We start from the raw sequence: 144,179 nt of genomic DNA on the forward strand, positions 1-144,179 counted from the left end.
TGGAGAGTTTTCCATCACAATTCTGACAGGTGCCTTGTAGATTGTGACAGGCTTTGGGGAGTCAGGAGGCGAGTTACTCAGAATTTTCAGCCTTTGGCTGTAGCCACAGAATTTATATGGCTCGTCCAGTTCTGTTTCTGGTCAAGGGTAACCTTTAGGGTGATGTTAGTGGAGGTTTCAATGATGGTAATGCTAGTGAACATCAAGGGGAGATGGTAGAAGGGGAGAGGGGGGATCTTGTTGGAGATGGTCATTGTCTGGCACTTGTGTGGTGCAAGTGTTACTTTGTCAGCCCAATCTGAATGTTGCCCAGCTCTTGCTGTATTTGGACCTGGACTGCTTCAGTATTTGAGGAGTCTGTGAATGCAGCTGAATATTGTGCAATCATTAGCGAACATCCCCCACGTCTGACCTTATGATGGAGGGAAGGTCATAGGAAAAATTTTGAAGTAGAAATGGTCGAGAGCTTCAAGATTTTAGGAGTTCAGATCACCAACAATCTGTCCTGGTCCCCCCATGCCGACACTATAGTTAAGAAAACCCACCAAAGTCTCTACTTTCTCAGAACACTAAGGAAATTTGGCATGTCAGCTACGACTTTCACCAACTTTTACACCACAGAAAGCATTCTTTCTGGTTGTATCACAGCTTGGTGTGGCTCCTGCTCTGCCCAAGACTGCAAGAAACTACAAAAGGTTGTGAACGTAGACCAATCCATCACGCAAACCAGCCTCCCATCCATTGACTCCCTCTACACTTCTCACTGCCTCGGACAAGCAGTAAGCATAATTAAGGACCCCATGCACCCGGGACATTCTCTCTTCCACCTTCATCGGGAAAAAGATACAAATCGACTCAAGAACAGTTTCTTCCCTGCTGCCATCAGACTTTTGAATGGACTTATCTTGCATTAAGTTGATCTTTCTCTACACCCTAGCTATGACTGTAAGACTACATTCTGCACTCTCTCGTTTCCTTCTCTACGAACGGTGTGCTTTGTCTGTATAGTGTGCAAGAAACAATACTTTTTACTGTATACTAACACATGCGACAATAATAAATCAAATCAAAGTCATTGATGAAACAGCTGAAGGTGTTGGGTCTCGGACTCCAGTTTTGCTAGGGCTCCTTGATGCCCTACTCAGTCAGATGTGGCCTTGATGTCAAGGGCAGTCCCTCTCACCTCACTTCTGGAGCTCAGCTCTTTTGTCCATGTTTGAATCAAGACTGTAAAGAGGTAAGGAGTTGAGTGGCCCTGGCATAACACAAACTGAGCGTCAGGGTGCAAGTTAGTGTAAGCGCCTCTTGATAGCATCATTGATGACTCTTTCCATCACTTTACTGACGATAGAAAGAAGACTAATCTGGCAGTAATTGGCCACGTTGGATTTACATCCAAAAGAACAGTTGTCCTGTTTCTTATGTACAGGTCATACTTGGACAATTATCCACATTGCTGGGTGGATGCCAATGTTGTAGTTGCTTTTAACGGCTTTGCTATGGGCAAGTTCTGGAGCACAAGTCTTCAGGACTATTGCTGGAATACTGTCAGGGCCCATAGCCTTTGCCATATCCAGTGCCTCTAAATTACTAGTCCAGTGACATTATCACTACACCACCATCCCCTTATCTAAGGAGAGAGAAACAGAGTTAAAGTTCCCCATTGATGGCATTTCATCTGAACCAGGAAAAAATAGAAATGTAATAGGTTTACAACATGGGAAAGGTGGGGCATCTGTAAAGTGGGTGACGATATTAAATAACAAAAGAGTTGGTGGTGCGGGGCAAAGAGGGTGGTTATAGGATAAATAAAGGAACAAAAGATGTGTCCAGAGAAGGTGTGAATGGCACACCGACAAACAGCTGCCATTTGAAAGAATATATAAGGAAAATTGGGACAAAGACTGAACCTGCAAAGGAAATGGAAACAAAATGGGGGCAGAGATCATGGGCGGGATTTTCCAGCCATACTTGACCCAAGACTGGAAAATCCCACTCGAGGTCAACGGACCTTTGCATGGTTCTATCCAACTCGCTACGATTCCCATGGCAGGTGGGATGGGAAAATTCTGTCCAGAGTTCTGAAATTGTTGAACCCAATGTTGAGTTTGGAAGGCTGTAAAAAAACGAATCAAATGAGGTGCTATTTCTCAAACTTACATTGAGCTTCCTTGGAACACTGCCTTCGCTTCTAATGACAGGGAAGGTGGTGGAATCATAGAATCTCTACAGTGCAGGAGGAGGTCATTCAGCTCATCGAGCCTGCACCAACAACAATCCCACCCAGGCCCTGTCCCCATAACCCCATGTATTTATCCTGCTAGTCCCCCCCCCCCGAGACTAAGGGACAATTAAGCATGGCCAATCAACCTAACTTGCACAACTTTGGACTGTGGGAGGAAATCGGAGCACCCGGAGGAAACCCACGCAGACACGGGGAGAACATGCAAACTCCATACAGTGACCCAAGCCAGGAATCAAACCCGCGTCCATGGCGCTGTGAGGCAGCAATGCTAACCACTGTGCCACCATGCCAGCCCTGTGTGGAGCATGGCCCTCCCACCCAGACTCCAATTAAGGACTCCATTCTGCTGCTGGCATTTGACCAGTGAAGCGGGTGAACCTTGGCAAACTCCCAGCTGATTTGAAGGGTCCTCCTGTTTGGGCATGCGTTGGCCCATAGAAGGACACCCTGCAGTAACAGTGCCATCTTCCCTCATCAAACTGCCCCTCGCTGGAACCACCTTACTGGCCAGGCCTCATTTATTGGTTGTGAGGGTGATGTCCATCCATTGCATCCTCTTCTTTCAAGTGCAGTCCCAGGAGTGGCCACTATTCCTGATCCTGTGATTGCCTGGCAACTCTTGCGGGTGGGCCCCAGTTGACAAGATGCAGCCCTGGGTCCTGCAGATCACTGAAGCAGGGTCACTCCTCCATCCCCTCCACCACCACTTCTAGGTCTATTGGTGAACCTCCTGCTGAACTGATGAAATCCAGCTCTATGTTTCTCTCCCAACCTGCTGAGTTTTTCCAACATTTCCTACATTAGATTTCCAGCATCTGCTGTATTTTGCTTTTAAACTTGGTTTCTATAGAATCCTTGAACCTCAGCATACACTACACCAATTTCAGGCAACATTGGAAATCAACAAACACTTCTATAGTTGAAGTAAATCAATAGTTACTATTAGCAACTAACATGGAAGCTTTTGTTATTTAGCAGCTTCCTATTGATGACCCCATGTTTAGCCATGTGGGTTAAAGGGGCTGTTAACTGTCTCATTGAGCTTCAAAATTATAGCATTTGTGTCAAACCAATATCATCTGCTGACTGACCCCACAAGCTGCCTATTCTGCATACTTCTGGTGGATGTTCCGGGGGCAGCACAGTGGCACAGTGGTTAGCTCTGCTGCCTCACAGCGCCAAGGACTGGGTTCGATTCCTGTCTTGGGTCACTGTCTGTGTGGAGTTTGCACATTCTCCCCACATCTGCATGGGTTTCCTCCAGGTTCCTCCCACAGTCCAAAGATGTGTGGGTTAGGTGGATTGACCACTCTAAATTGCCCCTTAGTGTCAGGAGGTGAGCTAGGATAAAGGCATGGGGTGATGGGGATAGGGACTAGGTGGGATTCTGGTTGGTGCAGACTTGATGGCCGAATGGCCTCCTTCTGCATTGTAGCATTCTATGATTCTATGTTCCCTACATGCTGACTAATGCCCTGACCAAAATGGTGCCTGGCCAGCTATGCACTATACACAGCATTTTGGGAGGAAATGGTACCCATAACATTGAAAAATCAAGTGCTACACAAATTTTATACCAAATGTCCCCTTCTACATACACGTTGTTGACAACTGGTTCACCTCTTAACCACTTCTCACAACTTATTCACTGTCTCTGATGTGTCACTCTGCTTGTCTGACATCCAGGTTTGAGTGGCCAGAAATTTTCTCCAGCTTAATGTTGGGATAATTTTGGTCTCCAGCAAAATTCTGTTTCCAAGCTATCTTTCCCTTCAAATTGAACTAGGCAATTCTCAACCTCGCATTCCATTTCACCCAGAGATGAGCATCCAATAGCTTATCTGCTCCATTAACTTTTTAATGCTGCCTGACCCTACTCATCTGCACCTTTGTTATTTGTAGACTGAATATTTCAAATACTGTCCTGACCTCCTACTATAAACTTGAGCTAATCCAAAACTTTGTTTGAACATAGAACATAGAAAAGCTACAGCACAAACAGGCCCTTCGGCCCACAAGTTGCGCCGAACATGTCCCTACCTACTAGGCTTACCTATAACCCTCTATCTTACTAACCTCCATGAACGTATCCAAAAGTCTCTTAAAAGACCCTATCGAATCCGCCTCCACCACCACTACCGGCAGCCGATTCCACGCACCCACCACCCTCAGTGAAAAACTTATCCCTAACATCTCCTCTGTACCTACTCCCCAGCACCCTAAACCTGTGACCTCTTGTGGCAACCATTTCAGCCCTGAGTAAAAGCCTCTGAGAATCCACTATCAATACCTCTCAACATCTTATACACCTCTATCAGGTCACCTCTCATCCTTCGCTTCTTCAAGGAGAAAAGAGCTAGCTCTCTCAACCTATCCTCATAAGGCATACCACCTAATCCAGGCAACATCCTTGTAAATCTCCTCTGCACCCTTTCTTTGGCTTCCACATCCTTTCTGTAATGAGGCGACCAGAACTGGGCACAGTACTCCAGGTGGGGTCTGACCAGGGTCCTATACAGCTGCAGCATTATCTCCCGATTTCTAAACTCAATTCCTCTATTGATGAAGGGCAGTATTCCATACGCCTTCTTAACCACAGCCTCTACCTGCGATGCTGCTTTGAGCGCCCTATGAACCCGGACCCCAAGATCCTTCTGATCTTCCACACTGCCAAGCGTCTTACCCTTATTATATTCTTTCATCCTATTCGACCTGCCAAAATGAACCACCACACACTTATCTGGGTTGAAGTCCATCTGCCACTTCTCCGCCCAGTCTTGCATCTTATCTATGTCTCGTTGCAACTGCTGACATCCCTTTACACTATCCACAACACCTCCAACCTTTGTGTCATCAGCAAACTTGCCAACCCATCCTTCCATTTCCTCATCCAAGTCAGTTGCAAAAATCACAAAGAGCAAGAGTCCCAGAACAGATCCCTGGGGCACTCCACTGGTGACCGACCTCCATGCTGAAAAAGACCCATCTACAACCACTCTTTGCCTTCTGTGGGCAAGCCAGTTCTGAATCCACAAGGCAATGTCCCCTTGTATCCCATGCCCCTTCACTTTCTCAATAAGACTTGCATGGGGCACCTTATCAAACGCCTTACTGAAATCCATATAAACTACATCTACCGCTCTTCCCTCATCTATGTGTCTAGTTACATCTTCAAAAAATTCAATTAGGCTCGTAAGGCATGATCTGCCTTGGACAAAGCCGTGCTGGCTATTTCTGATCATACTATTCCTCTCCAGATGTTCATAAATCCTGCCTCTCCGGATCTTCTCCATCAACTTACCAACCACTGAGGTTAGACTCACTGGTCTATAATTTCCTGGGCTATCTCATCTCCCTTTCTTGAATAACGGAACCACATCCGCAATCCTCCAATCCTCTGGAACCTCTCCCGTCTCCATTGATGACGCAAAGATCATCGCCAGAGGCTCAGAAATCTCTTCCCTCGCCTCCCACAGTAACCTGGGGTACAGCCCATCTGGTCCCGGCGATTTATCTAACTTGATGTTTTCAAAACCTCCAACACATCCTCTTTCCTAATGTCCACATGCTCAATCTTCTCAGTCCACTGCAAGTCTGCACTGCAACTACCAAGATCCTTTTCCACTGTGAATACTGAAGTAAAGTATTCATTGAGTACCTCTGCTATTTCTACCGGTTCTATACAGACTTTCCTACCGTCACATTTGATAGGTCCTACTCCTTCACATCTTCTTATCTTGCTCTTAACATACCTGTACAATGCCTAGGGGTTTTCCTTTACTCTGTCTGCCAAGGCCTTCTCATGACCCCTTCTTGCTCTTCTAATTTCCCTCTTAAGTTCCTTCCTACGAGTCGTATACTCTTCTAGATTTCTAACATTACCTAGCTCCCTGAACCTTTTGTAGGCTTTTCTTTTCTTCTTGACTAAATTCGTTACAGCTTTCATGCACCATGGTTCCTGTAACCTACCATAACTCCCCTGTCTCATTGGAACGTTGCTGCGCAGAGCTCCAAACAAATTTTCCTTGAAAATTTGCCACATTTCTTCTGTACATTTCCCTGAGAAAATCTCCTTCCAATTTATGCCTCTAATTTCCTGCCTAATAGCCTCATTTACGCCAAATCGTGCACACCAATCACCCATGTTCAATGACCTGCATTGGTTCCTGGTCCAACAATGCCTTGATTGCCCTTGTTTGCAAATCACTCCATTGCCTATTCCCTCTCTGTTTCTGTAATATCCTTCAGCCCTCCAAGATCTCTGCACTCCTCCCAATCTGAAAAGCTGCGAAAAGTTATGTAATGACCCCAAGACATGAAAGAGATTATAAACTGTTTAAAATCAAACCTTGCCATTTTATTTATTTAAAATAATGGATCTTGCTGAAGTAAAAGATGGCTACTGCAGGTCATATGACTCACAAGTTGGCTACAGTTTCTGGAAATTTTCAACAGCAGTTACATGCCAAAAGTTCAACCCACATCCTTGTTGAATCTCATTGTAATCAACAAAGCCAAGGACCTGTCTCTTAGCCTCATTCTATAACAGAGAGCCACCAAAACTTGTTATACATGCAGAGATGCTAAAAGCCACCATCTATCTCCTAAGGTGAACAATGGATTTTCAACAGAGGCATAGAAACTGTTGTTAGCCTGTAACTGACACATTTATGGGAAACAAGCTTACAGTCTTTGAAGAGTTTTATTATATTTCTAAACTCGCAACTCAGTCTGCTGTTTAAACTCTAGTCAGGAAAAAACAAAGCAAGTCTGCAAGCTGACCAACAGCCTACATCAAGTTTAAGCTTCCTTGGAGCCTGTTTCTCTGGAAGATTCTTGCAATCTCCTGCCAAGTAGATCAAGTCTCTGTACACCAACCTTATCTCGCAGCATCACCATCAACTTTAAAGGAATTCTTCAAATCCTGCTTCAGCTAGCTGAATCCTCCTGAACCCTCACTGGACTCTGGCGATTGTGTGAACTGTGGTGCTCTTTCTTTTGTACTCATTCTTACAAAATTTCCTCTTTGCTATTTTCTTATTGTGTGCTTGTATGAAGTTGTGACTATTCCCTGGGTTTGAATGCATGAATAAACACTTTGGATTGACCCCTGAAGAGAATTTGCTCTGAATCACTTTAAAAATTGATTTCACAAACAGAGGCTTTGGGGAAACAAGCCACAGTATTTCAAACATTAAAACACCTCTGCTTACAAACAGTCAACAAGAAAATAAAGATAGCATATTTCTCCATTATAGTTAGAAATGTAATAGGTTTTAAAAAGGAAAAGGGAGGCGGATGGAAAAAGAACATAAAGGGAAAGGTCTGTGATTGGGTGCACGACAATATAAAAATATTAAATGACCAAAGAGTTGATGGTGCAGGGTAGAGTGGTCATGGGAGAAGTAAAGAAAAACAAGGAGGCCAGGATTTTATGACCTTGCTCAGGCGAGGCTCGTAAAATCCCGCCTGATTCCGAGGCAGGCGTGCCGGTAAAATTCCAGCCGATGTGTCCAATTCTGGACTCTTGCGCACACCCGATTTTAATTGCTCCATCATTCCAACCATGTCATTAGTTATCCAGGCTCTGTGCTCTGAAATTTCTCCCCCAAGTACTTCTCCTTTTTCTCCTCTTTTATGACACTCCATAAAACCTACATAACTGACCAAGCTTTTGATTCACTGCCTTAATATCTCCTTATGTGCACCTGGAAAATTTTGTTTAATAATGGTCCTGTGAAGTGCCTGGGGATTATTTTAATGAACATTAATGATCGTTGCTGACAGAAGAACACAGCTCTTTCATTTAAGGGTACTATGTAAATATAAGCAGCTGCTGATAACCTTTCCTCTTTGTGTCTGGAATTCTCCGGTGTCATACACCCCGTCACCGAGGATGAGGAATTTGGGGCTCAGCCAAATCTCCATTCACAGCAGCCGGGGCAGAGAATCCCAGTCGGAGAATTCCGACCAAAATCCATTGATCCAGGACTGCATTCAAGGTAAGAAACAGGAGTTATTCAGTTGACGTTGGTAGGTAGGCGACGACAACGCGATTTTCAATATCAAACATTTAGTTCCAAGTATTTATGCAGCTGCCAGGAGTCCAGGATGAAATCGATACAGTTAGGTTGCATGTAATGAAGTCAACCCTTTGGATCATTTACTGGAAGGAATTCAACAGTGCTCGCGCTTCTTACCACACTTGTATTTATATAGCGCCTTCAATGTAACAAAACACCCCAAAGTGATAGAAAGCGGTTTTACAAAACAAAATTTAATACTGAGCCATATAAGGAGATGTCAGGGCAGATGACCAAAGGCTTGGTCAAAGAAGTACATTTTAAACAGCATCTTAAAGAAGAAAAGCAAATTAAAGATAGGTGGAGAGGTCTAAGGAAGGAATTCTAGAGCTCAGGGCCATGGCAGCTGAAGACATGGTCACCAATGGTGGAGCGATTATATTTGAGAATGCTTAAAAGGCCAGATTTAGAGGAACACAGATATCTCAGAGTTGTGAACTGATTGAGATTATAGAAATACAGACGGCTGAGGCCATGGAGGGATTTGAAAACAAGTCAGTGAATTTTAAAATCAAGGTGTTGCTTGACCATGAGCCAATGCAAGTCAGCAAGCACAAGTGTGACGGGGAAACAGGATTTGGTGCGAGTAAGCACTTGGGCAGCGCAGTTTTGGATGACCTCAAGTTTATAGAGGGTAGATAATGGGAATGCAGCCAGGAGTGGATTAGAATAGTCAAGTCTAGTGATAATGAAAATTGAAAAAAAGCTCGCTTTAAATCTGTATGTGCTTCTGAAAAACTTTTTAAAACCTTTTTGTTGTGTGATGAGGAGCAGAATTTCACACTGATCACTTATCGTTAGGATAGTATATTTTGTAACCTTCAACTGTGATTCTTTATTCCTGATAAGAATTTAAAAGTAAGCAATGACATTGAATTCTCTGCAGTGCAAGTGCCTTGTTGACTTCCAGTACCAGAAGGCAACAAATTAGAACTAATAATAGACTGCTCTCTGGGATGTAAATTGTAATAGATCAACATATAAAATTGGATAAGGATTATTGCCATCTGGTGGTTCCAATCTGTAATCAGGGAGTGAGCATGACTTTGACTTGAAAGTGTGAGGGGAGAATGTGGATGTGGTGGGGAAGCTTTTGTAAACATAAAATGCCTTGTTTTTTGAAGTTACTGGTTTGAGTGATTTAGCCCATACAATTACTACCAAGATATTTTAGTGACAACAGAGATAAGAAAAAAAATGCTGGAAATACTCAAATTTAGCAGCTGGACAAGAGCAATATTTCACTGAGCATTTCCAGCATTTCTGTTTATACTTCAGATATTTTAGCTGCAGTACCTTGCTCTTGCTTGTGAAAAAAAAGGATAATTTTTTGATATTGCAGATTATTCAGCTGTAGATAATGTTGTATGTTGGGGAAACAGACGAGTATGATGCAGATAAAGGATCTTGTTAGGTGAAGAGTACTTGGTTGCAAATGAAAAGGACAATATCTTCTTATGGTCATCAACCTTCATATTTATTAAAAACAGACTTAAAAGACCTTCAAAATTATTTGAACAATTGATTCAGGGATGTCAGTGATTAGCATTACAGGCTAAAACCCTTAATATTTATTAAAAACCCTTCATATTTATTAAAAACAGATTTAAAAGACCCTCAAAATTATTTGAACAATTGATTCAGGGATGTCAGTGATTAGCATGATGTGGAGAGGCCGGCGTTGGACTGGGGTAAACACAGTAAGAAGTTTAACAACACCAGGTTAAAGTCCAACAGGTTTATTTGGTAGCAAAAGTCACACAAGCTTTCAGAGCTGCAAGCCCACAACCACTCAAACCAGCTTGCAGCTCCGAAAGCTTGTGTGGCTTTTGCTACCAAATAAACCTATTGGACTTTAACCTGGTGTTGTTAAACTTCTTACAGTGATTAGCATTACAGGCTAAAACCCTTAAAATCACAGATAGCTCACATACGCACCAAAATGTAGGAAAAACAAATTTCCCTTGATGTTAATTGCTTTAACAAGCAATTTTTAAAGATGTGCTTTTTCAAGATTCTTTGGACTGTAGGTAGAGGATGAATCTGTTCAAAAGAAGCTTCTGTCAGACTACCAATCAGCTTACCCTAGCTGTCAAAATAACAAGTAATATTCATGAATTGTCAGGTTAATCAGTCACTAAAGAAATGGATATAGAGTTATCCTATAATGTAACTGCCATTAAGATAGATGTGAAAAAAAAAGTGAATTGAATGGAATAAAGCTGTTGTTATGGATGGTGGGGAAGTATTTGCTTATTTACTACAAATTTAAGGACATAGAGGGCAAGTTTACTCATAGAACTAATATCTAGAAATAATAAAACTCCCAGTGGCAATGTGGCCTATTGGTGTTTCTACATTTTTAACTGTACATGTGTGCCCATGTTGCTGTCTAATTTGTTGGTATTTGTTGAGCAGCATGGTGGCACAGTGGTTAGCACTGCTGCCTCATAGCACCAGGGACCCGGGTCCAATTCCCGGCTTGGGTCACTCTCTGTGTGGAGTCTTTACGTTCACCCCATGTTTGCATGGGTTTCCTTCCACAGTCCAAAAGATGTTCTGGTTAGGTGCATTGGTCATTTTAAATTCTCCCTCAGAGTACCTGAACAGGTGCTGGAATGTGGCGACTAGGGGGTTTTCACAGTAACTTTATTGCAGTGTTAATGTAAGCCTATTTATGATACTAATAAATAAACTTAAATGAGACCTCAGGTTGAAATTTGGTCTCTGTATCAAGCTGTGAACTTTGTTCTTGAAAATGTACCAAAACCAATTTCTACCCCAAGAAGCTTTAGATAATTCTGTTGTGTAGTACTGTATTTGCAATCTATTGGCAACAATAAAGGCTGTTCTCTGCAATAGTTTAGGCTCGATTTTGCTCTGAATGGTGAATAAAGTGGTTTGCTAGACTTGTACATTGACTTTCTATTGGTGTTTGCCCTGGAAGTTCTTGTCAGCCAAATGCCCAAAAGGCAAGGCAGTTGGCACCCATGTTAACAGAGCAAACAGTTGTGCCTATGGTTATCCAGTCAGATTAAACAGTAGTTAGTTAATGAGCAGTGCAGAATCTGATCCAGAAGTGTTTTTGGAATAGTGAATTTCTTTTCAGATCAGTTACAGAAAGAAAAATGAAAAAGAGGAAACAAGATAGAAAAAAAAAATCAAAAAAATTAAAATTACAGTATGAAGGAATAAGACTCTGTTCTTGTCTAAATTATTTTTCAGTGCCAGAGAGACTATTTGGTAGCAAGTTGCCATACTGTCAAAGGGGAATTTGACTAGAATAGAAAAATGATATTTTGTTCTGGTGAATTCAGTGCACATTTATGACAGGAGTACAGCAACATCAAGCATTTGAATGGCAAGTCAGATAGTGGGATGACATTTTCAGGTAACTTGTGCAGCAGCAGGTTGTTTTGGGCAGCAACTTCCAGATTTCCATGTTTAATGTATGTGCAGAGTTGGGTCACAGATCAACCATGATTTCACTGAATGATGTAACGGGCTTGAAGGACTAAATGGCTTACTCCCGTTTCTACGTTTTTAAAAGTGCAAAAGTTTCTGTCCGATTTGCTGGTAATTAATGGTTTGCAACAACATCCAACCCATATTATGTCTATTGTAACAAAATTAATTAAATCCCACAAAAATATATACAGCCAAACATATGGAAACTCAATCATATTATTTTACAGAGAGTTCTTAATCTTCAAGAGCCCATCATTTTCAGTAACATTGTCTGGTTTTAAAAATGTACATCAAAAGAACAATATCTAGAGCAGCATGACTGAAAAACACAGAGTAGCAGCACATTACAAGGCTTCTGTATCAGGCCGAGTAAATCACAGGATATAACATGCATTCCCGTTTTACTATTCAGCTCACATAATTTTGTTCCACAGATCCCACCTTAAACTAACATAGCCCAGTTTGATCATATTGATTATAATCTTGCATTACTTCAGTCAAGTTGCATTGCAAGATAGGGTGATGATACAACTTTGCACTATGCTAATTATATTAAAGTGTGGCATTTAACAAGAAAAGGTGTCAAGTTATTTGATACAGTCCTTTAAGAATTTCACTGGCCTGGATGTTGCTCTCCGCAATGAATGCATGTATTAATTGCATTTGTTCGTAGACTTTTTAATGGGATTTTGCACAGGAATTTACTGCAAATTAGAGAACCATAAAGTGCAGCTTGTTCAATGAAGAATCTGGGATCTCAGTGAAGAGAGCAAGTAACAGTATAATCTGTTAATCGGAGTGAAGAATTGTTAATTAGCAGCAGAGAGACTGGACCATGAAGTGTCAATTAGAATATCGAATTCAATGCCAAAGCAGGTACAGAAATTGAAAAAATGAGGGGGAAGGAAGATTGTATTAAAAAAAAGAGATAAAATGATATATAAAATATTCTTATTATCGCATTGAAAACAAGTATTACTTTGTTAAAAATACTTAGCTTGTTGAGGTAAGTACTTTGGCTATAAAATCAATATTTTGCAACAAAGGGCAAAATATTGCAACTAATTTGAAAACAACTGCAACAACAAAGAAAAAGCACAAATTCACTTTGTATTTATTTTTCAAAAAATCTCCTGAAATCATTAATATCTGAAGGAATGAGCCTCCAGGCTTGTAAAAGTTAATTTTCAGCATTAGAGGGGTTGTTCAGAAAAACTAATAGTTAAATGGATTGTTACACTAGAATGACGAGGCCCTAACTTTTATGATGCATTTTGTTCCTATCTCAGAGGCAAGTCAATGTATTTATCATCTAGTGGAAAATCTAGCCATCTTTAAGTATTTGACATTTCAATATAAGAAAGGTATTAAGGCCTTTCTTGATTTTGGATAATCTTCAAACTTTTCCAGATACCATCTGCAAAGGCAAGATAAAATATATTTTAAAAGCATGAACAGTAATGTTGCAGAATATTAACTCAGTTTCATTTTTGGAATTCAATATTCTTGAATAAACCATAATCATCTTCCCTTGTGCTAAGTATGACTCCAAACACCGGACAGTTTTCTCCCCAATTCCCAATTAGCTCAGTGTTGCCAGGGCTCCTTGATGTCACACTCAAAGGTTGCCTTGATGTCAAGGACAGTCACCCTTACCTCCCCGCTTGGGTTCAGCTCTTTGGTCCATGTTTGGACCAAGGTTATAACGAGCTTTGAAGCAGGGTGGCCCTGGTAGAACTCAAATTGAGCATCAGTGAGCTGGTCATCACTGTGTAGGTGCTGCTTGATGGTACTGCCTTCCATAACTTTGCTGATGTTTGAAAGTAGATTGACGGGGCAATAACTGCCCTGGTTAGATTTGTCTTGTTCTTTGTGAACAAGACATACTTGGGCATTTTATACAATGCTGGGTAGATGCTAATTTTGTAGCTGATAGCTTGGCTAGAGGCACGGCTAGTTTAGGAGCACAAGTCTTCAGTCCTATTGCTAGGATGTTGTCAGGTCCATACACCCTTTGCAGTATCCAGTTTCTTCAGCCACTTCTAAATAATCGGAGATGCTGGGGACCTCAGGAGGAGACCGGGATAGATCATCCACTCAGCAATTCTAGCTGATGATTGAAATACCTTTTGCCCTGATGTGCTTCGCTCCCTGATCATTAAGGATTGGATATTTGTGGAGCTTCCTCCTCCTGTTGGTTGTTTAATTGACCACCATTGTTCATGACCGGATGTGGCAGGATTGCAGAGCTTTGATTTAATTTGTTGATTGTGAGATCATTTAGGTCTGTCTATCGCATGCTGCTTCCTCTGATTGGCATGCAAGTAGTCCTGTGTTATAGCTTCACCAGGTTGACACCTCATTTTTAGCTATGCCTGGCACTTCTCTTGACATGCCCTTCTGCTCTCTTTTGGTCAATGCAAAGTTGTTGAGGATTTGTAGTTTCGAAGACAGTAATTTTACACTCCAAGAGGCACGGATGTGTGTACGTATACAATATGATGAAAAAAAAGAGTGACAGCAGGGAACGGAACAATGAGAATATGAGTTGATGAAAAAGGAGGTAGAAGCTGACTCATTAACTGCACTAGCAATAAGGTAATACTAAATGAATCAAAGTATTCAGGAACAGAGCTGCCATGAAAGGTAAGAGAATATAAATGGTTACACTGCGATGCTGAAAGTCACACTGGCACATGGATTAAACCAGAACTTTAGAAATCGCCAATTAAGAGTTAACATCGTCTTTCATAACTTCAGAAAATACATAAGGACAATGAGGCAGATTTTGGGAGAGGATTAAATATTCTTCAGATATTGATCCAACTGTTCCTTAAAGATAATCTCTGTCTCACCAATCCCTTGTTCCAAAACGCTGTGTAAATAAATTTTCTTCTAACCATTCTCCTCAATCTCCGAGAGATAATTTTACATTTCCATATGTGACTCCCTAGCCACAAGGAAATAGTATTTTCCTATCAAAATTCTTCATAATTTTAAGTTTAAATTTCTTCTTAGGTTCCTCAATTCCAGCTGAATATTCTAATATCTCATAATAGTTTCTCATCCCTAACCTTATTCCGGTGAGGTGTATTTATGCTGTATTCTCGCTATGGCTTTAATATCCTTTCTATGAGGTACGCAGTATTCCAACTTTAGTTTAACGTTCTGTACAAATGTATTTACACTTTGTTACTCTTGTACTCTTTTCTAGATCTCTCTATTCGTCCATCCCCTTCAAATCTTTTGATTAAATATATAATGTCCAATATATATTCTTTACCTTAATTTCTCTTCTTAGTGGTGCATGAGGCAGACAATACACATGTTCTGTTTCCATGGTGTTTTTCCTGGAACAGCATGTTGCCAAAGATTAAAGCATGAGGGGTGCTACTCCACATCAAGCATGGCTGGCCGGGAAATGCTACCGCTCTTACTACCTTCCATAGGTGTACTGGAAGGATTTTTAGGTCGATAACAAACCTGATTCGCCATGTTGTGAAAGAACCTTCCATGGCCATCATGCTGTGGAGTGTGACTCGAACATGAAGCTTTTATCTCAGAAGCAGAGACGCCATCTATTGCACTGTAAGACCTCCCCAGTGTACATTACCTTACAGTTATCCACGTTAAACTGCATGTTCCAGTTGTTTGCCCATTCTGCTAACTTGTCTGAACACTGTTTTCAGGCAGCTACAAGGGATGTCCAAAAATGACGAAGACCAATATGGTGGCAGCCATGCTTTTCGCATTTAGAAATTGGTATATATTGTGTCCTTTGCAGTCTAGAGGTGACAAGCATGTATATAAAGGTTTTAACAACAATGTGTTGAAGTAGGGGCAGTGGCAGATAATATTGCAGAGGTGCAAATAAGTGGTCTCGGTGATAGGTCTGATGCAGTTCTTTCCAGCTGTTGGATCGCTCCACCATGCTGGAGCAAGTTCTCCCACAACACAAAGCAGCAACACAGAAGTGGGATATTTCCTTTTGGCATTGTTATTCATTTCTGACTTAAAGTAACATGAATAAAACAATAGAATTGAACTTAACCTTACCGATGGTGTTGAGCAGCCCGAGAAGTAAGAACGAAAAATCCAAATACAGCGAATGCTGCGCTTGGCAGTGACCAGGAAGCGATGGCAAACCCAATCCATTCTACGATTTCCCCAAAGAAGTTAGCACCAGACACATATTCAAACATTCCTCCTTTAAAAATCACAGAAATTAATGATTAGAAAAATATATAGTTGAGTTTAATTTATAATATTGAAGGTCTAATAGAATAGGGGTTTAAAATCACTCACCGTGGGGGATCTTGTATCCCGTTTCACCAGGTTTTCGTAGTTTTCTGAGGATATGGTCAGAATGCAGATTTACTGACAATCCAAAAAACCAGAGCACAAAGCCTAAAAACAAGATATTGCATTTAATAATTGGTTCAAATTCCTCACATGCTCATAGTTCCCATTTTGTTTCAGAAAGAAATAAGGAAAAGTTAGCAAGGAAAAACAACGATTGCAGATGGCGTCAAGGAAAGTGAAATAGGATGTACAAGTAATTCTTTAATGGAGTCAAATTCAAACATTGTCATTCCATTGGGTTTGGAACAAGGGCAGAATTTTAAAAATTGCGTTGGAGGTGGGACTGGAGGCAGGAGAGCAGGACAACTGGTAATCGAACATGGCACACCAGTTTGTGGCATATTCCTGCCTCAGGCCTATTTTGGTATAGGCAGGTTCTGGGGATTGTCTGTGTTAGTGGGGTGACTGAGGTGACCAGTATTGTCAAGAAAACTTAGACAATACACGACTCACGAAGTTAGTGTTTCTGAATCAAAGACGTAACTTTATTTAAACCAGCAGCTGCTCGGAGATCATCAAAGTGTTAAGTGGCTCTGCCATACAGCAACAGAACCTCACTGATGAATTGAACAATACAATCAAAAAACAGGTCAATTGTAGATTTTCCTTCATCATTCCCGTCTTACAATAATTTTAAATCAATCATCTTCAAAATACACAAATCAACAATAATACCTGTCAAATACTTTGGCCAATTGCATTCTACTCCTCAACATAATGATATTTTATTAGTCTGTGAAATCTGGAAGCTAACTCCTGTCTTGGCCGTCTTCCACACTCTGATTGCCTAGAAACCTAAGACGCTTAGCCTAAAGCTCAAATTACGTTCTCACAGGTTCCCTTAAAGTTCATTGTCTAAACAGACAGACTTGTGACACCACATCTAGGCACCAGTCCATCTCATTTGAACAGTGAATTAGCCCTATTCATCAAATATGATTAAGTGTTCTAACTGTTCTTTCATCCGAAACTTCAGCTGATTAAACGTGCATATTTCCAAGGTTCAAATATTCTCTTGAAATATGACTTCGCCCTAATGACTTTTACCATGCTGCCTTTCGACCAAAATGAATAATATTCCTTAATGTGGAGATGCTGGTGTTAGACTGGGGTCGGCACAGTAAGAAGTCTCACAACACCAGGTTAGAGTCCGACAAGTTTATTTGGAATCACGAGCTTTCGGAGTGCTGCTCCTTCATCAGGTGAGTGATGAAGACACTCACCTGAAGAAGGAGCAGCACTCCGAAAGCTCATGATTCCAAATAAACCTGTTAGTCTTCAACCTGGTGTTGTGAGACTTCTTAATATTCCTTAAAATCAAGTATAACACATTTTTAAAATATCAACAATTATATTTTACAATCATAATCACTTATTTGAATCAATTACTGCATCTCATATGTGTAAGTTGCTTCTTGTTAGCTTATTTTTAAACATTTAACTGAATGCTGCTAACTCTGTCAGTGTCTTTTATGTCTACTGGTTGAAAATCTCACTAAGCATATTACCCCACTTCAGTCTGCTACAAGCAGTATATTAATGCAATTGAAGGGCATATTAATGCCAATGTTTCAGAATCACTTGAAATATCTGGTCAGTGGCAGGGCAGATCCCCTTGGTCATTGAAGCCAGCCTGGTGCATGGAGACTGCCTCCCAGTGGCACTCAAGCTTTGTTTTAAGTTTCTCCCACCCACGCAGTTGACATATGGAGATAGTCACAGTTGCGGCCACAGGCTGCCCTGTATGTGATTTCCCCTCATAATGGTGGCCATGCAGCTGTGTCCACCTTGTATTTTTCTTGTTTTGAAAAATTGTAGAATGAGTTCAACAGATGCCTCCATCTTGAGGCACGCTCTCTCTCTTACCTACATCGACAGTGTGCATCCCTGATGGTGAAACAAATATTTCCTCAGTACTGGAGGACCTCCTATTGGCCCTCCAGCATTCGGAAGCCATTTGCCCTCTGCCACTGATTGGCGGTTTTCTTCAAAATTCGAACTTATGAATTAGGAGTAGGCTACTCGCCCCTTCGAGCCTGCCCTGCCATTCAATAAGATCACGATTAATCTGACTGTAACTTCCTGCCTACCCCCCGGTAACCTGTCACCCCCTTTTAATAATGAGAATCTATGCCTTTTTTTAATGCAATTCCTCATGTTTCAATCTATCAATACATCACTATCACATGAAACAAGTTAATACTTGTCTCTCATGGTCAACTTCACTGCATCCATCAGATGACCTTACTCTCACTCATGTCTGTTCTTTCCCTCATTTTAGAAGAGGGCACAGAATATGAGGGAGAGAATGGGAGATAGGCCTTCACAGATTTTGAACACAGAAGGGCAGGAGAGGAAGAGCTGGAAATCAGTAGAGTTTTGGTGTCCCTGGCAGTTGGAAACAGCGAGATTTCTCAGCTATTTGGTGACACAATTGAATATTAGCTACCGATAACCAATCAAACTCAGTCATGCTGACTTGATGACAACATTGACTGAAACATTATCATATTCATAATGATAAATTTCTTATCCTGGCACTAATTCATATATTTTATCTCCCACAGGGTACTCCTGAGTTTTGGGAGGTTACTGATGATTCCCTCTGAAGATGTACCATTTCAGGACTTAAGCAGGTTATGCAACAGCTCAGGTGCAACAGCACTTCAATGGGACCAGTTAGAATGAGAGCTGGCTTTTAACCAGGTAACTTGTACTTCACCAGTGAGCAAGTGATGATGGTGGAAGGGACAGTAGTGGAGAGACGGTGTTAGACGGCAATGCTTTCCAAGCTCCATCCAGCTGGACACAGATGCCGTACCTCAGGGTTCACTGATATAAAGGTGAAACATTGAACTGTGACAGACAATGTGCAAACAGGCTTTGTAAGCACAGTGACTTTGACAGCAGAGTGGATGGAAGGATTTGCCACAAGCATGAGAGAGTTGGCGTTGCAGGACGTTTGCATCCTGCATTCTTGTGTGGATAGAAAAGCAGCTCTGTGGATGAAACACAGCAATCAAAAGTGCACATGAACATTTTGAACACAGCGGTGCAGACTCTGGATATCAACATGTCTGCTACCTTAAATAGGAGGATAAATACTTTAACCATGGTCTTTTAATGCTGCAATGAACTATACACCACAATCTTCACCATCACAGTGGTAGCAGTAAAATGCCACTGAGCCATGACAGGGATGATGGTAAAACGGCTCATAGAAGCGTGGACTCCAGTCAAAGTGTGTTTACTTCTCATTACTTGCCCTCTCTCAGCCAGTAACCAGTCCGGAATCTTGTTTCCCAAAGGTCAGGTCTGCCACTGCACAGGTGCCGATGGAGCAGTCTGTGGCAGGGCCTTCACAGACACAAAAACCCACAGGATGTCAGCCAAATGCACCTTAGCAGCCAGAGCAGGGATACGAGCAACCTGTCTCTACCTCTGCTAAAACGACAGAGATTGTACCAGGTTGGAGCAATACAAAAAGAGTAAAGCTTTGTCATTGTACAAAGGTATGTATGTCAGTAGAAAGAAAATGTTGTGTTTTTAGTTTATTTTGTTGTTAGGTCAGATACATGTTATTACTTGGCACCATTTTCCCTTCTCATCCATTCTTGGTTGCTGGGATCAGTAGTCACCTTTTAATTTGTTTGATGACCACGCATTCACAAATTGCTGGCGATCAAATGAGGTAATGTTCAAAACATGATTGGTTGCATGTAACTCTCCATGTCTGTGGCAAGGGGGGGACAAACAGAGGTTTTAACATGTGCTGGTACCCCATCCACCACTTGAATCATTCGCTCCGTCCTGCATCACAGCACAGTGGCAGCAGTGTGTACCATCTATGTTATATATTTGCGTACATGTTGTGTTGTGCTGTCACTTTAAGAGTCTGTTGACATGTTTAGTTTGTGATGTCATCGGCTGGTTCGTGGACTTTTAGTCAGTCAAGCTCAAACCTTTGTATAGTGAACAACTTCTCAATAAACCTGCTTGTTGACTGCCACCAACCCATGTGCTGTGACTCCACTTTCTTTCATCCTCACAAATGCAACATATGCAGCAATCTACAAATCCACTGCAGTAATTTGCCAAGCCACCTTCAACAGCAGCTTCAAAACCCAATGACGTTTACCATCTAGAAACACAAAGGCAGTAGGTACCTGGGAACACCACTACCTATAAATTCTCCCCCAAGCTGCACACACACCCTGGCTTGGAACTATAATCGCTGTTCCTTCATTATCACAACAAAAATCTGGAAATCTTCAGTAGCTACACCAGATGCATTATAGCGGTTTAAGAAGGTGGGTCACAACTTCTTTCTCAAGTACAATTAGGGATGGGCAAAAAATGCTGGCCTTGCCAGTGACACTCACACGCCATGAAAGAATAAAGTTAAAGAACCCGTCACTGAAGCAATGTGGTCGGAAAAACGCACTGGAACTAGTACTGGGACATAAAAGAATCTGTACCTGAACCAGTTTGGGACGAGAGTTCAAGTGGAAAAGATGAATAGGACCATCACAAACTAAAAGATCTACAATAATTAAACCATTTAAAAATAGCAACAAATACGTGAGTGAGCAGAACAGATTAGCGTATGGACCAAATCAGTGTTCTTTATCCAAAGGCAAGGAGTATAAGGAGCAAACTGAATGAATTGCAGGTACAATAGAGGGTATGGTATAATGCCCATTACTGAGACATGGCTGCAAGACAAGTCAGGACTGGGAACTAAATGTCTACAGGAAAGATGGGGAAAATGGTCAGAGAGAAGTAGTCTTACTGACTGTAGTAGCTGTGAGTATTAAGTATTCATTGGAGTATTTCAATGAGTTTGATTCAGCCCCTCAGTTGCCACTGTACTCAACTTGCTTTCAGTTGCGAATTTCAAGAAGCCTGTAAGATCCATTATGTGTAGTTAAATTTAAAAGTTAATTGGCAACTTGCCTCTCTCAAGGAGGATGTGCGCAAGCAACTTAATACACTCAGATTGAACCCGAAAGTTGGCTAATTGTAGCACAATTGTTTAAGAGCCAGCTTCAGGATTTAGAGCACAGGATAACATGTTTGTTCCTGTATAAACCTGTGCATCAAAATCAAAACCATGCAGACGCTATGACAACGGATGAATGAAAACCTCTCGACAATCACCAAGCAAGAGTGTTCTCTTCCTGTTGGGGAAGACTTCAGCGGTCACGGGCATTTGGCCTCTGATCTTCGGGTAAGCGTTCTCCAAGGCGGCCTTCACGACACACGACAGCGCAGAGTCGCTGAGCAGAGACTGATAGCCAAGTTCCGCACACATGAGGACAGCCTCAACCGGGATCTTGGGTTCATGTCACACTATCTGTAACTCCCACGACTTGCCTGGACTTGCAAAATCTCACTAACTGTCCTGTCTGGAGACAATACACATCTCTTTAACCTGTGCTTAATGCTCTCTCCACTCACATTGTCTGTACCTTTAAGACTTGATTAGCTGTAAAGACTCGCGTTCCAATCATTATTCTGTAAATTGAGTTTGTGTCTTCATGTGCCCTGTTTGTGAACAGATCTCCCACTCACCTGACGAAGGAGCAGCGCTCCGAAAGCTAGTGGCGTTTGCTACCTAATAAACCTGTTGGACTTTAACCTGGTGTTGTGAGACTTCTTACTGTGTTTACCCCAGCCCAACGCCGGCATCTCCACATCACAACTACACAAGAAAGCCAGATGTGATCTAAGCAGACCCATCAAAGGTACCAAAAGACAGTACTGGACCAAGCTCGAGTCCCAGGCTAACCGCACGGACCCCTGCCGACTATGGCAAGGTCTGCAAGACATAACAAGCTACAAGATGAAGGCATGTAAAATCGCCGGCACCAATGCACCCCTCCCTGATGAGCTCTGTGCATTCTATGCCCGTTTTGAGCAAGAAGTCAGCGAGAGCACGCCCTCCACCCCGAAAGCCTCAGACGAACCTATATCTGGGGTCACCATTGCAGATGTCAGAGCAGCCTTCTCGAAGGTCAACCCACGGAAAGCGACTGGCCCAGTTAGGGTGCCCGGACGAGCTCTCCGATCCTGCATGGACCAGTTCACGAGGGGAATTTGCAGATATCTTCAACTTCTCTTTACAACAATCTGAGGTCCCTATCTGCTTTAAGGAGATGACCAACATCCCAGTACCAAAGGAAAGCTAAGCAGCATGCCTTAATGACTATCGTCTGGTGGCTCTGACATCCAACATATTGAAGTGCTTTGAAAACTTAGTCATGGCACAAATTATTCCAGCCTCCCAGATTGCCTGGATCCACTACAGTTCGCCTACCACCACAACAGGTCCACAGCAGACGCCATCTCCCTGGCTCTACACTCAACCCTGGAACACCTAGATAACAAAGACACCCATGTCAGACTCCTATTTATTGACTACAGCTCAGCCTTCAACACCATTATTCCTACAAAACCCATCTCCAAACTCCGCGACCTGGGGCTCGGCTCCTCCCTCTGCGACTGGATCCTGAACTTCCTAACCCACAGACTGCAATCAGCAAGGATAGGCAACAACACCTCCTCCACAATCATCCTCAACATCGGTGCCCCACAAGGCTGTGTCCTCAGCCCCCTGCTATACTACTTATACAACTTTGACTGACTGTGTGGCCAACTTCCCCTCCAATTCGATTTTCAAGTTTGCTGATGACACCACCGTAGTGGCGAGGATCTCAAACAATGATGAGACGGAGTTCAGGAATGACAGAGAATCTGGTGAACTGGTGCGATGACAATAATCTCTCCCTCAATGTCAACAAAATGAAGGAGATAGTCATTGACTTCAGGAAGTGTAAAAGAGACCATGCCCCTGTCTACATCAATGGGAGCTTTACAAGCATGGAAACAGGCCCTTAAGCCCAACTTGTCTATGCCGCCCTTTTTAAAAAAGAAATCCCTAAGCTAGATTTTGATTTGATTTATTGTCACATGCATTAGTATACAGTGAAAAGTATTGTTTCTTGCGCGCTACTTTTCACTGTATACTAATGCATGTGACAATAAATCAAATCAAAATCTAGCTTAGGGATTTTTTTTTTTAAAAAGGGCGGCATAGACAAGTTGGGCTTAAGGGCCTGTTTCCATGCTTGTAAACCTCTCTGACTCTATGAAATCAAATCCTCATCACCCAGAGAGGCAGGCGTGGGGTCGACTTCCATTTGAGACTCGGCACTGGCAGTGGTCGTCACCATGGCTTGTAATGAGGCCTGTCCTATCATGGGCTCCCTACTTCTGAGATTGTCTAGGTGTTTCTTGACAATTTTGCCTTGTAATTATAAGAAATGGGCTCTGTTTTCTCATAATCCCAGGGACCCAAATGAGGCCATTGCCGAAATTCATCACGTGGCCTCATTACAAGCCATGGTGACGACCACTGCCAGTGCCGAGTCTCAAATGGAAGTCGACCCCACGCCTGCCTCTCTGGGTGATGAGAAAATGTCCGAGGTGCGTGGGGTCCTTAATTATGCTGGCTGCTTTTCCGAGGCAGCAGGAAGTGTAGACACAATCAATGGATGGGAGACTGGTTTGTGTGATGGATTGGACTACATTCCCGACCTTTTGTAGTCTTGGGCAGAGCAGGAGCATACCAAGCTGTGATACAACCAGAAATAATGCTTTCTGGTGCATCTGTAAAAGTTGGAGAGTGTCGTAGCTGACGTGCCAAATTTCCTTAGTCTTCTGAGAAAGTAGAGACGTTGATGGGCCTTCTTAACTATAGTGTCGGTATGGGGGTACCAGGACAGGTTGTTGGTGATCTGGACACAGATTCCGATGTGGAAGAGGAAGAGACCAGCACTCCTACCGAAGTGTGACCTCAAGAAGAACCAGTCAGTGGTTTTATGGCACTCCCTTCGAAAGTGAAGGTCACTGATCCACTTCACACCCCCTGATCCAGTCCTGCTTCCCATTTTGTTGCGTTCATAATACGACCAAAGATTGAATATCAGCCAATAAGTCCTTCCAACATACAGTAGTGGCAGGCAGTAAAAGCAGGAGAGATTCCTGACTTTCCATGTGATGGAAAGTAAATTGGATCATCTTTCATTAATATTCATGTAAAAATGTATGTTTTACATGTGCGTAGTCCACAGCAACCCAGATTACTTGGTTGGCTGGATCTCCCGTGTGGATCAGATTCCTGCCAACAGCACGGGGTTCAAATCCTGTTCAAGCTGGGCTGGACTGGGGACCTCTCCCCTTGCCCAAACCGTGGTGGAGATTGCGGTTTTGTGGATCATCCGTGCCTTTGGGCAGAGAACTGAAGAATAAGAAGAATGGACATGCTGCTAAAATAGGGACAGAATGGCAAACCGTTGCAGTGAGGTGGAGATGCTGGCGTTGGACTGGGGTGGGCACAGTAAGAAGTCTCACAACACTAGGTTAAAGTCGAACAGGTTTATTTGGAATCACGAGCTTTTGGAGCACTGCCCCTTTATCAGGTGAGTGACGAAGGAGCAGCTGATGAAGGAGCAGCACTTTGAAAGCTCATGATTCCAAATAAACCTGTTGGACTTTAACCTGGTGTTATGAGACTTCAAACTATTGCAGATTAGCTGTGCAGCTGTTATGTAGGCATTATCCCCCATCAGACAGTTTTATCAGTTAGTGCATGCAATTGCTAGGGTTGCATTACATCTTTAGCTTGTCAGTACCCTGTTGTTCTAATAAATCTGGTTGGAGCAAATTTTCTCCTGCATTGTTTGTAGGAGAAAGTGTACAGTTCATTAAATCTTTAGGGTTGGGAGATTCTAGGACAATCCAACCTGATACAGGCTGAATTGGATGAAGAAAAGAATATTCTCTGACTTATGCCTGTCCATCTCTGGTAACAAACAGGTTTAGCATCCTATGGTACCATTATCACCCCCTCCCCCAAAGTAAACATTTACATCAAATTAAGATTACCTGTCAGGAAGCGTGGATCGGTTATCCAGTCTGAGGGGTACACAGCATACTTGCTTAGGAATCTTGCCTGCAGATATCCATTATATAGGCAAAATATGAAAGCAATTGCAAAAGAAATGAAAGGTGTGGCTTTTCCTCCTCTAATTAAAAAAGGGAATATCAGTGACCTGTAACAAACAGAGAATTGTTTACTATTATTTTTTTCAAAAACAATATGTTCAAATCTGTAAGTAACAATAAACCTGGGTAAGTCGTTCACCACAACATTTCTAAACTCTCACAATCTACTATTTTTCATATTGCTCTTAATTTTCAATCAATAATTTTCTTCTCTCGTGTTTTCTCTTAACCTTCCTAATTTTTTCATTTTCTTATGCAGCAGTAGACTACCTGAGTCTTGGAAAATACTAAAGTGCATCACTGAAGTACAGATTTTAATTTAATTTGACTGAACTATAAGCCATTTATAGATGTTCAGAAGCACCTGTTCCTTACCCACACTTCCTCCAAATGGGTTAAAAAAAAACACGTGCAAATGCTTTGGCACATGATCAAATGGGCTGTTAGTAGTTATGTCCCTGTAAAAAGGGGCACAGTGCAGCAATGTCTACTTTTAACATGTGTTATGCTGGTAGCAATATTTCTGATGTGGAGATGCCGGTGTTGGACTGGGGTAAATCCATTAGCAACAACGGATGAATGAACACCGCTCGACAATCACCAGGCAAGACTGTTCTCTTCCTGTTGGGGAACACTTCAGCGGTCACGGGCATTCGGCCTCTGATATTCGGGTAAGCGTTCTCCAAGGCGGCCTTCACGACACACGACGGCGCAGAGCCGCTGAGCAGAAACTGATAGCCAAGTTCCGCACACATGAGGACGGCCTCAAGCGGGATATTGGGTTCATGTCACACTATTTGTAATCCCCGCAGCTTGCCTGGACCTGCAGAGTCTCACTGGCTGTCCTGTCTGGAGACAATACACACCTCTTTAGCCTGTCTTGATGCTCTCTCCACTCACATTGTTTGTATCTTAAAGACTTGATTAGCTGTAAGTATTCGCATTCCAACCATTATTCATGTAAATTGAGTTTGTGTCTTTATACCCCCTGTTTGTGAACAGGGGAGAACGTGCAAACTCCATACAGATAGTCACCCAAGGCTGGAATTGAACCCGGGTGCCTGACATTGTGAGGCAGCAGTGCTAACCATTGTGCCACCCACTATCCAGAGTCGATCCACATGAATGGCACAATCCTAAACCACAATATGCAAATATGTTGAAGCAATTAGCGGATTACACCTTTTAAGGAGGTGAAAATGACAGAAGTAGTTGTCATTTGAATCAGGCTGCATGATTGTGTTTCACAAATTTCAGATTTCATGGTGACAAATAATCATTGACTAGATGCATTATGAATATAATTATTTAAAAGACTCAAGGGACTCAGGTCTTTGAAGCTTTATCTGCTAGTATTCACACTGTCACCTCAAAATAATACACCAGTTATTCTCCTCAAAAGAAGAATTTAAAATGATTTAGATTTTCCTGCACTGATGAGAAATTCTAAGATTTCTTCTAAGATTTTCCTGCACTGATGAGATGCACCATAAATGTCACTGCTGAGCAAACTTATCTTGTTGTTGATAATTTACTCCAATAAAATTCACTTCCCAGCAGCTAAAAACTGCGGCACGGTAGCACAGTGGTTAGCACTGCTGCTTCACAGCTCCAGGGTCCCGGGTTCGATTCCCGGCTCGGGTCACTGTCTGTGTGGAGTTTGCACATTCTTCTCGTGTCTGCGTGGGTTTCCTCCGGGTGCTCCGGTTTCCTCCCACAGTCCAAAGATGTGCGGGTTAGGTTGATTGGCCAGGTTAAAAATTGTCCCTTAGAGTCCTGGGATGCGTAGGTTAGAGGGATTAGCGGGTAAATATGTGGGGTGGGATTGTGGTCGGTGCAGACTCGATGGGCCGAATGGCCTCCTTCTGCACTGTAGGGTTTCTATGATAAAAAGAAAATCGCAGCAGGCATGACTCTAACAATTGGAAGGAAATATCATCGGGAACCTCAATCAACAGGTTAAGTGGTCTCAATATTGCAATGACAGCCTTTTCAAAAGTAAGAGATACAGTGTAAATCATCATTTAAAAAGGCATGGATTTATCGAGAACACATTCAGGAAAAGTTGTGCCTGGATAACTTGACTGAATTTTTCAAGGAGGCAACAAGAGGGTTGATGATGGTAGCATGTTTGACATGGTTTATGTGGATTTTAGAACATAAGAACATAAGAAATAGGAGCAGGAGTAGGCCATCTAGCCCCTCGAGCCTGCCCCGCCATTCAATAAGATCATGGCTGATCTGACGTGGATCAGTACCACTTACCCGCCTGATCCCCATAACCCTTAATTCCCTTACCGATCAGGAATCCATCCATCCGTGCTTTAAACATATTCAGCGAGGTAGCCTCCACCACCTCAGTGGGCAGAGAATTCCAGAGATTCACCACCCTCTGGGAGAAGAAGTTCCTCCTCAACTCTGTCTTAAACTGACCCCCCTTTATTTTGAGGCTGTGTCCTCTAGTTTTAACTTCCTTACTAAGTGGAAAGAATCTCTCCGCCTCCACCCTATCCAGCCCCCGCATTATCTTATAAGTCTCCATAAGATCCCCCCTCATCCTTCTAAACTCCAACGAGTACAAACCCAATCTCCTCAGCCTCTCCTCATAATCCAAACCCCTCATCTCCGGTATCAACCTGGTGAACCTTCTCTGCACTCCCTCCAATGCCAATATATCCTTCCTCATATAAGGGGACCAATACTGCACACAGTATTCCAGCTGCGGCCTCACCAATGCCCTGTACAGGTGCATCAAGACATCCCTGCTTTTATATTCTATCCCCCTCGCGATATAGGCCAACATCCCATTTGCCTTCTTGATCACCTGTTGTACCTGCAGACTGGGCTTTTGCGTCTCATGCACAAGGACCCCCAGGTCCCTTTGCACGGTAGCATGTTTTAATTTGTTTCCATTGAGATAGTAATCCCATTTGTTATTATTTCCTCCAAAGTGTATAACCTCGCATTTATCAACGTTATACTCCATTTGCCATATCCTCGCCCACTCACTCAGCCTGTCCAAATCTCTCTGCAGATCTTCTCCGTCCTCCACACGATTCACTTTTCCACTTATCTTTGTGTCGTCTGCAAACTTCGTTACCCTACACTCCGTCCCCTCCTCCAGATCATCTATATAAATGGTAAATAGTTGCGGCCCGAGTACCGATCCCTGCGGCATGCCACTAGTTACCTTCCTCCATTTTAGCAAGGCTTCTGACAAAGTCCCACACGGCGAGCTGCTCAGAAAATTAGTGTTTAAGGGATCCAAGGCAAAGCTGCAAACTGAATCCAAAATTGGCACAGTGGCATACATGAATGATTTAGATTTAAATTTAGGGGGAAGATTAAGAAGTTTGCGGATTATATGAAAATTATCCAAGTTGTCGACAATGAGGATGAAAGCCTGCAGGGAGATATCAATGGACAGTGGGCAGAAAGGTTGCAAATAGAATTCAATCCAGGGAAATGTGGGTAATGCATGTGGGCATAACAAACAAGGCAGGGAATTACATAATACGTGATAGAACTCTGAGAAGTGTAGAGGAGCAAAAGGACCTAGGAGTGTATGTCTACAGAACCCTAAAGATAGCAGCAGAGGTAGATAAAGTGTTTAAGAAGGCTTAGAGGGATCCATTACTGATCGTGGCACAGCGGTTATGCAAAAACTATACAGAACAAAGCTAGAATACTATTTTCAGTTCTAGTTATAACATTATAGGAGGATTTGATCACACCAGAGAGGATACAGTGGAGATTTATAACAATGTTGCCAGGAATTGACAGTTCAAACTATGAAAAAAGATTGGATAAGTTGGGAAGAAGAAGAGACTTGAGGGAGAAACTTTGGGGAGTATAAAATTATGAGGAAGCTGAGAGGGTGGTCTATTTCCATTAGCCGAGAAGTCAATAACCAAGGGGAATATATCTAAAATAATTGCTCGAAGAGTTAGAGGGGAATTAGGAGTTTTTCCACACTCAGAAGGTGGTTGGAGTTAGAAACGCTTGGGACATTTACGTGCTGTAATTTTCAGTGCAATGGATCAAGGGGTAGGATTAGATTGAAAAACAGGCACGATGGGCTGAGAAATCTCTCTCAGCGCCATAAATTCTTCTATGTTTTTAAATGATTACAGATTCAGTGATGATTTCAAATGAGGAAATTTGTGAAAAATAACAGGCACCATTTCAGGCTGAAATCTATACTTTCAGCATTAGTTTCTCTTCAGGGGAAATGCTGAATACTGTTAAGTAACAACAATGTTTCCTGCAATGGCATAAAACTATGACAGTAAGCTCGCAACTGTTTTCAGCAAATGTAACAATGAAGCAAAGCAACATTGCCAGGAAATATGAAGTTGTGTAATTAGTAATATAAGACATTTCATTTCCTCTTTCTCGTGGTCCAGAAATTGCTGGAGTGGTGCATCTCATGGCGAGTGTTGTGAACTGGATTTCTTCTCCCCTTGAAATTGTAGTTTTGTTAGAAATGTGAATTGATAATGGCATAGTGAGGACAATGGTGTACACTGGATCCATTGTTCTATCTCCTTAACTACTGAAATCAAAGTGTCGAGAAAGAAACATAAGGAATCGCAGAGAAGGAAACAGTGATGATATGTGCCTGCATACATTACAATGTAAAAGGTGCTCAGCAGAGCAAGGGTTAGCATGAGACCAGAGAGCGATACCACCCGCAGTGTGATGTATGTAGTCATATGGTCAGAGAACAGTCCAGAACAGAACTCTATAAGCAGGTAGCCAGAATGGTGGTAGAAACACCAGGCAAAACTATACTTGGAACTAAATAATTAAAGCCTACCAATAAAGGTGTCTATGTTTAGACACACAAGCCTCAAGATTTCATCAATGAGCCAACACCACAGCAACGTAAAGAACCCATATTACATAAATAATATGACAGAAACATTGTGAATTAGTGTCAAATTAGATTCAGAAAGACAATGAAAGAGGGGAAAGGAAATATTAGATTAAAAGAGACAGGAACAGGACGGAAAGGAAAAATATTTAAAAAATTTAAAAAGCAAATTTTCAAAATTAATCTAACAACAATTTGTTACTTACTGGAGTGAGACTCCAGTTTCAATTGTTCCCTTTTGGATCTCCGGGTTTGAGTAACATTGAAGGAGCTGAAGTCATGTAATTATCACAGTCCTTACGATGTTAAATAGTAGACTAAATATCGGAGGCAGGAATTGTTTGTGCGAAGCTGGTACAATGCAATGCTTTGCTGCTAAAGTCATAGAGGCAGCAATCAGCAAGCTTCTGAATGCAGAACACTGTGACATAGCTGCCAAAACATGGAAGACACTCAGGTTATGGCAAAACAATTCTGAGAGTTGCCAAAACACTTAGGGATTCGTAGCGGATGAGACTCGAACCATGCAAAGGTCCGTTGACCTCGGAATGATTTTCCAGTTTTGGGGCGAGTGTGGCTGGAAAATCCCACCCACTTACTCTCCAAAATCAGGGTCTCCAAAACCAAGCTAACTTTTCAGCCACAGGCAGGCACATGATATGAAGCACCAGACATAACCATTGATGGCACAAACTCAAGGTTGAAAACTTCTCATACTTTGGTAGCGTGCTGTCTAGGGATGCCACTCTAGGTGAAGATATGAGTGCATGCATCCAGAAAGCAAGGTCTGCCTATACCCACTCCATGATCATGTCTGGAAGCAGCATGGAACAAAGCTGAAGATTAAAATCAAACCCTACCAGACCACTGTTCTTACCCTGTTGCATGGCGCAGAATCCTGGGTGTGTGATAGGAGCCACATCAAAGCTCTGGAATATTTCCACCAAAGACATTCGAGGTCCATCATGAGAATTCAAAGGCCAGACAAAATCACAAACAATGAGTCCTTCATCATGCTGGGCTCAACAGCATGAAGATCACCATCCAGAAAATTCAACTTCGACGAGTAAGCCATATCTTCCACATGGATGACTGCCAAATCCACAAGGTGGAGAGCTGTCTTCGTGAAAATGACATCAAGATGCTCAGTACAAATGATACAAGGCACCCTAAAAAGAGCCTTCTGCATTGCAGACTACCTCTCCAGGAAAAACACCCCAGTCGATTAGCCTATGTGAAGGAAGCACTGAAAGTTGGTTCAGCATGCTTCAAGGACCATCTGTGTCAAATTCACAATATCAACTATTCCCAGAGAAATACCAAAGGGTGGCTCAGCTGAAGAAATCCCTCCAACACCAACAGTGACAACATGAACTACAGGTTTAGTGGATATCCATGCAAAGCTTGCATTGGATTCTTTAATCATGAGAAGACTCACAGAGGACAATGAAGTCACTTACAGCTTGGCTATACTAATCTAATGAGCAGTCTACCACCAACCAGCACCAGTGAAATCATGCACCAATTCATGGTGAATTGTGACTCACTGGTTATTTTGAACTTGCTATGAATTGCTGTTTTTTTTGGAAAACAGTAATAGCATGCATATTAAATCCACCATTATTTTTCCACCAATATACCAGTTGAGGGATGACACACCATCACTGTTATTAATGGTTCAGATTTTGTGCTTGTATGACCGTGAATCTGTCAGGGCTCGTCATCATTACAACTCTGAAATTGAGAGAAACTTCTGGCACCTATGAGATGGAAATCCAGAAGTTGTTGTCAGTGATTTCCCACTGTTCCACAGGTTGCACTATTGAACTCCTTGTGAATAGAAACCTGAAATCATCTGAATCGATGTGAACATCCATTCCTTATGCTATTATTCTCACCTTAAAAATCCTTGAAAAAAAAAACACCTTGTTGACTGAGGTCTAATGAGTCTTTTAGCAGCAAATTAAGTTCATAATTACAACTGAACAACCTCATTGGCTCTGAAAAACTAATTTCATGTTTGTGGAATGCCATGATAACATAGAATCATAGAGTGGTTACAGCACAGAAGGAGGCCATTTGGCCAGACATGTCTGTGCCAACTCTATGGAAGAGCAAGTCACCCAATGCCACTCCCCAGTCTTTATTCTCTTTGCTCTGCAAATTCTTGCTTTTCAGATAATGATCCAATTCTCTTTTGAAAGTCATGATTGAACTTATTACATAAGAAAAATCCTAATTTTGCAATTTTTTTTGCCAGTCACGGTCAATCTGTGTTCTCTGGTTCTCGATCCAGCCACCAATGGGAACAGTTCTCCCCATCTACCTTGTTCAATGCCCTCTTCATTTTGATTACCTCCATCAAACCTCCTCTTATCCTGGCTTCTCCAATGTATCTATGCAATAGAAGTATGATTTTTTTATATATAAAAGTTACTTTAAGTTTCTACCTTAATCCCAGGCATATTTTCCAAGCTATATTTCGCTGTCTGCAAAATTATCAAAATGTAATGAATTATCAGTTCTGGTCTACTTTGGACTTCCTTGTTTGCTGCCTGTGACAATTCCTCTGTGTGATTGGCTCCTTACAACTTGATGACATCTTTGTTACTGGACGCCAGAGATCCCCTTGAGCGGATACCAAAATCAAAGTATTGTCAGGAAAAGTGAAATCCATGCCACAGATACCATTGCATCTATGTAGGCAGCTTTCTTCCAAATTATCTGACCACAGAATCCACAATTTTATTTCCTACCCGTTTTCATTAAAGTAGTTGTTATGAAACATGTAGCTCTTACCTGTGGATGTAGTGGCAGATGAACATGCCCAGAAGGAGCTGGTTGGGAAGCTGCAAAGGTTTAGTGTCAGTGCTGAAAAACATCAGATAGAGCGGCAATGCCAGAGACGGGATCTCCTGGAGAAACCAAGCAGCCTTCACATTTACTGGAAACCCGAACTTACTGCAAGCGTATCTTCCATAGGGCAAATGAACGAACTGCAAGATCACGAAAGTACAAACTCCCATGAGGACCATGAGCCAGGACAACGATTGCAGTAGCAATTCGCTTTCATTATCCACTCCCAAAACAAATCGAAACATAGACATCGAGGACATAATGGAGAATTAATGCCAATTGCAAAGTCTTCCTTTATTTACACGGAAGACAGGCTAACCACTATCAACCCAGAAATTTCAATATGAAATACGCAAAAGACCAACTAAGGTCTAATTTCCTCAGCAAAACAGAGGAACCCGAATCTCGCTTTTGAAAGGGTGGAAGGAGAGTTTGTCATTGACTTTATCACCAGCCATTCAAAAACAGCTTTGTTTTGCGACACTCTGACAGCCTACCGTAAGATTCAGAAGCAGCGAATGACAGGGCAGTCAGAAGCAAAGGAGCCAATAATAGCAGACCAGCCTTCCCATTCCTGCACTGATACACATGGTGATCGCACTGCAGCGAGCAGACTGAGTGCAATTTGCATTACGCAAGTGGTATACTGCGGACAGTTAAAAATAAATGCTGTGTAATGAGCTCAGCACAACAATGATGAAATAACAAAATGGCAATACGTCTAACAACAACTTGTATTTATATAGCGCCTTTAACTAATAAAACACTCCAAAGCGTTTCACGGAAGTGTTGCAGAGTAAAATTGATTACAGTGTAACATAGGAGGAACATTAGGGCAGATGGTCAAAAACTTAGTCAAAAAGATAGGATGTAAGGAGTGTCTTAAAGGCTTAAAACAAGATAGCTATGAGGGGTGAGATTTTATGGCCTTGCTCGTCCTGAATCCAAAAATCCCACCCAAGGTCAATGGGCTTTTCCATGGTCTGCCCCTTGCCTCTTCCAATTTCCATGCAGGTGGGATGGTAAAATTCTGGCTGAGAAGGTTATGGAGGAAATTCCGGATGTTAGGATCTTGCCAATTGAAGGCACGACCATCAATGGTGGAGTGATTAATATCAGGATATCAAAATTACAGGAACCATGGGGGGTTGTGGAGATTAATTACATTACAGAGCTAGGGAGGAGTGAGGCTATGTAAACAAGGATAACAGTTTTGAAATCAATGCGTTGTTTAACTGGGAGACAGTGTGCGGCTACAAAAGGTCAGAAGTGAGAAATCCTGCAGTGAGTAACTCGCCTCTTGACTCCCCAAAGCTTGTCCATCATCTACAAGACACAAGTCAGGAGTGTGATGGAATACTCCCCACTTGCCTGTGCAGCTCCAACAACATTCAAGAAGCTTGACACCATCCAGGACAAAGCAGCCTGCTGATAGGCACCCTTGCCACCACTGATGCACAGTGGCAGTGGTGTGCACCATCTACAAGATGTACTGCAGGAACTTACCAAGGCTACTTAGACAGTACCCGGGAAACCCACGATAACTACCATCTAGAAAGACAGCAGCAGATGCATGGGAACACCACCACCTGGAAGCTCACCTCCCAGCATTCATTTGAATTTGAACTATACCACCATTCTTTCGCTGTCACTGGGTCAAAATCCTAGAACTCCCTTACCAAGAGCACTGTGGCTGTACTTACACCACATGGCATGCAGTGGTTGGAGGGCAATTAGGGATGGGCAATAAATATTGGATTAGCCTCCCAGGCCTGGCCTGAAGCTCACGAAAAGCTCTGTGTAAATACACTGCCATCATTTTTGCCTATGGTGAACTGGTATAGGGTGGTTGTCATAATCTTTTCACCCTGGCCACTCAAGAAATGTCCATAAAATGCAATTCCAAAATATTTCCTTCTAATTTTGAAAAAAATAAGGTTATGTTAATTTGCCAACAGCCGGCAAATGCAAGAGGATCAAACTTCCAGGACTATTTCCCTCCAGAGTTGTCAGCCCTACAAAAGCCAGATTCTAATCTCCCAGAAATGAAATGTCATCATTTTGAAAGAAGCCACGTTTTACTCGATCCCAGCCCTTACTGCAGAGATTTTAATATATATTAAAAATGAAAAGTAAATTTTCTTTCCATCACATCGAGTGCAAAATGACTCATGGTAATTTGTCAGTGATCGCCAACATACACATAAGAATAAAATGATATACATAAGAATAAAATGATATATTTTGTAGGTTTGGACACATGAGGAGGGCGTGTGTAACGGAAGGTGGCCACGCTATTTGCCGGCAGCTCAGTGCAGCGCATGTTGAGTTAAAATTGACGGATGCGCTGTGAAGTAGCGGCGGTGACTGTATCTTTTATTTTGTTACATGTGGTTGCGGCGCGTGCTCTACACAGGCGGCTGTGAGTGAGTGAGAGCCGGAGGGACTGAGTGAGCCGGGTCCCTGTCAGCGACCCCCCAGCCGGAGGGACTGAGTGAGAGCCGGAGGGACTGAGTGAGCCGGGTCCCTGTCAGCGACCCCCAAGCCGGAGGGACTGAGTGAGCCGGGTCTCTGTCAGCGACCCCCAAGCCGGAGGGACTGAGTGAGCCGGGTCTCTGTCAGCGTCCCCCCCCCCCCCCCCTCCAGCCGGAGCCGCCCTCAGCTTTCGGTCCGCCGCTCTTGCACTCCAGCCCGGTGCTTCAGGCCTGCTCCACCCGCTGGCTACAATCACTTTTTCTCGCTTCTTCTCCGTTCTCCGCACCATGGGGAGAAGAAAGAACAGACCCAGAAACCGAGACAGGAATGAAAACTCCGGCAACAAGCCTGTAGGTATTGGGCAGGGCTCGAGGGCCGGTCCCTTTAATTATATAATCCCCTTTTAAAAATAAGTGTCTGGAATCCTGCTTTTTGTTCGAGCACATCCATTTCAAAACCATTCTGCGCAGTTTCCGATGGACCCAACATTTTTGTTTGAACTTTAAAACTCATTCCCAGGCTGTGGGCTGGGCTCCATTGGTCTTAAGTCTGCTGGAGCCACTTCCTTGACCCAGCTGCACTCCATGTGGTTGTTAGCACCGCATTTGCTAGAAAGTTCCAGGTTTTTTTTTGACTGTGCGACAGTAATACATTTCCAAGTCGAGGTGGTGTGTGGCTTGGAGGGACACTTGCAAGGAGTAATGTTAGCATGTGAGACCGAAAGAGAAAATGCTGGAAAATCTCAGCAAGTCTAGCAGCATCTGTAAGGAGAGAAAAGAGCTGACGTTTCGAGTCCAGATGACCCTTTGTCTGGACTCGAAACGTCAGCTCTTTTCTCTCACAGATGCTGCTAGACCTGCTGAGATTTTCCAGCATTTTCTCTTTTGGTTTCAGATTCCAGCATCCGTAGTAATTTGCTTTTATCCAGTGTTCCCATGTGCTGGCTTGGCTCTACATCCGTTTGGGAGATGCTGTCCATGAAGCTTTGCTAAGCCACATTGCATCTTGTGAATGGTATGCATTGTTGTAACTGCATGGGGTGCCAATAAAGGGGGCTGCTTTGGCTTGCATGGAGTTGAGCTTCCTGGAGCTGCATTCATCCAGACAAGTGGAGAGTATTCCATTACGATCCTAACTTGTGCCTTATGAAGAGGTTTTGGGTGATTGAGTCAGGAACTTGGTCACTTGTTGTAAAACACCCTGCTCTGACTGGCACAGTCTGGGACAGTCTGGGTGGCACAGTGGTTAACACTGCTGTCTCACAGCAAGAGGGTCCCAGGTCCAATTCCAGCCGTGGGTCACTGTCTGTGTGGAGTTTGCACTTTCTTCCCGTGTCTGTGTGGGTTTCCTCCGGGTGTTCCGGTTTCCTCCCACAGTCCAAAGATTGCGGGTTAGGTTAGGGAGATAAGTAGGGTAAATGAGGGCTATGAGAATAGGGCTTGGTTGGGATTGTGGTCAGTACAGACTTAATGGGCCAAATGGCTTCCTTCTGTATTGTAGGAATTCTATGATTCACTTTTGTAGTCATTGTTTTTATATAGCTAGTCCAGTTAAGTTTCTGGTCAATGGTAACCCTCCAGGGTGTTGAGACTAGGAGAATCAGTGCTGGTCATGCCATTGAATGTTAAGAGGAAGTAGTTATGCTTTTTATTCTTTTGTGGGACCTGGGCATTGCTGACAGGACCAGCATTTATTGCCTATCTCTAATTGCTCTTGAGAAGGTGGCGGTGAGCTGTGGCCTTGAACTGCTGCAGTACATGTGGTGTAGGTACACCCACACTGCTATTAGTCTGACTGTTATTCAGGTGTTGGACATGGGCTGCTTTATTATCCGAAGAGTTGTGAAGGGAACTAAACACTGAATATCCCCACATCTGACCTTATGGATGAAGCAGCTAAAGATGGCTGGGCTGAGGACACTGCCCTGAGGAACTCATGCAGTGATAGTCTGGAGCATAGATGATTGACCCTAAACAATGACCAACATCTTTGAGCTAAGTATGACTCCAGTCTGTAAATGTTCCCAAATTCCTGCAGTTTTGCCTCAGTGCCTTGATGTCGAGTGATTATTTGTGCCACATCTCTGAAATTCAGCCCTTTTTCATATTTGGACCAAAGATGTAATCTGATACCAAGTAGTTGTTGGTTTGTCATGTATTTAAGTCACCCTTGGTGGTGGACATTGGAAACCCCTGCCTCTTCCCCTGGAAAGTACATTCTGAGCCTTTGCTCATCTCAGCACTTCTCCGTGAAGAAGTCATTTGGAAGGAGTACTGAGTCATTAGCAGTGGGAGGGTGATGGTTGTATCAGCAGAATGTTTCCTTGTCCATGGTTGACCTGATGGCATGAGATCCACAGTCAATGTTGAGGACTCTTATGGTGATACCTGACGACTGTATTCACTGTGTGCTACCTCTGATAAATCTTTCCTGCCGGTGGGGCAGGATGTAACCAGGGATGGTGATGGAGGAATTTGGGATATTGTTGAAAGGTGAATATGGCTGCTGGGCCATTGTTTAAATAGTCTGTGGATCCCGATTTGAATTTTGACATAATGCTACTGAGGGAGGACTTTGCAGAGTTGACTGGATTGGGTTTGCCTTCGTTGTGTCTGAATCCAGTGCCAAATTGATGTCGGGTGGTCTGCCAGTTTTATTATTTCGTTTTTTTGTAGCAGTTTTGATGCAATGGAGTGGCTTTCTAGACCATTTTGGCGGGCAGTCAACTGCATTGTTGGATATAGGCCCAGACTGCACAAGGATGCAGATTTCATTCACTGAAGAGTATCAGTGAACTAGATGGGTTTTTAAAACAATCTGGTAACTGCATGGTCACTATTACTGAAATTTATTCCAGATTTACTTCATGAATTAACTGAATTTAAATTCTTCAGCTGCTGTGATGCAATTTGAACTTGCGTCTGGACTACTATTAGTTCAGACCTGTGAAATACTAGTCCAGTAACATGAACCTCTGTGGCTAACTACTTAACTTCCAACTGATCTTGTTTTTTTTACCCCCAGAGGTGTCTTTTAGATTAAATCCATATTATTGATGCTGATTGATCTTGGTGTTGCGCTTTAAGGAGTTATCCTGTAATAAAGCAACAATCCTTTCTGATTTTCTAGGACAAAGCGGCAAGAAGTACACAACAGAATTGAAATGCCTAGAATAAAAACAGAAAATATCCGATTTCCAGCATGTGCTTATTTAACTTTTGTATTGCTGGAGTGCCTGGGTTTTATGGACCAGATTGCCAAGACTTGGAGGCTTGGTTGGACTGCCGTTTTGTAAATCACTCCTGTTCATGTGTAAAGGGATGACACGAAGAGAAAACCCTTCACAAGATTTTTTTTTCACTTTTATAGTGTAGGGTACCATGCAGTACAATGGTTAGCACTGCTGCCTCACAGCGCCAGGGATCCAGGTTCGTTTCTAGCCTTGTGTCACTGTGTGGAGTTTGCATGTTCTCCCCATGTCTGTGTGGGTTTCCTCCGCATGCTCCAGTTTCCTCCCACAGTCCAAAGATGTGCAGGTTAGATGGATTGGCCATACTAAATTGCCCCTTAGTGTCCCAAGATTAGGTTAGGGGTTTAGGTGGATAAATGTGTGGGGCTATGGGGATAGGGCAGGGGGTGGGCCTGGGTGGAATGCTCTGTCGGAGATTTGGTGCAGACTCTGGGCCAAATGGCCTCATTCTGCACTGTAGGGATTCTCTGTAGATGAATTGGGTTAGACCATGCTGCAATAAAAATTGAAGCACTTGTTTTAACAGTTGAAACAGTATTTTCTACTCTAACAAAGGGTCATCCAGACTCAAACGTAAGCTCTATGCTCGCTCCAGAGATGTCAGACCTGCTGAGTTTCTCCAGCATTTTCTGTTTTTGTTTCAGATTCCAGCATCCACAGTAATTTACTTTTATGTATATTTTCTGCTTCATTTACAGGGTTGGGGAGCTGGTTATCAGGAGATTATTAAAGAAAACAAACTCTATGAAGAATATTACAAAGAACAAAAGATTGTTCCTGAGGGGGAATGGGACCAGTTTATGGCAACCATGAGAGAGCCATTGCCAGCTACTATTCGGATAACTGGATATAAGAGGTAACTGCGTGAGAACTGGATTAGTGGCCTGAATTTTTGTGGCAGACAAATGGAGAGATTAAGTCGTAAATCGCTCGACGACTTCCAGTGTATGCCAATAAACAATTCATTGCGGCAATCAGGAATTTGCTGAGTTGCTGTTTTGAGTTGCCCCGTCTCTTTAACAGTGACTTGCTGAAAGACTGGATATTCAAACTTATGAATGGTACTTACCTGAAATACCAGAAAATTCTAAAACTTATTCAAGTTTTAAGTGCATTTGTTATTGCCATAATTACTTCCAAATAATCTCTGGCACTAAAAATCTCCTTTAAAATGTGAGCTGTCATTCCTTCCAATTTTACTTAGAGACTTAAAATCCAAGGGAGCACATTTAGAAGCATTTGCTTTCTGTCTCTCAACATCTCTCTCAAACCTATCTTTTGTTCCCACTTTATTTCACTTTCTGTGCATGATTTTGGCATTGATTTAACTATTTTAAATTGTAGTCCCTGGTTGAGATTCCACATGTCTTGATAAACATTCTCCGATCTGATTAGTTAAACAGGAACACTTGCTTGCCCTCTTCACACAAGTATCATATCCTCTTGTGGAAGGTGCCGATTTCTTTTTGCTGCAGTCATATTGCAAAATCCCCCGTAATGTCTGAGCCAGTGTAAATGTAATGGATGGTGAATATATTTGTTCACCACTGATAGTAAAATACAGACAAATGTACTAATAGTAAGGAAAACATGTTGAATTTTATAGTAACCATGTCCTCCATATAACCCCAATAGGCCAATGAATGACATTTGAAGCACGGTGCCAGTTGTAGCATAGACAAATGCAATGGCCAATTAATGGATGACAAGATCCCCCATTACTATGACTGTATAAACCCCACTCCAAGCAGACCGCATTCCTCGTCTTAGATTAATGGTCCACTGTTTTTGGCTAAGATAGTGTGGGATTTTACAACCTCGCTCCACCTGAGAAAGGAAAATTCCGTCTGAGGTCAACGGACCTTCCCGTTGTCCTCCCCTTGCCTGCTCTGATTCCCGTGGCGGGCGGGCAGTAAAATTCCGGCCCAAGTGTCAGATCAAGCCCAAGATGGAGTTCAGTGCCTCATCTTGTCAGCTTGGATCTTATTTCTCCATCTTGTGGGACCATGAATTGGATTCAATTGAAATTAATTTTGTTTCCAGCAAGCAAGGAATGGATTTGGTTTTGCTCGGTCCACTCTGAGCATTGGCTTTGTACCTTTAAGAACGGAGTAATTTTTTAAACAATTGCTGTATATCAAAATAGTATTTGTACATTGAAAATTGTGTGTTGTCACTGTCTTGTCAATTTGACAAATCTATGAAAGGTCAGCTTTGTAATGGTAAAATAGGGAGCCAAACGCATTTTACTTAATTTCCAGCTGTAGAAGTTGTACCACAATGTAGTATTTTTATATGCTGCATTGAGACAGTTAAGATAACTGAGTTATGAATCAGTGGTAGCAATCTTGTTTCTGAGTCAGTAGATTCTAGTTCTGCTGCTGGAATAGAGCACAACAATCTCGAAATCGCCCGGATACACCTTGGCGGGCCTTGTTGCCGCCGGGCGGCGGAGGTCCCCGCTGGAGGTCCCTCTACGGAGGGATCTCCCCCAATTACGTCGGGGACCTGGGGTGGAGGGTGATGCATGCAGCAGTTCCGCACAACCGTAGGATTCACTGGTTCACGGGCTCCGAAGACTGCCCTTTCTGCGGCCTTGTGGAGTCCGTGGACCATGTCTATGTTGTGTGTCTTAGCCTGCACTCCCTTTATGTTTTCCTGAAGAACCTTTTGTTGATGTTTTGTCTGCACTTCAGTCCCACGCTCCTGATCTACGGACACCCGGTGCGGAGAGGGGAGGGTCGGGATGGCGACCTCCTCGTGAACCTGCTCCTGGGCCTGGCGAAACGCGCCATTTACCAGTCCAGGCTGCGGGCGATCGAGGGGGCCGTCCAGCCTGACTGTCTTCCCCTCTACCGCGGCTACGTTCGCGGCCAGGTGTCCCTGGAGAGGGAGCATGCGGTGTCCACGGGCGAGGTTGACACTTTCCGCGCCCGCTGGGCACCGCAGGGGTTGGGGTGCATTATTGACCCCAATAATCACATTTTAATTTGATGTTTTTAAGTTTCCTTTGTACTTTGATTTCTGTTCGGGCTGTTCCCCCTCCTTTTTGGGGAGCTGCCCCTTTTACTTTGTCCTGATTTAATCTGAGTTTGTTTACTTGGTTTGGTTTGACCTAAAAAGAGGACACTCAGTGCAGGACTGACAAAGTGCTGAACTGATGGAGTTGCTGTCTTTCAGATGAGACAGTAAACCTGTCTGCCCCCATGTGCTTAATTTTTATGAAGCCTCTTATTGTGGAAAAAGTCTAACATTATGCTTCTATTAAGAGTTCCTTCCTTGTGGATGCTCAAATTGAGAGAGAACATTGCTAAAGCAGTGGAAGTTTTGCATTGTGTATTGTTCTCCTAAACTAATATTGCATTTTTGCTCTGGCAATCATAATATTCACCCATGGATAAAATGCACTTACAGAACTGTAGGTAAAGTTCATTTAATGTATTAAATGTAAATATATAATGTGGATAAATGTGAGGTTATGCACTTTGGTAGCAATAATAGGAAGACAGATTATTATTTGAATTGGTGTAAATTGAGAGAAGTGGATACACAACGAGATCTTTTTGCATCAGTTTCTGAAATTAAGTGCGGGATGTTGTGCTACAATTGTTTAGGGCATTGGTGAGGCCACATCTGGAGTATTGTGTGCATTTTTGGTGTCCTTCCTTATCTGAGGAAGGATGTCCTTGCTATCGAGGGAGCACAGCGAAGGTTTATCAGGCTGACCCCTGTGATGGCAGGCCTGTCATATGAGGAGAGACTAAGTCGGTTAAGATTATATTCACTGGAGTTTAGAAACTTATAAAATTCTAACAGATTTAGACAGGGTAGATTCAGAAAGAATGTTCCCAATGGTGGAGGAGTCCAGAACAAGGGGTCATAGCTTGAGGATACGGGGTAAACCTTTTAGAACTGAGGTGAGGAGAAATTTCTTCACCCAGAGGGTGGTGAATGTATGGAATTCACTACCACAGAATGTAGTTGAGGTCAAAACATTGTCTAATTTCAAGAAGAAATTAGATATATCTCTTGGGGCTAAAGGGATATGGGAGGAAGTGGGGGATCAGGATATTGAATTTGATGACCAGCCATGATCAAAATGAATGGCAGAGCAGTCTCGAAGGGCTGAATGGCCTACGTCTGCTTCTCGTTTCTATGTATTAATGTAAATTGCGGTGACATTGTCAACTGCTAATGTATTGTTAAATCAATTAGGCTGTTTTGACTCTTTGATCAAAGTATCTTTATTGTAATTTTTTTAATAACTTGACTGCCTCTGGTCATTCATGTTCTCAGTAAAATTTGAGAAGAACATCTCCCATTTTAAACTTGCTATTTATGTTTTTAAATATAAAAGAGTTTATCGCGGAAAGATTTATCTTTGACATGTGCCCTGTTATGTGTGCACATATGTTTTCTTAAATCTTGTTGGGGAGGTAGGAATGAAGTTGGTTTTTGCTTCATGGGCAACTTGCTTCTCTTGCACAAAAACTAAACATTCATCAGATAATTTTCTTTGTTCAGAAATTTTGATTTTGTTTTTTTCCCCTTTTGTTTTGTAAAGTCATGCAGAAGAGATTTTGCGTTGCCTAAAAACAAAATATTTCCAAGAACTGCAAGACTTGGAGGTGGACGGGCAAAAGATTGAGGCCCCACAGCGTTTGAGCTGGTAAGAAACGTGAACAAATTAATGGTATTGAAGTTGTTCTCTTCAACAGTTGGGATAAAATGACAAATTTTCTTGCAGGTATCCAAGTGAATTAGCTTGGCATATTAACATTAGCAGGAAGATGCTGAGAAAGTCACCAGTCTTGGAGAAGTTCCACCAGTTCCTTGTTAGTGAGACTGAGTCTGTAAGTATTCAGGAATGTTTCGCTTAAAATATTATGTGGAAAGCTTTTGTAAGTGGAAATGCAAGAGGGCCAAGTTCAAAATTTACTCCATAAAGTGCTGGAAAAGACATTTTGTCAAAGTTTTTGTCCTGCACCCATCTAGAAAATTGCAAGAATACCAATGTCAGGGGGAAACAACAATTTTATACTGTGAGAAGTGCATACTGATTGGTAGAGACATTGCCATGAAGAATGCACCAATTAATGGTGACTAATTAACTGCCAAGCATTGTTTGAAAATTTAAACCAGGCAGCTTGATCCTGGTCAAGGCATTGCCCTGAGGAATGAACCTGCAGGTGGCTATCACTTAATTAGTTTAGCTGAAATTTGGTTTGTACATGTTCTTTCTATATTCTAGTTTGGTACAGTGATTAGCACTGCTGCCTCACAGTGCTAGGGACCCAGGTTCGATTTCAGCCTTGGGGGCGGCACGGTAGCACAGTGGTTAGCACTGCTGCTTCACAGCTCTAGGGTCCTGGGTTCGATTCCCGGCTTGGGTCACTGTCTGTGTGGAGTTTGCACATTCTCCCCGTGTCTGCGTGGGTTTCCTCCGGGTGCTCCGGTTTCCTCCCACAGTTCAAAGATGTGTGGGTTAGGTTGATTGGCCATGTTAAAAGAAAATTGCCCCTTAGTGTCCTGAGATGCATAGATTGGCGGGTAAATATGTAGGGATATGGGGGTAGGGTCTGGGTGGGATTGTGGTCGGTGCAGACTCGATGGGCCAAATGGCCTCTTTCTGCACTGTAGGGTTTCTATGATTCTATGATGATTCTATGACTGTCTGTGTAGAGTTTGCATGTTCTCCCCGTGTCTGTGTGTGTTTCCTCCGGGTGCTCTGGTTTCCTCCCACAGTCCAAAGATGTGCAGGTTAGGTGGATTGACCATGCTAAATTGCCTCTGTATCCAAAGATGTGTATGTTAGGTGGATTCTGCCTGCAAAGGATAGGGCCCTGTGTATTAATATATATATATTAACTACCAAACATACACGAAGGCACCACACTGCGAGCCTGATTTATAATCTTAAAATGGTTATCAGTGTAATTTTTAGCACATTGAGAATTATTTAGCAAATGTTGTCAATTGTATTAATTTTGGACACTCTGCATTGAGTTTTGTAAGCATGGGCTGGTTGGGTACAGTCTGTATCGCCTGTGTACCAGCAGCTCTGGCACTGAAATTTCTATACCACATTACTCATTTGTGTGAAAGGCAGAAAATCTTTTTGGCTTGATGACAGCATCCTGATAGTGGTGCATACTACTCGTGTTGCCATTGCATAGTAGCAGTGTGAAACAACTGGCATCAGCTGTTGCTCAAATTTTTGATACCATGCCCTTCCAAGGTAACCTTTAAAATGGAGTAGTTAAACTTTTCTTGATTGTACTAGTTGAGAAATCTGCCAGGGAGGTTCTCTACTACAGTCTACTGCAAGCCTACCTTCACTGGTCAATACACATGTTCGCATTCTTACAGTTTCATGCACTGTAAGGTTGGCCTCGTCGGCAACCTTGTAAATAGGGCCCGACCCATTTGCTTACCATGCAAACTTGGTGCCAAAATGGGGCACATCAAAGCCCTCCTGCAGGATTATGGTTACCCTGATCAGCTCATTTTGTACTATATATCATGAAAACTCATGAACCTTCTGCCCTGAAAAGTGCCCAGTCTACCTCCGATTACCCTGGAAGGGCAAGGTATTTCTAAATTTGGAGTAATAGGTTTCATGATGCTGTTATGCAGTAGCAATACGAATGGTATGTGTAACTAACAGGATACTGCCATTGAGTCAAAAAGACGTTCTGCCTATCGCAAATGAATAATGTGATATATAAGTTTTAATGCCAGTGAGATACTACCTATATAGCCCATGCATTTCAAAGAATGGCGGGTTGTAACAAATGCATGTTCCAGCCACTGTTCGCAACGGGCAAGGTACAGACCATACCCGACCAGACCATACTTGCAAAACTTAAAACAGTAGATATAATTCTGTAATTGAACAAAATTTGCTAAATAATCCTCAGAGTGCTAAAAATCATGCTGACAACCAATTTAAGATTGTCAGTCAGGCTCGCAGTGTGGTGCATTTGTCTGCACTGGAAGCTCTGTTCTTTGCAGACAAAAATAACGTGCACGCATTGTGCCTGACAACCATTCACTGGTTCACTCCTGAGGGAAATGCCATGACCAATTAGAATCAAGCTGCCTGGTTTAAATTTTCAAACAATGCTTGGCAGTTAACTGTCAGTCATCATTAACAGATGCACTTTCCCTGGCAATCCTTCCAACAATCGGAATCCATTTGCCAACCAATTGACACTCTTTTCTCATACCATATAAAGTTGTTGTTCTCCTAACATTAGTATTCTTGTGAATATCCTGATGAGTGCAAGATGAAAAACTTCGACAAAACATTTTTTTCAGCATCACTCAAGTTCTTTGCTACCAATATATATTTATACTCCATAAATGTTTCTCTTGGCTTATTAATGGATCTTCATCTTAAAATATTGTATAATTTAATTAATATCACATACAAAATATATTTTTGGATGTTTGTACTTTTATCTATTTGTAAATTTATTTTTGGTGCAAGTTGTAGTATAATACCAATACAATAATTTTCTTCAAATGTAAATGTTTTCACATCTGATGGAAACTTTGTTAACAATGCAGACAGTTTTTAACCTTGAAATATTCAATCTTTGTCTTATCAAGATAGCTATTTAATTTTGACCAGTTTATTATGTTCTATTACATTTTTAGATGTGCAGATACCTTAAATCAATATTTGATGATTTTAAGGATTGTTCTACACGTGAGAATTTTCCACTTAAAACTGTGCTGTCCAAAAGATCTTTAGCCCAACAGCACAAATTCAAATTTCCAACCTAATGTGTTGCAAATTATGTGGTTACCTTTCTCACTATTTATTTGCTGTTCTTTTGAAGTAAAAAAGAGAGTTAGTGAAAATAATGCAGTAGATGTGTCTATGGGCTTTCAAAGGCTATTCAATACACTACCTCTTAAGTGACAGAAAACGAAAGCAGTCTGCATTAGAGGGATGATGGTAACTTGGTGACAGAATAGTGGTGGATGGATGTTTTACTGAACGTAGAGAAGTATGCAGTAGGGTTCCTCGGAAATTGGTATTGGGACTATTGCTTTTCTTCTACATATAAATAAATGGCCTGGACACAATGATGACACAAAACCTGGCAACACAATAGATAGGGAACATGTTGATCTTGGCCTTTGGGAGAACGTAGACCGGTAAGATGGGAAGACATTTGGTAAATGCATTTTAATGTGTAAAATGTGAAGTGACACACTTGGGTGAAATAACATGGAGGGAGCCAGTTTAATCCAAATAGTACTACTTTAAGGATAGTGTTGTGCAAGATTGGAGGGACCTTGAAAGTGCATTACACAAACCTCTAAAGTTGGCAGGGCAGTTTGAGAAGGTGACTAATAGGGGTGTTAAATGCAAAATTGTGTAAGACTACCAACCTTTACAAATCACTAGTTAGGCCTTTGCTGGAGTGTTGTGTGCAAAACTGGTCATCACTCTTCAGGAAAGAGGTCAAGGCACTGAAAAAGATACAGATGAGTTTACCAGGATCTCACTAAGAATAAGGGATTCGGTTGTATTGAGAGATAGGAGAAGCTGGGATTTATTCTTCTTTGATCCATGCCTTTGTCACCTCTAGACTTGTTTATTCCAGCACTCCTCCCTGGCCTTCCATGCTCTATCCTCTGTAAACCTGGGGTCATCAAAAACACTGCCCGTGTTCTCACCTGTGCAAGTCCTGTTCGCCCATCATTCCTCTGCCTCCTGACCTACATAGACTCCTAGTTAAACAATACCTTAATTTTCATCCTTATTTTCAAATCTCTAAGGCTTTGTCTCTGATGGTCTCCTGTAAATGTCCTCTCAACCCTCTGAGAAATATGTGCTCTTCTAATTCTGGCCCCTTGAGCGTCCCCAATTTTAATTGGTCCACCACTAGTAGATGTGCCTTCAGCTGCCAAGGTCCTAATTTGTGGCATGCCCTCCCTCAGCCTCTCTCTCTCTCTCTCTCTCTCTCCCCCCTGAAAACCTACCTCTGACCAAGCTTTTGGTCAACTGACTTAGCATTTTCTTATGTGGTTCAGTGTAAAATGTTGCCCTTCAACACTCCTATGAACTAGCTTGATGTCCACTATTACATTGAAAAGCAATACACACACCAAAGCTGTTGCGCTTGGTGGAGCAGAGAAGGTTAAGAGGAACCCTCGCAGAGATGTTAAAAATGATGAAGGGTTGTGTTAGACCAAGTAGGGAAGTAAATGTTTCCTCTGGAAATATGTCAGTAACCAAAGGTTGTAGACTTAAATTGGCAAGAGGACTGGGGGATGTGGAGAAATTTCTTGATTGTTGAGACCCGGAACACAGTACCGAAATGGTGGTGAATCAGATTCCATCGGAGCTTTTAAAAAGCAAATGCGTAAGTAATTAAAAATGATTAATTTGCAAAATTGAGGCGTGGGATTAAATTGAACAGCTCTGTCAAAGTGCTGGCACAGACATAATTGGCTCACAGGCTACTTTCTATGTTGTAAGAGTCTATGATGTGTATTAAACTGAAAAATAACTGCATGGATTATAATTAAAAGTGCCCCATTTCATACCCAAATTCATCCTAATAAACCCTTTATCATTGAGTCTCCCACTTGATTGAGCCCGTCTCCTGTAGTTGTAGTTGTTTGGGGCTGCAACATACTTCCATTTATGTAATTTTTGCCTCCTTTTTCCAGGGAAATATCAGTCGCCAGGAAGCTGTCAGTATGATTCCTCCTTTGCTGCTTGATATTAAGGCTCATCATAAGGTACCGTACATTTCTATGTAGGGATAATAGTTCTGTACAGAGTAATAGAAAAATATCTGGCTTCCCCTTGACAGTCAGTATTTCAAAGTAAATCACCTGAATTCAGCTGCATTTGAAAATTGCTAGAGGGTGCAGTTATGTTACTACTTTGGATTATTGTAAAGTAGTTTTGGGTCAACATCAATGTAAATATGGCAGCATAATTCAGCACTGAGGGCCTGAGGTGTTTGACATCTGCCAGGAGATTATGCTTTCTAGCTTGAGCATGCATGGAATAGCTCGGTAACCTAGCTTACTTTTTGTTTCCATGTGGATCAGTTTGCATTTTGAACTATTACTATTCTGTGGAAATAGACACAACCTTCAACCACAACAAAGCAATTGGGCTTTATTCTACTAAAGGTTTTTGAGGTCACTTGGAGAGGACATTTCTGGAGTAGCATTGAGACGAGAGCAAACAGCTTCCTCTCCATGCAGAACATTAGATGTAAACGAGTTGGCTTCTCACAACAGTTCAGCAGCTTGCAGATTTACTTGTTTTATTCTGTGGTCCTAGCCTGTAAATTAGCTAATTGTTTTAGTTTCATTATTTGTGATGGTGGAGTATGATCTCACAATTTTTGGGTTGCAAATCATGAATCAGAAATGATGTGTTGGGGTTCCCATAATTGAAGGAGTGCAATTTCAATGTTTACAAATTACACAAAACTTGGCAACACAAATAGGGAACAGTAGACTTCAGGAGGATATAGATGGGATGACAATTGACAATTTAATGTGGTAGGTGTGAAGTGATGCAATTGGGAGATATAACATGGAGCAACAGTTAATCTAAATGGTACTGCATTAAGGATAGAGTTATGCAAAATCCAAGACACATAGAAGTATATTTTCACAAAACAGAGAAAAAAATTCAATGAACTTTGACCAAAGTAACTAAAGGATGTGGAAATTGGAGGCTTGCTTCTTACAAGTGGTATCTTTTGTTTCTTATTAGTAAGGGGAATAAATCCTAATAGGTTAGTAAAGATTTTTAAACTATTAGACATTAAGACACTGACAGAACTACCAACATTGAGTTAAATGACTTTAAAACAAGCTAACACGAAAGCAGTTTACACGCACATGAAATGCATTAGATTTAAACAAGTGATAATGATTTAAAACACACATGCTGATATTTTGTATGTATTAATGTATTTTTAAGAATCATTGTTCACTTCAGTCAAAGGCAGATTGCTGCAAAGCATCATGGTAAAGGGCATTAGGACAAAGCCATATTCTAAGGGAATACTGAAACCTTGGAAATATGCAAGTTGTATCAGCGGAGTTTCTAACGGTAAGAACATTCAGAACACTTAATCAAACTTCATGAATAGGGTTTATTCACTCTCCAGATGAGATGGATGTCCGCCCAGACGTGGAATCATGTGTTAATCTGGTTTGGCAGTGATCTCACAGAATCCTAGAACTACCTGTAGGGGAACTTATGGAAATGTTTTCTTTGAACTTTGTGGCTAGCATCTGAGGTTACTAGGCAGTGGAGGAGGCTGTGTTAGCCAAAAGGGGAGGAATCGTCTGGATTCTAAGGACTAATGAAATGCCATTATGTCAGAGGGTAAGATGCAATTGGATAAAGTATATGGCAAGTATTATTGTTGATTTATGTATGTTGAAGATGATTGAAAGCAAATGAAAGGAGTAATTGATTGATCTGTTTAGAATTGTATACATTAGAATTCATCTGAGAGGTCTAGCTGCTCCACCTTTGGAGGAGCCCTGACCCTTTGGCGACTTCTCCTAGCGGCCGCTGGTCAAAATAAAGGTTGTGTCTTTAAACCGAGACACTGGCTTCGTAAATCTTGTATTGTTGAAATTTCTGATGATAATCGGCCACCTCGAAAACCCCACCAACAGTAAGTGTGAGAGAAGTGCTGGAATAACCTCCCTCAGAATGGACTTTGGCGTTTTATAAAGTTGGGAGTAATTGAAGTGAAACGCATTTGGCATGAAAGAGGAAACCAAACTTTTTGGAAGAAGTAAAGGAGATGTGCAAAACTCATTGGCGGTCATATAAAATAATCAAAAGAATGTGGAAAACTTGACGTGAGAGCTGTGAAAAGTAAGAGGTGGTAACTGTTGTGTAGCTGTAGAGATTTATGAAATTTGTTCTTCCTATTTGTCAACACAATTCTAATTGTTCATGTAAAGATGTGGAGATCACGATGTAGTAACTTAGCCATTCCCTTAGGAAGGAAATTATTCAAAGCTATTGATTTACGGTTTTCATGAAAACCAGGGAGAGCTGCAGAATTCCACCTTCAAAATCCATTGCCATAAAGCAACATTTGACTTTAATCAGTGGCTTTAAATTAGGTAGAAATAAATAGGTATTTTTCCCAAGTGGTAGGCAGTGGGGTACTGCAGGGACCAGTGCTAGGAGCCTAGCTATTCACAATGTATATTAATGATTTAGATGAAGGAACCAAATATAATATCTCCAAATTCTCTGTTCTCACTGGCAGCAGTAGCGACAGCATGCAAGACCAAAAGGAAGAGTTGGATATAGCTCTTGGGGCTAAAGGGATCAAAGGATATGGGGGGAAAGCAGGAGCAGGTTACTGCGTTGGATGATCAACCAGGATCATAATGAATGGAGGAGCAGGCTTGAAGGGCTGAATGGCCTTGTCCTGCTCCTATGTTCTGTGTTTCTATGGACCTGAATGAAGTACAAATTATAACCTGGGAATATGTGGTTTCTGAACCGAAGCATACTGAGTCCTGGCGTTTTTTTTTCAAACTAAATCTGTTCTGAGATCATCTTGACATGATTCTTGGAGGCTACGGTCAATTTTCAAAATGTTGATGATCCTCTTCCATGTAAAGAAATTGGAATGCTGTCAACTAATGTTGTTCTTCATCAATGTTTTTCCTTCTAAAATGTTAATTGTTGGATTTTATTGTTGTGTAGTATCATCTTTATAGTTGAATTGTGCTCCAACTTGAGTGAATATATCAATGTGCAAAGTTTTTGTTCCTTGTTAGATTCTTGATATGTGTGCAGCACCCGGATCAAAGACTGCTCAGCTGATTGAGATGCTGCATTCTGACATGAATGTTGCTTTCCCAGGTAATTATGCTAATGGGAGGGCATTCAAATTTTTCAGTGTGGAAGACTTCCCTTTAGTATTTCTATTATTTAAAAAATAGAGCTTTTGAGGGCTGCAACAGTATAAAAAACCTGTAAATAACAATTTCCAATTTCAATTCAGTGACCTGCCAAATTAAAAATGAGGTTTGTCTATCCTAATTTAACATGAATGTCAAGTCTTTTTTAAATGGATCTTTCTGTTGTGGATTTGTTTAGCAATTTGTCTAATGATTATGCAGTTCACATACAGTGCGGATTGATTTCCTTTTATAAATGTTCCTCTGAAATTGACGTCCTAAAATTTTGAAATAGGAAAAATGTTGAATTATAGAGCAGGAGGACAAAAAAGTCAAACAAATGAAAAATACTATGTACTGTATTCCTGGGTTAATGTTTCAGACCATAAACAGGACAAAATTTATTCTATGGTTTTACTTTTTCTAATTTATGCACTTAAAATGTTGCTACTGGTGCCACTGCAGGCAACTGGAGGCATTAACCTTAGTTGAATTCTCTCCCTGATTTAGCTCTATTTAATTAGGATTATTAGTGCACTCTTCCCCTCTTTCCAGCAATATGATGCATGTTTTCAATCAGTATTGCTTCTTGTTTTTACAAGGAAGTGTAGAAAATAAATTTCTTCGGTGCAACAATAATTGCTGATGGTCTTAGCTTGCCTGGAGCAAGTTCCAGCTTGATGCCGTAACTAAAACTGTTTATCTTTTACTTTCAACTTATTAACAATATCACAGCTTTTATTTACGCCCAGTGATGGAGAAGTGGGTAGTTGAAAATGCACACGGGGGACTAACTGCAGGACCATATGCACACTATTTGCAATCATTTACTGATCGCAATGTCAAATGATATAAATACAGATTACATTAATTCCGGAACCGATTTATTTGATGTCTGAATTATTTTTCTGAAATGTTCAGGGTCAACTTGGAGTGGTTGGAATAGCAAACAATTGGGCAGGACCCATAATTTGCAATTTTGGCACACTTGATTAATGGGCAGTCCCTAAATCTGCAATTGATTTGCTCCCACAGTTCATCTTCTAGGGGCATCAGCGAATTACAGTATAGGAGTTATGAAATGTAAAGTAAAGCTACTGTTGTTTATTTTCTATTCGGCAGAATGGGATAGATTATAAATCTATTTTATGATGGGCAAGAAGGTGAAGCCACTTTCCTTTTGACCACTAGCATAACAGTACCAAGGGATGTTTGAAGGCTGCAATAATCAAGAGGCATAAACTGGAAAAAAAATGTTTCAACAATGTGATTTGTGTTCTTGGAATTTTTAAAACTCTTACCACATTTTTAGTTCTGAAATTTTGTACTAACATTTTGTTTTCTTTGTTTTGTAAGAGGGTTTTGTGATTGCTAATGACGTTGACAACAAGCGGTGTTACCTGTTGGTTCATCAATCAAAACGTTTGCACAGTCCTTGTATAATGGTAGTGAATCATGATGCATCAAATATACCAAGATTACAGATGGTGGACACTGAGGGTCAAAGGAACATTCTCTTCTATGATAGGATTTTGTGCGATGTACCATGCAGGTACGGTAGGTTTTCTGCATGGTGTGAATGCTAAGAGAATGTATTACTGTTTTTTAGTAGCTTTAAGAGATTCCTTCATTGTGACTAAATATGCAACATCTGATTGCATGTCATTCACAAATGCAAATTTCCACACTGATTCATGGTAATTTGATACTTACTCTCTTAGAAAACCTCGTACTACATATGGCACTTTATCTGCTTGTTATTAGGAGGAAGAAATGAATTCTGAGTAGTTTGCCCTTTTTATTATGTTTCATGATTGAACACGAACATTATGAATTGATAGTGAAGGTTAAGTAGTGAAGTACAGAATTTTCTGAGAATTTATAGTATGTTAATGTGATTGAAGTTATAGTTTTGAAGAATAATTAGCTGCTGCAGAGTTTTGAAGATGTACCTCAATGGCTTGATTTTGTGTAATGTCAATACAATGTTAAAAGAAAGCTTTTATTAATCTAAGTCCCATTCAAATAGGCATTTTGTGGGAAAGGTTAAATTTCAATTTCTTTTGGTGTGTATGAGTGAGGTTTCTATATAAATGTCTGTCTATTGTGTTCATTAATATAGCTGCTACGTTGTGTAAAGTGAAGCCAAGTTTTCTCCCTTGCTATGGAGAAGAGTTTGTGACTTCTGCTTGGCATTCTCCTGCTATATTCCAATGAATGGTGGATTTCTCTATTCTCAACTTGTGTCTTGTCATTCCAGTAGCCCATTAATCATCCAAAAGGCTGTCCTATTGTATTTCTTTAACCTGGAGTGATTTTAGGGAAAGCCATTTAAGCAGTTCGAGCCACTGAAGAATAAATGTTTGCCATTTGGCTGCTTGAAATACTGAATTTGGTATTCCAGGTACTCCCCATTACGGCGGCACGGTAGCACAGTGGTTAGCACTGCTGCTTCACAGCTCCAGGGACCTGGGTTCAATTCCCGGCTTGGGTCACTGTCTGTGTGGAGTTTGTACATTCTCCTCGTGTCTGCATGGGTTTCCTCCGGGTGCTCCGGTTTCCTCCCACAGTCCAAAGATGTACGGGTTAGGTTGATTGGCCATGCTAAAATTGCCCCTTAGTGTCCTGGGATGTGTAGATTAGAGGGATTAGCAGGTAAAATATGTCGGGATATGGGGGTAGGGCCTAGGTGGGATTGTGGTCGGTGCAGACTCGATGGGCCGAATGGCCTCTTTCTGTACTGTAGGGTTTCTATGATTTCTATGATTAAGCACACAATACTGCCACCGTCCAGCAGGGTAGAGATGCGCCTCCCATGGATTTTTGTTATGCAGTTTGCTATCAAACACTATTTCTGTTGCGCTGAACATCTTCTGTGAGGTTTTGTTCCCCATTGTGTTACAGCACCCCAGTCCATTGATCTTCTCAAATTAAGAAACCATCAGCTTGTCTTGTAGGAATAATAACATGCAGGATTAGGTTTTGAATTTGGACTGTTTGTATATAAGTCTGTCCTCTTTCGGAGTTTTGAGAATGTGTTTCTATATGATTACAGTGGCGATGCAACCTTAAGAAAGAATATTGATGTGTGGAAAAAATGGACAACCAGCAACAGCCTGCAGTTGCATGGGTAAAATCATTAATAATCTTTGAGGTTAAAGGAATTGGGTCTATTTGATCAGTCCAATGCATTGTTTTTTTTTTACACAAGAACTGACTGTAATGGATTTCTGAGTCTAAGCTACTATAAATTAGAGTCTGGTTAGAAAACCAACATAGGTACAGAAGGGGCAGGTTGTATCTGTCCATTATAGTGGACATTTTGAGGAACTGGGTGATGCAGTAAAGATTATCAGGATTTTAGGAAGGCATTTTGCTATGAGTCAAGTAATTGACAAATTTTCCAGCTATTCGCCAGGAGGATAGATGGTCATTTGTAGACTGAGCAAGAGTGGTGGTATGTGGAATGTTTTCGGAGTAGAAACCAGTAATGTGTGGAGTTTCACAGGGGTCAGTATTGGGGTCACAGTTAATTTTTCTAAATAAGTTAGAAATGCAATATTATACAAGTATACTCACCCGTCCAGCAAAACTAGCCACTTGATAAACATATTACCAGTATCAAGTTAAATGATTGATGTAAAGAGCATTGGTTCTCTATCAGTATGTGCTGATCTATAGTGGGCGGTATAGGACTCCCATTAAAAATAGCTAGTTACCTTTTAAGTACAATATATGAATAAACAATATATAGTTTTCGGTGTCAAGCTAATTTTCCTATACTCACCAGTTAAGAAAAATAAGAAGAATTTGTAATCTCTGAGCGGAAGGTTTAATTCTCTACCCGAACCATATAAAACTGATTCAGACTTTAAAAATGCAAGCAGCCTTCCTTTGCTGCCTGCTGAAACCATTTACTTCTGTGTCCCTTATCTTGCGTCTGTGTGTAGGCAAGATTTTTTTATATGTAATTAATCTATAATGGATATAAACATTGAAGACAAAATAATTTGTGTAGCACTTCCATTTTTTAATCCTTTCATGGGATGGGAACATTTTTGGCAGGACCAGCACTTGTTGCTCATGCCCATGGTAGTGGTGAGCTGCTACTTTGAATTGCTGCACCTATCTGGAGTAAATGCACCCTACGGTTCTTATCTAAGGAAAGATATACTGGCACTGGAGGCAGTCCAGAGAAGGCTCACTAGCTTAATCCCGGGTATGGAGAAATTCTTCTTATGAGGAGAGGTTGAGTAGGTCAGGCCTGTAGTCATTGGCGTTTAGAAGAATGAGAGGTGATCTTATTGAGACGCGAAGGATTCTCAAGGGACTTGACAGGTTAGGTGCTGAGAGTTAGAAAGTTTAGGACCAGAGGGCATAATCTCAGAGAAAGGAGTCGTCACCCATTTAAGACAGATGAGGAGAAATTTCTTCTTTATTGCAAACTTCTTTATTGCTGAGTGCTGTAGAGGTTGAGTCGTTAAGTGTGTTCAAGGCTGAAATGGACAGATTTTAATCAGTATGGAAATTGAGGATTATGGGGATAAGGTGGAAAAGTGGAGTTGAGGATTATATCAGATCTGTCATGATCTCATTGAATGGTGGAGCAGCATCGATGGGCCAAATGGCCTATTTCTGCTCCTATGTCTTCTGGTCTTTCCTAAACACATGGCATACAGGTATAATCCGCAGTCTTGTCCTCTATTAAAGCCATAACATTGTATTTCCACAGTGCACTCTGTGCCTATAACTCACCAATCTTATTTACCACATTCTGTGTATTAACATGCGTGATTGGTAACCTTGATTTGGGCTTTATTTCATCTTTTTTCTGAACCCACTTATTTACTTTCTACTTCCCAATATTCTGTTCACCTTGGTCATCCGCTCTGATATTACCTCCTGGTTTCCACACCTCTGCCAAGTTAGTTTAAACCCTTCCCAACAGCACTAGCAAATTTCTTCTCTGGCATCAGCTCTGTTTAGGTGTCACACATCCAGCCTGTACAGTGCCCATCACCCCAGAGCATTTTCCAATGCCCCAGAAATCTAAATGACACCTTCCCACCATCTTTCCGGCCATGCATTCATCTGCTTTATCCTCCTATCTCTATACGCAGTTGTGTGTGATACTGAGTAATCTGGATATCACTACTTTTGGGATCTTGCTTGCTAATTTACTACCTAGCTTCCTACTTTTTGACTGCAAGACCACATCCCCCCTTCTGCCCATGTCGTTGATAGTGACGTGGATCATGGATGTTGGTTGTTCACCTTTTCTCCTTAGGGTGCTATACAACTATTCTGTGACATCCTTAATCTTAGCACCAGGGAGGAAACACACCATCCTTGATTCTCTTTGAAATGGTTATTCCCCTAACTATTGAGTCTCCTCTCACTATTGCTCTTCTAGTACTCTTTGTGCCCCCTCTGTTCAGCTGTGCCACTCATGATGCCCTGGATCTGGATCTGGCTCTGGTTGCACTCCCCATCATGCTCATCAGTATGGCCAGAGACTGGGATGCATTCGGGTAACACCTTTATTATCTGACTGTTTCTTCTCAACTGTCTGGTGGTCACCCATATCCTCGCTCTTCTTGTACTTTTAAACTGCAAGGTGACCACACCTATAAATGTACTATCCACAAAGCTCTTGACCTCCCAGGTGCACTGCAGTAACACTAGCTGTTGCTCAAGCTATGAAACCCAGAGCTCAAGCTGCTGCAACTGACTGCACAGAATGGTTACCCAGTATACCGATAGAGTCCTGGAGGTCCCACGAGGCACAGGATGAGCATTCCTGAGGTTGTAGCAGCCCTGCCATTACTCTCTATATTACATGATTAACCTTCCTTATACTAATAAACCTTAAAAATAAACAAATTACACTCACCAGCTACTTGTTCCTTCCTGTTGGATAGACTTGATCCCTAACTTTGGGGAAAGGGGAAACCCAGTAGCAGTACTCACCAGCCAGTCACTTCACAGCTTTCCTCTGATGCCACTTTGAGTTTTTTCTCCCACTTTTTTCACACTCTGTGGAGCCCCAGACACTGCTGCTGCTTCAGGTAAGTATCAGCCCCCACCCTGGGCCTCAGTTTATCTCCTTACAGGCATCCCTGATTTCACCCAAGTTTGCCTGCTTTTTGCTGCTGCTGCTTCAGGTAAGTCAGCCATATATTTCCTTTCACATGTTTTGCCTGATGCCATGAGACTTCATGGGAACCTGTGTCAATGTTGAGGACTTCCAGGGCAACTCATCTCTGTTTACTAAGATCTTTTAGGTCTACAAGAGTAGGCAGATGAGGCTTTTTCAGTAGAGTACTCCAATGTAGAGTGAGTTTAGGCTCTGATTAGGAATACATCTTTGCCCAATAGTTCATAATCACTATATTGCAACCAGTTTTATATAAGATGCTCTACATGGTGTGCAGAGACACGTCTAGTGCAGTCAAAATCAGTTTGTGTATGTATGGTAGTTGGCAAGTGCATCTTCATTATTTTTCAAATCATTTGAAGTAGTTTTGAAAGACTGTTCGTTCAGAAAGATTGCCTTGTGTCCAGTCAACTTGTGACTTGGCAGTCTCTCTGACTACTTTTCTGGGTAAGAGTTTGAACAACACCAGGTTAAAGTCCAACAGGTTTATTTGGTAGCAAATGCCATTAGCTTTCGGAGCGCTGCTCCTTCGTCAGATGGAGTGGATATTCACAGATATCCACTCCATCTGACAAAGGAGCAGCGCTCCGAAAGCTAATGGCATTTGCTACCAGTTTAACCTGGTGTTGTTAAAACTCTTACTGTGTTTACCCCAGTCCAACGCCGGCATCTCCACATCATGACTACTTTTCTGGGAACATCTGGCTTGCATTATGGAAGTCAATCTTGTCAAAATTAGCAACACTCCCTTTTGTATTCAATTAGCTTTTACACATCTGCTTGTTTTAGTTTTGTTTTACTCGAGCACTTTGTAGAGCAAAATTGTTGTCTCATTTTAACTTCCATATCCAAGTTTGCAGCAAAGAATTGCAATCCGTGGTGTGGAACAGTTGGCAATTGGAGGCAGAATGGTTTACTCTACTTGTTCTCTGAACCCTATTGAAAATGAAGCAGTAATAGCAACTATTCTTGAGAAGAGTGAAGGTGAGCATGTCCAATATTTGCATCAAGTGTAATTTTGTTTAAAATATGATTGTGAAATAATATTATAGAATAGTCAGTTTTGCTGTATATTAATGGATGTAACCTACAATATTTCCATTTGAACTCGACTTTGAAATCACCTTTCATCAAAGTGGAGTGCTTTAAAAAAAAATTTATGTGTGAAAACGTTCTGTTACTTAAAATACCGAAGACACATTTGTGGTTGAATTTCACTTCTGTTTTAAGTTAGGAGTTTCTGACATTTTTTCATTGTTGGTTTGAGTTAAGGGAAGAGAAGAATTGTGAGTATTGTAAATTGGTCTAACATTTGAATCACTTCTGTTGGGGGGGGGGGGGGGGGGCGGGGGAGTGGGCAGGTGGTGAATATAAAACTTTGCACTCCAGATCAGTTGACAACATGTTAATTTGTTGTAGGAACTCTTGAATTAATTGACGTCTCGTCAGAGTTGCCAGGGTTGAAGCGGATGCCTGGCTTAACATCATGGAAGGTAACTATTTTGAGTTAAAACTCATTTTGTCTTCCTTTATCCTGCTCAAGATTCTCCAGAATATAATATTTTTTGTTTTTAACTGTTGGGACACAAGTCATCAATTTAAATCTTTTCAATGCATAATTGAAGCTGAGTTCAGTGAAAACTAGAAATGTGGCATGTTTATAAATTTGCAATTGAAGGAAGGGGCTGGATTAGATCCCAGGCTTGATTGACTTTTCTAAGTGCTCTGTTTTCTCCTCTCTTTTCCCCTCATGCAGTCCTGCGTTTGCTGATCTTAACTCTCAATAATGCAAATGGGGGTGAAAAGATGAGGTGTGAAGATATAGAGACTGTAGTTTTTTTAAAAATTATCACTTTTATTTTAAGTTACATTGGTTGCTTTTATCTTTGGGTTGTAAGATTTATTTTACTGTACATCAGGTAATGACGAGAGAAGGCCATTGGTATGTGGAATGGTCAGATGTACCAGAGAACAAACAGACCCAGATCCGCCCTACAATGTTCCCAATCAAGGACCCTGAAAAGCTCAAAGTAATGAATCTGGAGAGATGGTTAGTCATGTTTGGTTCTTCTGATATTACTAATTTGATGTACACAATACTTGAAAGTGAAATTATAACCAACTTAAATTGTGGAATCTCGTAAATAGGAACACCATTCATTTCACATTTTGAGTTCTTTTCATTGATACAACAAACGTAGGAAAGCAAGATGTGAAGAGGACATGAGTCTATGAGGGGGATATAGATAGGTTAGGTGGGTGGCAAAGATCTGGCAAATGGAGTATAATGTAGAAAAATATGAAATTGTCCATTTTGGCAGGAAAAAATGAAAAAGCAGCATATTATCTAATTGGTGAGAGATTGCAGAAATTTGAGATAGAGGGATTTAGGTATCCTGGTGCATTAATCGCAAAAAGGTTAGCATGCAGGTAAAGCAAGTAATTAGGAAAGCTAATATAATGTTATCATTTATTAAGAGGGGAATTGAATATCATAGAACCATACAGCGCTGAAAACGCCCTTCAGCCCATCGAGTCTGCACCGACATATTAGGAACACTTGCACTCCCACCTAATCCCATCTGCCAGCACTTGGCCCATAGCCCTGAATGTTATGATGTGCCAAGCGTTCATCCAGACACTTTTTAAAGGATGTGAGGCAACTCGCCTCTACCACCTTCCCAGGCAGTGCATTCCAGACCGTCACCACCATCTGGGTTTTAAAAAAAAGTTTTCCCTCGCATCTCTTCTCCTCCCCCCGCCCCCCCCCCCCCCCCAACCAAAATCTCCTGCCCCTCAGCTTGAACCTATGTCCCCTCGTGACTGACCCTTCAACTTAAGGGAACAACTGCTCTGTCCATGTTTCTTATAATCTTGATCAGGTTGCTCCTCTGTCTTCTCTGCTCCAATTAAATCAAGTAAGAGTTTTAACAACACCAGGTTAAAGTCCAACAGGTTTCTTTGGTAGCAAATACCATTAGCTTTCGGAGCGCTGCTCCTTCGTCAGATGGAGTGGAAATGTGCTCTCAAACAGGGCACAGAGACACAAAAATCAAGTTACAGAATACTGATTAGAATGCGAATCCCTACAGCCAGCCAGATCTTAAAGATACAGACAATGTGGGTGGAGGGAGCATTAAGCACAGGTTAAAGAGATGCGTATTGTCTCCAGACAGGACAGCCTGCAAGTCCAGGAGGCAAGCTGTGGGGGTTACTGATAATGTGACATAAATCCAACATCCCGGTTTAGGCTGTCCTCATGTGTGCAGAACTTGGCTATCAGAAACTGAGCAGAAACTGATAGCCAAGTTCCGCACACATGAGGACGGCCTAAACCGGGATGTTGGATTTATGTCACATTATCAGTAACATAGAACATAGAACATAGAACATTACAGCGCAGAACAGGCCCTTCGGCCCACGATGTTGCACCGACCAGTTAAAAAAAAAACTGTGACCCTCCAACCTAAACCAATTTCTTTTCGTCCATGAACCTATCTACGGATCTCTTAAACGCCCCCAAACTAGGCGCATTTACTACTGATGCTGGCAGGGCATTCCAATCCCTCACCACCCTCTGGGTAAAGAACCTACCCCTGACATCGGTTCTATAACTACCCCCCCTCAATTTAAAGCCATGCCCCCTCGTGCTGGATTTCTCCATCAGAGGAAAAAGGCTATCACTATCCACCCTATCTAAACCTCTAATCATCTTATATGTTTCAATAAGATCCCCTCTTAGCCGCCGCCTTTCCAGCGAAAACAATCCCAAATCCCTCAGCCTCTCCTCATAGGATCTCCCCTCCATACCAGGCAACATCCTGGTAAACCTCCTCTGCACCCTCTCCAAAGCCTCCACATCCTTCCTGTAATGTGGGGACCAGAACTGCACACAGTACTCCAAGTGCGGCCGCACCAGAGTTGTGTACAGTTGCAACATAACGCTACGACTCCTAAATTCAATCCCCCTACCAATAAACGCCAAGACACCATATGCCTTCTTAACAACCTTATCTACTTGATTCCCAACTTTCAGGGATCTATGCACACATACACCTAGATCCCTCTGCTCCTCCACACTATTCAAAGTCCTCCCGTTAGCCCTATACTCAACACATCTGTTATTCCTACCAAAGTGAATTACCTCACACTTCTCCGCATTAAACTCCATCCGCCACCTCTCGGCCCAACTTTGCAACCTGTCTAAGTCTTCCTGCAAACTACGACACCCTTCCTCACTGTCTACCACACCACCGACTTTGGTGTCATCAGCAAATTTGCTAATCCACCCAACTATACCCTCATCCAGATCATTAATAAATATTACAAACAGCAGTGGCCCCAAAACAGATCCCTGAGGTACACCACTTGTAACCGCACTCCATGATGAATATTTACTATCAACCACCACCCTCTGTTTCCTATCCGCTAGCCAATTCCTGATCCAATTTCCTAGATCACCCCCAATCCCATACATCTGCATTTTCTGCATTAACCCCCACAGCTTGCCTCCTGGACTTGCAGGCTGTCCTGTCTGGAGACAATACGCATCTCTTTAACCTGTGCTTAATGCTCCCTCCACCCACATTGTCTGTATCTTTAAGATCTGGCTGGATGTAGGGATTCGCATTCTAATCAGTATTCTGTAACTTGATTTTTGTGTCTCTGTGCCCTGTTTGAGAGCACATTTCCACTCCATCTGACGAAGGAGCAGTGCTCCGAAAGCTAATGGTATTTGCTACCAAAGAAACCTGTTGGACTTTAACCTGGTGTTGTTAAAACTCTTACTGTGTTCACCCCAGTCCAACGCCGGCATCTCCACATCCCAATTAAATCAACCCAAGCTTACGCAACCTCTCTTCATAACTTAAATGTTCCATCCCAGACAACATCCTGGTGAATCTCCTCTGCACCCCCTCCATTGCAATCACATCTTTCCAATAATATGGCGACCAGAACTGCACACACTACTCCAGGCTGTGGCTTCACCAAAATTCTATACAACTCCAACATTACTTCTCTGCTTTTGTAATCTATGCCTCGATTGATAAAACCAAGTGTCCCATATGCCCTTTTTCATCACCCTACTAACATACCCTTCCGCCTTCAACGATCTGTGGACAAACATGCCAAGGTCCCATTGTTCCACAGAACTTCCCAGTGTCCTACCATTCATTGAGTACTTTCTTGTCAAATTACTCCTTCCGAAGTGTATCACCTCACAATTTTCAGGGTAAAATTCTATCTGCCCGTTTGACCATTCCATCTCTATCTTCTTGTCACCCAACATACACCGCCTCACTGTTAACCACGCGTCCAATCTTTGTGTCATCCGCAAACTTACTAATTCTACCTCCCACATAGTCATCAATGTCATTTATATAAATGACGAATAATAGGGGGCCCAATACAGATCTCTGTGGTACGTCCCCGGACACTGGCTTCCAGTCACTAAAGCGACCTTCTGTCATCACCCTCTGTTTCCTACAACTGAGCCAATTTTGAATCCACTTTATCAGATTACCCTGTATCTCATGTGAATTTATCTTCTTTACAAGTCTCCCATGTGGGACCTTGTCAAAGGATTTGCTGAAATCCATATAAACTACATCGACTTGTCTACATACCTGGTTACCTCCTCAAAAAATTCAGTCACATTTGTTAGGCATGACCCTCCCTCTGATGAAGCCACGCTGACTATCCCTGATCAGGCTTTGCCTCTCCAAAAGAAAATAGATGCTCTCCTTCAGAAGTTTCACTAATAGTTTCCCTACCACTGATGTGAGACTCACTGGTCTGTAGTTCCCTGGTTTATCTCTACAACCCTTCCTAAATAGTGGAACCATATTTGTTGTTCTCCAGTCGTCTGGCACTTCCCCCGTGGCCAGAGAGGAAGTGAAAATTTGGGAATATAAAAGGAGGAAGGTTCTGCTTCAGTTATTGGGGAGACCAATCTGGAGTATTGTGTAAGTATTGGTCTCCTTATTTAAGGAAGGATGTAAGTGCATTGGAAACAGTTCAGTGAAGGTTTGCCAGACTAATATCTGGAAAGGGCAGGTTATCTTAATGAGGACAGGTTAGACAGGCTGGACTTGAATCCATTGGAGTTTAAAATAGTAAAAGGTGATTTGGTTGAAACATCTAAGGTCTTGACGGTGAATTTGGAGAGGATAGTTCCTATAATCTAGAATGTTGCGGTCACTTTGAAAATACAGGGTTATCCATTTAAAACATGAGGAGAAACTCTCTGAGAATCATGAGTCCTCAGAAGATGATGGAAGCAGAGTCTTTGAATAATTTTAAGGCAGAAGTAAATTGATTCTTGATAAGCAAGGAGGTGAAAAGTTTTACAGCGGAATGTGGAGTTGAGTTTACAATCAGAACCACAATGATCTTATTGAATGGTGGAGCAGACTCAAGGGGCTGAGTGGACTACTCCTGCTCCTAGTTTGTATGATGAGATTAACCTTGGGACATACCCATGCTCAATAGAAACCTCAAAAGTCTCGTTACTACATTTACAAATAATTTTCTTCCACTGTGGCTTATTAACCTTGACAATGCTACACCATGCTTATTTTAAACTTTTGTAGTAGCATATAGTGGTAATAAAAAGGTACTTTATGAAAATATAAAGACCTGAAGTATGAGACTGTATTGGTTCAAGCTTTGTTAAATACTTTTAAGTCCAAAGATGTGGAGGCTAGATGGATTGGCCATGGGAAATGTGTGGGGTTAAGTGGATAGGGCGCAGGAAAAGGCCCTGGGTAAGATGCTCGGTATCAGTAAGAGAGTTGGTGCAGACACAGTGGCCTCTTTTGCACTGTAAGGATTCTACGAAATCATCCACTGAAGTGACAAAACGTTTCTGGGATAAAATTTTCTGCTTGTAACTTAGTTTGTAAAATTCTCCTAGTTTGCATAAACTATAATTGTAAATAGTAAAAGTTTAGTATCGTATTGAAAGATATTGATAATTAAAGGGGTAACAAATACCATTTTTTTCTGTGCCATGGTATCAGATTCTGTTCCCAACTTTATTGGTATTTTGATTGTAAAGAAAAATTTGCAAGCATTTCTTTGTAAAATTATGAATGTTTAAGAAGACTGCATAATTTGCTGTATGTCACTGGCTTTCAGGAAAGAAATATGCACAGTTGTATTCAAATTTCCACTTGTATGACAACTTTTTTAAAACAGTATTAGGATACTTCCTCATCATCAAAATACCGGAGGGTTCTTTGTTGCTGTTCTGGAGAAAAAAGCTCCTATGCCATGGAACAAGCGAGAACCAAGGGTAAGATGGTGTGCCTATTCATTATATTTAAATAAATATTTCTGTTCTTAAAATGTTTCTACATTTTTCACCTTTCTCAACTGTTACTGTTCTCGGCAGTTGGCAAGAATGCATTGCTGGTGTGAGTAATGTTCCTCTCTCTGTCTCAGCATTATGCATTTGACTGAAAAAGTAGGCAGGTACCCTGTTCATTGTGGCTTACTGAACAGAATTGCAAGGAGATTTGCAAGACCAGTTTGAGCTAACCTTTTTTTATCTCTCCTTGCTTCTTGTAAGCAGGTGTCTTTGTATCCCATTGCGATCATTTAGACAATCTATGCCGGTACAAGCATCACTAAGCTGCCTAAAATTTGATGTTGCCCTTTTCATTAAGCTGCCTGTATGGTGACCTTCAGTTTATCCTTGAAGGCTATGATTTACAGTAGTCCACATTTTTGCTTTAGGGGTGGGAGGGAGATTAAAGAAGAGGATCTATGATTAATCATTTCAACTATGCTTTGTCCTATTTGAGAGCAATCTAATCCTGTTTTATAACTAGGATTATTTTTAACTGACTTCCGTGCCTTGAATCTTTGTAGTATGTTCACTCCATAATAATTATGTCCCATTACTCAGCAAATTGTTTTAATTAACACCAGAGATAGGAACGTTGCCCCTACTGGCACCACTATCTTGCTAAATACCCAGACCCTTTGCAAGTTAGGATGCTTGGATAAACCATGTTCACATCAGCTCCATGTCTGGTAATTGAGGAAGGCCTGGTCTTCAGTGAATCTGCCCAGCACTACATCAAACTGGCTAATGGACTCCAATTGAAATTGTACATCTGTATGATGAAAGATTTGTCATTTTCAAAATGATTGGATCGAATTAATGAATTCAATCTTCAGAAAACTGGCAAAAATAATGGAACCTTCTGTTAAAAATGGAGTTTCGTATTTAACAGTCACTGTAAACCACTGGCTCTATAAAGGGTCTCTTTGCACTAGGCTGATGGACCTGACAGTCTTCTCATCCACATCCACCTATCCCTTCATCTACCTCCATGTAATATATTTTCAAAACCCCGACACTGCATTCAATGAAACAATGGAAGGGTATGCAAAACAGTTTGATTTCAATTTTTTAAAATGACTGGAATCCATTCTTGATTCCTAATTCTGAAGAAAAAGATTGATGAAAAGCCAAAGAGACTGCATACTATTGGGTATAGAAGACCAATCTTCTCAGTTAATTTAGTATAGTAACCATTTTAATCTGTATTTCTGACAGCTGAGACATAAAACGGCAGTAGCTGCTACCCCAGTGGAAGGTGCTGATGAGACACTTGTAGTAATGGATGAAACTAAAAAAACTGATGGTGAAGAATCATCGGCCAGTAAAGATGGTGTTTGTTGGTAGGTTACAGCGTAATTTGTGAGGCTCACCAGGTATTTTGCTCACTTGCCTCTTGTAAAATTTATAACTGCTTTGTGCAACTGTGGCATTGTTTCTTGGTCTTCTGGTGCTGTAGCAGTCCATTTGTGGAGCTATGTAATGTGGGTTTGTGCTTTTGATCCTCTGGGGAGAGCTACTTGTGGTTATTCATATAGTGAGGGAAGTAGAGGGCAGCAGGTGCTTCCAAATTGGCAGAGGAAAATGAGGTGAGTTGCTTTGGGGTGTTTTATTGCAACTCTTGGTGATTAGTTTCAGCATAGATCGAATAGTCATTGTGCAAGTTGGCTGCCATCTTGATGTGATTTGAGTTGTGTTTCAAGGTCATCCACGAAAGCCGTAAGGTGGGAACTTTAAACTTTACATGACCTTCCTACTAATCTAATGTGATTATCTGTTGGGTTTTGGCTGACGTTGGAGAGGGCGGCACGGTGGCACAGTGGTTAGCACTGTTGCCTCACAGCGCCAGCAACCCAGGTTCGATTCCGGCCTCGGGTTACTGTCTGTGTGGAGTTCGCACATTCTCCCCATGTCTGTGTGGGTTTCCTCAGAGTGCTCCAGTTTCCTCCCACAGTCCAAAGATGTGCGGGTTAGGTTGATTGGCCATGCTAAATTGACTCTAGTGTCGGGGGATTAGCAGGGTAAATATGTGGGGTTACGGGAATAGGGCCTGGTGGGATTGTGGTCGGTGCAGACTCAATGGGCTGAATGGCCTCCTTCTGCATTGCAGAGATTCTATGAATTTGGAAAACGCAGTCTAACTTGCTTAATATGTTTACTATTTAGGAAGGAAAGTACTATTCTCATGGAATTTGTTGCTTTTACTGTGTCTGGGTTTAAGTAATCCATTGTCAAATGTTGTCAAATGCTGATACGATTTGAATTGGAATGTGAGTATCTACTCTGCAATTATAAATATTGCATTAGAATAATCCTTGTGAAAATTCAATTTTTAGTCCACCGCCATCAAAGAAAATGAAACTATTTGGATTCAAAGAAGATCCGTTTGTATTCCTGAATGAAGATGATCCCATATTTCTACCGATCCAGTAAGAATTCTTTGAACTTGCTGCTCCTGTTTTCCTGTCTGAATGGGAATGAAAATATTTAGCTTTGACCAGTGATTAAATTCTATTGTTTTGAGTTGGGCTGCTTTGCCGGACCTATCCTCCGAAGTCTATGAATATTGCTTCGAATGAAAGTCGACTTAATAAATGTCACCATTTGGTAGGCTCAAGAATGGAAAAGGTTTATCAACATTATGTAAGAATACTTATGAATGACACAAGCTATTTATTTGATTTGATTTATTATTGTCACATGTATTAGTATGCAGTGAAAAGTATTGTTTCTTGCGCGCTATACAGACAAAGCATACCATTCACAGGGAAGGAAAGGAGAGAGTGCAGAATGTAGTATTATAGTCATAGCTAGGGTGTTGAGAAAGATCAACTTAATGCGAAATAGGTCCATTCAAAAGTCAGCAGGGAAGAAGCTGTTCTTGAGTCGATTGGTACGTGATCTCAGACTTTTGTATCTTTTTCCCGATGGAAGAGAGAATGTCCGGGTTGTGTGGGGTCTTTGATTATGCTGGCTCCTTTTCCAAGGCAGAGGTAAGTGTAGACAGTGTCAGTGGGTGGGAGGTCGGTTTGAGAAATGGACTGGGCTTCATTCACGACCCTTTGTAGTTTCTCACGGTCCTGGACAGAGCAGGAGTCATACCAAGTTGTGATGCAATCAGAAAGAATGCTTCCTATGCTGATTCTGTAGAAGTTGGTGACAGTTGTAGTGGACATGCCAAATTTCCTTAGTCCATTGAGAAAGTAGAGGTGTTGGTGGCTTTCTTAACTATAGTGTCTGCATGGAGGGGCCAGTAAGAAGTCTCACAACACCAGGTTAAAGTCCAACAGGTTTATTTGGTAGCACAAGCCACTAGCTTTCAGAGTGCTGCCCCTTCATCAGATGAGTGGGAGTTCTGTTCACAAACAGGGCATATAAAGACACAAACTCAATGTACAAAATAATGGTTTGAATGCGAGTCTTTACAGGTAACCAAGTCTTAAAGGTACAGACAACATTGTCTGAGATGTATAAGGTCAGAGATGTATAAGGAGTACAGTAATCCATAAGCAGTGTAGCTTTCAGATCTGATAGTCCACAGGTGACTCTAGTCACTGTATAATGAATTATATCATGTTACTCTGAAAGTGCTGCCTATATGTAGAAGGATAGTGGGTAGTTGAGGTGGGTGATGAATAGTTTGAGGGGGAGGATGGGGTGTGGTACTTGAATCTGAAAGTGGGATGTGTTACTCGGATGGTAGGTTTAATGGGTATTTTTGCACCAGTTGGTACAGTGAGGTACATTGGAGATGGATGGTGGTCAATATGTGGGGTGTCTCTGGCCAACAATAAGGTTGTGGCTGGTGTGATGTGGTGGGGACCTGTAGTTAGAATCATAGGAAGTGTATATCCCAGACAGAGGCCAGCTGGCCCACCGTATCTGTCTGCGCCAGCATACATTAAGGTACAAAGTAAAATGAGAATACAGAATCTGGATTCCAGGACTAAGGCTGTACCTATTTGCTTAATTAATTTGCTGATGCAAAGCTTTAACCTGTAGCTGCCCAACTCTCAGGAAATCCAGTTGTATCTGTTCAGGCAATAATTTTTGTATTTTAATTTGCCCAAATGTTCTTGGAAGTTCTAGAATTTATGCACAAGATGATTTAAAAGTACATTTATATATTTAATGGCAGGGCAGTTGGTTGTGGGCAGAGCTGGGGTTTGGCGTTTGAAGTGAAACAGTGCCATCTATAGAGGACTATCTGTAAGACTAGGGGTGAGAGAAGAAACTCGCACAAAGAATTGTGGAAATCTGGAAGTTTTTTTCCCTGTCAAAAAGTAGTTGAAATGTTATTTTTTGGACAAGAGTATCAAGGGTGTGGGCGCACACATTTTGGATAAAGATCAGTTGAATGGCAGAAGAAGTTTGAGGGACTGACCTTATTGCCATCATCCTGTGTTCCTAAGCAGGCACTAGAATTGTCAATTTAAAAGTAATAGAATTAGGTATTACAAAGAGTCACAAGTTGTTTCAAATTTGAGTTGGAAAGTGATTTTCAGAATAGTAAGTGTGCCAATGGGAGGAATTCTAATGTGTGTGGTTTTGTCTATTTTAAATGTATGTTTTCAATCTGATTCTGTTCAGAAGCAACTTGTAGTTCATTCTCAGTCTTGCTGCTACAAAACTGAATTATCTTGTAACAGCAAGTCATCCTTTAGCTGTTGAAGCTAATCTGTTTCTTGCTCTGTTGAACTAATTATGTCTTTGTGCAATGCACAGTAGTAGTCATAGCGATGCAGTTTTGCAAATTCTCCCATGCAGATGAATGCCAATTATGGCAGTGATATATCTTTTGTCAAAACTTTGGTGTCTAAGATTGCATTTTGAAGCAGCTTTTGAATTGTGGAATGTCCAGCTTTGCTGATTTAAGCTAATAAAGATTTTATGCTATGCAGCATATTATAATCAAACTGAAGAATAACTGAAACATTAAATATGCATGCTTAATCTGTGGCCAGAACATGCCCAGTAAAGTCAAAGTATTTAAAATAGTGACCTGTGCAAATTTTACAGGGTGTAATTTTCCGTTGGGCAATATTGGCTCATCTACTTTGGCCATAAGGATGTCCTGTTAGATTATCTGCTGTATAAGAAAAATATGAGACGTTTTATCAAAATACTGAAACAATTTTTAATAGGAAATTTTATCAATTGGATCCATCTTTCCCAAAGTCGAATGTCCTCACTAGAACGCATGAGGGAAAGAAGCGTCACCTCTACATGGTTTCAAAGGAACTAAGAAATGTGCTTCTCCATAACAGTGAGCGAATGAAGGTTATGGACAGTTTCCTATTGCTTTTTAATTCTAGCTTGTATTGGTCTGCTTTTGAAGTCATTGAACATTTTTATTTGGGGAGGCCTCTTCTTTGTTTGTCATGCTTTAACTTGTCACAGATTAACCCAGTCTATGACGGGCAGTCTGTCAGATCAGTCTTCCGACTTGAGACTTGCTTGTCAATAAATATACTCAAAGCCAATTTCCGGATTGTGAAACCCCTTTTTAACGAATTAGTATTGAGTTATTAAAGTGGATTTTAAAAAAGATTTAAAGAAGGGGAGAATATGATATAACTAGAAATTTGAAGTGTTAATGTCACGATGGTTAATATAGGAATAAAGTGATTATTGAATTGGATTACTTTGTCACTGTGACAGTTATTGCCCACGATCATGATGCAAGATCTGAAAACTCAAGCAACTGGCTTGTAAAGGTCAAATGCCACCTATTCTATGTGCTGTTTGATGTATGAAGTATTTATGTTTTATACATTTCAAACAATAAAACTTCACAGTCATGAACAGTTTCTTCACTAATGGTTTTGAGGCAAGTGTTCAAATGTTGGAATTAAACATTTGTGCCCCACCCCCATGTGTCAAATTAAAAATGTCTACCCTCTAAATTGCTTCCCTCTATCTCCTCAACCTTCTCCAACCCTCGAGTCCTACCCAAGTGTGTCACTGCTTCAATTTCAAGCTTCTTTCTCTTCTCTGCCCCTTCTCCCTTTTTAACATTGTGTTGTTAATAACAGAGCTTTTCACTGAGTGGTCTAGCCACTGTTCACGCCATTGCTGAAATTTTCCACCCCTTTCCACCAGCAGGATCGTCTGGTCCCTCCGATGGCAACCTCCCCACCCCCACTTGGTGTGTTTCCCCACAGTGGAGGATGCATGCAACTCTCCATAGACATTGACAGGACTAGAAAATCCCATGGCCGGCCAGTGGCGGACCACTTCCACCACAGTGGGGGCTGGAAAATCCCACCCCATGAGCCTGTTACCCTTCCATTTCTTTAAAAAATATATTAAAACCTCTTTACTAAAAGCCTCCAGTACTTTCTTTTTCCTATTTGTGAAGTATTTCTTCACATTAAAGATGCAATATAGTTTTAACTACACTTTTAGATTTTGTTTTTTTAAATAAAAGAAAATTTTTAACTTTAATGTTTGGAGGGTGCTCTGATAAATTTGATTTATTCTCCTAGGTGATCAACACAGGAATTAAAGTTTTGAGTCGCAATAATGATGGGGAAGAATTTGGATGTGCCTTCCGATTAGCACAAGAGGTAATATTAGCTTTGTCATTTGCAGATTATCTGTGGTGATATTACTGATAAGTTTTAAGACTGTCTTTCTAACATATAAAAAAAAATGACAGTTCCATTTGTATACCTTGAACCATTTTGTGTCCGATCAGCTTCAGGAAGTGCATTTAGAGACACGAAGCTTTCCTTTATCCTCACTTGAGTTCATTTTTCAAATATTATTTTGAAGCAAGGTGCCTATAATTGCAATGACTGATAGTGATATTCAGGATGAGAAAATATTAGCGTTGGTGTAATGGCAACTGCTAGATCAGGTGAGTCAAGAAGCAACCTTTAATTAGCCCTTGGTTATCACCTGTGCCAGTGATAGAAAATTTTAAATGCTAATTTGTGACACCTGTTCAATAATGTCTGTCTTCACAATTTAAATTCTTTAAAGCAAGCAACAAATTTAGCAGCATTTTGATCGGTTTAATTATCAGCTATGATTTATAGGAACAATAGTTAATCAATCAGCCTATCAGCATCTCGAGCCTGTTGATCATGGATGATCCATACCTTAACTCTGTTTGCCACATGCATGTGATAAATACATTTTCAACTTGCATCAAGTTACCATTCTTTAAAAAAAATAATAGAAGTTGTGTTCTAAAATGCTGTCCAGACGTTCCAGTTCAGGGTAGATTTTATACTTTGCAAATAAGTGAGGATATGTGAGAGAAGAAAACACATCTCAATTAGCACATTTTGTACCCAAAGCAGAAGCCCTATCCCCTAGTTCTCATTAGTGCTTTTAATTGTGCAGTACTGTTTGTATTATCTGTCCACAATTACGGTTACTGTTTTACATTCTGGACTTAAACATCATGGAAATCATAGAAACCCTACAGTGCAGAAAGAGGCCATTCGTCCCATCGAGTCTGCACCGACCACAATCCCACCCAGGCCCTACCCCCATATGTTTTACCCACTAATCCCTCTAACCTACGCATCTCAGGACACTAAGGGGCAATTTGAGCATAGCCAATCAATCTAACCCGCACATCTTTGAACTGTGGGAGGAAACCGGAGCACCCGGAGGAAACCCATGCAGACACGAGGAGAATGTGCAAATTCCACACAGACAGTGACCCAAGCTGGGAATTGAACCCAGGTCCCTGGAGCTGTGAAGCAGCAGTGCTAACCACTGTGCTACCGTGCCGCCTAACATAAACATAAAAAGACCTAGGCTGAGATTATCCAAATTTATTTGTTTGGCCTTTGAAAAACTCCTTTCTTTGTTGGTTTAGTGTAAGGAAGATTTATAGCCATCCTCAAAGGTAGAAGGAGACTGTGCCAGAGAATCATCAATCACTCTTATACCTGAGGAAATCTCTGTAGCTGGCAGCTTGAATATACTCATTGAAGGTTGGATTTATCCAACCTTAGCCCTTACCACCTTTTGAATTTAGCTCTCAGAATTGCTGCTGATGTGTTGCATTGTTTGGGTGTGCTTGCACTGTTGGGCAGCTGAAGAGAGAAATTAAGTGGTTCTGATTTGCACATTATTGCTTTCCAAAAGAAATTGAGAGTTGACATGTCTGTGGCCCTCATTTGGGGAACAAAAACATTTTAACGAATGAGATAGAAATTGGAACCTTGGAAGCTCAGAAAATGATTAAGAATGAATAAGCAGATGTGTTTAAAACCATTAAAAGTATGGATCTTATTCTAAAATAGTACTGACAATTTTTAGTGGTGTCTGAGCTGAGTTTTTTGGAGGATAATGTAGAATTCCCTGGAACTCGTGCTACTCATCATAGTAATTGTATTTACTTTTAAAAGACTTGGCGCTTGTGTTACTATTTAACATTACAGAGCTAAGGAAATGTTGAGATGTAGAGCAGGAATGACCAAATTGCCATCCATTGGCAGCTTAGATTCTCTAAGACTTGGCACTATGGCTCTCTGAAACACAGCTCAGCCCTGTTTGTGCTCCGGATGTATATTTCATCCTGTTTGAATGTTTTGGACTGTATGTTTGGAAAAGGGAGTTGTGCTGCTGTTGCCTGATTGGTGGCTACATCCTAAATCACCATAATTTGTTGTCATTAGAAGTCTGGTGGTTAAATAAACGGGAGCATGGATTTAAAATTTATTTGTGTAGCTCTTGGGTTCCACTGTAGTACAAAGTGATCAACTAAGTCCATAAGGAGAGCACTCTTACTGTAAGAGAGCCTGCGGTTAGAATACCAGAAGGAATACACTGTTCTGTGGAGTATCAGCTGATCTGCGTGGGCATATTCGACTGTTTCTCAAAGTAAAATATAAGCTGATAAAAGTATACTTTTGTGTTCTTCAGGGTATTTATACTATAAATCCATACATTAATGGAAGAATCATTAAGATTTCTATTGAGGATGTCATGGTGCTTCTAACACAAGAAAATCCATTCATTGGCAAACTTACAAGTGAACCTCAGAAACAAGCCAAGAAGCTGAGTAAGTTACTATGTTGGCATCTTTGCTTTTTAAATGAGAGGAGAGCTTATTGTAACAGTAGGAATTAACCGTGTTTCTGTTTCTTTTTTTGTTTAGTGTAGCGTTTTATTTTTGTTGTCGTATGTTTTTTTTACATTGCTCAGAAATTGTTTGATTGCATTTTGTATGTAAAATAGCTTCCAGCTGCAATATTAAAAATTAAATTTAGAAGCTTAGCGTGAAGCTTTAAAAATGCCAGGTGTTTCATCATGAGCTCACTCACTGCATCATGCAATTCCCACTGTGTTTGCATCTGAAATTCAAATCAGCTGAAGTGATTTACCATACAGAATATGATTAAAATATGTAGGTACTATTTGGCATTTCCTTTAAAGCTGCTTTTTTTCCCCCCAGCAAACATTAAATAGGTGAAGGCAGCAAATTGGAAAAGGAATTGTAGTACGGAAAATCTGCTGGTGGCCATTTGATGCACTTGTTGTATACAAACAATTGGGTCTTTCCAGATCTCTCAGCCTCAGAGTATTGGATCTTTCTTGACATTATTTATATATGAATTAGTGGGGTTATTTAGCCCAAACCAGGTTTGGAAATAATGCTAATGGCCACTAAATTACAAAGAAAATGTAACACAATGAATATAAAGCACACCAATGTGTATAGCATTGAGACATTTTTTAACTTTGTTTTCCTGAGCGTTGTGATTCTCTAACTGGGAAGGGTGTGAATTTTGACACGGATGGATTGAGGATGGCATCTGACTTAGAATTTGTAGTCACTGTATGTGATGTGCTGATCTGTTGCAAAGTAATGTTAGCACAGTGTTTTGCTTGGAAATGGGAGCTCAAGTCAGGCAATCTCGAGCCATCTCTCTCAGATGGATAAAAGAAGATGTTGCAAAGTAGTGTTAGCACAGTGTTTTGTTTGTACTGAATAACTACGCAAGTAACTGAATGCTATAAACAAGCGTATCTTTTCACAGCACTAGAATGTATACCATGCAGAATCCTCTATATTTAACAACCAATTAATTATTCAGTGGAAAATGGAGATGTCATCTTAAAATTACTCCAATGGAATTAACGAATATTCAAATGCTTCTCTTTTTATTAAAACAGATATGGGGAGCATTGTGCTGAAGTACGAACCAGATCCTTCGTAAGTCTTTTCAATAGATGATTTATTTTCACTGATGCCTCTTTTAATATGCATGTGGGATTATGCACCATTTTTCACTTGTTCAGTTTTCACTGTGGTGGACATTACAATAGAAGCTGAACAGCAGAATCCGTCTTTCAACTGATGGTTATCCACATACATTTTCCAGGTGATGTAAAATCCATTCCAACAGTTTTCTTTGTCATTTCATTCCACAGATCCAAATTACTAGCTTCCTAAACTGTCATGGTGGAACTCCCAGTTATAACATCTAGGTTGACTATGCTGACCACTTTCATATATTGGATAGTGTCTTTATCCACTAGACCATCAGGGGACAATGGATTGTTAATGTAATTTAGGTTTAAACATCAATTTCTTTTTAAAAAATTATTCTAAAAATAAATCTGTTCTTTGCAAGTCAAGTACTATACTTAATCTAGCAAGAGCTGATTCACAAAAATAATTGTGATTAAGTATTGACACCTTCCATTTGTTTTGTCCAAGTTTTTCCTACATCCTATCACTCTCCGATGTTGCCTGCCTACAGCTCCCATTTCCCCCCAATGAGTAACGCCACCCCATCCATTGCTGAGATCTTTGTTGTGCAATTATCAGAGGGTTTGACTTCTGATTTGCTACTGTCTCTTTTTTTTTTTTTGCTCCCTTCTCCTCTTCCACTGCCCCCACCCACATTTTACAAATTTCATATCATCCAAAAACAGCAGTCTCTGTACTTAACAGCACGGTGTCCCACATTTTACACTTGCAGTGCTCCACACGCAAATAGATCTGTTTATAAGATCCTTTCCTTTGTGTGATAAAATCCCTTCCTGGTCTTGGATGAGCTCTTGTAGCCAGTTGTCATAGAAATCATAGAAACCCTACAGTACAGAAAGAGGCCATTTGGCCCATCGAGTCTGCACCGACCACAATCCCACCCAGGCCCTACCCCCACATCCCTACATATTTACCCACTAATCCCTCTAACCTATGCATCTCAGGACACTAAGGGCGATTTTTAGCATGGCCAGTCAACCTAACCCGCACATCTTTGGACTGTGGGAGGAAACCAGAGCACTCGGAGGAAACCCACGCAGACACGAGGAGAATGTGCAAACTCCACACAGACAGTGACCCAAGCCGGGAATCGAACCCAGGTCCCTGGAGCTTTGAAGCAGCAGTGCTAACCACTGTGCTACTGTGCCACCCACATTGTCCTTGTACATTACCTCCACATCTCTTTATTTTCTGTTGGCCTATCCACCATCATTTGTCATTCCTGTCATCATTAGTTCTTTAATTCTTGTCCTTGGGGAAATCTCTCCCTAAAGCCAGTTTCAACCATGCTTTCAACTGTCTCTTTAACGTTTTTCTCTTTCACCATGCTTTTGCAGCTTTCTGTAACTCATTACTTTTTTTTTTCTTCGTTTGATGTCCATTTTTGGGAAGCTCTTCACAAGTGCTGTGTCCTTATCTATTCAGTGTGGGCATGTACCTATTTCTTTTTAATTGTAGAACTATCCTTGTTGACTTTTGGAACAAATATTCAGTCATGAGTTGTGGAAGAGGCAATGGCCTAATGATATCATCACTAGACTATTAATCCAGAAACTCAGCTAATGTTCTGGGAACCCGGTTTCAAATCCCGCCAAGTCAGATGGCGGAATTTGAATTTAATAAAAAGTATCTGGAATTAAGAACCTGCTGATGACCATGAAACCATTGCCAATTGTCAGAAAAACTCATTTGGTTCACTTATGTCCTTTTAGGGAAGGAAATCTGCCATCTTTGCCTGGCCTACATGTCACTCCAGAGCTACAGCAATGTGGTTGACTCACAACTGCCCTCTGAACAAGGGCAACCAGGGATGGGCAATAAATGCTGGCCAGCCAGTGATGCCCATGTGCAACAAATGAATAAGTAAAAGTAGTGATTATAATTATGGATTTGTGATCAACTGTCTAACTTGGTTGTGTGGAGCAGTTCTAACTCCTATCCTAAATATAGTTTACTTTACTTATCTATTTTGTGATTGGTCATCCTCTCATTTGTTGATACACCAATGATGCTGTCCAAAGGTGTAGGAAATAAATAGATTCCATTCAAAGAATGAGGATGATGGCACTGAAGAAAATTTTGAACAGTTTTGGCTGTTATCTTAAACTACAAATCTGTTTGCTGGTTCTTGTTATAGCTTTCCTATGGTTAGAATTAGCGAGCTATCTATTTGGGGGGGTAAAAAACCTTTGGAAATAAGTAATTCCAGGTGATTTCCACTCCTCCCCCACCGTCCTCCCCCTTCCAAACAGACATAAAGGTAAATTCCTGACTTTTTTCCAATGGCTTACTCTTTTGTTCATTTTCTTCCCACAATTATGTTCGCAGAAACGTTGAAGGCCCAAATTGCCCTATTGTACTGTGTGGCTGGAGGGGAAAGAATTCAATCCGTGCCTTTGTCGCTCGGAACGAGCGTTTCCATTACCTCCGAATGTTGGGAGTAGAGGTTTTCAGAGACAAGAGTAAGGGTGAAGGAGCAGAAGGTGTGGCTGCAAGTGCTGAGAAAAATGAGGAACCAATGGAAGAAGGAGAATTGAATTTACCAGAAGCAACTGAACATTTGAAGGAGGATTCAGACACAGTTCAGGAAGCTGAAAAAAATTTTGATAATATCCCGGGGGCCACAGAAGAACCTGAAAAATATCAAGAACAAGTACAGCATGCAAAGATGGAAATCAATAATACAATGAGAATTTCAGAATCAATCGATTCATGTCCAAAAGTTGAAAACTTTGATGCTGAAGTAGCTTCTCCTGATGCAAATTAATCTAAGGTTTTTTATTATTTTTTTTAAATGCCAAAACATGGACTGATATGATTGCGGCATAAGTTATGACTTCTTATTGGATGTCCAGTGCTGCCAAGCTGTTTCTGGAGGAAAATACTTGCAATCCGAGCTTAAATATTTCACATGAATGTACTCAGACCGTTACTAATTGGGTGTATAGGCTTGAAAAGTTATTTGAACACACATCACCAGAGCACCACTTGCTGATTTCAATAGCATATTTTCTGTAACGATATCTTGGTCCTTTGCCAAACATGCTTCATTCATTTTTCATAGAGAGCAAGTACCTTCTTGGAAGGGTGGGGGAAGGAGAATCTGTATCACTTCTTTCATGTAAAATGATGACTTTCAACACTATGCACATGATTAAGTTGTTTTTGGGGGGGAGTGGGTTGCAAATAGTTTGACAACCCGTTCTCTTGAAGAAAATAACCTTTTAAAATGACCAGATCTGCTGTTTAGTGCATTCTTTTGTTAATGCTTCTATTTGTGCTCTTTTTTTTTTTAAAGAAACTTTTTGAATCCAGTCTTTTGAAAGGTGATTGAGGCTTTTACAGTTAAATTTATAAACTGAAGTGCTAACTTTTATTTTAAAAGATCATAAGTTTTATGTAATTTTGGTGTCTCTGATAAACTAGTGGTGCTGAGTTACTATCTATGTACAACTGCCCGATTTTTCTATTGGTTATCTACCCATTTGTTGAAAGTAAGAATTACCCCCTTCAATTCAAACACTATTTAGTTTGCAAATTCTGTGGATGTACCAAAGGGAACTGTTTCAAGTTTGTATTAAACATATTCCAAATGTGAGGACATTTGATTTTCAGTCAAATACCATATTTTGTCCATTAAAAGGCACTGAATCTAATACTTTTGATATTTTCAATCCTCTTTTGTACTTGTAAAGTTCCTGGTGGATATAAGTTAGTTGAACCTTGCTGCAGTGGAAATCGTCCCTATGTCAAGCAACAATAATCTTTAAAGTCTGCAATCACCAGGTTTCCTCTAGGAAGACAGTTTAGTTTTGTGCATGAAATCTCATCTGCATGGTAACTGTTGGAAATTGACATTTAAGTTGGTGTGTTATGTATGTATGCTTGTGCTCATACATCAATACTATGGATACTGGAAATCTGAAATTAAGGACAGCATGGTGGAACAGTGGTTAGCACTGCTGCTTCACAGTGCCAGAGACCTGAGTTCAGTTCTGGCTTTGGGTGTTTGTGTGGAGTTTGCACACTCTCCCTGTGTCTGCGTGTGTTTCATCCGGGTACTCTGGTTTCCTCCCACAGTCCATATCTTTGTAAGTTAGATGGATTGGCCGTGAAAAATGTGTGGAATTAAGAGGATAGGGCAGGGGAGAGGGACTGGTTAAGATGCACTGCCAGAGAGTTGGTGCAAACTTGATGGGCTGAATGGCCTCCTTCTGCGCTATAGGAATTCTATGATTCTAAAAACAAAAGTTCAGGTCTGGCAGCAGCTGTGAAGACTGAACAGAGTTAAGATTTCAGGTCCGTGACATTTCTTCAGGACTGGGAAAGGTTAGAAATGTAATAGCTTTTTAAGGAGGTGAAATTGGAGAAAGTGGGGGAAAAAACAAAAAAGGAAAGTCTGACAGGGCAAAAGATGGGAGAGATTAAATTACAAAGGAGTTGATGGGAATGATCAGAGTGCTAATGTGACAAGTAAAGAAACAATATGTGGATTCGGAGGAAGTGTAAATTACAGAATAATGAAAAGCTGCCATTCGAAAGCAGAAGCCAGTCCAGACTGATCTGCAATGCGGAAGAGACAAAATGGGGGCTGGCGATGACGGACTGGAATTGTTGGACTCGATTGTAAGCCGGTATCTAATCAAACTATGAGGTCCTGTTTCTCAAGCTTGCGTGGCACTTCACTGGGATACTGCAATATGTCAAGGATAGAGATGTCAGCCTGAGAGCAATGTTTAAGCCACTGGAAGTTAGGGGTCATGCTTGCAGACTGAGCAGAGATGTTCTACAAAGCTGTCACCCAATCTGCCTTTGGACTTGCTGATGTAGAAGAGATTGCATTGTGACCAGCAAATGCAATATGCAAAATTGAAATTAGTATATATAGATGCAAAGTATACATTGTTATATTGTGTAACTGTTTCTTTATTCCAAGGTGTAATGAAGCTGGGGATTCCAAAGAATGGCTGACCAGCTTTTCTACTTGGATACAAGATCCATCTGATTCATGTTGCCATGGAGAATGACTTTGAGAAGAACCCACAAAAGCCATTGGGGTATTGCATTACATCATTTTTTTCTAAGGTATCTCTGAAACTGAGACAAGGGAGTCTGCAAGAATCAGAGAAAGAGAAGAGACCAAGGCAGTCCTGCACCTGAAACAGAGAAAATGCTGACTAACATGCAGAATGTGGATCGGAGCTGGTGTTTATATTGAAGAGACCAGGTTCATGCGGATTTAAATAAAGTTGGAAGATTTGCCTAGCTTTTGGCTAGAGGGAGGAATCACTAGAGTATCCCTCAGTGAAAGTCAGTCCTGGAATTAGAAATTAGTTGGCTGTTAAACGGAAAGGAAGCAAGTCTTCAGGTGTGGAGAATAGGTTTGAGCTGGTTCCAATTGTCTACTATGGGAGAGTAAAGTATAATCGTGATGGGGGATTTTCAGTTTTAGAAGTTAAATGGAAGAAACTTCTGAAATCTACTCACGAAAATCCTATTTAGTTAATGTTTTTAGTTTGATACAGCAAAAACTAGAAATCTTGTATTCATTCCAATCAATCACTGGAAATTCAAATATATTACAAAATTGCATGTTTCTATGGGCATCATAATACATGCACATCACTTTTCATCAGTAGTTTTGGGGCATTGGGTGCTGAGGAGAGGGGGTAAAAGAACAGGTATTACATTTCCTCTACATAAATGGAAAGGTGCTGTGGGTGGGATAGGGTGTTGGGATGGCTGAGGAGTTGACCAGGGTGTCATGGAGGGAATGGTCCTTTGCAATGCTAAAAAGGGGGCGGGGGGAGGAGGAAAACCTGTTTGAGGATGGCAGAAAAGGCAGTGGATCCATTTTATACATCAATACATACTGCCAATAGTCAAGAAACCAGCAAAAAATATGAGCTGATCTATTCATGTAATTTTATTTTAACAACATAATTGGGATTTAAAATTTAATGAATAAATTATTCAGATTTGACTTGTAATACCATCTACAGGTATGTGTGTTTAAAAATACATTTATTTGATATGAATCTTCAGGTTATGACTAACCACTTACAAGCATTCATAAGATAGGAGTAACGTAGTCCTTCCCCCTGAAAACCTGTGTCTCAATTTTTTGCATTTATTGGTTGATCTACCATAGTGTTGAACGTGGGTTCTCTAGATCAATTTGAATTTTTCAGTTCAAATATATTTCAAGAGTGGAGAGATAATGGACCTAATGTGAAAGGGAGGGTGGGGGGGAGAAAACGATGAATGGGAATTAACTTTGTTTCCAATTTATTTTGCCAGTCATTTCACTCATTTTTTTAATTATTTTGTTCATTGGTGGGATGTAGTGTTATGGACAAGACCAGCATTTATTGCCTAACCCTATTTGCCCTTGAGAAGGTAGTGGTGAACTTCCTTCAACTGCTGCAGTCTGTATAGTGAAGGTGCACCCACAGGCTGGAAAGCGAAGCCCAAACCTGACCCCAGGACAGTCACACAGAACTTGTTTGACATCAGTGAAGGCCGCCCTTCTCCTTGCCACCGGGGTAAAATCTGGAAATATCAACAGCTTATTTTCTTGGTACCTCAGATGGTAGCCTGTGCTGCTTGCCGCAGGGTTCTGTCTCGAGGTGCAACGTACTCGTGCAATAATAGGCCGAGGAGCTTCTCCCGGTCTGGGCTTTGCTCATAACACACAGTGCGCAATCCAGAAGCGGCTCATCCTCAAGTTCCAGCACATTCTTCAATAGCTGGGCGACAGGGCCAGGGAGAGAAATCATGGGTCCGGTGTTTCTTCCCACCACCCCACCCTCGCATAACCCTCCGCCTCAATCATGCATGATAACTTTCCCCATGTCAAGATTCACCAATCGCAGAAAGGTACGAGTAAAATGATGACACCATTGTTGGCATCCAGTTACAAATATCATACGATTTTTTAATATATGTGTGTGTATATGCAGCAGAGCTCATTAATATTCAGAGCAGCAATGATGTGTTAGTTTGTGTACGTCCTTTGATTTCACTGTCTTTTAAATCAGTACAAATGTTACTTTATCAGCATCATGCAATATTGTTAATTTGACAGGAAAATATCCTATTGGTTGTTTATAATACTGTACAACTGACTAGTTTTGGTGCCTCATCCCTCATTAACATGTTCTCCACATGACACCATATGAACACAGTGAAAGTAAATTCATATTTTGGGGGGAGGGGGTGAGATTCAATACTTGTTACCCAAATAAACATTTTTTCCATTTTGTAGAAGAATTAGAAGACTTGCTCCCGCCTGGGTGCGCAATGTTATTCAGCATAATTATTTCACAGAAGGGGCGTATTTGGATTCTATTTTATCGTCATATCACCAGGTACAAAGACCGAATGACTGAGCAACAAAATGGAATGATTGAATAACGTAGGTCTTCACTGTCAGTGAGAAGCATTGGAGCCCTCGGGTATCTGTGTGACAAAGACTGGTTCACAATTTTTCTGTGTTTTCTTGATCAGTAAGTCTAAAGGATCTGCTGATTGCTGCTCCCCACGGCAATATATTTCTAATATCTTCTCTGCAACATAACTTTATCATGATATTTCAATATCTCATATCTCCAAGAGTGGAGTATTTGGTAAGTAGACAAAGCACGCACGAAGTCAATAGAAAACATCTATCCCTCACCCCTTCAACAACTCTCCGCACACCCCAATCCTTCAACATTCCACAGCATACTCTAAACCCCTCCAAGAACCCCCATCTGGCCCTTCTCCAGCAAACCCTGACGTCCGCACAACCCCCCAAATCCCCCAACCTCCCTTCACATTTTCCACAGCCCACTGGCCTACCCCACCCTTCCAAGATCTCCAACCTGCCTCCCCCTCTCCAATACCCCCCCAGCCACCCCTACTTGTAGAACAGCTACCAACTTGCCCTGACCATCTCCACCTACCACCCCCCCATCCAATTGGTTTTAAAACAAAGATTTGATTTACTATTTTTAAATCAAGAACACTGTTTTGCTGCTGCTGAACTTTGGTTTGTCTGGCAAGCTTTTCAAAAGAAAATTGGAACTGCAAAAGATCAGAAGCAGCAGTACAGCAACTCTGAAATTGACTTGATACTGACAGATCAGCTTTTGAAAAAAATTGAAACTCGCCTGAAGGTTCTGATTTTTTAAAAAGCTCTGTCTTTCAGATCCGCAGCTCTGCCTCTGGCTGCTCAGGCTGGGTGCTACAATGGTTTGCAGCAAGGAGCCTGGGACCCCTCAGCCCTGAACCACTCTGTCTGGCACTGTCTGCACTGCCCCTCCCTGATTGTGCATTGATGGTGAATAGGCTTTGAAGAGTCAGGAAGTCAGTCACTTGTCACAGGTTGCTTTTTTACATATGTGATTAGTCCAATTAAAAGGTTTCTTGTTAGTAATGTGCACATGATGTGTGCAGGATTTCAAAATGGCAATGCCATTGAATGGTGGGGGAGATGGTTAGACTCTAGTTGGAGTTGGTCATTGCCTGGCACTTGTGGGTACGAATATTACTGGAACTTCCAATGGTATTTCAGGAACTCTTGATATTTGGTTACTTGAAATCACTTCCGCTCATTGTCCAAGAATGTGTTTCAAATATGTCTTTCTTTCGGAGAGAGGAATAAGTTGTGCTGCTGTGAATTGTTTGAGGAAAAATAAAGGAAGCAGAGAGGTGCGCATCTGTTGAGTACAATTGTGGAAGGGGTTTAAATTTTCATATAAATAGGAGTATCCATACTTCAGTTGTATTCTACTACACTGGTAAAATGACACAAGGCTATTGAACCACAATTCATTTGAATTTACTTGTACAAGATGGCTGTTACATTTCCCATATTACACCAGTGACTACACTTCAGAAAAGCATTTCACTCTATGTGTAGTGCTTTGAGATGGCCGATAGTTGTGAAAGTGCCACATAAATGCAAATCTTTGAAGTTTTTTTCTTTGAGTTATCAGTGCACTATCATTTTGGCAGGTTAGTGCTTATTGATGCTGTTGAAAATGTTAAAACTACTGTAATTGACCAGATAAAAGGACCAGATTGCAGTAAGGCAGTATTGCATAATTTTCTCTAATTGTAGTTTTTTTAACAGCGTCCTTTTGTTCCTATGCTGTAATATCAAGGTGAATGCAGATTTAGAATCATCTGATGTCTGATGACTCATTTATTACTACTGCCACAAGCCATTATGTAACACGGTTGAACTCTATCTGCAGCTTATATGATTCTGCTGCTTCATTCTACATTGATATATGAAGTTGTTCACTATGGCTTTAAACTTTAAAAAGGCATTTATTGTGCTCACATTACTGTGCTGAGGGAATACGCAGTTGAATTCGGCGAAATCGGTGCCGACTGATTTCGGAGCATCCATTGCATTATGATTCCAAGTTCAGAGAATATCGAGCCGACAGTACCGATTTGTGAGAACATAGTGCTAACAGTATCAAGTTCAGAGAATGTGCAGGTCTCACTTTATTGATTTCAGAGAACATTGCTTACAGTATCATGTTCAGAAATCATATAGCACTCTGATTTCAGAGAATCCATAGCGCTCAGTAGAGTTTCGAGAATTCACAGCGTTCAGTAGAGTCCAGAGAAAGTATTGAGTGAACACACAGAGTTCAGAGAATGCCTCTGTGATGTCATAGGGACAGTAAGAAGTTTAACAACACCAGGTTAAAGTCCAACAGGTTTATTTGGTAGCAAAAGCCAGACAAGCTTTCGGAGCTGCAAGCCCCTTCTTCAGGTGAGTGGGAATTCTGTTCACAAACAGAGCTGTTTGTGAACAGAATTCCCACTCACCTGAAGAAGGGGCTTGCAGCTCCGAAAGCTTGTCTGGCTTTTGCTACCAAATAAACCTGTTGGACTTTAACCTGGTGTTGTTAAACTTCTTACTGTGTTTACCCCAGTCCAACGCCGGCATCTCCACATCATGACTGTCATAGGGAAGCAGACATATTGGTATTTACAAGGTGGAGTCCATTCACTGGAGAAACCGTGAAGGTGCATGGTACCATAGCAGCACCAGTAATCAACCAACATCAATCAGCCCAGTTACCGATTATTGCAATCAAGAGCCAAGTTTCATGGGCTAAGATTGGCTTCTTCAGATCTGATTAAATTGGTTGGAGATTTTCGGCAGTAATGAAGGCAATTTTCATAAAATATTTAAGGAAATAGCAAGCCCTTCAGAATGAACTGGGCAAGATGCAGGACATCAAGACAAAAATCTACATAGATCCTGAGGCAACACCCAAGTTCTACAGAGCTCATCCAATGCTCAATGCTTTGCATGAAAAAGTAGAAACCAAGCTCAAGTGGCTGGGGGACTTGAGAGAATAATTCAGTCTGCGTAGTTTTCTGACTCAGCTGCACACATCGTCCCTATTGTTAAGCTAGACCGGACTGCCAGGCTATGCAACGATTATAAGCTAACCATCCACTCAGCAACATTTAGTATTCGAAGCCCTGGGGAATCAAAGATGGTGCTGGTGTGAAAGGAAGCATGATCCACAGGTGGAAAGATCCTTCTTGAAATCGGCTGTTTATTGAGGTCTGGAGAGGGGTTAATGTACATCAAGCAAGCTTTAAACATATCTGCAGTTGCAAAGAGAACACTTCGAAAGTCTAGCTGGAAAGGGTTATTTTTTAGATCCCTTCCTGTCAGTTGGTATTTACTGTGTGCTCAGCGGGAGCTGTGGATTTCAGCTCCGTCTGCAAACTCTGTTTTTTCATCCAAGAAAGGGTGAATTAAAGTGGGAAGCAGGAGCCACTGAGGTCCTGCTGCAAATTGCAAGCTGCTATTTCTACTTTTGGATTGTTTTTTGCAGCGAGAGCTCAACGAGGGGCATGCTGGGACTTGCAGTTCAGCCTCGAACCATCTTGTAGTTTTTTCACTCAGTCAAGTGTGAATTGGTTTAGGGTGGGGTGGGGGAGGAGGGGCAGCCCAGGGAAGAACTCCTGTTTCATAAAAACTGCAACTGTCAGATCAGCCTGGGCACACTGTGCTGTTTCTTTTCTCACCCAACTAAGGGTGAATTAAAGTGAGGGAGAAGAGTAGCAACTTGCAGCTCGGCTGGGAACCCTTTGCTGTTTCTGTTCGCCCAGTTAAGGATGAAGTAAGGTGAAAAGCAATCCATGTAAGAACTCTGGTAGATCGAACAGCGAGACAGCTTGATACATGGCCCAAGAAATAGCGCTCCAAGCTGGAGGAAATGGGTAAGCTCACAGGTGTTGGCATTGGCAAAATGGCAAGAGGCAAACCAAAATTGAAGAGTGGGACCACAGGAGCAGATGGGAGGGTCCCCACCACGCTCTCCTGGAGGAATCCCTGAACAGAGCATGCTGAGCGAAAGGACAGGGGAAGCTATTATGGAGGCCATGCAAAGATTGGACAGTACATTGGACCGGTGGGCCACTGAGTTGCAGGCCAAGATAGACGAGCTGAGAGAGGAGCTCGGATCATCTGTTAAATATCTCCAAGGCGTCACCGTTGCCCATGAGAACCGCTTGAAGGAGTTTGAGGACTCGGAGGCATTTAGTGGAAACACTATCTCCGAGCTGAAGACATCGTTTGACATCAGAGGTCAAGTCCCCAAGGGAGAAATGTGATGAGATGGAAGGATGCCAAAGATGAAATAATATCCATCTGATAGGCCTTCCGGAGGGAATCGAGGGCCGAAATATCAGACTTTGTCGCCCAGCTATTGAAGAATGTGCTGGAACTTGAGGATGAGCCGCTTCTGGATTGCGCAGAGTGTGTTATGAGCAAAGCCCAGACCGGGAGAAGCTCCTCGGCCTATTATTGCACAAGTACGTTGCACCTCGAGACAGCATCCTGCGGCAAGCAGTACAGGCTACCATCTGAGGTACCAGGAAAATAAGCTGTTGATATTTCCAGATTTTACCCCGGTAAAACGAGTTGTGTGTGACTGTCCTGGGGTCAGGTTTGGGCTTCGCTTTCCAGCCTGCTTGAGGATTACTCTCAACAATGGAAGTGAGCACAAGTTCACGGATCCGGCAGCGGCGATGAAATTTGTGGAACAGACTTTTGAATCAGGTGACCGCACGGCAAGACGTAAACTGATATTAGTTTTTTATGAAATCTGCAAATCGAATTGTCAGCCAGGAAAGGGTAATGGGTTTTGCGCCTGTTAGGTTAAGTGTTTGGTATTTCTACACACCTTTTCAGGTTATAGCACCTGTGACCGCAATGGGAATGGAAGTGAAGATCGTGTCCCATGTGGAGTGCTGTGAAGACGCCATGATATGATGGTGTTGGAGGCACAAGTGCCCCGTTTGGGAGGGCATGTGCAGGAGGAGGGAGGGAACACTGCGTTTGCAGGTTTGGTCTGTGTGGATGTTTTTGTGTCTTTGCTACATCTTCTTTTCTCTGGGTGCGATTTGGCCTCTTTCAAGCCCATCCTCTTGTGGTTGGTTCCCCGCAGCCAGTGGGTTGTGGCGTCTGCCAATGTCAGCGATTGGGGAGAGACTCCCCAGTGAGGAGGGATACCAGGCTACTGTTAGGAATGTGGGATGCTGGCTAGGAGGCCCTTGCGCACTGACCTTGGAGCAATCAAGTTCTCTAGCTGGAATGTGAGGGGATTGAAGCATCCGATTAAGCGCGGTAAGATATTTCAACATCTTCAACAACTGGGTACCCAAATTACATTCCTCCAGTAGACCCACCTCAGGCCAGTGGACCATTTTAGGCTCTGTAGAGGATGGTGGGGTGGGGTCAATGCTTTCAATCAACTTTTGGCGGTGGGAGGGGGGAGGTGGGGGGGGCAATCCCCATCCACAAGTCCTTACCCTTGGTAGTAACCAATGTAATTTCTGACTCGAATGGCCGATACGTCATTATCAGGGGTAAATTATATGGGATGCCCCTGGTGTTAGCCAATGTGTATGCCCCAAACTGGGACTGTGAAAACTTTTTCTGGTCGTTTTTCGAGCTATTTCCAGATTTGAATTCACACATCGGTTCTTAATGGGCGGAGACTTCAACTGTTGGTTGAATCCTGCCTTGGACTGCTTCTCCACCAGGACTGCTGTAGCTTCCAAGTGGGTAGAAATTATTAAATCATTTCTCATGGAATACGCGGTGTCGGAACCATGGAGGTTTCTTAACCCAACTAGTAGGGAATATTCTTCACCTGTCCACTGAATGTATTCATGTATAGATTACTTTTTGGTAGATAATTTGCACCCACCTGTGCGCCCATGCTCCTATGAAACCCATTGTAATCTCGGATCATGCTTACTTGGTAGTGGGAGGAGAGTGGGCCGCCTGTACGCCTTCGCGATTTAATACTCGTCTGCTCTCTGATAACTTTGCTAGATTTCTGTTGACCTAGATCGATGATTTCTTAGAGTTTAATGATGTGGAGATGCCAGCATTGGACTGGGGTAAGCACAGTAAGAAATCTCTCAACGCCAGGTTAAAGTCCAACAGGTTTATTTGGTAGCTCAATGTGGTGCATTTGGGTTTTCAGAAGATTTTTGATAAGGTCAGTAAACAAAACTAGAACACTTGGGTTGGCCGGGGGTGGGGGTGATAATATACTAGTATGGATTAAGAATTGGTTAATGGACAGAAAACAGAGAGTAGAAATAAACGGGTTATTCTCTGGTTGGCAGGCTGTGAATTGCGGGGTACCCCAAGGATTAATACTTGGCCTAGCTTTCACAACATTTATCAATGATTTGGACTTGGGGATCAAATTTACTCTTTCCAACTTTGCTGCTGATACAAAACTAGGATAAGGTGGGAATGTGAATTGTGAGGAGGATGTGAAGTGGCTTCAAGGGGATTTATGAATATTGCAAATTGAATAAAATGTGCAAAAATGTGAAGTTGTCCATTTCAGTGGGAAAAACAGAAATGTAGAGTATTTCTTAATTTAACCTTATTCCATGAGACTTAATGGGATCTAGAATGAATGGGGGGATGACTGCCATGGCCACTCCCTCCAGCTACCATTGTGCCACCAACTCTCATAGGTCTGTCAAGAACAACTTGAATTTATGTAACACCATTTAATGTAATAAAACATTCCAAGATATTTCACAGGGGTGTTATAGAGCATAATTTAACACTCACCCTCATATGGAAATATTAAGAAAGATGTACAAATAATTGATCAAAGAAGTAGGCTTTAAGGTGCTTAAAATAGAGAGAGAGAGAGAGGCAGAGGTACAGGGAGGGAATTCTAGAGCTTCAGGCAGAAGCTCCCAAATTGTGGGTCATGACCTCCCCCTCCCCACTGGGGTTGAGGGAGAAAATTTTGGGGTCAAGACATCCAAAACAGCAATGGCAGATGTGGAGTTTGGACTGAGTTCTGATAGATTTGATACCCCTTCAAATATTTGTTTATTTCTCCGCTGGTGGGTATGACTTAACCATTTGTTCACTGAGGTCTGATGGCTGCTACAAACACAGCCTGTAAACGGGTGCTTTTTTGGAAGTAAATCCAGCCATTTTAAACCCTGCCCCCCCCCCACCCCCTCCAAATCAAGAAATATCCCACTCCACCCTTCAGCTGAACAACTCTCAATATCCCCTCACCCCCAACCTGGTTAACCATCAAGCAAAATCACACTACCCACTCAAAAACTCTGCCACCAACCCACATTTCATTCAGGTCACACAAAATCTGTGGCATCAAAATGTGATCACATCGGGGAAATAGCCTGGTGAAATACTGGCTTAGGGTCTAGGCAGCTAAAGGCATGGCCAACAACAGTGGAGTGATTAAAATAGGATTTATGCAAGAGACCAGAATTAGAGGAGCAAAGAGTTTTGGAAGCTGCAAGAGGTTATAGAGATAGGAATTGGCAAATCTCTGAAGGGATAGAGAAATCAGGCAATAATTCAGCTGCCTTGACTTCTTGTGATGGAACCCAACAGTGCACACCAGGGCAGATTTTGAATTCTGTGGTGGTGACCTGTTCTTTCCATAACTTTGCCATGATGTGGGCACAGTCCAGGGAGTCAGGAGGCTACCTCAGGAGGAGGAAGAGGAGGGACCTGATGAAAAGAGGAGGAGAAACATGAGGAGTAGGGGGAGGATGGACAGAAGGAAGAAGAGGAGGAGGAGAATGTGTAGGCAAGGAGAATGCAGCCTGGACCCCTTCGCTGTGAATGGCTGGCAAGAGAGTGCATTTTCAGAGTCCATTTTCCATGAAACTAGAGAAGTGGCAGTGATGAGAGCAAAATGCTTCCATCATAAAAAGGAGGGCAGCAGGTTTGTGCATCGCTGTGCTACTGCTACTCCCACCAGATGGCAATTCACCAATCGTAATAGTGTGTTGGAGCACAGGTTGATCATTGAAACACTCTTTGAAGTGGTTTGCAAAAGAGGAAGTGAAAACAAACTGTCAATCAGGCTTAGACTTTGTCAACATTGTGGTTAAGATTAATGGGGTAATTGAGGTACATTCAACCATGAAGGGAAATAAAATAAACACAGGTGACTGGAGGATGCAGTTGAACCTTTTATGAGGCACTGCAGGTTGGATTTGGTACAGATCAAAGGCTTCAAGTGCAATAGAGAGGGTTTCAATGATTTCAGCTTGCTGGGAAGCTATAGCAACTTCAAATCAAAACTGTGTACATACATTGGGGCTGAGTGCACAGCTGGGCACAATGGAACCCCAACCCCAGCCCCAACCCCCCTGCCCATCCCTGGTTCGGTGAAATTGACATTTCCTCTCTGTCAGAGGACTTCAAAGGGGTTTGCTCACACTAGCAGCTTCTGACAGGGAGAAAAGAAAATCTTTGTGCCGAATGGAGTGCTGCAATGATTTGAATTCCTGGCAACTGACCGGGGGGGGGGGGGAGGAGGGGGAGGAGGAAGGAAGAGGTTGGGGCATTGGGATTAAAGTGACCTGGACACTTCAGAATTTGCACAGCTGACAGGCAGGAATGCAGATGTTGATCATAGAGTTGCTAGAAATCACCATGCCAGGGGTGAGCTTTAGGTCTGCCAGGGCTAGTGGGGGTAGTCCAGCCACATCACCCCCATTGCGGTGGAGAGTGGTGGGGTCAACCTCTTGGCTCCGACCCAGACCGCCCAACCCCAGGAACCTTGAGGGACCTGTCCTCTGCGGCCTGGCAGCAGCAGAGAGGCAAATGGCCATTGAACCTACCTCCTCGAACCCATTGGGTGCAAGGTGTCAGGAGAGGGGGTCAGGTCAATCCCATGCCTGCATGGTGTGGGGGGGGGGGGGGGGGAGGGGTCTGCCTCTCATTGCTGAGGGGGTAGTGGTTTTTCCTTGACCCTCGGGGTCCAACGTCACTTGTGAGGAGCAGTACCAAAACCCACCCATGCAGATCCTGCCGGGGAGGCAGATGAATAGCGGGGGGGTAGTTGAATTGGGTTTCAACCCCTCTAATTATATTAGAAGTAGTTGGGTTCCTATCCATAGAGGGCAAGAACCTGATCAGGGCTGACAGGATGGGCCGGGAGCATCATGATGCGTTTGCCGCCTGGCGCAAACCCCACTTTTTGCCTGAAGCCCAATTCTCCAGGCCATTGCGATACTCACCGGGAGCTAATGGGCGCAGAGAATCCATCACATTATCTTGTAGCCAGAGAATCTTCTAGCTAGACAATTGGCTCTGACTGTCAGTAGTCATAAGCCACCTGTGCTGACAGTCCTATTCATGCTGTACAAGACCTTATTCACTTTCACTGATAGTGTTTATCACAAACAAGATTATCCACTTCTACTGCTACAACCTGATTAACGTTGGCCAGATCAAAGTCTTTTTGTCTTAGCCTTGATGTTCAGTACATTGCAATCACTGAATCCCTGACTGTCAACCTCCTGTTACCATTGACCAGAAACTCAACTGGACCAGCCATGAAAACACTGGCTACAAAAGCAGATCAGCGGTTAAGAATCGTGTGGTGAGTAAATCACCTCCTGACTCCCCAGAGGCTGACCACCATCCATAAGGCAAAATCAGGAGCATGATGGAATATTCTCCATTTCCCTGGATGAGTACAGCTCCAATAACACTCAAGAAGATTGACACCATCCACAAAAATTCACCACTACCACTGACGCACATTAACAATCGTGTGTACCATCTACAAGATGCACAGCAGGGACTCACCAAAGCTCCTTAGGAAGCACCTTCCAAACCCATGCCTGCTGCCTTCTAGAGGGACGAGGACAGCACATAAATGGGAACAACACAACCTAGAAGTTCCCTCCAAGTCACTCACCATCCGGACTTGGAAATACACCATCGTTCTTTCACTGTCACTGGATCAAAATTCTGGAACTCCTTCCCCAGCAGCACTGTGGGTATATGTACATCACATGAACTGCAGCGATTCAAGGGCGCAGCTCACCATCACCTTCTCAAGGGCAACTAAGGATGGGCAATAAATGCTGTCCTAGCCAGTGACGCCCACATCCTGTAATTTAATTTTTAAAAATTAATGTTCTCAGTGTCTTTTGTTGAATATATGCAGCCATATGCTTGCATTGTAGTACAACTATGGTTCATTCCTCTACATTAATAAAGCTGTTTAATCAATACTATAACTAAATCATACATGAAAAAACTCAATCAAATACACAACTCAGTCAAGGTTTCAGGATTAATTGTGACTGATTTCTCTTAATACTGTGATACAAAATAAAACTGTTTGGTCAATGTGTCCGCATCATATAATGAAGTTAAATCTAACAGCCCAAATCAATCTACAAACCAGAGGGTATCAATTTAAGGTGAAAGCGACAGTGACCTGAGAAAAACGTTTTTACACAGTCAGTTGTTAGGATCTGGAATGCACTACTGAGAGTATGGTGGACGCAGATTCAATAAAGGCTTTCAAAAAGGAATCAGATCATGATCTGCAGGGAAATGATCTGCACAACTATTGGAAAATGATGGGTGAGTTGTACGACTGAGTTGCTCTTGCAGAGAGCTGGCACACAAACAAGGCAGGCTGAATGGTCTTTTTCTGTGTTATAAACATCCTGTAAGGTTTTAGCCAGAAGTAAACTGTGCTTAAATAAGTAGAGTCAGTAGTACTTTTCATTCTGTCATACTTTGTAACCAAAACACATATGTGAAACTTCATTTTTTTGGCAGGGAAGTCACTTAAAAATGTGGAACGATTGATACTTTATCTTTAATATGGCAACTAAGCCAGATGACTATGTTTCCAATATACTACTTTGGAACTCATATATTTTCATCATGCATAAAACTGATCAAGTAAAAAATACTGATGCATGTTTCACTTAACACACTGAATATTGTCGGCTTGCTATCTTCTTTTGCTTTTTGAACTTGGTTCAATTGAAAAATGAATGATTTAAAGGTGTTTAGCTACAAAATTACAGACTGACAACGTTTTCATAAATTAAATGAACGTCTGATCCAAACAGAGACTTCCTTGACAAAATCATAAAATGTGTATTAAAAATAAAGGACCAACTCAAAGGTGTAAGGTACTGTGCCCATGCTTTCTCCTTTCTCATTAAATTTCTCTTCTTATAACGTCATTGAGTTCCTGCCAGGGCATAATTCCAAGATGGTGAATGGTCATTAGTAATTCAGTCACATCAGTGAGTGTCAGCAGCCCATTTTATCTTGTGGGATGATGAGTCTTTGGATTGGTGATGGTAATCTTACCTCGAATTGGGTCAGTGGACTATTCATGTCCTATCCTAGATCATCCTGACAAGAAGAGATTCACTATGAATTCTGATTGATATCCATTGCGATTCTTGTATTTCGTGGGTTTGAGTGCTCTAGCTTTCAGGAATCCATACGATCAGCCTGTTGTATAGGACCAGCCAACTTACTGGCTGTTGTAAGGATAGTAATGGCCATTGGAGGCCATTTTCATTGTCAACCAGTAAAAAAAACTTTCTCTACTCCATACCACCCTCTGAAGTTAAACAAATCAAAATGCAGGGTATTTCTATTGAGTCACATCCTGATGTGCATACAGGGATATGTCCAGCAGGGGTCAGCAGACAGCAAACTGGAGTACCAGTTGATTCTTTTCCCTCCATCTCAGGGATGTTCAAAGTCGACAGTCACCCTCCACCATTGCTCAGGCTAAGATCAACTAACTTTACACAAATGTGGTTCAAACTTATCATGGATATTTTATTCTAGAAAAGAGATGTTTCTATATACAATTATTATGAATAATAGTACTGCTGGGTTCCAGGAAATAATGTAAAATTTTAATAGCCCAGCTCCAAGAAAAATGTTCATCCTCAGTAATAGAACTTTTGCAATTGTCCCTTGTGATCTACTTTACTATTAAAGAAAAATGGCATGATCAATCAGGTCAAAACTTGCAAATCTAATTACTTCTAATGTTCATTTGTCTGTGAGGGTGACAGGACATGGTGAAAGAATAGTTAGCAAAGTATATGGAATCATGGGCTTTATAAATATAAGCATAAAGTATCAAAGCAGGGTAATTGTACTGAATATATTTTTTAAGCTTTTAAGTTCTGGCCACTACATTTTAGGAAGACGTGACGGTCCTTGAGAGGGTGTAAGAGGTGATGTACCAACATGGTTCCAGGGATGAGGGATTTCAGCCGCAAGAAGCTAGGGTTCTTCTCCCTGGGACAGAGGAGATTGAGGGAGGATGTGATAGAGGTGTACAAGATTATGACAGGTTTGGATAAGGTGGATAAAGAAAATTGTTCCCATTAGCTGATGGTACAAGGAATAGGGCCATCGGTTTAATGTTTTGAGCAAGAGATACCAGGGGGTGTGAGCAAAACCATTTTTACACAGCGGGTGGTAATGGCCTGGAACCTACTGCCTACAAGGGTGAGGGAAGCAGAGACATGAATGAACTTACGGGCACCAGCAGCAGGGGCTGATTTCAGAAAGGAAATTCTGATGGGGATGCCATTAATTGCTCACTTATGGGTCTCAGTTGGGGCAAGGATGGGCTTCCCATCTGAGGCGCTGCCCGTCCCAGCATAAAATCACTGTGTGGTCAGGGTGTGTGAGCACCCGGAGGGAATCCTGTCCCTTCAATTTAAAGTTCTACACCTCCAGCTAAAAATCTGTCGATGTGGGAGTGTAAAATTCTAGCCCAAGCTTCACCGCACACAAATCTAATACAGGGCCTTGACAGATCAATCCACCCATCACTCATACAATAAGATTATAAGATCAGAACCTTGCTGACCTTCAATGGCTCCTTGTATCCTAACATAATGATTTTGCTATCTTGTATTTGTCTGCAAGTTCTTGCATGGTCTCACTCTACCCCATCTTATCATGCAGCCCTATTTGTCAGTTTAGATTTGAGATTGATTACTATTATCCACCCTCACCTTCAACCCTGATCTACCATTGGTGAGTGGGTGAACTGTTCATGCAAATGCTGCAACAAATGGGGATGTGGGGAAAGCGGGGGCAGCAGGTGCAGTGCCTGAGTCTGACAGGGAGGGAGATGCAGCAGAGGCTGAGAATAGGAGAACAGCATGATGTCCTCTGCCAAATCCGTACCAACTCCTTCATGTTCCTTGACTGACAGCAGGCAGTCCAGCAGGCCAGCCAGTGCAACCAACATCTTGGTATGCAACCTGATGCACTATCAATTACGATACGAGGACTCCAGCGAGTGAGCGAAATAACAGGCTTCTATTCGCAAAGAACAGGAGCACACCCTTGTAGCTGACCTGGCCCAAACTGAGGCGAGGAGGAGGAACCATCACCTTTATACCTCGCTCAGGTGGAAAGGGAGGAGTCTCAGGTGGAAAGGGAGGAGTCTCGGGCCAGGTGCAGCATGGGTGTGTCCAGGCATACATGTAATTACAGTGGGTCACCACACAACCTTCACAGTTCTCTCTGGTAGGCTGTCCCATCAAGCTCCTCATGTAGCTCTCCTGTAGCAGAAGCTGTTGGTGGCCTCACCATCCAGTGAACTGGCACATGAACCATCCACTTTAGAGCCTAAAATATAAATTGATCATTTTGGCACATTTGGTAACTTTGGCTGTGGAAACATAGATCATACAGAAATTAACTTTTAAAGTAGTTTTGTTTTAAAACAAGATTTGCCTATTTGAATGAAAGTTAAAGTTTCTGATAAATTCTTATTCAACTGTATAATGAAGCAAGTGTGCTGCTGCAATTCAGTGATTTTCAAAGGTGTTGAAATTAGAATATCCACCCTGGCACTGAAAGCTATTCACTTACGCTTCACTAAATAAACTGTAGAGGTTTTGTGGCACAGTGGTAGCATCGCTACCTCTGGACCAAAAGCTCCAAGGTTCAAGCCCAATGCCTGGATGTGTTGGCCACCGGAAGGAGCGTTTATAACACTGTTCAGTGGTCGGATAATCAGCTCAGAAATCCCTCCACCACTTTTCCGCCATTCGCCAAAGGGAAAAAAGTGTGTTTGTAAAGGAATGCTTAAAAAAAACCCAAAATAAACTGGGAATGATACATATCTGAATCTGCTTTGAGTTTGGAGTGCCATTTTACACTGGCTCTACAAAAACACGTTAACCAAGCTCACTGATCAGTAGGAAAAAACAGTTCCAACCAGTATTCTTATTTCCCAGTTTTTAACTGGGAAATAATTTCACAGAATCAGACAGTTACAATGCAGGAGGAGGCCATTTGGCCTATCGTGTCTGCATTGACTCCAAACGAGAACGATAGCTGAATGCTATTCCCCTGTCTTTTCCCCATTCCCTTGCATATGGTTTCTATTTAAGTAGTCATTTAATGCTCTCTTGAATGCCTCGACCACACTTCCAGGCAGTGCATTCCAGATCCGAATTACTCGTTGTGTGAAAGTATTTTTCTCACATTTGCTTCTTTTGCAAATCACCTTAAATTTGTGCCCTCTCATTCTTGATCCTTTTACGAAGGGGCACGGTTACTCCTGATCTACTCTGTCCAGCCTCTTCATGATTTTAAGGTATACAAGACCAGTTCGGACCCAGTTTCCCTGATTTTACTGATTTTTTTCCTTCTGGCTGGGCAGGAACAGACTGGTTTGGATAATACTTAAGCTTTATGCGGCAGTTGATTTTTTTTTCCCCACAGAGTAAAGTCGGATATGGTGTAAAACTGCGAGACAACCCAAACCCACCAGCTCTCCATCGGATGTGTTAGGTTAAAGTTAACCCCTCATAACTGTTTTACTTCCTCAGTTTTAAATCAATTTGAAACCTATTGGCATGAAGCTGCCACTTGCACATGCTGGTGTCACAATGCTCAAAGTGCACATGATCATTTGTAAAACTTGCTGAAATATTTCACTCACTATCTTTAAAATTGCATCTCATAAAATTGTTCAAAACTGAGACAAAAGCAATTTATTGAGCCCAGGTGGTCCCAGTATTGTCACGTCACTGGGTTTGCACCTCATTATGCTGTATGCCTGTTGCTACTCCTAGTATGCTCTCCTGCACTCTTCACTGAGCCACTGATACCCTGGCATAGTGGCAAGGTTAGAGTGAGGATATGCCAGGCCATCAGGTTACAGATTCTGGTTGAATACAATTCTGCTGCTGTTGAAAGCCCCCAGTTTTCACAGATGCCCAATTTTCAACAGCTGGATCTTTCTCAAGCTATCCACTTAACACAGTGATAGTGCCACATAAAACAATGCATAGTAATATAATTAAAGCAAAATACTGCTGGAAATCTGAAATTTAAAGCTGGTAATGCTGGAAGTATAGAGCAGGTCCGTACCATCACTGGAGACAGATATTAACATTTCACATTGAATATGAATCTTCTTCAGAACTGACGGATGGCATCTTCAGTGTGAAGATGGAACTTTGTCTCCACAAGTACTGTGCCAATGACAGAGGCATCGGCAGCAGGGAGATTGGTGAGGGAGAGCTCAAGTAGGGTTTTCCCTCTCACTGGTTCCATTATCCTCTGCTGCAGGCCCAATCTGGTAGCATGTTCTTCAGTCAGCTTGATCAATAAGATGTTACTGAGTTACTCTTGGTGATGGACATTGAAGTCCCTCATCCACAGCACATTCCCTTTCTAGCCTCGGTATTTCTTCTAAGTGTTGTTCAACAAGGAGGAATACTGATTCATCAGCTGAACAAGGGTAGTAATCATCAGGAGCTACCTTTGCCCATGTTTGACCTGATGCCATGAGACTTCATGGGGTCCAGAGCCAGTGTTGAGAACTCCCAGGGCAACTTCCTCCTGACTGTACACCACTCTGCTGCAACATCTGGTGGCTCTGTCTCCTGGCAGACCAGATCCAGGGATGATGATGGATCCCTGGTTGTAAAGTATGACTGTTGCTTGGGCAATCTGTGGAATAACTTTCTGAATTTCAGAGAGTAGTTAAGAATTAACCTGGTGTCGCACATAAATCAGAACAGATTCTGAAAGAGGCATGTGTGAACCAATTGGGTTTTTATGACAATCCAATAGTTTCATGGTCACTATTATTAGCTTTTAGAACCCATGTATTCAGAGCATTAGCTTGGCCCTCTAGATTACTAGTCTCATAATATTGCCACCATGCCACTGTACCCTTACATTAAGTAAGCACATGTGGAAAAGGAATGAAAGGGTATCATGATAGGCTTAGATGAAAAAGGATAGAAGGAGGCTTGTGCCAAACATAAATATAGACAGACCAGCTGGACTGAATGGCGTGTTTTGGGCAATAGACTCCATGTAACTTGATGCAATTTGTTCATGTTGCTTTAACATAAAAAGAAAATAACGTGAAGGTGGTTTAAACTGTCTTTTGGAAAAAGTCTGACATTTAAAAACAAAATATGATTGTACCTCAGTAAGAATAAAAAGTGTTGTATTTCTTAACAGTTTCACAATGTTGAATATACTCCATGCATGTTTCTTTTTTTAAATTTAAATTGTTTGGAAACCAATGTACTTCAGGTATAGTTGACTTTGTGCTTTCTGTTTGAGTAGTTTGTGTGTCCTTGTTGAAACCATGACCAGTGGAGTGCCTCCATAAACTACAGCTGCTCAATCCTTGTTGTGGCTCCATCGAAAATGTGACCGGTGGCCTTCAACTAACCTCGAGCTGTAGATTGTCTTCAGTTTGGCTAAGATCCAATTATACTGACGCACTTACGTTTCTCTGCCAATAATATCAAGCCGGCTTTTTGTATTCCTACTAGACTAAACTCTGTATACACAGCTGTATTTTCAGATGATACCCAATATACTACAATAAATATTCAAAAATGAAAGATGTTTCTAATGATTGAATGTTTTTCAAGTTGTAAAATTCCATTAGGAAAGCTGTTGCTGCAGAGCCATAGTGTAATATTCAGCTGGAGACCCCTACTTTAAATTCCAATCTTGAATGTCTTTCTCATCAAATTTCTAGATGGGAGATAAGCTTGCCTGTCTTAGATAAACTTTCTGAGCTAGGAAGAAAAAGCTACCCTAACCCTATTGCTCAAGCTTCTAGCAGGTTTGATCAAAGCATCACATCAATATATCTGTGAAATAGTTGCCGTATCATCACAATCCCCCAGATTTGGCATGAATATAGATTAGGACATTAGATAGCAGTGAGGAAATGTCAGAAAATCTTTCAATAAACACATGAATAACAACAGGAACATGCTAAATATAATTCTGGACCACTGAAGAAATTTATCTGGTACTATGGTAGATAAGTGAGTGGTAATGGTCCAGCCTATCTCAGTGGTAAACTCCCAAGAAAGTAACCTCATTCTGTACAATTTGGAATTTAGCAATAAAATGAAAGCCAATATCAAACAAATTTGATTGCAGGCATGATCATTTAATTATAAGAAATAGAGAAGATTAAGAGTAAAATAAACCATGATTGGAAAGTTATTGTTTTCACTTTTGTTAGTTAAAATCACTCAGTTAAGAATCCTAGTGGATCAATTTGAGGAGATATCGCATACTAGTATATGCAGAAACAAAAAGATTCCAAAACAAAGTTCAAAGTAAGTTAATAGATTGATGAAATATCTATATTAACTTTTTAATTCAAATGTATATGGCGCAAAATTCATTTCCCTGGTTCTACTGAGGCCCGCTGCCACTTTGCTGGGGCACAGTGTATCACTGGGCATGTGCTGCATGGCCCACGTAGCATTCTCTTAGTAAAAGAATATATGCAAAAGCATCACCTGTGCTGCCGAAAGGTTGCATGGTATCCTGATGCAATTCAGTGCCACTGACTGTTGTGGTGTCACAATGCTTAATTTGAACCACACAGATCAAGGCAATTAATTTGTCAATCACTCAAAAAACAATATGAAGCTGAAAGATGGGCTCTACATTAGTGTTCCTTAAAGGCTAAGCAGCCAAACTGCAGGCAAGGCAATTTCTTCGGCAAACTGTCTTGGAAGTATCCTTGCGTGTTTTTGGTGGTGTTCTGGTGGGTTCCTGGATATGGCAGCGACTGCTGCTGCATCCTGATAGGGGTGGTAGTGGTCCATGTTACCTACCCATTCAAAGGCTGTAACACAGAGGGGAGCATCAGATGTGTTGCCTCTGGATGTGCAGCATGATACAGAGATGGAGCAGAGGTTGCAATGAGAGCAAGTTCTGCATCAGCCCCTCTGCCAAGTTGGAGCCAGACTCTTCCATGCTCTTTGACAGTGATAGAAGTGTGTCAGGTCAGCCAGTCAATACATTCAACAGCTCAGTCTGCATGCCCATCAGTGTTCTTCTGTATGCAGCCCCATTGCGATCCTCATCGGAGTCCTCTGCAAGAGACCTCCTCCTCAGAATCTCTACAGAGCTCCTCTGCGACCTCACCCTCTGGGAAGCTGGCAAATGAAAGACCCTTTACTGCTGGCCTGATTACAGTTCACTCTGTGACTCACTGTGCGTTGTTCCCATCTCTGTACTTATTTCCAAGGTATATGCAATGCCTGTGTCAGGGTTGGTGGATTTGACTGTAAGATTTAATGATCAGTCCTCTTCACTAGAGATGCGCTATTGCTTTCTCTCTTCCTCCTGGAGCTGGTGTGCCTGGACATGTGGCAGTTCTTAGGTGTCGCAAAACAGAAAATCAGAAAAGGAAGATTGGTGTGAAATAAGTGGGGTGCAATAGAAAGAGGGCCATGGCACACCACCTGCAGCTTGCTCATCATACAAGATGAGGATGAGCTGGGAGTTGAGAACAGGCACATACTGTGGTGACCCACTGTAACTACGTATTATATGCCTGGACACACCCCTGCTGCGCCTGACCCGAGACTCCTCCCTTTCCACCTGATCGAGGTATAAAGGTAACAGTTCCTCCCCTCTGCCTCAGTCTGGACCAGGCTAGCTACAAGGGTGTGTTCCAGTTCTCTGTGATTAAAATTGATGCACCATCAATTCACGAGGACTATAGCGAGTGTGAAATAAAACAGGCTTTTTACCGAATGGTGGACCAGAACGGGCTGCGGGCCACCTTTCCGTATCTGGATAACGTCACCATCTACGGCCATGATCAGACGGACCACGACGCAAACCTCAATAAATTCCTCCACACGGCCGCTCTCCTTAACCTGACCTACAATAAGGAGAAGTGCGTCTTCCGCACTCACCGCCTCGCCATCCTGGGGTATGTAGCGGAAAACGGGGTCATCGACCCCGATCCTGACCGCATGCGTCCCCTCCTGGAACTTCCCCTTCCCACCAGCCTCAAAGCACTGAGGAGATGCGTGGGCTTCTTCTCGTACTACGCCCAATGGGTCCCTAATTATGCGGATAAGGCCCGTCCGCTCATTAAATCCACCTCTTTTCCCCTGTCAGGAGAGGCCTGCTTGGCCTACGACCGCATCAAAGCGGACATCGCAAAGGCCACGATGCACGTGGTGGATGAGTCAATCCCCTTCCAGGTGGAGAGTGATGCGTCTGACTTCGTCCTGGCCGCCACCCTTAACCAGGCGGGCAGATCCGTGGCCTTTTCACGAACCCTCCAAGGCTCGGAAATTCAACACTCCTCTGTCGAGAAGGAGGCTCAGGCCATCGTCGAAGCAGTGCGACACTGGCACCACTACTTAGCTGGCAAACGGTTCACTTTGCTCACGGACCAATGTTCTGTGGCTTTTATGTTCAACAACGCGCAGAGGGGCAAGATTAAGAACGATAAGATACTGAGGTGGAGGATTGAGCTCTCCACCTACAATTATGATATCTTATACCGGCCCAGGAAGCTCAATGAGCCTCCGGACGCTCTGTCTTGCGGAACTTGTGCCAGCGCACAAGTGAACCAGCTACAGACTCTCCATGATGACCTCTGTCACCCGGAAGTCACCAGGCTCTACCATTTTATTAAGGCCCGTAACCTGCCCTATTCTGTTGAGGACGTCCGGTCTATAACCAGACACTGCCAGGTCTGCGCGGAGTGTAAGCCGCACTTCTATCGGCCGGACAGGGCACACCTCATCAAAGCCACCCGCCCCTTTGAACGCCTCAGTATTGATTTCAAAGGGCCCCTCCCCTCTTCTGACGGCAACATCTATTTCCTCAATGTTATAGATGAGTACTCCCGATTCTCTTTCGCCATTCCCTGCCTGGATATGACTTCAGCCACGGTTGTCAGGGCCCTGCACAGCCTCTTCACCCTGTTCGGTTTCCCTAGCTACATCCATAGCGACCGGGGATCCTCCTTCATGAGTGATGAGCTGCGTCAGTACCTGCTCTCTAAAGGCATAGCCTCGAGTAGGACTACCAGCTACAACCCCAGGGGAAACGGACAGGTAGAGAGGGAGAACGCAACAGTCTGGAAGGCCGTTTTACTAGCGCTACGGTCTTCCAGTCACCCGCTGGCAAGAGGTCCTCCCTGATGCACTGCACTCAATTAGGTCACTCCTGTGTACGGCTACCAATGCCACCCCTCATGAGCGGATGTTTGCTTTCCCTCGGAAGTACTCCTCGGGGATCTCACTACCGTCGTGGCTGACGTACCCAGGCCCGGTTCTGCTCCGGAGGCATGTGCGGCCCCACAAGTCGGACCCCCTGGTCGAAAGGGTCCAGCTCCTCCACGCCAACTCCCAATATGCCTATGTAGCATACTCCGATGGGCGGGAGGACACGGTCTCTATCCGGGACCTGGCACCTGCAGGTGCCCCGGAGCCCACTATGCCCCTCCACCCCACATCCCTAGACCCCACTATGACCCTCCACCCCACATCCCTAGACCCCTCTGTTGTTCAGGTAGCACCAGGTCCGCTTACTTCTCTGCCCCCGTGTGCAGCTCGCATGAGCCCTCGGAGTCACCACGCAGTACCCGATCGGAAGGGACGACGGCGGACTCGAGCGGATTCACCCTGCCACCTGAAACAACACCACAACCGGTACTATGGAGGTCGCAGCGGCGGATCAAACCGCCCGACAGGCTGAACCTGTGAGGTGTCGACGTCTGGCTCCAGCCGTGACTTTTGTATATATTCTGTGACTTTTGTATATATTCCGTGACTTTGTATATATTGTTCCACCCATCTCACCCCCGCCGGACTCTTTTTTTAAACAGGGGGTGACCCACTGTAACTACGTATTATATGCCTGGACACACCCCTGCTGCGCCTGACCCGAGACTCCTCCCTTTCCACCTGATCAAGGTATAAAGGTAACAGTTCCTCCCCTCTGCCTCAGTCAGGACCAGGCTGACTACAAGGGTGTGTTCCAGTTCTTTGTGATTAAAAGCCTGTTTTATTTCACACTCGCTATAGTCCTCGTGAATTGATGGTGCATCACATACCTAGGAACACACTGTCATTCACAATGCTCTCAGTAATGTCGGGTCTCATGGGCTCTGTCATCCACTATCCTGAGAGACGTCTTCACCAGAGGGCAGGAGATACAGGCATTCTTGTCCTTTGCCAAATCTATTCTGTTCCCTTCTATTGTGTACCACCTTGTCCTGCAACAATAAGTGATTGGCTTACAATTTTTAGTGATATGCCTGCCATAGCTGAATAGCTGGAGTTATGTGGAGACAGCAAGCAGTGAGTGTGAAGCTGACAGCATTGGTAGATGAGTAAGGAAGAGATGGAATATCTGGATTTCAGGTGTGAGTCCTGACTGCCAGTGAGTGTTGCTGGGTGAGTCACTGGGGTATGATTCATTGAGCAACATGAGAAATTGGTGAAGCTCTGCAGATGGGATGTTGTGTGAAGATGCATTCATTAACCTTGAGATCATCAGATGCCTTGTGGCATTGCTGACAGGTCCTTGGTTTAGAGGCTGGGAACTGACTTTGCTGGCCACCTGCTCTCACTCCCTTCTCAATGTGGTCCTTGAGGGCCACCCCACAGAACAATGGCATCTCTCCTCCTGCCCACCTCTACCACACATGACTCCAGCACCATATGTATCACCCTGGAACCCTTTCTCTTTTCTGAGGTACAATTTTCCAACATATAAATCCAAAAATTTTATTCTGTGCATCTTTCCTTTAAGAGGGACAGCCTGCCTTTAAAATGAAAAGGCGGATCACACCACATGGTGGATATCTGCAGAACGTTGTTTGGCCCCTGCTGAGTGTAGAGGCTGTAGACAGCAGGGAAAAGAAGCAGCAGCATGGATCCATTTAACATCATGCCACAATTTTCCAAATGAGGTTGGTGTACCAGATTTATAGGCTGCCCATATGGATTGAAAGTGGTGTCGGCAGGTTACAAATCAACCTGCGACACACCAATTACTAGCCCATAGGGCACGGATAACCCAAACACATGCCATAAGAATTGGACATTTGCACCGTAACTGTGTTTTCCTAATCATTAAATTGCTCAGACATCTTATGAAAATGTACAAGATGGATATTGGATATCTAAAGACATCAACATTGACATTCACATCCCCACAACAACTGTGAAAGGATCAAGGGTAAATTATTTTTTTAATGGTGAATGAGTCCTCAAGTTGCTGTGAATGAGCCTGTTCCTGTTATTTTACCATGGTGGCTTTCATGTTGTGTGAACATCCTGCCCTTGAGAAGTGGAACACTTCATTAACATCCATAAATCAGGCTCTCACATGGCAACTGGGAACCTGATTTAAATGTAACAGTTGCCTTACAGATTTCCTTCAGCCTGGGAAACTTGGCAGTGAAAGTGAGATGGGACTAGCTGGCTGAAGCTCTTACAGCACTGCTTGTGGGTTAGGAGGAATGCTCTCCCTGGATCCTCAAACAGGCCTTTGACCTCAACTCTGCAAGGCATGATCTTTCTCTATCAGCTGCTGCCATCCACCTCTCTTCCTCCTCCAAGTCTCAATCTCTTCCTCTCCATCCTCCATTGGTAAACTGCATCCTTCCCAATGACCCCCCTCCCCCCTCCTTCCTCCTCACTGACAGATGGGAAGCATCCCCAAAGATCACCGTCTGCAGCCGTCAGCCACTGATTTCCTTCCAGCCGCCAGCCAGCCTGTCAATTCATTGGGCTGCAGCATAGGGAACAGAGGAAAATTATAATGAAGCCTTGCCTGTAAATGTAACAGGATCTTTGTTCTCAGCATCCCCCCACCTCGCCCACCCCATCACCACACCCCCCCTCCCCCCCCCCCCCCCACCTCTCCCCCACCACCACCACCAGAAGCTCCCCTAGTAAGTAAGTTTTGGAATTATCATGTCCTTATTACTGTCAAAACTACAAGTGCACAACATCTATCCTTGAAAATAGGTGGATTAAAGCATTTTAAGTATGAACTATTTTGAAGGAAGTAGTTGATTATCCTTTTCTGAACATGATTTTTGTAATGTTCATGAGCAAATAGAACTCATATCACCTGCATTAGTGGTTACAGTTTTCTGTCTGATTCGGAAATTATCCTCTCTTGGCAGAATAGACATTTTTAAGGTTATTGTTTTTTTCCCCTCATAGTCCAAACACTTTAATCCTGATTTTCTAGGGAGCTGCAACTTGAAGCACAAAGAATTAGTAATCAGTTATGTTTAACATGATTTGTCCATAAAACCAATGATTTAAAACGTGTGTTGTTTTACCAAATATAAACACTTCAATGCTGATTGAAGATCAATGTTTGCGACAGGCTAAAATTAGCAGCTCAGCTTGGAATGTGCACGTGTGGAGAATTGCGGTTGATGTTAACTAATGGGAGAGCCATGATTGCTGACTTTGGCAAAGAGCAACCTCAGCTACACAATCAAAACGTTGGCATCTCTTAACAAAGCAGAGCAACAGTAACTATGCTGGTGTTATAGTAACTGCCGAGGCATAGAAACAAATGTTATTTTAGATAGCCATTACTAATATGGACCTTTAGTACTTTTCTACTTGTGAACTACGATGTGCAGAGACTCAACATAACTAGAGATCTTAAAATCAGTCTTCAGTGGTTTTCATTGATAAATTCCAGAGGCAGTGAATGAGTATGAACATAGATTTCCAATTGTTTTTTCATTAAAAATCAAGAACAGAGGTGTGCACACATCAGATCCACAATGGCAGGGCACATATTGAAAATTCTTAATAATGATTCCTGTTGTGCTATCAGTTGCAAAGTGTTCACAATGCATTTAGATTTTACAATACACAGTTCATTCACAAAGAAATGTATATCACTATTAAATAATTGGCAGTTTAGTTTTGAAAATGCCACTGAGGCCAAGAAAAGTGGTGTCGGTGGAAATAATTGTGGTTTGTCAATTATCATAGCTGTGCCTTGCTAGTTTCTTAGAAACATAGAAACATAGAAAAACTACAGCACAATACAGGCCCTTCAGCCCACAAAGTTGTGCCGAACATGTCCCTACCTTAGCGATTACTAGGCTTACCTATAACCCTCTATCTTACTAAGTTCCATGTACTTATCTAAAAGTCTCTTAAAAGACCCTATTGAATCCGCCTCCACCACCATTGCTGGCAGCCCATTCCACGCACCCACCACCCTCTGAGTGAAAAACCTACCCCTGACATCTCCTCTGTACCTACTCCCCAGCACCTTAAACCTGTGTCCTCTTGTGGCAACCATTTCAGCCCTGGGAAAAAGCCTCTGACTATCCACTCGATCAATACCTCTCAACATCTTATATACATACCTCTATCAGGTCATCCCTCATCCGTCGTCTCTCCAAGGAGAAAAGGCCGAGCTCACTCAACCTATCCTCATAAGGCATGCCCCCCAACCCAGGCAACATCCTTGTAAATCTCCTCTGAGATCTATGGCTTCCACATCCTTCCTGTGATGAGGCGACCAAAACTGAGCACAGTACTCCAAGTGGGGTCTGACCAGGGTCCTATATAGCTGCAACATTATCTCACGACTCCTAAACTCAATTCCTCGATTGATGAAGGCCAGTACCCCATACGCCTTCTTAACCACAGCCTCAACCTGCACAGCTGCTTTGAGCGTCCTATGAACTCGGACCCCAAGATCCTTCTGATCTTCCACACTGCCAAGAGTCCTACCATTAATATTGTATTCTTACATATCTTCCTGTGATTAAATGATATTCAAAGCAAAAGCTGACTTTTGCACATTTTTTCTGAACTTTTCATTTTGAGTCACGTGAGTCACCCTCCCTCCCCCGTCTCCCCTTCTTCCTCTGAGAGGCGGACATTATCTTGTCCCAAAACTGTAAAATCCCACCCGAGCTCAACGGACCTTTCCATTGTCCACCTCTCGCCCACTTCGATCCTCGTGGTGGGCAGGACGGTAAAATTCCAGCCATTAACATTTTTAAATCAGGCTTCCACTGTGCAAATGGGGACTTGATTTAACTTTAACAATTATCTGGTGGGGTTTGGGGGACTGCCTGTTTTTCCCCTGATTTTTAATTCTAAAACTTAAAAAAACAAAAGAATAATATCCACAAATACCAAGGATTTTAAATTGGAAGTAAAAGCAGGTATTAAAGACCTCGAGCATTTACAATATGGGACTTTTTAACCGAGTACCCAGACTGTCACATTCCACATAGTAGTACATGGGTGTAAAAGTAATGGTAGTTGTACTTACTCCTTGGATCCTTGTACTTTAATATTCTCTGCATTCCTGATAAGAGTTTCAAACCATGTTAACTGGACTTAGAGTGTATTCAGTCTTCATTGGTTAAGAATTTAGCCCTTTTGCTATTTCTTAAAAATCTATTTACTCCTTTAATGACTATCTGACCTCTTAAATTCTCTTAGTTAATTGCTAACTGCACTTTGTCTTTCTGTTACTGCTACTCTTTAGTAATCTATTTTTGTTTTGATTGATTTACCTGCACCTCTGTGAAAGTGCTCACCCTATCAGTCCTACTTTTGTTTGTCTCTCGGGACAGAACTTTTTCACTCCCTAGGGTATGGATTGGCAGACGGGTATAAAATTGGGCATAATGCCATCAGTGCCGATCTTGGCCACGTCTGCCTCCATCACAATTTTATACCCAGAGGGGGAAGTGAGGGGCAGCGGGGGAGGTGTGGTGCAGGGCAGCCTACCCGTCCTTGTGGAATTGAGGTCCTTATGTGGCCAATTAATCATCATTTAAGGCCTTCTTCCTGCCCTCATCGCAATTTTTACCTCAGTGGACGGAGACTGGTGCCAAGTTTGAAGCGCGGTAGTGACACTTCTTTGGCTAGAACATAGAACATAGAACAGTACAGCACAGAACAGGCCCTTCGGCCCACGATGTTGTGCCGAGCTTTATCTGAAACCAAGATCAAGCTATCCCACTCCCTATCATCCTGGTGTGCTCCATGTGCCTATCCAATAACCGCTTAAATGTTGCTAAAGTGTCTGACTCCACTATCACTGCAGGCAGTCCATTCCACACCCCAACCACTCTCTGCGTAAAGAACCTACCTCTGATATCCTTCCTATATCTCCCACCACGAACCCTATAGTTATGCCCCCTTGTAATAGCTCCATCCACCCGAGGAAATAGTCTTTGAATGTACACTTATCTATCCCCTTCATCATTTTATAAACCTCTATTAAGTCTCCCCTCAGCCTCCTCCGCTCCAGAGAGAACAGCCCTAGCTCCCTCAACCTTTCCTCATAAGACCTACCCTCCAAACCAGGCAGCATCCTGGTAAATCTCCTCTGCACTCTTTCCAGCGCTTCCACATCCTTCTTATAGTGAGGTGACCAGAACTGCACACAATATTCCAAATGTGGTCTCACCAAGGTCCTGTACAGTTGCAGCATAACCCCACGGCTCTTAAACTCCAACCCCCTGTTAATAAAAGCTAGCACACTATAGGCCTTCTTCACAGCTCTATCCACAGCTAGTGGGGGGATACCTCTTTTACAGACCCCCTGGGTACATCAGTGCCACCCCCCCCCTCCCCCCCTCCCCCCCGGAAGGTATGCCCCCCCCTTCATATTTCTCCTCTCCCCAAGCTTGTGCACCATAGCCCCAAATCTCCTCACCGGGGCATCCCAGACTGGCCCCACCAAAACAAACCCCTCCCAATTATCTCTCTATCGGCTCCTGTGAAGATCACTATCAGGAACTGGATGCAGTCCCAGCAGTGGCTAGCACCCTGAGGGGCACTGTGAAATCAGAGAGCTGTTGGCTCATAGAATCATAGAATCTACAGTGCAGAAGGAGGCCATTTGGCCCACTGAGCCTGCACCGAAAACAATCCCACCCAGGTCCTGTCCTATCCCTGTAACCCCACATATTTACGCTCCTAATCCCCCTGACATTAAGGGGCAATTTTAGCATGGTCAATCAACCTAACCCGCACATATTTAGACTGTGGGAGGAAACTGGAGCACCCGGAGGAAACTCACGCAGACACGGGGAGAATGTGCAAACTCCACACGAACAGTGACCCAAGCCGGGAATCGAACCCTGGTCCCTGGCACTGTGAGGCAGCAGTGCTAACCCTGCGCCACCGTGACTCATCGCCAGCTCCCAGAGGCAGGACTTCATCCCCAGATAGAGACGGAAGTCGTACCCTGAATTAATTAATATCCTGTTGGGTGTTAAATGGCTTTGGGGCAACCTGTTGGAGCAGCGGCAACCTTTTCATCAGGGTCCTGGAACTCCAGCACAATGCATCTTCACAGTCCTATGGTGATGATATGTTACCTTAAGCATGCATTTTAACAGTCAATATTTTACATTGCGCAGACTGTTCACAAAGGCTAGAAATATCTGTAAATACTAAATAATTAACAGTTTTGAGGTTTAAAAAATTGACTTCTCACTTTTATAGGTGAGGATGAACTCCGGGTCATAGAGAATGTGAGTTCTGGGGTCAGACCAGTGCTATTGAATCTGAGAAAATATCAAATATACCAGCCCAAAAACATGGCACCAAAATGTTTGCTTTGTTTTATTTAATATTTACCTTTCTCTTGTTCTTTGATTCTTTTAGTCCCAGTATTGATTTCTGCTCCTTGTGTTCTTTTTGTTTGGCATATTTTTGTTATCTCCTTGAGGCAATGTCTCATATTGCATATTGTTCACAGTTGCTGGCAACCCTCTGATAACTCACTTAAGAGACCATTCTTCACATGTGAGGCTAGGTGTGAATGTCAATATGCTATTCAACCATGGAGGGCTCCAAAGGAGAACTGAATCTTGGCTGGAATCCAGACGCACGCATTTTCCAATGGGAAATAAATCACTGAATAATGATTAGGAGCAAGGACCTTCTCAGTCTTTTATCCTCCCCAGTTCAGTGATGCTGAGGATAATTGTAGCCCCTGTCTCCCAGCCCCTGCCCCCACCCATCCCATAGTTTAGTAAATGCTAACAGCAACTAACACAGTGTAGTCTGGAAATTAAATCATGGACTTTCCGCCACTGTCTATCCCCATCGGGTCATTTCATTCTACAATAACAGATTTACACCTCAACTCAGGTTAGAGAATCTGAAACCTTTGAAACTCAGAAACATATCCAACCAATTAATTTCCCAGTTTCTCTCACATTAGGTCAGGTGTACTGTTTTATAAGGATGGAAATGATAGATGACGTAATGCTGAATGCCTTTTACTGGTAAGTGAATTTTTAAAAGTTATTTCATGGGATCGCTGGCTAGACCAGCATTTATTGCCCATCGTTAATTTCCTTTGAGGAGGTGGTATCTTCTTCAGCTGCTGCAGTTCATGTGGTTTAGGAACAGCAACAGTGCTGCTCAGAAGTGAATTCCTGGATTTTGACCCAGCAACAGTGAAGGAATGGCAATATTTTTCCAAGTCAGGATCATGAGCGACTTGAAGGGGAACCTCCAAGTGATGGTGTTCCCAAGTATCAACTCCTCTTGTCCTTCTAGATGGTAGCACTCATGGGTTTTGAAGGTGTTGCCTAAGGAGCTTTGGTGAGTTTCTCTTGTAGATGGAACACACTGCTGTCACTGTTGCTTGGTGGTGGAGCCAATCAAATGGGCTGCTTTGTCTTAGATGGTGTCAAGATTCTTAAATATTGTTGGAGCTGCACTCATCCAGGTAAAGGGAGAGTATTCAATCACACTCCTGACTTGTGCCTTGGAGATTGTGGACTGGCTTTGGTGGGTCAGGAGGTGAGTTAGTCGACATGTGATTCCTAGCCTCTGACTTAGGAGTAGTGGAGGACATGCCCCTGTCTACATCAATGGTGATGGAGTGGAAATGGTCGAGAGCTTCAAAGATCTAAGTGTTCAGATCACCAACAATCTGTCCTGGATCCTCCATGCCCACACTGTAGAAAAGAAAGCCCACCAACATCTCTACTTTTTCAGGATGCTAAGGAAATTCAACGCGTCCACTGAGACTCTCACCAGTTTTTACAGATGCACAATAGAAAGCATCCTTTCCACATATATCACAGCTTGGTATGGCTCCTGCTCTGACCAAAACCACAAAAAACTACAAGGAGTTGTGAATGTAGCCCAGTCCATCCTGCAAACCAGCCACCCATCCATTGACTTTGTATACACTTCCCACTGCCTCTGAAAAGCAGCAAGCATAATCAAGGACCCCATGCAGCCCGGACATACTCTCTTCCACCTTCTCCCATCAAGAAAAAGATACAAAAGTCTGAGCACACGTGCCAACCAACTCAAGAACAGCTCCTTCACTGCAGCCATCAGACTTTTGAATGGACTATTATATATTAAGCTGATCTTTCTCTTCACCCTATCTATAACTGCAACACTATATTTTGTATCCTCTCCTTTCCTTCTCCCTTATGTACTCTATGAACGGTATGTTTTTGTCTATATTGCGCATAAGAATTTATCCTAATGTAATAAATAATCAATCAATCAAATCAAATGAAACCTGCTTTTATAGCCACAGTATTTATATAACTAGTCTAGTTCAGTTTCTGGTCAATGGTAATGCCAAGGATGTTTATAATAGTAGATTCAGTACATTGCAGTACAAGATTGCTGAATTGGTCACACTAATAGAAATGCACAATAACCAATATGATAACATAGTCACATGCTAGGAAGAGAAGAAACTTTATTACACGATCTAACTACCAGAAATAGAGACCATGACCATTTCCTTCACAAGTGACAAACTAAGATTATGCAAGAACTGTCCAAGATGAAGACTGCCTTGCATTACAATGACAGTATCTTCATGGATTGTACAGTAAGTTCCTTGACAGAGATAAGGGTCAATCATGGATAGGAGAGTGACACCATCGCAGAATAAAGTATGTAGTCCTTGTCAGTGCACGGTCCAAGACAGATCTCGCAAAGCAGCCAGCCTATATGGAAGAATCCCATGCAAGACTATATTTGGACTGTGCATTGTTGAAACTTTCTAGATGAAGTATTGTTAAATGCAAGCCTCAAGATCCCTCCATTGAACTATCACTACATTGATTTACAAGTGTCTAACTGGTGTGTATAATGTTTATTTAAAATGTGGGTCGAGTAAATTGATTTTGAAGAAAGCCATGTGGTATCCGTCTCTTTAAGCAGAAGTGAGTGATCTCACCATAGGTGGCATCCTCTCGAAGGCAGAATCTTCTAGAAGCCATGTTGTAAGCAAATAAGGACTGGAGATCTGCTCCAGGGTAGCCCAGAGCTGCAAACCACCCTGTACCAAGGCTTCTCTCGTCAATAAGTGTTTTTTGTTCCTAACAAAGTCTGAAACCTCTTGACAACACCATAACAGCCACAACATGACAACTTTTATGATCATAATGTTTCATTATCATGTAAATAAAACATCAAGCCAGAATTCAAGTTTTATTGATTTGATTTGCCTTGATTTGATTTGATTTATTATTGTCACATGTATTAACATACAGTGAAAAGTATTGTTTCTTGCGCGCTATGAAGACAAAATATACCGTTCATAGAGAAAGAAACGAGAGAGTGCAGAATGTAGTGTTACATTCATAGCTAGGGTGTAGAGAAAGATCAACTTAATGCAAGGTAAGTCCATTCAAAAGTCTGACAGCGACAGGGAAGAAGCTGTTCTTGAGTCAGTTGGTACGTGACCTCAGACTTTTATATCTTTTTCCCAATGGAAGAAGTTGGAAGAGAGAATGTCCGGGGTGCGTGGGGTCCTTAATTATGCTGGCTGCTTTGTTGAGGCAGTGGGAAGTGTAGATAGAGTCAATGGATGGGAGGCTGCTTTGAGTGATGGATTGGGCTACATTCACAACCTTCTGTAGTTCCTTGCAGTCTTGGGCAGAGCAGGAGCCATACCAAGCTGGGATACAATCAGAAAGAATGCTTTCTATGGTGCATCTGTAAAAGTTGGTGAGAGTCATAGCTGACATGCCAAATTTCCTTAGTCTTCTGAGAAAGTAAAGGCTTTGATAGGCTTTCTTAACTATAGTGTCGGCATGGGGGGAACCAGGACAGGTTGTTGGCAATCTGGACACCTAAAAACTTGAAGTTCTCAACCCTTTCTACTTCACTCCCATTGATGTAGACTGGGGCATGTTCTCCTTTACGCTCCCTGAAGTTGATGACAATCCCCTTCATCTTATTGACATTGAGGGAGAGATTATTTTTGCCGCACCAGTTCACCAGATTCTCTATCTCATTTCTGTACTCTGTCTCATCATTGTTTGAGATCTGACCCACTACAGTGGTGTCGTCAGCAAACTTGAAAATCGAGTTCGAGGGGAATTTGGCCACACAGTTATAGGTGTATAAGGATTATAGTAGGGGGCTGAGAATACAGCCTTGTGCGGCACCGGTGTTGAGGATGATCATGGAGGAGGTGTTGTTGCCTATCCTTACTGATTGTTGTCTGTGAGTTAGTAAGTTCAGGATCCAGGCCACGGAGTTTGGAGATGAGTTTCATGGGGGTAATAGTGTTGAAGACTGAGCTATAGTCATGGGGGTAATAGTGTTGAAGACTGAGCTATAGTCAATAAATAGGAGTCTGACGTAGATATCCTTGTTATCGAGGTGTTCCAGGGCTGAGTGCAGGGCCAGGGAGATGGCTTCTGCTGTGGACCTGTTGCGGCATTAGGCAAACTGTAGTGGATCCAGGTAGTCCGGGAGGCTGGAATTGAATCATGCCATGACTAGCCTTTCGAAGCACTTCATAATGATGGATGTCAGAGCCACCGGCTGATAGTCACTAAGGCTCACTGCTTGGTTTTTCTTAGGTACCAGGATGATGGTCGTCTTCGTGAAGCAGATAGGGACCTCAGATTGTTGTAAAGAGAGATTGAAGAAGTCTGTGAATGCCCCCGCCAGCTGATCCGCACAGGATCTGAGTGCTCGTTCGGGTACCCCATCCGGCCAGTTGCTTTCCGTGGGTTGACCTTCGAGAAGGCTGCTTTGACATCTGCAATGGTGACCCGAGATACAGGTTCATCCAGAGCTTCCAGGGTGGAGGGCATGCTCTCGCTGACCTCTTGCTTAAAATTGACCTCTTATTGTTTCTTGGTTATAGAATTTTGCAAGTTGGATATGCTTGTCAGTTCCATGCCTGAGCTAAAAATTATGTGTTGTATTTAAGACTTTCCTGCCTGTAACAAAAGCTAATGTCTGCAGTCTGACATTAAATTAATGCATTGATGTGTGCACAATTATTACCAGAGACTCTCCCAAGACATTGTTCACTTCCAAGCTCAGGTCAGATAATGTTATAAGGGCACATGATAATGTTACAGAAGGTATATGATTTAAAAAGAAGCACATTGTTGTCATGTTGCACTTTAAGGGTGTTGGAACCAGAGTCTCTGGAATCAGGATACATTGAACCAGCAGCAGGGGAGCGAGCTGGCAAAACAACGCGCTGTACCTGAAGTATGGAAGTGAAGCATAACGGGGTTAGAGGAAGTTGAAAGATTGCTGGCAGTGAGACTGGCGGGAAGCGTGCAACACTCCTGCTTGTTGGCAGGATGGCTGGGCATTCACAACCATGCAGCGACCAGCCAATTAGCTATTCATAATCATGGAGCAGAGCCAATCATGCAGTTGGGACAGGTGGGAGGTCACGCCTTCACATTACCTCATGGCTGTGAAGGCCTGAGTACCATATTTAAAGGGCATCCGGTCAGACATTCATTCTCTGCAAGCCAGGAGCATCATTCTCACTGTCTGAGGAGCTTTCAAGACCTGCAGCAGGTCCACCTTCACCTTCCACCTGGATCCCGAGAGCTGCTGCCTCCCCCTGGCAAGGTGAGAGATGTCTGAGTGCAGACAATAAGCGGTCCAGCGATGCCTCCCTGCAAGGTCTTCCCCAGGCTGTCTGAGAACGGGGAGAGGTCCTGTTTCCTGGGGATGGCAGCAGGAGGCCTTCCAACCTGACCAGTACGGCTTGGACAAAAGTTGCAGCAGAGGTTAGCAAACATGGGGTCTATATAAGAACCTGGATCCAGTGGAGGAAAAAGATGAAGTAGCAGCATGTAGTCACTGAAAAGTGACATTCACATGGGCGTCAAGAAATGTAAATGTACGAGTGATGAGGGATGCCAGACAGAAGGTTGAGCTGCAGGCCTCAGACATTCAGTCCACATTGTCCATCTGATGCTGCGTTACTTCATGCTCTGAAAGAAGTACCAGTTGCAGGACAGTGGCAGAAATCTCCTATCCAGAACTAAGTCCTGTGGTGGGGACAGGGATGGCATGTCTTTCCCGCTGTGGAGGCCAACGGGAAATCGTGCCATATCTTCCATCCCCGCTGTGATTATTACACATGCGGTGACTTTTGCGCCATCTTTCATGGTGGGGCAGGCTTGATGGCGTTCATCCTGCTGTCATTCCGAGGTGCCATATTGAAAAGGCACCCAGCATCACTGACCCGCCATTGAAGCAAGAAGATGAACCTCCTGAAGAAAGAGGATGGACATCCAGGAATACACTGAGGCTGGAAGATAGGCCTTCTCGAAACATAGAAAATAAAAGCAGGAGTAGGCCCTTCAAGCCTGCAATCCCATTCATTATGATCATCGCTGATCATCCAACTCAGTAATCTGTTCTGCTTTCCCCCAATGTTCTGTGATCCCTTTAGTCCCAAGAGCCAAATCTAATTCCTTCTTGAAAACATGCAATCTTTTAGCCTCAACGGCTTTCTATTGTCGAGAATTCTCCAGGCTCACCACTCTCTGGGTGAAGAAATTTCTCCTCATCACCGTCCTAAATGGTTTACCTCGTATCCTCTCTGTGATCAGGGATCAATGTTGGGACCACAATTGTTTACAATTTACACAGATGATTTGCAGTTAGGGACCAAATGTAGTGTGTCAAAATTCACAGATGACAGTAAGATGAGTGGCAGAGCAAAGTGTGCAGAGGACGCTGGAAGTCTGCAAAGGGATATAGATAGTCTATGTGAGTGGGCAAGGGTCTGGCAGGTGGAGTAAAATGTTGGTAAATGTGAGGTCATCCATTTACAACAAAATTAACTATTATTTAAGTGGTAAAAAATTGCAGCATGCTGCTGTGCAGAGGGACCTGGGTGTCCTTGTGCATGAATCACAAAAAGTTGGTTTGCAGGTGCAGCAGGTAATTAAGAAGGCAAATGGAATTTTGTCCTTCATTGCTAGAGGGATGGAATTTAAAAACAGGGAGGTTATGTTGCAGCTGTATAAGGTGCTGATGAGGCCACACCTGGAGTACTGTGTACAGTTTTGGTCTCCTTACTTGAGAAAGGATATGCTGGAACTGGAGGGGGTGCAGAGGAGATTCACTAGGTTGATTCCAGAGTTGAGAGGGTTGGCTTATGAGGAGAGACTGAGTAGACTGGGACTATACTTATTGGAATTCAGAAGAATGAAGGAAGTTCTTATAGAAACATATAAGATTATGAAGGGAATAGATAAGATAGAAGCGGGGAGGTTGTGTCTGCTGGCAGGTAAAACTAGAACAAAGGGGCATGACCTCAAAATAAGGGGGAGCAGATTTAGGACTCAGTTGAAGAGGAACTTTTTCACCCAAAAGCTTGTGAATCTGTGGAACTCCCTGTCCCTGTCCCAGTGAAGCAGTTGCGGCTACCTCATTGAATGTGTTTAAGGCAAGGATTTTGAACCGTAAAGGAATTAAGGGTTATGGTGAGGAGGCGGGTAAGTGGAGCTGAGTCCACGAAAAGATCAGCCAAGATCTTATTGAATGGCGGAGCAGGCTCAAGGGGCCAGATGGCCTACTCCTGCTCCTAGTTTTTATGTTCTTATGTTCTTATGACCTCTGGTCTTTGACTCCCCACCATTGGGAACATCCTTCTTGTATCTATCCTGTCAGTCCTGTTAGAATTTATAGGCTTCTACGACATTCCCCACATTCTTCTGAACTCCAGTGAATATAATCCAATTGACTTAATCTCTCCTCATACGTCAGTCCCACCATCCCAGGAATAAGTCTAATAATCCTTCATCGTCCTCCCTCCATAGTAAGAACATCCTTCCTCAGATAAAGAGATCAAAACTGTGGCCTGTTTGATTTTGGCCTTTAATTTCTCTGCCTATCACTTTCCTTATTCCCCTTTCTGTATTTCATTCTTATCCTTTTTTCCCCCTCCCCTAACTTCTTGCATACGTTCCCATTCCCTGCCATTTTAGTTTAAACCCTCTCCAACCACTCTCGCAAATACTCTCTCTCCGACATCTTTCCTGGTTCTGCCCAGGTGCAACCCATCCAGTTTGTACTGGTCCCACCTCCCCCAGTACCAGTCCCAGTGTCCCAGGAGTCGGAAACCCTTCCCCTCATACCATAATTTCAGCCACGTATTCATCTGATGTATCCTGCTATTCCCACTTTGACGAGCACATGACACTGATAGTAATCCTGTGATCACTATTTTTGAGGTCCTACTTTTCAACTTACCTCCTAACCCTCGATGTTCTGCTTCTAGGACCTCATCTCGTTTTTTTTACCTATGTCGCCTGTACCACTGTGTCCCACGACCACTGGCTGTTCACCCTCTCCCTTCAGAATGTCCTGTAGCCACTCTGAGACATCCTGATTTAAGCACCAGGGAGGCAACATATCACCCTGGAGTCTGGTTTGTGGCCATGAAGACACTGAAGCTGCCCCCCCCCGTCCCCCAACCCACCACAAACCCACTGCTGTGGCCCAGAGTCCAAGGTCACTGGCAGCCTCCACCCCAAACTCAGAAGGCAACCACAGGTCTTCTTCAGATAAGTCCCAGCTTTTGCTCACCATGTTGGTCCAGATGTGTTTAGTACCAACGTGTTTCCCCGCAGGCATAATGGAGAATCTGATATTGGGGGATGATTCCAATGATTGGGCCTTCATTTTCATCCTATTAGCAGGATGCAAATAGGGATTACCCTGGGCTGCAGCAGATTTCCTGATTCGCCATGGCGGGCACCAGTGGAAGATCCCACTGTAAATTCACACTGGCGTGAAACCGATTTTTTTGTCTCCCACTAAATCCTCCCCCCAGGATAGCATTCATCTCTTAGGAGAATTCCACCCAATGTGGAACATTTACTAGAGAAGGCATCCATGCATGCTTATAAAGTGGTTATGCACCCATTGAGATACCACTCAATCCTCTGTCTACTGCAGGAAAAAAGAGGTCATAGCCACAGGATGCAGTAAGATATGTGAAAATGTCTCTGACATTCTCATATTTACCCCTGTTGAAGGAGAGGCATTGGAACTGGCTGGGGAAGATCAGGAGCGATTGTCATTATTCACTCCATATCAACCAGGAACATTACATTGTCTGCGCTATGCCATGTTTAAGAGGCCGTGAATTTGAAGTCACTGGTTCTCTTTCACTGATTGCTTAATTGGAAAGCTACACATAATTCTGTTGAGGTTGCCGATTAATGAGCAGGAGTGATATGCATATGTATTCGAAAGAGGCTTCTGATTCTTGCCATCGGGAAGTTCTATCCTCCGTCAATCTGCTGCCAACTGAATTCTGCGGTTTCATCCTGCATTGCGAAACTGACCTTTGACCTCCCGCATAATGAGGTGCCCCAGACTGCCTCCTTTCCCTTCATTGGGAACTTTGCAAGATTCTGCCCTATATTTCAAAAAGAATGCCTCATCAAGCACTTCGAGATATCCGGAGGTCCTGAAGAAAGTTAGAGTGGGAGGAAATAAAGTTGGAGAGTTAGTGATTCCATGGCCTAACCAAGGTGCAAATAATTAGTGAGTAGCAGTGAGGTATAAAGGAGGTATGAATTGGGAGAGGGAAAGTCATGAGGCCTTAAGATATCAACAAGAGAAGAGGAGCCAGAAATGGAGTGGTTGTAGGAATTTAAACAGTGGAAGAAAGCATTTTTCTATTTATCCTTAAAACCTACCTTTTGGTCAAGCTTTTGGTCATCTGGCCTAATATCACCCAGTGTTACTTGGTTTCATACTTTCCTTAAACTGCTCCTATGAAGCGCCTTTTGGCATTTCTGTTAAAGCTACTATATAAATATAAGTTGTTGCTCTGTTGGTTGTGCTTACCTCTGTCTATAGTATGCTGCTTCCACTGTTTAGCATGCATGCGGTCCTGTGTTGTAACTTCATCAGACTGTCACCTCATTGTAGACACATCTGACACTATTCCTGGCACACTCTTGCATGCTTTTCATTGAATCATTGAACCAGGGTTAGTTCCCTGGTTAGATGGTAATGGTAGAGTAAGGGATACGTTGGGCCATGAGGTTACATAAGAACATAAGAACATAAGAGCAGGAGTAGGCCATCTGGCCCCTCGAGCCTGCTCCACCATTCAATAAGATCATGGCTGATCTTTTTGTGGACTCAGCTCCACTTACCCGCCCGCTCACCATAACCCTTAATTCCTTTACTGTTCAAAAATTTATCTATCCTTGCCTTAAACACATTTAATGAGGTAGCCTCAACTGCTTCATTGGGCAGGGAATTCCACAGATTCACAACTCTTTGTGTGAAGAAGCTCCTCCTCAACTCAGTCCTAAATCTGCTTTCCTTATTTTGAGGCTATGCCCCCTAGTTCTAGTTTCACCCGCCAGTGGAAACAATTTTCCTGCTTCTATCTTATCTATTCCCTTCATAATCTTATATGTTTCTATAAGATCTCCCCTCATTCTTCTGAATTCCAATGAGTATAGACCCAGTCTACTCAGTCTCTCCATTAAGCCAACCCTCTCAACTCCGGAATCAACCTAGTGAATCTCCTCTGCACCCCCTCCAGTGCCAGTATATCCTTTCTCAAGTAAGGAGACCAAAACTGTACACAGTACTCCTGGTGTGACCTCACCAGCACCTTATACAGCTGCAACATAATCTCGCTGTTTTTAAACTCCATCCTTCTAGCAATGAAGGACAAAATTCCATTTGTCTTCTTAATTTCCTGCTGCACCTTCAAACCAATTCCTTGTGATTCCTGCACAAGGACTCCCAGGTCCCTCTGCACAGCAGCATGCTGCAATTCTTTACCATTTAAATAATAGTGCATTTTGCTGTTATTCCTACCAAACTGGATGACCTCACATTTACCAACATTGTACTCCATCTGCCAGACCCTCGCCCACTCACTTAGATGATCTATATCCCTTTGCAGACTTTCAGCGTCCTCTGCACACTTTGCTCTTCCATCCATCTTAGTGTCATCTATGAATTTTGACACACTACACTTGGTCCCCAACTCCAAATCATCTATGTAAATCGTAAACAATCGCGGTCCCAACACTGATCCCTGAGGCACACCACTAGTCACTGATCGCCAACCAGAAAAACACCCATTTACCCCCACTCTTTGCTTTCTGTTAGTTAACCAATCCTCTATCCATGCTAATACATTCCCCTAACACTGTGCACCTTTATCTTATGTAGCAGTCTTTGGTGCGGCATCTTGTCAAATGCCTTCTCGAAATCCAGATACACTACATCCACAGGTTCTCCATTGTCCACTGCACATGTAATGTTCTCAAAGAATTCCACCAAATTAGTTAAACATGACCTGCCCTTCATGAACAGATTGTAGTTGAATAGAATTCTGCTGCTGCTGGTCCACTGCATCCTATGGATGCCCTGTTTCAAGTTGTTAGGTCTGCTCTGAGTCTATCTCAATCAGCATGATGGCAGATGTCCTCAGTGCGAAGACAGCACTTTGTCTTCACAAGAGCTGTGCGATGGGCACCTCTAGCAATCAGTGCTGTTATGGGCAGATGCGTCAATAACAGGTAGATTGATGAGATGAGGTTAAGGACATTTTCCCTCGTATTGGTTCTCTCATTAGCTGCATTCCCAGTCTGATAGATATGCCCTTCTGGACTCAGCCAGCGCCATCGCCAGTGGTGGTACCAAGCCATCTTTGGCCATAGACATTGAAGTCCCTACCCAGAGTACATTCTGCTCCTTTACTACACTCAGTGCTTCTTCCAGGTGGTGTTCAATATGGAAGAGGACTGAGTCATCAGCTGGCAGAATGATAATCAGCAGGCGTTTTCCTTTGGAGGGTTAATTTCATCAGGTTTTGAGGCTAGGACATATTTGATCCTCAGCCTGGACAGAAAAACCCACAATAGATAACAGATTGTATTGAATTACAGGTAAACAGTGAGTTATTTTAGTTTTGAACTTGAAGCTTGTATAACATAGGAGTTCTTTGATCAATGCCATTTATAAAATGTCAGGTAGGTTTGGGAGATGTGGGTTGGAGGATCAGGTATGGGATTGATTCAAATTGGGAAAATAAAAAAAGATATCCACAATCAAATTGACATAGTCTACCAATATATTGCATATTGTTAATATGCCTGGCCAATTTATTCTGATTCCCAAACTTTACTAACTATAGATACTCTGTCAACAGTTGCTTTTCTCAGCAACACAGCGAGTCTGACTGTGCAGAATGAATTGCATCAGCTGGATCCAACTCACCTGCTGTGATTTCTGACAGCAGATACAAAACAAAAACTCAGCATATGTATCTGACTGGTAATTTAATACTGTCTAGCGCATGAACTGAATTTGTGGGCAGGTGTAAGTATAAACCTCAAGGGATCACAAGCGGTTTGATCTTGTTCTGATTTAAACCAAACATGATAACTCCTTCAGATCTGCAGCTTGAGCTGGATTCGCTATCATTTTATTGCTTAACTGTGGCAGAATGTTTTATTGTAAATTTTACAATATTTAAATTGTTATTTAGTTATTTATTTATGTGACAAATAGACTTACCTTAACAATGCAATGAAATTATTGTGAAAATCCCCTTGTCGCCACACTCTGACGCCTGTTCGGGCACACTGAGGGAGAATTTAGAATGGCCAATGCACCTAATCAGCACATCTCTCGGACTGTGGGAAGAAACTGGAGCACCCGGAGGAAACCCACTCAGACACGGGGAGAACGCGCAGACTCAGCACAGACATTGACCCAATACGGGAATCGGACCCGAGTCCCTGGTGCTGTGGGGTAGCAGTGCTAACCACTGTGCACCCTGTCTCAAGGTCTCCTTTTGTGTGCTTATTTAATTATATTGATTAAGCAGAATAATAAAATACACAACCAGGATTACCTTGTTCAAACCTATTGGAGTTTTATGGAGATTATCTGGTTGAAGAGCCTGGTCCAGATCTTGCAATAAGTAGCGAAGAGATGGTACTCACCGCTGACCTTAAAGACAACTACACACAAAGAGCTAGTGAGTTCTGTGGCGTCAGTTTCCCCTATTACAATGTCAGTTTCATTCTGGAACAAGGGGAGGCTGCGGCCCAGTGGTACTATCAGTAGACTTGTAATCCAGAGACCCAGGGTAATGCTGGGTAATGGGTTTGAATCCCACCATGGCAGATGGTGAAATTTGAATTCAATAAAAATCTGGAATTAAAAGTCTAATGATGACCATGAAACCATTGTCGATTGTTGTAAAATCCCATCTGGTTCACTAATGCCCTTTAGGGAAGGAAATGTGCCACCTTTGCCTGGACTGGCCTACATGTGGCTCCAGATCCTCAGCAATGTGGTTGACTTTTAACTGCCCCCTCAAGGGGTAATTAGAGATGGGCAATAAGTGCTGACCCATGTTTCAATAGAAGAACTTAAAAATAAACAAGATGTCGGGGATTTCTGGTGACCAGGAACAGTAAAGTTTTCGAGCAGACTAAACAGCCAAACAGAATTTTCATTGACCCAATCCAGGAAGTAAATCATTAACCTTTAACCATTTTTACAATGAACAAAATAAAGATTGGGATGTACATTTGAGAATAAGGTAGAAGCTGAAATATCATAAACCATCCTTTCAAAATAGGAATTACTTTTTATCATTTAAAAAACTCAATTGCATTTTTTATCATGGATGGAGGGAGTGACACCCAAGGCCAGAGATGTTCTTCGGCAGTAATTATGTCATAGCATGCTGCCAGAATCTCAGTTACTCCGCATTCAACAAGGCTTGAAGATTTCAATTATTTTATAACAAAAATAATGTACAGAGACCAGAAGTTCAAGTCAAATCACTGTTTTCTGTGTATCTATGAAGACTGCAACAATGCAGCCTGTGGAGGAACAGGATATCCTTGACAGCAACTTTCAGATTTCCTTGTTTAAATATTTAAATATTTAAATAATTAAATATTTAAATATTTAAACATTTCCATGTTTAACTGTGCAATGTACAGATGTTGCTGCAAATTGTACAGGATGGTGACAGCTAATGCTGACACTTATCATTACAACCGCAAAATCTGGGTCTAACATCACAATCAGTGCCCTTTTAGACATCATATTGCACAAATAATTGTCACTTTCAGCATTCTTTTAATACCTTCTGTCCTTTTGACCTTTGTGTGTGTAGAGATATCACTGCTCGGTGAAAACACATGCTTCTCACTAATCACTATATTATGCTTCTCCTTACTGGCTACCAGTTAAACCCATCATTTAAGACCAGGCCGTATTCCTTCAGCAATTGCAGGTATAAACTGCGTGACCTTTCCTTCCTACATGATGTTTAAGAGCACATTCAGGTAGTTACTTTCAATCCTTCTCCCATAGCACGAAAATATCAGCTGGAATTCCTAGTGAGTGGCAAAACAATGGGGAGTGCAGCTGACCTTGAGGATCTAACGCACTCGCTGGTATGGATTTTCTCTTTCGTAATGTTGATTTGACTCTGGCACTAAGTTCATGGGATCCCCACATGTCCAGGAACAGTAACACCATCAAACAAATGAAGTATTTTCACAGACAGCGTAATAGGAAGTAAAATACATTGATAATACATAGAGTGAAGTAAATGCTTCGGGGGGTTACACATTGGGATTAAGGTAAAAGCATCATAAACAAAGATTTTTTGCACAAATTATCTTTTAAACATGTACTTCTTTTATCAAAATGGTGAAATTTGATATTTCATAAATTTAAAATTAGTTTTCCACGGCCAAAGAATTTTTGCAACAATAATTATAATTTTAGTATACTGTTTAAAACCCAGTGACACTTCATTCAACAAGGTGTCACCTGAAAGGTTTTTACCTGAAAGACTAATAGTGTGAAAATGCAAGTTCTCCTCAATTCAGTGATTTCTAGTTTATTGCAACCTGGGGAGACTTTAACAGAGCATCCTCTGAAGAAAGATAGAATCACTGACAGAAACTTTTGGATTTCCACGTTTGGCTGCACATATATGGGCACTGGGATCTGAATTTTCACTCCCAAGTTGGTTGTGCTGAGTTAGGAAATGGCCTGGCTCCACAACCCTGTCATGGGAGGAACTGCCCGAAATGCTGGATTTGTACTCGGCTTGGCTTGGGGGGCAAGTGCACATTGGAGAATAATCCACTACTTCCGGAAACAGTGCACAGGCAGCCAGAGGGGCTGCCAAGTGCCAAGGTCTGCGTTTGTGCTCTGGGGCTTTGTCCCAGTTGCAATGAAACAGTAAGACCCTCTAACTCTCATCACGCCTACCCTGTCATCCTCCCACACACTGTCCATGCCATATCCATGCCAACTCATGCCACCTTATACCACCACCAAACCCCTTGGTTCACCATAACCTCCATTCTGACCTATACCCCACTACCCACCCGCTGGCTCCTTAAAGTCCCAATGCTATCTTACAACCAACTCAAGCCAAGCAATGATGCCCAATCCCTTCGCCATTATATCCTTCTCGTCAATTCACCTAGTATTCACCTTGGGCAGACAACAGGAGTCATTCTGACATTAAATAAAATGAAGTTCCAAGTGTGTGTTACAGGCATCATGTATTAAAAATACACTTGCATCAATATAAACCTATTCAATTCCTTCAAGTATGTAATCCCTTATAAAACAAAATTGTCTTCATAGCACAACATCAAAGACAATTAATCTTTTTATAACCTCTTAAAGCTGTCAGTCAAACTGTGAATTTACAGGACCCCACAGTGATAATGTTAAAATTGTGGAAGCAGTGAAGTGATACTAATCCTGCAATGGGCACATGAGCGGCGCAGGCTTGGAGGGCCGAAGGGCCTGTTCCTGTGCTGTATTGTTCTTTGTTCTTTGATACCCCTTAGGCTTATGCCAACAGACAGCTCTTGAAATTGCAGTTATATTTTGTTTTCAACTGAGAGACATAGCAGCTGTTTTGTCAAAAATTAAAGAGCATGGGATTAAATAACTTCAGTAAGAAGTCTCACAACACCAGGTTAAAGTCCAACAGGTTTATTTGGTAGCAAATACCATAAGCTTTCGGAGCACTGCTCCTTCGTCAGATGGAGTGGATATCTGCTCTCAAACAGTGCACAGACACAGAAATCAAGTTACAGAATACTAATTAGAATGCGAAACTCTCCAGCCAGCCAGGTCTTAAAGGTACAGACAATGTGGGTGGAGGGAGCATTCAACACAGGTTAAAGAGATGTGTATTGTCTCCAGACAGAACAGCTAGTGAGATTCTGCAAGATCAGGGGGAAAGCTGTGGGGGTTACTGATAATGTGACATAAATCCAACATCCCGGTTTAGGCCGTCCTCATGTGTGCGGAACTTGGCTATCAGTTTCTGCTCAGCGACTCTGCGCTGTCGTGTGTCGTGAAGGCCGCCTTGGAGAACACTTACCTGAAGATCCAAGGCTGAATGCCCGGGACTGCTGAAGTGCTCCCCCACAGGAAGAGAACAGTCTTGCCTGGTGATTGTCGAGCGGTGTTCATTCATCCGTTGTCGTAGTGTCTGCATGGTTTCCCCAATGTACCATGCCTCGGGACATCCTTTCCTGCAGCGTATCAGGAAAGGATGTCCCGAGGCATGGTACATTGGGGAAACCATGCAGACGCTACGACAACGGATGAATGAACACCGCTCGACAATCACCAGGCAAGCCTGTTCTCTTCCTGTGGGGGAGCACTTCAGCGGTCACAGGCATTCAGCCTTGGATCTTCAGGTAAGTGTTCTCCAAGGCGGCCTTCACGACACACGACAGCGCAGAGTCGCTGAGCAGAAACTGATAGCCAAGTTCCACACACATGAGGACGGCCTAAACCGGGATGTTGGATTTATGTCACGTTATCAGTAACCCCCACAGCTTTCCCCCTGATCTTGCAGAATCTCGCTAGCTGTTCTGTCTGGAGACAATACACATCTCTTTAACCTGTGTTGAATGCTCCCTCCACCCACATTGTCTGTACCTTTAAGACCTGGCTGGCTGGAGAGTTTCGCATTCTAATTAGTATTCTGTAACTTGATTTCTGTGTCTGTGCACTGTTTGAGAGCAGATATCCACTCCATCTGACGAAGGAGCAGTGCTCCGAAAGCTTATGGTATTTGCTACCAAATAAACCTGTTGGACTTTAACCTGGTGTTGTGAGACTTCTTACTGTGCTTACCCCAGTCCAACGCCGGCATCTCCACATCATTAAATAACTTGACAGCTTTACAGTTCCACCTTTCACGCACATTCATGTCTACTCTTAAAACTACCAAAAGGATGACTGACTTTTCCAAAGAACTTCGGCTTAGAATGTTTCCTGAAATTTGTAAGTTGTGTTTCACAAACCTCAGTGACAAAAATGGCTTCTGAGTGAAGGCAGCAGCACTTTTGAATGTGCTGCTGCTTCCATGAACTGCCCCTGTCAACCATGCCCGCCCACACCCTGGCATAAATGGTGCGGGTCTTACAGATTCAGTGCTGTGGTGCCACTTTGGCTAAGGAGTGGAGCCCTTTTGTCTCAGTAGGAATTCAGGAAGAGGTCTGGCAGTGTTCTGAAGTTTATCTATCACTTTTAGTGCTAAATCCAGGCCATTGAAAATTTGTTAATAAAGAAAGCATCAGGCAGGTGTTGACAGGCTTTTCAAATTCCCAGAGTTTTTCTTTTCACCTCTGATGTTTTCCTCCTGTGAAGGTGAATTTCTACAGGATGCTATTGCTTATCTGCCATAGCTTTGCTGAAAGAGCCACAGGTAAACTGTATGAATTATTGGGGTGAAAGACTGGGAGACCCTCTGTGGAATTTTACCACATTGATTCTTCTGATGCAGAGCAGTGGAGCAGGTTTTCAGGATTAGCAGACATCAGGCAGTGGGTGGAGCAATTGCCTGATGTCCCCAACAAGAGACATAAAGTATTTATATTGAACCTCAGTAGCATGGAATTGGCGAGCAGCAGGTGCTGGACCAGTGCTCACAGGCAGTTCACCTATCAGTAATAGCAACTCTGGCTAGTACTATGGAGAGCTGAGCTGGAAATTGGAGATTAAAGGTGAGAGGCATTTATATAAAGGGACTGGCAGTGAGTGAAAGGATTGTTGTGGGCTCGGTGGTGCATTCATGCCCCTCCTGGATGCACAAAAACATTTTTAAAAATTTACGTTGGGCATCGTTTGGATCGGCCACAGCAGTCCGCTCAACAATCAATGGTTAAGCACATGTTTTTCCTATTGATATTTTAAAATTGAAGCCTCATATATATATAGGATCCTATGTTGAATATTGCATTAAGATATCTGCCTGAAATAGTGATTGGCTGATCTGTTCTTGTGAAAGTCCTAAAGAAATTGTTGATGGATCAGCTACTTAGTGGAAGAAGTTAAAAATAGCCTTTTCATAGAATCCCTACAGTGCAGAAGAGGCCATTCAGCCCATCGAGTCTGCATCGACTCTCTGAAAAGGATCATTTCCAGGCCTTGTCCCTCATTCTATCTCACAACCCCATGCATTTACCATGGCTGATTTTCCTAACCTAGGCATCTTGGAACACTAATGGGGATTTTAGCATGGCCAATCCTGCACTTCTTTGGACTGTGGGAGGAAACCGGAGCACCCGGAGGAAACCCGCACAGACATGGGGAGAATGTGCAAACTCCACACAGACAGTCACCGAAAGCCGAATTGAACCCGGATCCCTGGCGCGGTGAGGCAGCAGTGCTAAGCCCTGATCCCTGACCTTTGTCAAAGCTTTTCTATTGCCACCTAATGGCGCAGAAGTGACAAGTTAGGTTGGCATCCCTATAATTGTGTCTCTTCCTTTTGAAAGAATAGAAGCTGGGTTCTGATTGGCACTCACATTAAATGAATTGTGGATGCAAATTTCTATTCTGCCGGTTCTTGAAACATCGATTTGGAGCCTCAATGAACTACAATTCGGTCATCAATGCCAATTTGACAGCTTAATTAAACTCCATCAGATACAGTTACTTCAGAGGGCTCACAATTTACCAGGCATGTTAAATTTATTTTCCTAGCACTTACTAATGACCCATTTAGAAGCTCCAACTTAAACATCAGGGGCTAACATTTGATGTATGCCAATTTTCGGGTGCAGAGATTGGAATACGTGACTTGTCCTCTCTGGTTCTACTGGAGGAAGGCAGCACATAATTCTGGTTCTGTCATCTCATTACCTGATTTACCTGGGTGACACAGTGGTTAGTACTGCTGCCTCACAGTGCCAGGGACCTGGGTTCAATTCCGACCTCGGGTCACTGTCTGTGTGGAGTTTGCACGTTCTCCCTGTGTCTGTGTGGGTTTCCTCCGGGTGCTCCGGTTTCCTCCCACAGTCCAAAAATGTGCAGGTTAGGTGGATTGGCCATGCTAAATTGCCCCTTAGTGTCCCAAAATGTGTAGGTTCAATGGGTTAGCCATGGTAAATGTGTGGGTTTATGGGAATAGGGCGAGGTGGGAGGGCTTAGGTAAAATACTCTGTCAGAGATTCGGCGCATGCTCGATGGGCCAAATGGCCTCCTTCTGCACTGTTGGGATTCTATGATTCTATGATTACAGCACAGGGCTGAACAGGCATATTGCTGGCTGCCTATGGGTTCAGCAGGAAAATGAGCAGCATTCAACCACCTCACATGTTGCTTACAGTCTTCTGATCTTAAAGACACCCTGCCCCACTTAACGGGAGGTTGCATTGAATTGAAGGCTGCTGTTGAATACAACTTCTGCAACTTTAAATCATGAAAATGGAACACCAGGATGGAAAGAGGGCTCCAGTGTCAGGGATGTTGCATTGGAAATCTTAGTGGCAGAGTTGGACTGGAGGAGAAACACCATTGCTCTGTGGTTTCTGATTCTGCTTTAGTTGTATTGGCACAACAGACTAATATCCATATTTCACCATCACTTCTGTGGGTAGCACTAACTAAACCAGCTGAAACAGTGGTCCTGATAATAAACATCTATAAATGGAAATAATCCAAAGGCCTTAAAGATTACAGATGGTGGGCTGTGACTTATTTCCTTGGGCAGCCTGTTCCATTGTGGGGTTATCCTTGGTAAGAAAGATTGTTGATACATTGTCTTAGAAACAAATGGTCTATTTAGTTTATGTGGATGCTACCTTGTGTTTTGTCAGGCTCCAGATATTTATTTCTGTCTATTCCCATCAATCCATGCAATATTTTATAGAACATCATCAATCTATTTTTCTCCCTCCTTTGGAGATTCCCATTCCAAAGTTGTGACACCGATGTAGTTCCTGTACTGATTCATGAAGAATCGTCTTTGGATTGCTTCAATCTTATTTCCATCTCTTGCCATTTGGTGATCACACACACAACTTGCATCCTCCAGGGTTGGACAAACAAATGTTTGATGAGCTACAACTCTGTGAGGTTGGGGTACGGGTCTAAAAGGGCCTCAAGGACCAAACTCACAAGGGTTCAGAAGCACGGAGGTCAATTCCCATGTGTCAGGCCAAGGTCAGTGAATGTAGCTTCACATGATATCTCCTACCCACCCTCCACCAGCCTTTCATGCTGCTCGATGCACCACACCACCATCAATCACCAGTGCCTGGCACTCACGATTCACATCCAATATCCAGGTAGCCCCCTTCCCTCCTCACATACTTAACAATTCTGCCCACCCTACATACCTACCTCTGCTATCTTTACATTCCTCCAGCTAGGGAGCTATCGCAGGCATACACTATGATTAACAATCTGAAAAATTTAAACATACTGTCCTCCCTCTTGCAGGGAATGGTGGCCCACGATAGAGTGACAAGAACGCTGGCATCTGCTGAGCCCTATGGAGGAAATGATCCTCTGTATCATGGGATCAACAGAATCCACAGCATCCAGTATCACTGACACCAATAAGGATGACAGTATGTTCCTGCCTTATCCCCTCCTACCACCCCAATTCTGCTATTTGGCAGGTGAATGTGGTAGCGTGACTTCTTTAAGGGGTGATCCTTTGCAGACCATGTGATTGAGCTGATGGAGCGGCTGTGCAGGAAATTGGGTCAATCAGGAGTATATCCTGGGACAGGGAGGATCCTCAGCTGGAGCCAAGGAGAAGAGAGTGGACCTGTACAGTTCTGACGAGCTTAGGCCCTTCCCCCTCTCCCTACTGGCAGGAAAAAGATTGTGCATCATTTTTTGCACAAAGTGGCGTACGGTTGCATTTTCAAACTTGCCTAAAAAACAGATCTGAAACTTTCCCATTTTCATGCTCGTTCGGCACTTATAATATTTTTGCTAAGATCGCCCCATCAGTATTTCAATATTCTGGAGCAAATGTCATTTAATATTAACATATTAGATGAAAGTGAAAGAGACTTTGGGTGTGATCTTACAAAGTAAATTCTATGTGCCAAATAAACAGCAGAAAACAGGAGTGAATGGCGCTGGTATTTTCAGCAAGCCGTGGGTCACAATCTTACGGCACTTCGTGCTCAATCGATTCTCTCCACCATGGACCCTCAGGGTGTGTGACTCACCCAAAGTGTCTGCAGCTGTATGGCGCTAATAACAGAGAGCTGCTAACGATGGACACACAGGCAGTCATGCCAGGAAAATGACGCCTAGAACTGCTCCAAGATTCACTGAGGGAGAACTGGGCCATCTGTTGGATGCAGTGAAGGAGAGAAGGGACATTTTCTTCCCCTTGGATGGGCAACAAGCCAGGAGTCACACCAACAATGAGGAGGCGGTGGCAGCGGCAGTCAGTGCCCATGCACTGCCATGGAGGACCACCCGCCAGTGCCGCAAGAAAATGAATGACCTCTTTTAGGCAGCAAGGTGGAGTGCCCATCCTGTCCTGAGATCAGTCTCGTCTGTCACGCCTGCAATGTCGATCCACCCCCTTACATCCCATGGCCTTCCAGCACCCGACACCCTAGCACCTGCCTCTAAACCCTCTGGCAAACCCTGGCTATCTGCCGAGTTACAGCCCTGACAGACCCCACCCAACTGACCCCGCCCCCAACACTCCGTACCCTTCCAGCTATCAGGCTTTCAATCCCCCGTTCTGTCCCCACAGGAGAAGCTGGTCCCTAACCGCCAGGAGCGGGAGAAATAGGGTCCCCGACCTCCAAATCCTCACTTGCTTTGAGGACTCACCCTTGATCTAGTGGGGGAGGATGAGGACAGGGCTGTGAGCGACAAACAGGTTAGAGTGCGACCAGGAAGTGAGCATCCGCAAAACCTTCACTCAAATGACGTATCTCAAGTAAGTGGTATGCTGCCCAGATACTTGTCCCTCCCTTGCACTCAACCGTGTGACCTTTGTTGCAGGAGACAACCCAATGCACCCAGCCCATCTGGCATCATATTCCCCCCAGCTGCTGCTGCCGCTGAGACACTCCACGACAGCACGGAGGAAACATTGTAGGAAATCCTGAGAAACCCTCCCAGCCAACACCAATCAGTCGACACAGATTTCCACCACACAATCCACCAGCGCAGATACTATCACCATGGTGGGACAAGTCACTGGTGAGGTTTCTGGATCACTTCTGGCTTCTGGAATGAGATAGAGAATCTGGTGAACTGGTACGGCAACAATAATCTCTCCCTCAATGTCAACAAAACAAAGGAGATTGTCATCGACTTCAGGGGACGTAGAGGAGAACATGCCCCTGTCCACATCAATGGGGACGAAGTAGAAAGGGTCAAGAGCTTCAGGTTTTTAGGTGTCCAGATCACCAACAAACTGTCCTGATCCCCCATGCCGATACTATAATTAAGAAAGCCCACCAACACCTCTACTTTCTCAGAAGACTAAGGAAATTTGGCATGTCAGCTACAACTCTCACCACCTTTTACAGATGCACCATAGAAAGCATTCTTTCTGATTGACTCACAGCTTGGTATGGCTCCTGCTCTGCCCAAGATCGTAAGAGACTACAAAAGGTCGTGAATGTAGCCCAATCCATCAAACAAACCAACCTCCCATCCATTGACTCTGTCTACACTTCTCACTGCCTCGGCAAAGCAGCCATCATAATTAAGGACCTCACGCACCCTGGACATTCTCTCTTCCAGCTTCTTCCGTCAGGAAAAATGTACAGAAGTCTGAGGTCACCAACTCAAGAACAGCTTCTTCCCTACTGCTGTCAGACGTTTAAATGGACTTACCTTGCAAAAAGTTGATCTTTCTCTACACCCTAGCTATGACTGTAACACTACATTGTGCACTCTCTTGTTTCTTGGCGGAGGTGCTTAATGAATACTTTACCTCGGTATTCACGGTGGAAAGGGATCTGGGTGGTTGTACTGCTGGTTTGCGGTGGACAGAAAGGATCGAGCATGTGGACATAAAGAAAGAGGATGTGTTGGAACTATTGAATGGCATCAAGGTTGGTAAGTCGCCGGGACCGGATGGGATGTACCCCAGGTTACTGTGGGAGGCGAGGGAGGAGATTGCGGAGCCTTTGGCGATGATCTTTGCATCGTCGATGGAGACGGGAGAGGTTCCGGAGGATTGGAGGATTGCAGATGTGGTCCCTATATTCAAGAAAGGGAACAGGGACAGCCCGGGAAATTACCGACCGGTGAGTCTAACCTCAGTGGTTGGTAAGTTGATGGAGAGGATCCTGAGAGACAGGATTTATGATCATCTAGAGAAGTTTAGTATGATCAAAAGTAGTCAGCACGGCTTTGTCAAGGGCAGGTCGTGCCTTACGAGCCTGGTTGAGTTCTTTGAAAATGTGACCAAACACATTGACGAAGGAAGAGCGGTGGATGTGGTCTATATGGACTTCAGCAAGGCGTTCGATAAGGTCCCCCATGCAAGACTTCTTGAGAAAGTGAGAGGGCATGGGATCCAAGGGGCTGTTGCCTTGTGGATCCAGAACTGGCTTGCCTGCAGAAGGCAGAGAGTGGCTGTGGAGGGGTCTTTCTCTGCATGGAGGTCAGTGACCAGTGGAGTGCCCCAGGGATCTGTTCTGGGACCCTTGCTGTTTGTCATTTTCATAAATGACCTGGATGAGGAAGTGGAGGGATGGGTTGGTAAGTTTGCTGACGACACCAAGGTAGATGGTGTTGTGGATAGTTTGGAGGGATGTCAGAAGTTGCAGCGAGACATAGATAGAATGCAAGACTGGGCGGAGAAGTGGCAGATGGACTTCAACCCGGATAAGTGTGTAGTGATCCATTTTGGCAGATCCAATGGGATGAAGCAGCAGTATAATATGAAGGGTACCATTCTTAGCAGTGTAGAGGATCAGAAGGACCTTGGGGTCCGGGTCCATAGGACTCTTAAATCGGCCTCGCAGGTGGAGGATGCGGTCAAGAAGGCGTACGGCGTACTAGCCTTCATTAATCGAGGGATTGAGTTTAGGAGTCGGGAGATAATGCTGCAGCTTTATAGGACCCTGGTTAGACCCCACTTGGAGTACTGCGCGCAGTTCTGGTCACCTCATTACAGGAAAGATGTTGAAGCCATTGAAAGGGTGCAGAGGAGATTTACAAGGATGTTGCCTGGATTGGGGGGCATGCCTTATGAGGATAGGTTGAGGGAGCTTGGTCTCTTCTCCCTGGAGAGACGAAGGATGAGAGGTGACCTGATAGAGGTTTACAAGATGTTGAGAGGTCTGGATAGGGTAGACTCTCAGAGGCTATTTCCAAGGGCTGAAATGGTTGCTACGAGAGGACACAGGTTTAAGGTGCTGGGGGGTAGGTACAGAGGAGATGTCAGGGGTAAGTTTTTCACTCAGAGGGTGGTGGGTGAGTGGAATCGGCTGACGTCGGTGGTGGTGGAGGCAAACTCGTTGGGGTCTTTTAAGAGACTTCTGGATGAGTACATGGGATTTAATGGGATTGAGGGCTATAGATAGGCCTAGAGGTAGGGATATGATCAGCGCAACTTGTGGGCCGAAGGGCCTGTTTGTGCTGTGGCTTTCTATGTTCTATGTTCTATGAACGGTATGCTTTGTCTGTATAGCGTGCAAGAAACAATACTTTTCACTGTATGTTAATACATGTGACAATAATAAATCAAATCAAATCAAAATCAAACTGTTTAGTGCACACCACACATCCATTGATGTTCATCAGGTGGAGGTGGGAATGTCCAAGGCTTTGGAGGTCTGCCTGAGGCAAGGAATCAGCTAGTCCAAACCAGGTGCCATGCCACTGGGATTAGTTCTCCCTAAGCTGCTGGAGATGTAGCACAGAGCTGAGAGATGCAGGAGGTGTTGTCAGCAACACTGCACAAGCTGCGAGGCTTTTGGGAGGAGCCCCACAGCTTTCAAGTGCAACAGGTATTACCGGCATTGTGTGGTACCCAGTCCAACACTGCCAGGGTGGTACCCGCAGTGAAAAGTCTGGCTCAGGAAATGGTTGCCATGGGTGGCACGGTCCAAGGCATGGCCGTGTCGCAGCGGGCCATGGCTGCGGGCTTCGAGAGCGTGGCCCAGTTGCAGCAGGCCATAACTGCGGGCTTCGAGAGCATGGCCCAGTCGCAGCGGACCATGGCTACGGGCTTCGAGAGCATGGCCCAGTCGCAGCGAGCCATGGCTACGGGCTTCGAAGCATGGCCCAGTCGCAGCGGACCATGGCTGCGGGCTTCGAGACGTGGGCCCAGTCACAGTGGGCCATTGTTGAGCGACGAGCAGGAAGAGGTCGTAAGATAACGGCCTTAGCCAAAACATTCTGTTCTATTATGTGTAAAAGAAATAATATACAGCTCATGCTGTCTATAGCATGTCTACTCCCAGACACCCGTGACAAGCAATTCTGAAGCAGGAGAGCAAGAATGACAGTTACTGGCAAATATATAATTATCATGTCTGTTACTTCAGAATTGTCCAACAATTCAGTGGAACAAAAGTCATCTTTAATAAATTGTTTGAAGTTCCTGAATATTGATCCAAGTGCCTTTTCTCGAGTCTGACTAATTTCGCATTGAAGCTACAGCCCTCTATTGAAAATGTGTATGCAAGGACAAACACAATTCTACTGCCCACTCTTCAAACCCACCCAGACTCACCCTCACACCCACACTTCAACCAAACTCCCCCAGACAAGGATAAATCTGAAGTGGAATCCAATAGTGCATCAGACTTATCTTAAGTCTGTGTTGGATGTTAAATCCAAGCCTGTGTTATCAAATATTAGATTTATTAAGCCAATTTCATTTTACCAAACTGAGAAATCAGAACAGATTGTGTGCTTTGTCATTTCCTATCCTGCCAGTTATAGATCTAAGACATTTGTTCTGAAAACACCCTGCCATTTGAAATTAGTCACAACTCAGTGAAATTCATATACCTGGAGCCATTTTACCTCATGTGGCAAGCAAATAGAGTGGATCAGCTATCTATGATTTTCAATCAGTTCTTACTGTGTTCCAACTTCTAGTTTGTTTGTGTAAAATTAAGCCAGATATGAGCAGTTTGATTCTTTAAAATGTCCTTGAGTACCATTACATGATTATAGAATTTCATATCAAAGCTAAACGTTGGCCAAAAAATGCTGAATTTTTGTCACCTTTTAAAAATTGATAATTAATGGGAATAGTTTTGGCAGCAGTTCAGAGGAAATGGGCAATATTGAATCAGCCATCTATTATACATCTCTCCTGATTTTCATTTTCCACACTGGTCATTGGAAGATTCTGCTCATTGTAAAATTCATGAAGAAATAGGCCAAAAGGGGAAGAGATTCATTCTAGCAGCTCTAAACAGACTTACATCAATTCACTTAGGCTGGGGCCACTATCTACATGGTCAGTGATATTATGGGTTCGATTCCCGGCTTGGGTCACTGTCTGTGTGGAGTTTGCACATTCTCCTCGTGTCTGCGTCGGTTTCCTCCGGGTGCTCCGGTTTCGTCCCACAGTCCAAAGATGTGCGGGTTAGGTTGATTGGCCATGCTAAAATTGCCCTTAGTGTCCTGAGACCCGTACGTTAGAGGGATTAGTGGGTAAATGTGTAGGGATATGGGGGTAGGGCCTGGGTGGGATTGTGGTCGGTGCAGACTCGATGGGCCAAATGGCCTCTTTCTGTGCTGTAGGGTTTCTATGATTTCTATGATTTCTATGATGCTGCACGATCACGCAGGTAACAGCCCATAGCACCCCTTCCATCCAGGGCATTATTATAAACCTGCCTATAAGTGACAATACCGAAACAAAATCTTTCCCCCATAAAGTGTACACACATAACATTATTAATAAAGGAAATTGTGTCACAATATGTAATAATGAACTAAAGTTGCTTAATTCTGACACATGCAATAATATAGAGTAAGAACTGACTGTATATTCTTTATGCTTGATATCCACTATCTATTATTCCACAACACTTACCTGCTATCAGCATCTGATGATAATTAAAGCTGCAAACACCAAACCCATGAATATTTCAACTGCAGAGTTTTCTCAGTAGGAATGGTACAAGATGCAGCATTCCTCAAAATAATTGAATTGTCTGATATCAGATATAAATTCAACTTCTAAATTTAACATGGAAATATTTTTAGAAGGTGAAAGCAAAAAATAAATGTGTAAGGTTTATTTGATGCTAAATGAGAATGGCGATACGAAAACTGTGAACTTTATTTCCCTGTTTTCTCCAGTGTTGCTCACAGTAGTACCCAGAAGCGTAATATTCCATTCCTGAAGACTCCAGCTAAAGCTAATTGTGATGAGTTTTATGAAGATAGGAAAAAGAGTTGGCCATTCATCCCCTCAAACCTGTTTTATTGTTCAGTTAGATCATTAGGTCAATTAAATCCTTGGTTCTCTGACCTTTAGTTCAATTGTCCAACAACAATCTGTCAACCCCAGTTTTGAAATTTTCACTTGACCTAGTCTCAGCAGCTTTAGTGGGGATGGAGTTCCAGATTTCTACTGCACTTTGTGTGAAGAAGTGTTGTTGGACATTATAAGACCATAAGCTATAGGAACAGAATTAGGCCATTCGGCCCATTGATTCTGCTCCACCATTCAATCATGGCCGATATGATTCTCATCCCATTCTCCTGCCTTCTCCCTGTAACCCTTGATCCCCTTATTGATCAAGAACCTATCTCTGTCTTAAAGACACTCACTGACCTGGCCTCCACAGCCCTCTGTGGCAATGAGCTCCTCAGATTCACTACCCTCTGGATGAAGAAATTCCTCCTCATCTCAGTTTTAAAGGAGAGTACCTTCACTCTGAGGTTGTGCCCTCGAGTTCTAGTCTCTCCCACTAGTGGAAACATCCTCTCCATGTCCACTCTGCCGAGGCCTCTCAATATTCTGTAAATTTCAATTAGATTCCACCCCTCATCCTTCTAAACTCCATCGAGTAAAGACCCAGACTCCTCAACTGCTCCTCATATGGCAAACCCTTCATTCCTGGGATCATTCTTGTGAACTTCCTCTGGACCCCCTCCAAGGCGAGCACATCTTTCCTTAGGTATGGACAGGATTTTCCCTGTGGGCTGGTGAACCCTGCTATCAGGATCAAATGTGGGTCAGAAATTCACACTGTGTGGGAAACAACCACATGTTGCCAATTAGTGGTTAGAGGGTGGACTCACCGTTCACTTAATAATGGTGGGCAGACTCTCAAAACGGGAAGGGAAACAGGTACCCACTCTACTGCTTTTTGAATGTTTGAATAAAGGCAGGCAGGCAGCCCCCACTAGGGTGATAATTCAAAGTGAACTATCTCACACTTCGCCATATTCAGGTCCATCTGCCACATCTTTTTCCACTCATCTCATCTATGAATGCCCTTTGAAACTCTCTGCACCTGTCTGCACTAATTACTCTGCCACCGAACTTAGTGTCATCAAAAAACCTGGATACATGGCTCTCTTTTCCTTCATTGAAAACATTTGTATAATGAAAAGCTCAGCCCCTAACTCTCTCCTCACCTCACCCACCCTACCTCCCAGTACAGTACAATGGGAGATTTACCAGGGAGAGGGGTGAGCGGGTGGTCTCTGCAGGCATTGACCTCTGCTAATATCTGCCCAGTGTAGAAGGAACCACATAAATGTCAGGCAATATAAAAGATCAGGGAGGTGATAACAAGACATAAAAGGGACCAACAGTTGCGCAAATATTAATTACGTGAAAAACGTGAGAGGCCTATACAAACATTTTGCTGAGCAAATTGAGACAGAGTATACAAGGCAGCACATGCAGCAGATACAGCCACAGAAGCTTAAAGCACAGGGGTCATTCAACCCATTGTTTCTGTGCCAACTCTTTGTTAGAGCAATCTAAAACTAATCCCACTCCACATGATCTTAAACTCCTGTGTTCAAAGTTTAGCTACTTCTCCTTAAAAGCTGCAGTGATCTCTACCTCAGTTACTTCTAATGACTGAAGTTAAAGCTTTAAGAGCTTTGTGCATTAAGTAATTTCTCTTAAACCCTGTTCAATCTCTTAGGCCCAGGTGTTGGCCCCTGGATCAGGTCCTGGCTCTGTGAACCCGAGCTTTAAAATAGTGCCAGCATACTGAATTTTCAGTCCAGGGAGGCTGGAATAGGAATCAATTTGGGCGATCTGGAAAGAAATGAGGAGGCTGCCGGGTACAGAGATGGGCTCAGTGGAAGGCCTGCCTTGGGCCTGTGGCACGATGTCCAAGCATCAAAAAATAAAGATTAAAACATACCTCCATCCCATATCTGTCCTCACCACCATTCCACCCCCCCCCCCCCCACACACACACACACACACACACACACACACACTCACTCCCCATGTCCCATCCATGCCAACTCATATCACCTCATGGCCCTACATTGCCCTTAAGCTAACCTATGTCTCAATACCCACTCCCATGGCCTCTCACAACCTGCATGCCAACATCTGCCCCTATACCCACCCCATTGCCCCATATATCATATGTGCCAATGAATTCCCAGTACCAACACCCATGACCCCTCATATGCTCCATGCCAACCCCCATGGCTTCTCACACCCTCCAAGCCAACAAATGTTCCTGTAGCTACCTCATATCTCTTTATAGCTCCTATGCCAAATTAGTGCCAACTGAAGCCAACCCACGCCCCCACCCACCACCCTTTGACCATACCAACTCACTACCATGGGCAGACTTCAGTACCCATTCAGAGATTAAATAAAGCAAAGTTGTACAAAATAAGATCCTTCATCCTATTGAAAAAACACTCCTATTCACAAAAACCCATTTACTACATTTAGATTTGCATTCCTTCAACTACTTAAAACCGAGAACAACAAAAATTTTGTTCAAGTGCACAATCCCTTATAACAAAATGTTTTGGAATTCAGTTCCACACTAAAGAGACTATAACCACTTGTACTTGTCAATTAAACTGTGGAATGGCAGGCGGCCCACGTGATAATGGATGGTTACAAAAACAGTCATTCAGTACTAATTCAATAAAGGAAGCCCTCAGGCTTATATCATCAGACAATGTGAAATAGCAAACAATTATTTTTAACATTCCAGGTGTTTCTTTTCAAAGATTTTTAAATGTCTTGAAAGCTCCCTTTGACAGGTCCCATTGGCAATGTGCTATTGAGACCTGAGGCCCAATTTTGAGTATGCCTCAGGTCCTTAGCTTTAGCATTTTCTCTTAGTGCATTGTCCAGTTCAGGCCTGAATGTGGGGCCAAAACAATTTTCCAACCTGTTGTTTCACTCTAATCTGTTAAAAAGACAGACAATCTTATGCATGATACATAAACTGTGCCTAGAAATGAAGAGTGGTGGGAGCTGCATCAAAGCTCAGTGATTCAACATTTCATTATCTAACATTTGTGTCCATGTCTAATTGTTACACAGTTGTGGGATTAGTACTTCAAAGTAGGGTTTGAACCCAAATTTATTTTTGTCTCGAACTACTTTACAAACATTCATATTATACATTATCTTGTAACTTCTGGGATATTGAGCATTACACGTTGTACTAGAGTCGAGTTTCTGCTCGATTGTGTTTGTTTTTCAGCATAATTCCCCTGATATTGATACAAATGGTGTAAAAGGTTCTGAAATTTTAAGTGAAAGTTGTATACAGTGCAAATTAAGTTTTTACAATTCTTTGCAATAGTTTGAAGAATATTATGCTAGAAATATTCACAGCACTGACATTGGCCCCTGGATGAATTAATCACTCGGGTGAGTTTCCATTAATTACGTTGATTTGCAGGCTTACAAGAGAACTCCAAAAATTAAGCTGGGGCTGAATTTTCCAGCCATTCCCATCAGCAGGATCTTCCAGTCCCACCAATGGCGACCCCTGTGGCAGGTTCCCCAGTGGCGGTACAGGCGAGCTATGCAAAATGCTGTAGGCATTGGCAGAACAGGAAGATCCCGCTGGCGGCCAATGGTGAGCTGCCTCCATTATTGAAAAACACGCCAGGAGGGGCGGGTGGGCGACTGCCCCTAAATCTGTCCCAGATCTTTTGGACGCAAAGAAACTAAAAAGTGCATTTTGATAGATTTGAATGATTCTTTTTAAACTAACTAAGGAACAGACTACTAATTAGAATATAATTTTTGGACTTTTTTCAAAAATCATTTTATATCATTTAAGATCAGGTTACCTAGACGTGATAAATTGACACTGTGATTTAAAAAGCTTTTATTTTTTTCTCATTATATCATTTTCAACTGTATTAATCAAACTACACCAGATTACCACTTTAAAATATTTTTTATATTTTGTAAAGCCAAACTGTTTTTTTTAAATTGCGTTTTAACACATTGGGCGGGATTGAAACTAGAAGTAGGGGGCATGGCCTCAAAAGAAGGGGGAACAGATTTAGGACTGAGTTGAGGAGGAACTTCTTCACACAAAGAGTTGTGAATCTGTGGAATTCCCTGCCCAGTGAAGCAGTTGAGGCTACCTCATTGAATGTTTTTAAGGCAAGGATAGATGTTTTGAACAGTAAAGGAATTAAGGTTATGGTGAGCAGGCGGGTAAGTAGAGCTGAGTCAACGAAAAGATCAGCCACGATCTTTTGAATGGCGGAGCAGGCTCGAGAGGCCAGATGGCTGACTCCTGCTCCTAGTTCTTATGTTCTTATGATTCTTCAGCCGTTCATACCAACGGGATTCTCCCATCCTGCTGCAATGAATGGAAATTTGGTTGAACGCCAAATTCTCCATCCTCTCTGGCAGCGGTGGTCTGGTGTGAATGGCTGGGGAATTCTGGCCAACGTATGATTATGCTGGTTCATGGCATGTTTGTGTTGGTGACAGGTGAATGAATTGGAGACAAACTCTGGCTTTTTCAAAATGAGGACAATTTTGGATGCAATTTATACTAGAATCACTGATTGCGTTCAAAGTGGAAACTCTTCCCCAGTATATTTAATTTAGTACATGTTGAGTTTATATTGAGTGTTTAATCAGCCAGAAGTACATGTCATTTCCACTCTGAAGCATACTGGAAGTTAAACAGCTGCTGTGATGCAGAAAGATAATAGTGTAAAAATATAAATAGACCCTGGATAATTTAAAATGAACAGAATCATATTGATATCCACGTTAATGGTTTTTTAATTCATTGTTGTAATTAGTATAATAAAGTTCAGCTTTATGAAATGGTGCCAAAAAGTATAATGCTATCAAATACTGACATTGGTGAACCATCACAGGTCAATTTTTGAAGCTGGAGACAGAATCCTAGTCATTACATTTGTAGACACCATTTTTCACTCAGTTTTTTATTCTCATTGTTAAAAGAGTAAATGCAAAATAAAATGGACGAGTCATTCGATTTGGTAGAACAGAGGACTGGGAAGTATTTAGGATCCAGCATCAAAAGTCTAAAATTTCATAAGAAGGAAAAAAATGAATTTTGAGAAAAAACTTGCATGCAGCATTAAAACAAAGAGTAAGGGCAGGATTTTCCAGCTGCGTTCGCTCCAAGACCGGAAAATCCTGTCTGAGTCAGCGGACCTTTGCATGGTTCTGTCCCGCCCACTATGATTCCTATGGCGGGTGGGATGGGAAAATTCTGCCCTAAGAGTTTCTATGGATATATAAATGGGAGGCAGGTGGCTACGGTAAATGTGGGACCTCTACTGAACAAGGCGGATGAATTGATAACATAAGAGCAGGAGTAGGCCATCTGCCCCCTCAAGCCTGCTACGCCATTCAATAAGATCATGGCTGATCTTTTCGTGTACTCAGCTCAACTTACCCGCCCGCTCACCATAACCCTTAATTCCTTTACTGTTCAAAAATTTATCTATCCTTGCCTTAAAAACATTCAATGAGGTAGCCTCAACTGCTTCACTGGGCAGGGAATTCCACAGATTCACAACCCTTTGTGAGAAGAAGTTCCTCTTCAACTCAGTCCTAAATCTGCTTCCCCTTAGTTTGAGGCCATGCCCCCTAGTTTTAGTTTCACCTGCCAGTGGAAACAACTTCCCTGCTTCTACCTTTTCTATTCCCTTCATAATCTTATATGTTTCTATAAGATCTCTCCTCATTCTTCTGAATTCCAATGAGTATAGTCCCAGTCTACTCAGTCTCTCCTCATAAGCCAACCCTCTGAACTCCGGAATCAACCTAGTGAATCTCCTCTGTACCCCCTCCAGTGCCAGTATATCCTTTCTCAAGTAAGAAGACCAAAGGTGTGCACAGTACTCCTGGTGTGGCCTCACCAGCACCTTATACGGCTGCAACATAACCTCGCTGTTTTTAAACTCCATCCTTCTAGCAATGAAGGCCAAAATTCCATTTGTCTTCTTAATTTCCTGCTGCACCTGCAAACCAACTCCTTGTGATTCTTGCACAAGGACACCCAGGTCCCTCTGCACAGCAGGATTCTGCAATTTTTTACCATTTAAATAATAGTCCATTTTGCTGTTATTCCTACCAAAATGGATGACCTCGCATTTACCAACATTGTACTC

The 144,179-nt window shown here is 42.6% G+C and overlaps 2 protein-coding genes across 2 annotated transcripts; one reads left to right on the forward strand and one right to left on the reverse strand.

Annotated features, from left to right (window-relative positions):
• Window positions 1–12,891: 12,891 nt before the first annotated feature.
• Window positions 12,892–33,454, reverse strand: srd5a1 (steroid-5-alpha-reductase, alpha polypeptide 1 (3-oxo-5 alpha-steroid delta 4-dehydrogenase alpha 1)). The gene is made up of 5 exons (XM_078240375.1): window positions 32,903–33,454; window positions 25,108–25,274; window positions 16,102–16,203; window positions 15,853–16,003; window positions 12,892–13,213 (listed from the first exon to the last, which is right to left on the reverse strand). Exons 1-5 carry the CDS (start codon window positions 33,217–33,219, stop codon window positions 13,147–13,149), a joined length of 804 nt encoding a protein of 267 aa, XP_078096501.1. The 5' UTR covers window positions 33,220–33,454; the 3' UTR covers window positions 12,892–13,146.
• Window positions 33,455–35,214: 1,760 nt separating this feature from the next.
• nsun2 (NOP2/Sun RNA methyltransferase 2) lies at window positions 35,215–78,660 on the forward strand. The gene is made up of 19 exons (XM_078240363.1): window positions 35,215–35,784; window positions 39,383–39,540; window positions 43,249–43,353; window positions 43,432–43,537; window positions 48,378–48,449; window positions 51,495–51,579; window positions 52,974–53,169; window positions 54,673–54,747; window positions 58,628–58,758; window positions 59,194–59,267; window positions 59,694–59,824; window positions 64,975–65,071; window positions 66,344–66,468; window positions 67,462–67,554; window positions 70,270–70,405; window positions 71,614–71,694; window positions 74,015–74,153; window positions 75,269–75,308; window positions 77,697–78,660. Exons 1-19 carry the CDS (start codon window positions 35,722–35,724, stop codon window positions 78,133–78,135), a joined length of 2,346 nt encoding a protein of 781 aa, XP_078096489.1. The 5' UTR covers window positions 35,215–35,721; the 3' UTR covers window positions 78,136–78,660.
• The last annotated feature ends 65,519 nt before the right edge of the window (window positions 78,661–144,179 follow it).

The sequence above is a fragment of the Mustelus asterias genome, chromosome 2, assembly GCF_964213995.1.
Source record: "Mustelus asterias chromosome 2, sMusAst1.hap1.1, whole genome shotgun sequence".
NCBI lineage: Eukaryota > Metazoa > Chordata > Chondrichthyes > Carcharhiniformes > Triakidae > Mustelus > Mustelus asterias.

Excerpts from the sequence above, each read along its gene's own strand:
- nsun2 (XM_078240363.1), top strand. The coding sequence starts at position 35,722 with ATGGGGAGAAGAAAGAACAGACCCAGAAACCGAGACAGGAATGAAAAC. Across the intron at positions 48,450-51,494 it reads ATATTAAGGCTCATCATAAG|ATTCTTGATATGTGTGCAGC; the intron begins GTACCGTACATT and ends GTTCCTTGTTAG. Across the intron at positions 59,825-64,974 it reads GTAATGAATCTGGAGAGATG|TATTAGGATACTTCCTCATC; the intron begins GTTAGTCATGTT and ends TTTTTAAAACAG.
- srd5a1 (XM_078240375.1), bottom strand. The coding sequence starts at position 33,219 with ATGTCCTCGATGTCTATGTTTCGATTTGTTTTGGGAGTGGATAATGAA. Across the intron at positions 16,204-25,107 it reads CGATCCACGCTTCCTGACAG|GCTTTGTGCTCTGGTTTTTT; the intron begins GTAATCTTAATT and ends TCTTGTTTTTAG. Across the intron at positions 16,004-16,101 it reads GGGATACAAGATCCCCCACG|GAGGAATGTTTGAATATGTG; the intron begins GTGAGTGATTTT and ends TGATTTTTAAAG.